Here is a 109,753-nt window from a genome sequence, read left to right on the forward strand (position 1 = left end):
AACTACTTGAACTCCTCAAGATACGTCACAAACATTGTAAAGTGCGACCTAAACACAACCTACAGACATGATAGCGTCGGAGTTTAATTTGAATGTATCAGAAAACATAATTCTGTTACGCAGAAATTCACACACAAACCCCCTTTCCAAGCAACGCGGCCCGCTCGGTTCCTTGCAACACCCCTATCGCACTCGGCTCCGCGTACCCGCAAGAAATAAGCTGCGGTTGCTGGGAAGCGTGACAAGCAGTCGGGGATCTTTGAAACCTATCGCGTTCCACCCTTAACTCTTTCCGCACCGTGCCCATTGGGCATAGTTAGCGCGCTAACGATGGGTTGAAACGCCGTTTTGAGACCTTCCGCGCCGCTCACGGAGACACTGCACTATCGTATGTGAATGAGGAGAGCTATATTTTTTTTGTTTTCTAAGCAGTTCGCTTTTTCCCCACAAAGCGGCGATTTTCGAACACGCTTTGACATTTCGTGATCGTCGAAGTGCAAAGAAAAAATGGCCGCCCACGCTATCGATGGTTTGAAACGTAGCTTTCGAGACCTTGCGCGGAGCTCACGGTCACACTGCGCCATTGCACGTGAAGGAGAACTACATTTTTGTTTTCTAAGCAGTTTGATTTTTTTCACGCCAGGCGGTAATTTTTGAACGCACTCCGAAGTTTCGCGATCGTCAAATTAGGAAGTAAAAATGGCCGCCTCCGGGAGCGGCGCGCGCGCTTCTAAAGATCGCAGATGTCGCGATTCCGCTGCGTCTGCGGCCGATTTTATCGATGGATCGAACAGCAGCGAGTCACGGGATGCAGCCTTTTCGTCGGACTTCGACTCGGAGTGACAACGACGCAAGCCAGCCCGGAGTAACGGCGGCGGCAGTGCGGCACGCTGAACTGTATTGCTTGCAGTTTAAGTTTTTTAGTGGAAAATGCGTTCAATGAAAAAAAAAGTTTTCAGAGATAATTCCGATTAGACGGTAATACATTTTGACTGTCACAATTTTTTTAAACATATTTTTGTTAGTAGATACAAGCGTGCCTTTACAAATTGTTCAATTTTATCCCGCAATCTTAATTGCGCCAATTTATGCCTTTTTTATTAACTATATCTCGTAAATAAAACATTTATGCAAGAAAAGAGCATTCATCGTGCTTTTTGTTTATGCATTGCATAACATATTGAGTGCAGTACTTCAGAAAAAGGAACTAGCGTAACATATAAAAACACCTATTTTCCCCATGGTAGGGAAAGCGTTAAAGACGAAGCTTCAGCATCCTCCATGCTTTTTTCTTTTTTTAAAAGTGAATGTGAATCTACACGGCGAGAACCTGATCAATGACTAGCTGACCCAGGCGAAACCATGGAATGGCAGGCAAAGAAAGCATCACTTTAAAACGCTGTGGGCAGAGAAAAATTAAATGGGCAGGCGATGAAAAGAGTTTGTCAACAACAGCTCAGTCGCTGGCAGAAACCACGCAGGAAGTTTGCTACGGCTGTAGTTACCTGTGAAAGTACCATATAGCAGTTTGAGTATGCTGTGGGCAGGGCTGTTACTGCTGCTTAAGTGTAAAGTAAAACACGGGCGTAGACATGGCTCTCACGGCAGTCTACGATAAAGCCCGCCTGTCACGAGTTGTCATCCCGTATGGGCTGATGCGTCAAAGAAGTAAAATGCTACAAAAGTAGCAAACTGTAGTTTGAGTATGCTGTGCGCAGTCCTGCTGATGCTGCCAGTGTCCTCACAAAGCCTCCACTGCACTACCTTCTGAAAGCTGGGCTTCTCCACAAAGCTTTTCCCTACTGTGCTTCACCACGACGCCACCTTGCGCGAAGCTGCCTCAACGATATGGGAGCCTCATGCGACCATCGCATAAGGAGCGCATGACACTAATGGGCCAGCCTCAGTTACAGTCAGTAGACACGACGAAGATTCCTCGACGTTGATAGGCGCACTGGGCCCACAGAGCTTTACCCAGCTTTTTGCTTGCAAAACTAGAGCATGTAAATAGCTGCATATATAGCACAAAGCCCCTTTCCTTACTCTATAGGATGCAGGAAGCTTCAATCCACAGCACATATGGTACTGTAACAGTAGTGGACATCTCTGAAGAGTTGGCAAATACTGTTTGAGTGCAGCTTGTAGTGAGGCAAACTGAAATCTGTGACAATTTATATAGGAAAGACATGTTGGGAACATTCGTTGATTTGTTCTGCGCAACACGCCAGTCACACCTTAAGCATTGCACTACTGGAAGCCCACTTTGAATGCTTTAATAGTTTTGTTGTCCCTATAGCACCCATATCAACGCACACTTGGACGACGTGGAAGTGTATCCAGACACCATGCTCGGATTTCGAGCTCATCTCTCCACGCAGGATGCAATGTTGCAAATCAAGCACCAGGTACTCGACAACAAGACAAGAGGTACCAGGGCCATTCTAGGATTAGACCTCAAGAAAGCCTTCGATAATGCAGCTCACGCAGCCATACTACGCAGCATTGCCACACTAAATCTAGGAAACCGCGCGTACAGCTATGTTAAGGATTTCCTCACAAACAGGAAAGTCTCCTTAACGCCAATGCCAAGAATCACCAACAGACATCAGGGTATGAGGGAGGCCAACGTCGTCAGACTCATACACTCCTTCGTTATTAGCCTCATTACCTATGTGGCCGCCTACCACAACTGGTACGCGGCCGAATATGCCAAATTGAACACCCTCATTAGAAGAGCATACAAGATGGCACTGGGCCTTCCAGACAGCACCAGCACGGAACTGCTGCTACAGCTGGGCGTCCACAACACGCTTGAAGAGTTAATTGAAGCACACCAAAGCTCGCAACTCGAAAGACTAGCGAAGACACGAACGGGCAGGAGTATCCTGGACAAACTCGGGATAAGTTATCACAAGCAGCACGGCGACAAGACATCTCTTCCAAGCGCGATCAGGGAAAAGCTGCAGGTAGCTAATATACCCAAGAACATGAGCCCCGAATTCAATCAGGGTCAAAGAGAGAGTAGAGCCAAGGCTTTACTCAAAGCCTTCGGTAGGGACAAGGAAGCGCTGTTCGTAGACGCGGCAGAATACGAGGATCGACGTGCTTTTGCAGTGGCCGCCCTCAATACCGAGAAACAATTGGTCAGTTGTTGTAGCATACGTGTAAAAAACCCTGAAGTAGCGGAAGAGGTGGTGATAGCCCTAGCCATCGTTAACCCCAGTTGTAGATACGTAATCAGTGACTCGCAGACGGCGATCAGAAACTATGCACAAGGCAGAATTTCGCCGAAGGCTGAGGCTATACTCAAAGCTAACGCGAACTATGTCACCTCCAAGGAGACGGAGGAACGACACATTATATGGTTCCCGGCTCACACGTCCCTCGACACCCCCGTACCCAACCTCAACGAGGAGGTCCACCGCGTAGCGCGAGGTCTCACGTTCCGCGCCCGCGAAGAAGGATCCTCTCTTGGGGTTGGAAATCCAACGGAGGCATGGACAGAATGACCAGATACTGTGACATTACAAAATTTTATCAAAACTCAAGGCGGGTTTATCCGCCCCCTAACCCCAAACTCGACAGGGCCCAAGCGGTAGACTGGCGGCAGCTGCAAACAAAGACCTTCCCCAACCCCGTCCATCTCAGGAGGATATATCCGGACGTCTACTCAGATGATAACTGCAAGCTATGCAGCAGGGCTCACGCAACTCTTAGACACATTCTCTGGGAATGCGACGTTATATGCGAAGAAAATGCAGTTTCCCCAGATGAAGCTGCGGCGCGATGGACGGCCGCGTTGCGCAGCTCAAACCTCGAAAATCAACTATGGGCCATCCAGCAAGCCCGTGAGGCGGCGAGGAGACAGGATCTCCGGACCTCCTCGGGGGCGGCCTAGGCCCAGGCCACGAATTTGCCGGATCGTTAATAAAGTTGTTACCACCACCACCCTATAGCACAGAAAAATGGAATAAGTTAGGTAGCTTGCTTAGAAACTTACTCAAGACATTCTTTGTTCAAGAGATCGGCAACATTACTGGCTGTTAGTGCATGTTGGCGATTACCTATGTTCCTTTTAACCGAAGTACTTTACGTAAGCGATTTAATATTGTTTTTTTCCTGTACACTCTCACTCCTGCTATGTCCAATTCCTGAGATAGGAGTATATGAAAATAAATAAATAAATAAAAAGTTGTGGGTAAACTACAGACACTTCTGGAGTTGGCGGACTTTAAAGTCAATATTTTTGTACTGCATGGTTCATGAGCAGTCCCTCTGTGAGAAATATGCGGGCTCGTCCTGCGTTCGTCAACCTGTTGTTTCAGCTAGTCAAGCGATCACATGGGTTAAATCACTGCCAGTTCCATAAATTTCTGAATGCAACAGAATAAGAGTTTGTAGACGTGACATATCACATGGCAGTTCGATGGCCAAGGTGTAGAAAAGTTTAGCCTCGCTTGTTTATCCTTAGGAAAGAAAGATGTCCTTGCACACAAGGATGGCCCTGAGCAACTACTGTCCAGTTGCAAGTGGCTCTGGAAAGAGGTCTTATTCGTCGACGTCATGGACTATGATGCTATGAGAGGAGGCATACCTCCTTCACGATTTGTACAGGGACATGTATGACTTCAGGGCAGAACTGCAGTTTTTCTTTTTCGGTGCAAGTGCAAAAACGAAAGTGGGAGCGCCTTCACTACTGTTCAAGGATTAGTACAGAGACCAATATAGCATTTCTACCTTATTTCCGACAAGGATCCTTCCCGATCTGCCCACACAATTTTGCATGCAATTCTCCAACCTTGATTTTATGAAGGAGGAACTACAAATGTTCCAAAATGAATCTAGCTGCGATATGCATGCACTACCAGTTTCCTTTCAATTAGAAGGTGAGCTGCAGTCGAACTGCATTATGAAGGACAAGCGCAAGAAAAACTAACCCCATTCTATAAATTACTAGGCTCCGAAGAGTTCTCAAATTGGCCTACAATTAATTGTTAATTTTCAGCACTACTGACATTGTAAAAGAAGAAAAAAGAATTATGGAGTTTTACGTGCCAAAACCATGACTTGATTATGAGGCACACCGCAGCAAGGGACTCCAGAAATTTGGACCACCTGGGGTTCTTGAACATGCACTTAAATCCAAGTACATGGGTGTTTTCACATTTAGCCCCCATCGAAATGCGGCTGCTGCGGCTGGGACTTGATCCTGCGACCTCTTGCTCAGCAGTCCAACACTATAGCTGCTCCACGAAGTAGGTATGTACATGACTTTTGTGAGCAAACTTGCTCCAGAATGAAGAATGAGAAGTTGAAAGATAATTTCTCTCACAAACAAGTGTTGCTGCATATCAATGGTTCAGCAGGCTTGACACCACAGTTCAATGAAGTAGCAGTCGCAGTATAAGGTCCACTAATCACATTAGCCCCAATCGTGCATCATGGCACAACGCCAATTCCAGTGGATTCAAATAGTATTGTAGTATATTGTGCACCCAGGGTGTAATGTCATATGCTTCCCCATTTGTACATATGCAAATATGTGTATATACCGACGTAAACATTTCTTTTCCTCTGAATTTGTTTAGGAAAAATTATACTCTCCATTTATTTATTAGCATGTTCACCAGCTCTGGTATTTACTAGTTAGGTTCTTCTGCTTTAATAAGTTGCAATTTGTATCTGTTCTATGTAATTGGTACTATTCTGATACCCTCTTAAAAAAGTTTGCACTCTTTGGAGCATATCCATCAACAATATTCATCGTCTGCTTCGATTCAGTTTCCTTCCTTGAAAACTCGGCACTCGCTGCTTTCCTGTCGAAAATGCTCTGTCACGCTGATGCAAGCCGTTTGATTTGGAAGAACTGGGCTCGCAGTGTTAAAGGAAATGCTGGCAAGGCAGATGGCGATTATTGTTGTGGGACAAGATAAGCCCTATAGGGTGTAAATTTTTAAAGAGAATAGAAGAGTGCCATATATTGTACATTGTAGTAAGTGGCCACCGTAATTCTTAGGCCAAGGTTTAAAGCCTTCGTAACTACTTGAACTTTTCTTTCAGATCTCATGCATATTGTGCTTCGTGGCTTGTTTCAGTGCTGTCGCACGTTGTCCATTCGCGTAATGCAAAATGTTAATTCATTTCCTGTTCTCCGTGAATACTGCAGTTTCTATGGACTTTAGAAAGCCTTTGTTATGCTCAATGTGTCCCTATACAGCGCTATATGTAAATAGGAATTTCCCACACCAATCACGTGTAGCCACCTGTGCCAGATTGCTGTTTAACATCACTTTAAAACCTGCGATGGAAGGCTTACTTTAGAAGCATTGATGATTTGGCTGAATAACTAATGTATTAGAGGCTTCGCCATAGTGAATTTTTCAACCAGGGCAATTTTTCAACGGTTCAATCGCACAAGCAAATTAGCTTAGCAGGCCATCCAAAAGCGCTTGTGTGCAGCTAAGGATATCGCATATCTTGAAATAACTCCTTTTCTTAAGGAATAAGGCAACCAGTATGGCAATAATTATTCATAAATAGCACACCACAAAATAGAGCAATTAAGGCTCCATAGACAGGATTACACTGAACAGAAAGAAAATAAAAATGAGGCAACTTTTCATATGCTTGCATAATAGTATTCTGAAGTCTCATTTTATAAGATATCCTTATATTCCAACTTACAAGAGTAGCCTTTTCCGCCTACTGTTGAAAGGCATCAACAATAAAACAACATAATACAGGTCAAATAGCAAAACAAAACAACACGAGCAGTCTATTTTAAGCTTAACAATGCTAAACCAACTGGCCTTTGCTCCTGCACTATTGAAATGAAACATTATACATGAAAGTCAACACAGATCCGTAGAAGAAGTTTGGCGGCATATTACACTCCTGTAACACGTGAAGGCGAAAGCCTGTTGCACACTTGGTAATGCATTAAATTATATGATCGAAGGGCTCGGACTTCTTGCCAGATATAACGAGCCACAGTGCATGCATGGTGCTGTAGGCCTTCCTCCTCAACGACAGATGCGAGGTTCTTTCGTTCTCTTTCGTTAGTTTTTTTCTTCCGTTCCTTCTTTCCTTCATTTAGTCATTAATATACAGCCATTGCACGTTTACTTGCTTATGTGGGCATAAGCCATTTCCAATTATATTTTTTGCAAACGACTTCTTGCATCACTGGGCCGGACGCCACTTTTTCCGGTACGAGCCGTTTCAATGTGCCACTCAAGGTTGTCACCTTAATACTGAAGTTGCAGTAAAAGCACACTAGTTGAAATAACAGCCCATAGTATAGAATGATGATGCTTCCCAAGCCACCTCAATGTGTTGCAGTTATCTGCTTGGTGCAGATAGAATTAATGAACAAGCAAACTGTGTGCTTTAGAGAAATGTGAACAAGTTTGTTTGCCACTGTGAATGTTCAGTATTGTTTCAAATCAATGTACCCTCAGTATCACCCACACTGACTTGGCAACGAAGTTTCACTAATGTGGAGAATTAAAGAAGAAACTTCAACCAACATTTATGAGGAAAATGATTTTTTTGGAGCTCGACCGCCTCCTTATGCAGAGGTGAGATAGTGCAAAGTTGGAGTTTATTCTTCAGTTGTTCCTAAACAGGCAAATCTTTGCTGAATAGTATTTACCTTCAACATGCTGAAGCATCAAGAGTTGTGTATTGTATTGATACAATTATTCTACTGGTGCCTTGCATCTGTATCAAATAGTACTTATCACCCTCAGTATCTTGGATCTGTATCATGATACAGTTTTAAAGTACCTTTGCCAAGCCCTGCCAAAAGGCAATTCGGAAGTTTCTCTAGCATACCCTAAAAGGTTTACATATCGTATTTACGTGATTCTAACATGCACCTGATTTTTAAAGGTTTAAAAGGAGAAAGTAAACGAGCACTTGAATGTAATGCGCTGAATTACCACAGCAAGCTGGGCGAGTTGGTGACTGAACACACTGCTAGGGGCGGGCAGCACAACCCAGACGAAGGACAAAAGGAAAAGGACGATACGAGCGCAGACAATGCCGCGCTCGTATCGTCCACTTCCTTTTGTCCTTCGTCCAGGGTTGCACTTCCCACCCCTAGCAAAATGTAATGCACGGCCATTTTATGAAAGAAAATGTAGTACGCCCCCTATGTTCGCAATAACAAAAAAAGAAGAAAAGACGAGACAAGCAGAATTCATCTTCATAGAAGACAATTCTTGACAGCAAGCTTTTATAATGAAAACGGCAAATTAGAGAGTTTTAGCTTGTCCAGTACTCCGATTAGCACGGGTAGACTGAGCACTTTACCGGAGAGTCGTAGGCCTAAACGAGAGTGGCCGGAGCAGTGCAACCACCTCGGGGCACAGAGCTCGACCAGACGAACACAGCGCTAATATTGCAGTAACCAAGTGCATTTTTTTTTCGTTGCTGGTCTAATTTTTCGCAGAGGCGTAATTGTGTCACGGTTCGCCTATGCGGTAAAACACTCAGTCCACCTGCGCTTACCGGAATGCCGGAGAAACTATAACACTATTATTGTTGCCATTTGCACTTCATTGGCTGCAGATACAAAGTACACGAGGGCGGTATTCTCGAACGATCACATTTAGAGACATTACTATCCCTTTCGCGGGACTCTGCATCGGATTTGCCAAAGTATGCAACCGACAACACTCCTAGCACAATGTGCAGATGGCGAGCTTGGCACAGGGCCAAAAACGATGGCGGTCATAGACGCCGATGGATCCAATGCCGACTCTTGCGAAATCCCACGAAAGTGATAGTATCTCCGAAAGTGACTGACCGAGAATACTTTGCCAGGTTGTAGTCGAGAAAAATATTAACCCCAGCAACCTTCACGAAAACGTGCTATGTCACCCTCTTGTGATGGCTATGACGCTGCATCCGACAACTCTGACAGTAGGGTGCTTGTTGTTAACGCTGCGAATGCAGTTTTGGTTTCGTAACAGCTTGTAATGCGCACGCAATTTTTCGACCCATCCTTGGAAAAAAGGTGCACGTCAGATTCTGGTAAATGCAGTGCATCTTTGCTCATTCCAAGCTCGACTTGTTTAAATTGAACTTTCTTTTTTTCTTTTCGTGCTCATCATTCACTCTCATGACAACTGACAGGGTTTTACATCCTCAAGCAATGCCCACTCTGTGAAACAAGCAGCAGCGGAGGAAATCAAACCGCCAACCTCATCGTCATCAGCATGATGCCATAGCCGCCAACAGACTGCAGCAGGTTCCTTTATTACATGAATGTGTTTTGCAGTTGCAAACTCGTGTCACGATGACGCTCGCGATTAAACAAGGACAGGAAACACAGGACAGGACGCCCGTAATTAAACAAAGACAGGAGTGACAGGCATATTCGATGAGTGAACCATATGTGTTGCCTGCAGGACGGGCAAACTTGCAGTACACAGTAAGCACAATCGACCATAGCAGGTTCTATGTATTTAATTAGAAACAGTGAAATATGTACAAATTTTATTTGCAAATTTGCATTAAAACATTAAAACTAAGCAGATAAGATGTCTTGATTATTAAAAACTATAACGTGCGCTTACAGAAATTGGTGAACGCAATTAATAAAACAGAACGCCTCCTGGCGCACTGCAGAGCATAACCACAGCATTCTAAGCTGCAAGAAGTCGATCGATAAAAAAACGAATATGCAAACTAGAAAGGAAGGTATACTGCAAGTAATACACGGGACCTTGCACATTAAATGCAATGAACAACAAAAAAAAAAAGACTAGAACTCTTTCTAGTAAAATAAAATAAGGAAACAATATCTATGCTACTTCAAATAAATAAAAAAAAGAAAGCACTTCTGTACATCAACTTTAAGGTACAAATCAGCTTGAAGTACTAAATATACTCAATTCGATCAACGTATCACAGTTACTGCTGACATTCATCATCATCATCATTTCCGGCTGCAATGGCAGCTGGGCGCTTGCGGCTCGGCTCTGGCATTATCATGATGTTTACATTGCGGAGCGCAGCAATGGCTGGCAGCTCGAGCGGCGTCAGGAACACAAACTGGTTCTGGGATTTGCGCCTGGTCATCTCGAGAATCATTTCGAGGCTCACCCGCCTTTTCCCCATGTCCTGAAGAAAAAAAGAAAATGTTATGTAGATCCACAGCCCCTGCTCAAGTCCACGAAACATGAAGCTTTTGTGAAGCGCTTTGTTAAAGCGCCATGATGCCCGACAGCTTGAGTTAACACACTTATTGATTGCACGCTGAACAAAATAAAAAGCGTTAACTAAACCTTTTTCACATCAACCAGGATAAGCAGGGATAACCATCCAAGCTTATCCAAAAGCAATATTCAAGAATTTTTAGCACTCCGTGAAACAATTTTCAACATCTTGAAAATGGAAGTTTCATATTCAAGTGTTTTGAATGGTTTCGAAGACAGCTATGACCCCCTCCCCCCCCCCCCCAAGAAAAAACTGTGAACACAGGCCTCAGTTTAAATTCCAAACAACAAGAAAAGCTGGGACACCAACGAATAAATATGCGACAACGGACTGAAGAACTTTATGACATAATGACAAATGAAAACCCAAGCCTACATGCAATGAGTGGACGCTCACCATGAAGATGTCGAATTCGTCCATGATTCGGAATGGACACTCCATGGTGTCCCACAGGGCAAGCACAAAGCAGACTGTGGAGAAGGAGCGCTCGCCGCCCGAAAGCGCCTTCAGGTCCTGGCGCGATTTTGAGCCACTGGTCCCCTGCTTGGGCTCCACCTGTATGGTTAATGCAAACACATCTGACACAAACTATAGCTATGGGGCCAGTGGAAAAGCTCTCAATAGGGAGTTAGCTTCTCCGAAAACATATTAGCGTTTGCGGAATAGTACCATGATACCAGAAAACTGTACGAAAGCAACAACGCCAGTAGTGACATCTAGTGATGCAGAGACTAACCACAGAACGCGCAAGGCTCAAGCTGCGGAGACTTACATATTCTACTTAACTGCTGGTGTAAAGCACTGGCAGCAATGTAATTGATAACACATACGTAGTAAGTTTATTGTTTTTATTGGGTAAAAAATGATGTGGCACAAATTGTCACAAGGGGTTGCTACGAGCCTTACTACTGCACTCCATGACGGATAATCCGTAATCGGCAAGAAATTTATGGGCAACCTAAGCCTCTCTAATGATTCACAATTTATATGAGGTCATACCAAGCACAGATCGTAGAAGGATGACTGATATTCCTGTCAGATGGACAGATCTAGAGCACCTCTGAGCAAGTGCACTTCACTTGAGGAAATGTACTCTCCGCAGATGTATTCTCTTCTCTTCTCATGAAAGGAGTAGCGACATTTGATGTAAAAGTCGGTGCATTTGTTGAACTAACATTGGTCTGTCAAGGTTGTTTGAAGCAATGCTTCAAAAACAAGGTGAATGATCAATACTGGTTTAGCTTATTCTGAAACCACATTTATGGAGACTGCAAGTGTCAAGGGCATCCCAGTGTCATCTGCAATGTAAAACACTTTTGTTCTACTTGAATTAGATCTTGGTTTATGACAAACAATCATGTTTTGCAGCTGTAATTACACTAAAAATCATGCTAAGTACAGTTTTTAACTATAACACAATTTAAGTTTGCAAACACTGCTTGAAATAGTATATAATGTGGCAAATAGTTTGACCATCAACATTTCTTAAATCATGTGGTTTTACGTGCCAGAACCACGATGTGATTATGAGGCACGCCACAGTGGGGCGCAAGGGCCAGATGTGGCCAAAGAGCGCCATGTCGATGATCCGTGCTTCTCAATGATATATGGGTGTTAATTGCGGGGATTAATGAAACACGGCTGTATAGTGGCCTAAAATATTCACTAAAATGTGCAAAATGTGCATGTGGTGCAATGTGGCTGTAAAAGGACCTAAAATTTATTCGCTCTAAAGTGTGTAAAATACAAGTATCTACATATTAAAAATGACAGTGATTGATCGTTTCTCCGATGACAATAGATGTTGTATGAGATAGGGATGATCAGTAAGATATGTAGTATCTGTAGCACTAGTGCCTCAGCAAGGCCTTGAAAGCAAGGGCTGGGAGGCACGTGCTCTAGAAAATGGTTTCATTGCAGCTACGACCTCCAGGTGGAGGCCGTGCTACAAGTAGCCTGGCCAAATCACATTTAAGCTGTCAGTTTCAATTAAAGAGTTTATTACTGTTTGAAAAGCAAAAAGGGGTTCATTGCTCAGAAAGAATTCTGGGTGTAATGGTATGTGTTGGAGATAAGCGGAGGGGAAGTACTTTTTCCTTTCTGCCTCTATTTCAGTGCATTGGATAAGAACATGAATGACTGTAAGCCTGTTGCCACATTGGGTACATGTCGGAGGTTCGCTTCATGTCAGAAGGTAGGAGTGAGTGGCGTAAGTATGTCCTATTCTTAGTCTACAAAGAAGCACTTTCTTATGTCTTGCTGTTCTTTCAGATATCCAGTTCCCTAATTTTGGTTTGATAAAGTGTAGCTTATTCTCTACTGCATTATCCCATTGGTCCTGCCAGTGCTTCCTCAGTTTGTGGCGTAAGAAGGGCTTAAGTTCTGTTGCTGCTATGGGTTTATTTACATCCGTTTTATTAAAGACGACTGACGTTGCACTTTCGTCAGCAGCTACATTACCTTTTATGCCCCTATGGCCAGGTACCCAACATAGGACGATGTTTTGGTTGCATATTAAGGCTAAGCATAGTTCTGTGTATAGTTCATTAAAAACAAGGTTCTTATGTTTTCGAAAACTCATTAAGGCCCTCACTACGCTTACTGAATCTGTGAAAATGATGGCCTTATTGAGATTACTTGGTCTGACGTTTTACAGCTGAGAGTATCGTGTACGCCTCAGCCGTGAAAATACTTGTGTTAGGATTTAGAGAATCCGAGGTGGAAAAAAATGGCCGAAGAGCTGCATACACGACACCAGCAGATGATCTGGAAGCATCTGTATAATATTCGGCACAGCAGTACTTCACTTGGAGTTCGAGGAAGTGTGATTGTATGTGTGCCTCAGGTGCATGTTTAGTTATTTCGACAAAGGAGATACAGTCGCCGACCGTTTATTCGGACCTCACGGGGACTGCGGAAATGTCCGAATAAACAGGTGTCCGAAAAAGCAGATTGAGAAAAAAAAAAATGAAATCCTTTATTTCCACGCACTTATTCGGGCTCGGCAGTAGGCTTGAAGAAATCGTGAATGCGCCGTTGCACGCTATTCCGTTTACGCGCAATCAGATAAGCCTGAATCTCGGAGAGGGTCCTACGGCGGCTGAAAGCACAGTCACTGCTTGTACTGTACACGCTCCGCATGCGACGGCAGCGTAGCACATGGTGCGTCATCTTCCGACTCGAGAGTCATCGTCCGGCGGTGCAGCAGAAACCTGACGAATGATCTCGCCGTCGTCGAGTTCTGCGCACGTCAGTACAGCAGTGTCAGCACCTGTGAAACTGTCAAATGAGACGGTGTCCGGAGTCGCAATGCAACCACTGCGCAGGTCTCGGCAGAATATTTTCCGCGTCAGTAGGGAGCACGTCGGAAGGCGATAAATCTTAGGCCTCCTGGCACCCGCTTGTCGGCATTCCCCAGCGCAGTCTGCGCGGGCACTGTTGGCGCCATTAGAGACTTGACGCGATGTTTCCGTATGCCGCGTTGGATCACCGAAACCTCGACAGAGCACACAGAGCAAACACCACCATGCCGACGCCAGTCACACAAACGAAAAAACGCGGCCTGCTCGCAGCGTCGTGCGCGAAGACACAAATCAGCTGCTGGATTGTCTTGACATGGCTTACTAAGCTGGAACCGGAACTACTGCAGAGCCACTCTCTAACCAGACAGAAACGATGATGATGAGCGGGGATTTCTAGTAGCGCCACTTCGTGGGGCAGCAAGGAAGCTCCGTTCACAACAAAAATCGCGTTCAGCAAGTCGAACCATACACCGGTCAGAGTCGGTGCATGGTGCTCTCGACCTAGTTGGCTCAAGAAGCGTCCGAAAAATCAGACGAGAGGCTGCAAGGTGTCCGAACTTTCGGCAGTTGTTATACATTGTGGTCTATGGGGAGGATGGCGGTGCCGCAAAGCTGACCGAATAATCGGGCATGTCCGAATTTTTGGAGTCCGGAAAATTGGTCGGCGACTGTATCGCACTCCATGGTCTGCCATTCCCATGGAGGTGGAAGGCAAGTGGGAGGCATTAGGATATTTTCTGGGAGATGGATGTCTGTTTCTTCTGCCACTGCTTCCAAGCGTAGGCTCAAAGGAGTTCTAATACGTTGGCGGTTACTGTAAAGTCTGGCAGCGCGCAGGTCGCTAACGATGGAATGGCATGGATGTTTGGTGTCTGATTTTACCTTAATATAGTATGATAAACTTAAGAATGTTCTTCGTAGATGTAAGGACTATTTGTTGGACTCAACGAAGAGACTTTCAACAGGGCTCGTTCTAAAGGCGCCTGTTGTCAGTCGTATACCGAGGTTGTGGACTGGGTCGAGAATCTTTAACGCATTCTCTGTTGCAGAATGGTACACCACGGCTCCATAGTCAAGGCGTGATTGTACGAGACTCTTATACAGGCTAAGCAGACACTTCCTGTCACTGCCGCAGGTTGTTCGAGAAAGCAGCTTAAGGAGGTTCATGGTCTTCAGGCACTTTTCTTCAAGATATTTTAGGTGGGGAATGAAGTTAAGTTTTGTGTCCAGGATAACACTTAAGAATTTGTGTTCAGGGCTGACAGTTAGTCTTTCTCCATTAAGGTTAATATCTGGTTGCGGTAGTACACCTCTCCTGTTTGAAAATAGGACACATGTGCTCTTTTGAGGGTTCAATTTGAAACCATTCTCGTCCGCCCACCTTGAGAATCTATTTAAGCCAAGCTGTAACTGCCTCTCGCAAATGCTAAGATTGCATGACCTGAACCCTATCTGTACATCGTCCACATAGACGGAGTAGAAGAGTGTGCGAGGTAATACGGTGTGGAGGGAATTCATTTTAACAATAAATAACGTACAGCTCAGTACTCCACCCTGCGGTACACCTGTCTCCTGTATGAATGGTCGCGATTGCATGTTGCCAACTCTAACACGAAATGTCCTGTCAGAGAGATAACTTTCAATTATTCTCAGCAGGTTGCCGCGAATGCCCATTGCAGAAAGATCCCGAAGGATCCCGAAGCGCCACGTAGTATCATACACCTTCTCCATGTCAAGAAACACTGACAACACAAGCTGTTTGTGGACAAACGCATCCCTGATGTACATTTCCATGCGTACAAGCTGATCTGTCGATCTGCCTTCTCTAAAGCCACATTGATATGGATCTAATTTCTTGTTCATTTCTAGATAATGTACCAGGCGGCTGTTTACCATCTTCTGAAAAACTTTGCATAAGCAGCTCGTCAATGCTATAGGCCTAAAACTATTTGCCAAAGAAGGGTCCTTACCCGGTTTCAAAATAGGAATTATGATGGCCTCTTTCCAAGCAGAGGGAATGTGGCCGAACGACCATATAGAATCGTAAAGACAAAGAAGAGTTTTTTGTGTTTGAGACAGCAGGTGTTTTAGCATTTCATATAAGATGCGGTCAGAACCAGGGGCAGATTTGTTGCAGCTGTTTAGGGCTGCCTGAAGCTCTGCCATGCAAAAAGGTCTACTGTATGCCTCGCATTTTGCGCTTTTCCAGTCTAGTGGTTTTCCTTCTATTTGACTTTTGTACCTTTGGAATGTTTCAGAGTAGTGCGACGAGCTGGATATCTGTTCGAAATGTGCACCAAGAAAGTTCGCCTGATCTTCCATGCTGTCGCCTTGAGTATTCACCAAAGGCAGCAAGTAAGGCTGTCGACCGTTTATTCTCTTCACTCTATTCAAACCTTTGTTTCATCAGTGTAAGAATTAATGCCCGATATATACTTTCTCCAACTCTCTCTTCTAGCTTGTCGCCGCGTTCTCCGACCCTGGGATTTGACCTGTTTGAAATTGACTAGATTTTCTGCCGTCGGAGAATCCCGAAGTAAACCCCAGGCCTTGTTCTGCTTCTTACGCGCTATTCGACACTCATCGTTCCACCATGGAAGACGCCGTTTTGTGGACAATCCACTTGTTACAGGGATACATTTGGAGGAGGTGTCAAGGAGAAAAACCGTAAAATATTTAACTGCGGCATCTATGCTTAAAGCACACATGTCGTCCCAGGATAAAGAAGCAAGAATTTTGAACTTTTCCCAGTCAGCTGAGTCAGTTCTCCAGCGAGGTAACTCTGGAAGGCATTCATTAGACATTGGTGTGCTTAGAAATACAGGGAAATGGTCGCTCCCATAAGGGTTTTTAATAACTTCCCATTTAAAGTAAGGTAGAAGAGTAGGAGATGCTATGCTAAGATCTATTGAGGGGTATGTTTTGTTTGCCATGTTATAATACGTGGGCTCCTTCCCATTCAAAAGACATGTACCTGAAGAAAAAAGGAACTGTTCAATCAATCGACCTCTCGGGTCGCAGCGCGAGTCGCCCCATAGGTTGCTGTGCGCATTTAAATCTCCAAGCACAAGATATGGTTCAGGTAACTGATCTATCAGTGTTTGGAATTCTTGTTTGTGGAGCTGAAAATGCGGCGGTATATATAGGGAGCAGATGGTTATCAGTTTATTTAAAAGTACAGCTCGAATGGCCACTGCCTCAAGGGATGTTTGTAGCTGTAAGTGTTGACAGGCTATAGATTTGTCAGCTATGATGGCTACGCCGCCTGATGATGCGAGGGCATCATCGCGATCCTTCCGAAAAATAACATAGTGATGAAGGAAGTGTTTATGTTTAGATTTCAAATGAGTCTCTTGAACACACAGCACTTTTGGAGTTAGTTCATTAAAGATTTCTTGGACATCATCGAGGTTGCAAAGCAGGCCTCTGATATTCCACTGAATAATTAGTGTATCCATATTAAAGTAAATGTTGTGCTATGTGTCAAAGAGAATGCACTTCGTTTAGCCTTTTGGGAACCTGTAATTAGAATTTTGTCTTTCCTGGAGCGGTCGAGAAAATCGCGCCGCTCCTTAGGTGTCAGCTGCGCCTTCTGAATGGGTGTTGTGTCCATGGCCTCTTGAGAGGCACTGGACACGTGCTCTTGCGAGCGGTATGTTTTCCGAGGAGGCCTTGTCTCAGAAGACAAGGCCTTGGAGCCCACCGTGCTGGTGGTTGATGGGCTTGTGTTGACCTCTGCGCTGTGCTGACTGGTGCCAGCACTAGCAGAGGCCTCCGCTGGTGTCAAATTCTGGAGAGGTGGGGCCGCCTTCGCTGCTCCCACTGTGGGGGCGGGTGGCGTTGCCACACGCTCGCTATGCGTGGCACCATGCTCGCTATGCGTCCGCCAAGTGCCGTTGTGGCTTCTGCGTACTCAGTCACCTTTTTCTTGAAGGCAACGGTGAATTGCCGCCAGCTTCCACTCATTTTGAAACAAAATGTGAAAAAGCAGCCTCCAACAAATATAACCTTGTGACAACGGCAACGCAAAATGGCAGTGCCACAAAGTCACCAACGATGCGCTGCTGCTGATGGCAATGGCGGCTGTTTACTTCATCCGCCAATCGTTGCAAGACTTCCGTAGTTTTTCCGCCAATGTCCGGTATATAAGACGAGGGTGGACTTTTCGCAATGGTTTTCTAAAAAAAAGTTCGACCTGTATTCCGGTTTTTATGGTAATCCAAACACCCTTGTTGACAGATGTCAGCTAGTGACAAATAGCAGCCGCATATAGGAATCTACTATACAACGACATATGGCAACCTTGAAAGAGCAAGGAGAAAGCTTCTGTTGAAGAGATTGTTTGAGGAAAGGGTGACTTTGCGCTCTGCTTGCGAGCTCCACGCGCACTACTGCACAATTTGGCTGAGATGTTCACAGCAGCACATGCTATTTGCAGAATGTTTTTTCGCCAAACCCGACGGGTGGTTCGGGACCCTTTAGAGCATCTGGATTTCATCTGTGATGTCAACTTCACACCGATTTTGTTCATTTCTTTCTCTTTGCTTATGTTCCAGACACGACTTCTCTGCAGCTTAATGCTCCTTGCTCAATACAGGCATTGGTCCCATTTACTTCTGATCACTTCGTTCCCCCCCCCCCCCCCCCCCCTGGTTACTTCTGTTGTAGGCTTCACTTCATGCTTCTTGTTCTGCTTGTCTATTCGAGTACACACCCAGCGGCCATGCCCGGTGACACATGCTCAGCCGCACAAGTTGTCTAGTATGGAAACACTGCAGCAGCCGGCACCCACAAAGAAAGCCTCACTGTAAAAGTTTGTACACACACAGAATTCGTACCAGCCAGATTTATGAATTGCAAAAAAAAAAAAAACTTGTCAACCTAAGCTCCCAGCTTTTTAGTGCTCTCGGTCTGGCTGTCGAAAAGCAGACTCCCAACTGATTCAGGTAGCGTGCATGCTCGGTGACATCATCTATCCTAGACACCTGTATATTTGCGGGCCACACTTGTACTTCCGTTTCTGAAGCTCTAGCCCTGCACGGTGGACAGCTCACCCTGATATGAAGATGCTGCTTGTCATGGTCGATCTCCAGGTCCCCACTGAAGTTCTGCTGCAGCAGTGTCAATCCAAAAATGGTGCGGAGCCGCAGTGCCGTCTGATGGCACAAGTAGGCATACTTTGCATGTCGCCTTACCATGGCTTTCTCAAGTAGCTGCAGAAAAAAAGGACAATACAGTTACCACATACTTAAAACACATATTTCACAAGTCGACAGTGCTTGTGTCGTGTTTCCTTTGTCACTGTGTCGTAATGGCTGCTTTGTTAACATTCACTTGTTCAATGCAATAAAATTATACAGATGAAAAGTAAGCTGTTGGCATTGTACCTGGACACATAACACAGGTCAATCACGGAGACCGTGCCATCAAAGATATAGGTTAGCCCCAATGTCCAAAGTCTGTCCTGCCACGAGGGACTTTATGTGATAGCATTATACAGAACAAAACTTTTCATTCATGCTGACAGGTATGTCCACAACAGAACTGGCAGAGTGATAGCAACTGAGTGGATGAAGTAGCAGCAGTGTAGTTCACGCTGCATTTCACAATGTTCTGTGCCAAACTCCACTGCATGGGGGGTCGTACAGTCGCCGACCTATAGATCGGACACCGATAATCCGGGCATGCTTAGTAATACGGACAGCTCCGTGGCACCGCCAATTAGCTTATCATCCATGGCTGTAGCGCACGTCGACTCTGCTGCCATTATTTCCTCTGGCAACCTCAACAAGACAAAGTTGGCCCAAGAGATTTGAGCCATCAACTGTTGCCTCAGAGATTACATGCTAGATGGTAATCCCCGAGGCCTTGCCTTGGTCGCAACGCTGCACCTCAGAAGTTTAACTGCAAATGCGAATCTTGGAGGCTTTGCCTGAATTGCAAGGTCCCATCAACATTGCAGATCATCACCGGCACCATTGGACATGGTCCTCTCTTGTTTGTTGAATTTGCCTTCCGGCCAGCGTTTCAGCATTTTGTGCTTGTTTGTTTATGTGCATATCAAAGAGCGCTCTGCTGGCTCCAAGAAGTCTTTCTCGCAAAGTTATCGACAGTCCAAATGAGCCGCAGTCCGAATGAACCCGACTCTGCAACTGAAGATCCTGAACTGCCGTCTACCACAACGAACTCAAATGCCGACATCACCGATGACCTGCTAGGCTGTGGTGTGCCGATTCCTACGACCATTAAATATGAAGACTTTGCAGACGTCAACAGTGCTGTGTCATCGTGTCCCGAACTAAGCAATGATGAAATAATTGACCACGTTCTTCCAACGTAAAACGACGACTAACTCGGATGATAATGATGTGCCGTGTGCTCCAGAGCCTTCACATGTGGGTCTGACTTGAGCCTTTGCACTCCTTGCATGGGTGAACAGTGACAACACAAAACTGGCAGAAATATGTGTGGACTTAGCTGCACATAATCAGAAGTGCTTGAAGCAATGAACTGACCACTTCTTTGCAGAGGGGCCTCAAAACGTAAATAAAATAATCTGTTCTTTTGATACATTTGTTTTTTCAGAGATTCGGTACTCGGACTTACTGTATTTACTCGACTCTAACACGCTCTCGATTGTAACGCGCACCTCGCCCGTTTTCCGTGACAAAAAAAAAAAAAAAATCCTTTACAGTGCTATGCACCTACTTCTTTCATACAGAAATACAACTTTCTTTCATTTCGAAAAACAATGATTTACTCCCAATACACTAAAGCTGCAATAAATAAAAAAGTCACAGTTTTGTCTGAAAAGCGAAGCATCGATTGCGATAGCAAATTAGTAGACAGCTATACGAAAAGTAAGGATAGTTGCTTTGAGGCCGTGTAAACTTTTAAACATCCACTTACTAAATTAACATGCATGGTGTCTGTACCGCGCACACAGACAAACATGTACACGTCTTGCACAATGACTGCGGAAACCCTTTATCAGCAGTAGCAGGAGCGAGTGAATCATGATGCGAATTGACCTTTTGTGCAGCCTCTCGCTTCAACACCAACTAAGTGATGAGAGCACAGTGCGGTGCACCTGGATGCATAGACACTCCATTGCAGATCGCTTTCAAGATAGGCGCCGCGCGGCCGTGCCATACATAGCAACCACTGTAGTAGAACGGACCTCCTGTATGCACAAGTCCCACACGCAAGTCTCGGGAACTCCGAACGCCCATGATGCAGCCCGATTTCCATCCGTCTAAGCAAACGTGATCACTTTCCTTTTAATTACGGCATGGTGATGAAGTCTGCATGTCTTTGCAGTCGACACTTCCATGTTGATAGCACAAACGCAGAAAATGGGAAGACGGAAAGCACAACACATAATACAGCATGTGGAGGAAGCTGTGGCAGCTAGGCTTGAAGCACGTACGAGGGGCCGTTTTGAAATGCCAATGGCGATATGGTAAAGCAGATTTAGGGTCAAACTCGATTCTAAATGCACACACAATTTTCGGGCCCATGTTATCGGAAAAAAAGTGTGCGTTAGATTCGAGTAAATACGGCACTTACATTCCCTGTGGAGTCTGAATTATCGGCCTTTGACTGTAATACAGCAACAGCTGCGGCTCGTACAGCTATACTGGCTACATAGGCTACACAGTATGTTACATAATAATAGCTGTGGTATACTGCCAACTTGTGAACATTACAATGAGTAAAATCTTGCAAAGGGTGGGAGGGGATAGCCCGCATCTGTTTTTAAAGCTTGCCCTGAACACACACCGTTTCAGGAATACACAGACAATTTAATAACAAGGGTTTAACCTTAAATGCAGCATATCGAGCAGCAGCTAACTTCGAACAGCAAATACCGGCAAGCAACAAACTGTGTTTATATTACAGTGACTTAGATGTTGCCAAGTTCACCTGCTTCAGGAATCTGTATGCAGAAACATTTTGCAAAATGACGCTTCACAAATGTCAGCACGTTGCTTGGGTGTTCGATGCAATGTCGTCTGATCTTCGCTAGTGATCATTGTGTTAACGCTATTAATGGCCAAAATAACACGTATACACAGTCAAACCTCGTTAATACGTACCTGCTTAATGTGTAATCGCGGTTTAAATGTCTCGAAGATTCTCCTACCCAGCCCCCATTGAACCCCGTGTATTAGCTGCCCGCTTAAGCCGTAGTCGCTGAGTGCCCGCCAAACAGTTAGTGCTTAATATTTACTCGTTTTTTCTACACGCACATGCATAAGATCGGCAAAGTATCATATGTGCAGACGTTGCGACACCCGGACGACGGCTGCCAACGACAGTGATGTTTAAACATGGCCACCATGATGTAGTTCCTGCTCATACAGCTGTTGCCAACAGCAGCGCACAAAAGCATGGCCTTCGAGATACGCTTCCAGTAACACAAAGCTGCCAGTAGAGGTGCGAATTCGCTGTCGCTGTCAAACCCAGTCCAATCCAAGTAGTAAACGTGCAGAAGCACATTTTTAAAAAATGCATAGGCAGTTCTATGCTTACCCAATAAGAAAAATGTCCGTCTGTTCGTTCCTAAAGACGACCGCTTTCACGATAAAGCCCACAGCAGCGAGCGATTGTACCTTCACACTGCCTGTTGCTTCAACGTGAATGAGGCGAAGAGAACACAGCACTCACGAAGCTCGTCATAAGCCGTACCCCTGCCCCTTTCGCGGATCGCTTTCAATACATGGGCCTGCACGTCTCTCTTCAGCGCGCATTAAGAGGTACGTATTAACGAGGTTTGACTGTGTATACATGTTATTTTGGCCATTAATAGCGTTAACACAATGATCACTAGCGAAGATCAGACGACATCATAACATTATTTACTCGAATCTAACACACACTTTTTATCCGATAACATGGGTCCAAAAATTGTGTGTGCATTTATAATCGAGTTTGACCCTAAATCTGCTTTACTATATCGCCGCTTCACAGATCGTTTTCAAGATACGGTCCGCACGGCCATGCCATATACGCAGGCGCTACTGGTCTACTTTTGATCACGGTTCATAATGGCTCGAGGCAGATGGATAAGGCGCTAACAAGCAATAATGGCTTATAATGATTGGAACGTCATCAGCGCACCAGATGCCGCCACCTGCAGTAGTATTTTGCTTGCGTTATCAATGCACCTTGAATCGCTGTGCACACCAGTTCGTGTCACCGCAGCGCTGTCGTTTGTACTGGCCAGATGAAGTTTCATAACATTCATAATGACACCGGGCTGCGTGGAGATGAGCAAGTAGCACAATGCTTATGCATACTTAGAGAAGTTCTTGCATGATTTTTTTTTTCTTCACTTTGCCAGTGTGTTTACAGTCATGGTGTTGTCGTGGTATTCAACGGTCTTTGCTGCGGCGTGTCGTGTTTACGTTATCGAGAAGTCCACGTTGTTACATGCGCAGAGTTCCCGGATAGCGACATTGTTGCTGCCGTTGCACCTCCCCCATCCTCCAGCAAAAGTGGCGACAGCAACAACGATGTGGAAGTGGATGACAGCCCCTCATCATCTGACGCGGCACGTGCTTTGAGCGTCATGCAAGCTTTCGCAGAGAAGCGGAGCTTAGCGGACAAACTCACTCGCGGCCTTACCGAGTTTGAAGATGTTGCGGCAAGGCCATGATGGCGGCAAGTGAAGATTGCCGATTTTTTGCTGCCTACCCACAAATAAAGCCTGTCTGAGTGTATGTGTTCGAGAGCATCGCGATTTAATTCTTTTCCGGCCGGTAAGCAGCTTCTAAACTGGCATTGGCAGTTAATTCATATATAGTTTAGTGCGCACCTAAATGTCGTTCCTGGTCGACTACGTATTAACGAGGTTTGACTGTAACGCACTGGCCGATTTACTCATCGACACTGCCATCAATTGCAAGTGACAGTTTCACTTCTCACCCAGCCGTGCGCACTAAAGTGACACTTGTCCAAGGTGTCACTAAATTTGCCGGTATGAGTCTAGTATAGGGTAAAGAAATGAACATCCTCTAAATTGCACCTCGGCCCATAATGTGGGCAACTGGTGCTGATGTGCAGACATGACAGATTACAAAGTCAATACACGTTTATTCCCTATTGTGAATTCACTATATTATCAGAATTCACTTTAAAAATTCAGACAAAATTTTGGACAGAAAGTGTAGCACATACAAGAACATACAATAAGGAACATTTCGTTCCAGTTGACATTCCTGATATTGCCAACAGTTGAAAACTGACATTTTGAGCATAAATTTGCTAAGATCTAGTTCTTGTCATAAGGCGATAATGGGTTGCAGGCTAAAAAAAAAAGGCTTACGAAAAGAACTGGAAAGGTTTCTTGTATACAGTCAAACCCCGTTACAACGAACACCACATTAACGAACATTTCAGATTAACGAACTTTTAAGAAATCCCGTGCCGACTGCTTATAGTTTCAATGTAAAAATATTTCATTACTACGAACTTCAGAATAACGAACATTTCAGAATAACGATCGTTATTTAATTTCCGTGTCATCTTAACAACACCTCAGTACTACGAACTCATATCCCGAAATGCGAGGATTCTTAGATTTCAGTGTATCCGTCACGGCAGTCGGAGCTCTAAGCTAGCAGACGACGCAGCGCGAAGAGCGGGCGCCTTGCAACTTGCTTCCCGCAAAAACCTGAGATGGCGCGGAAGGAGAAAGATGCGGGCGGAGACTCTTTCTTTTCCTTCTCCGTTGTGGAGGCAACGACGCACCAGGTTTTGTGAGTGGAGAGGCGGGGAGCATGGGCTCGTAAAACCTGAGACGGTGCGGCAGAAGGAAAGAAAAAAGCAGTAGTTAACGCTGAAGTGGGCCTTTCCTTTTTTTCCTGTTGCGGAGGTGACGACGCATCACGTTTTTCTTGCTTGTTTTCTCAGTTCGCGTGCTGTCACCGGTATCAGGCCTGTCCATCTTGTTTTTCTTCTGGTTATATTATTGTGTTAGAAGTGCGTGCCGGCGTTCGCGTTGCCATGAGCTCAACAACTCTAACCACGGCGAAGAAGCGAAAGCAGTTTTCTTTGAGCGAGAGAGTAGAGATTCTTCGTGAGATAGGAGACGGGAAGAAACAATACGTCGTGGCTAAAGAATGTGGTGTGGCGCGGTCGATGATCGCCACGATTCTCAAAGATAAGGAGAAAATCTTCAAGCGCCAGCAAGGAGCTGCACGTTATGGCAGCACCCGAAGACCGCGACGAGTCCGTGTCGGCCACAGGTGCGTTGGACTGCTTGCGAAAACTCCGCATATTTATAGCCAAAAGCGGCACAGCGACCGAAGGCGTGCATATGAATGTGGACGGTCTGGAATCGTTCGTGCTGCAGAGTCTGTGCTGCACCCGCCAGAAGACGATCACGGACTATTTCAAATAAATGTGCCTTGTCTGACGATCACGTGTGCATTGTGTGAGAAACGTGTTCAAGGATGTACCGTTTCAAAGGTAGGACGTTTGCGTTACTGAAATGCTATTGTTATGGCTAATTTTTGGGCTTTCACTATAACGACCTTTCAGATTAACGAACATTTTCCCGCGGTCCCCTGAAGTTCGTTGTACCGAGATTTCACTGTACACAACAAATTAAGCAGGTTTCCTTACTTAGCATATTGCAATACCTCTGAAGAAAAGGTGTGCTGCATGTAACAACCACAGCGCAGAGGTACAAATCTAGGTCGGATAAACATCGAGACAGTGTTGAAAAATCAATACACCCTCACAGAAAGGTCAAGACAACAAACATCAGTTGCTGTACTCACCGATACAAAACTTCGGAGCTCCTGTGCCTTGTCCTTGATCTTTGTGTACTTTGCCAGGGACGATTTATACAGTTCTGCCGCTTCTTCTTTGTTGCCCTTCCTGTTTGCAAAAGCCAACGTCGAAAGCCATTAGAAAGCTTTCCTGACGAATCTGACTACAGCATTCTGTGCAACAAGTGTTTGCAAAAGTCAACTTAGACGATCGAAAGTAAATGTGGAGTCTTTCTCATCTCTTACCGTAACAACAGAAAAGGAAAGAGAAATCAGCTTTCAGCTATTGTTCTGGCAATGACCTCATTTACGAAGAAGCTGCAAACATGCAATGTACACAACATAGCTCTCGTCCACAACAGCATCGCCTGCTCTGACCTCTGAAATACATGCACCGACAGCACTGCCCTCAGAGGTGCAGTTTGGTGCAGAAAACTGTGCTAAGTGCCATGTTCAAATCTTGCACACTAGCTCAGCCAGCGCATCTGACTCCCGACAACACACTGGTGCCGAGGCAAAAGTAGGATCTCCAGTGGTGGCGGTAGTGTTTTCTTTGCCATATGATGAGAGTGAAGCAAGCTGAGAAGGTAGCTTGACTAAGACATGATTTGTTGTCTTGCGAGTGCATGCCTTCTTGGGCACCTGACACTATACTTCGTTTCGTTTGGAGCAAGCAATGGTGTAGAAGCTAGCAAGACTTCTTGCAGTAGCCATGTTTACACCAAGAAATAGGTCATTGTGTAAACTGCGCAAAACTGATTTTTCATATAAACTCAGTTGTTAATAAACAAAACTTCATCTTTAAAAAATGTTATACGGCTGTTACCACATACATTGGTTTAAATCACCTTGCATTCCGTTCTCGGATTTCTTAATTCCAGCATTGCGGAAGTCTCGTACAAAGATGTGACACCACGAAAGATGCAGTGATACAGTTCAACCTTCATATAATCAAAATGGATATAACAAATTATTGCCTATATTGCAAAGTCGACGACTGATAACTCGGACTTCACAGGAAACATAAATCAGTCCATACTATCGAATGCTCGAAAAAACAGAAACTAATGTACCTAAAAAAGATCATTTTATTTACGTTTTAAAGGGAAGCTGAAAGGTTTTCCAGAAAAAATGAGTGAACATGTGTACATTGTGGTTTTCAACCCTCCGAATTCGAATATCGTATCAAAATTGAGCGAAAGAAAGAGCAAATATATTTTATTTCGACGAAAAGTGCAGCAGCAGACACGCCCAGCTCGCGCGTCTCGTTTCCGCCTGTGATTGGTCGGGCGACCTGTGACGTCAACTTTAGCGACCGACCGCTGCCGCTCCACATGAAGCGCGGTGCCAGGTAGTTTGGTGCCGTAATGGAAAATTAAGAGGTAATAGAAAATTTAGAGAGACTGCGTTTTTCTGAAGAGTTCGGCGTTGCTCCCTACATGTACGAGCCGATTGCAAAGAGCCGGCCTCTCGAAGAAGCAAACGATGCTGGTGCGAGCAGTGCTTTCGACGAGAACGAAAGCGAAGTCTTGGGATCTCCTCGTGTTGGAAATGCTCTTTGGTGAGTATGTTTTTTGCAAAGCGATCTAGTGATCTCGCCGATCTTTCGTCGATCTAGTGAGCTCGTTTCCGGTCAAACAACTGCAGTGTTGTGTTCCTGCATGCCTCCTCGTGGAACGTAAGCGGGGATGCGATCGTCGGCATTTGTGCGCTGTCCAAAGCTGTCGGCAACCTACAAAGGCGGTTCAAACGCGTGAAAACCTTCCCGGTTCATGCAGTACGTATAGTGACCTTCATCTGTGCGCCATCCGCACACTACTCGTAACCGAAGTGGTAAAGGCGGCGAATTCCGTCGGCTACGTGAGACGGTTGGTTTCTCGCTGTGCGCGAGAGACGGGGGGAGCGTAGCGTCCTGGCGTGCGCCGGCTTTCCAGCACATGCAAACTCTACATTTGCACTGCGTTATGCTATAGCTGCATGCAGGCTGTTTTACAACACACGTGCAAATAGAAAATTAGCGGCGCTTTGGGACGAAACCTGCATCGAGGGCGCGAAATAAACATGCACCTTTCGGTCAGCATGCTAACATGAAGGAGCTCGCAGTAAATCAAAATCCAGGTTTGGGCGAGTTCGTGTATTCATAAGGCCTTCCAACACGAGTTATCATCAGTCAGTCCGCACTCGTGCCGTCTTTGTTTTCGTTGCTCCGATCTTTTCGCGCTGCGTTTAGAAAGCCTGCTAGTGGAAATTCTGGTGATAATCGTCGTCACGGAAGTGGTTGGAGCACAGCAGTGTTGTTCTTGAGGGCTTGAAATTCTTTCGCTTTACAGCAGCCTCCCACTTCCTTAAAAGCTTCTTGTCTTGTGGGAAGCAATGGAAGACAACATCGTCGCGGCCGCTGGTGTTCGTGCAACCGTAGGCTGCACAGAAAGACGGCATGATCGGCCCACCACATCAGTTGATGCTGCGCACGTTGACCACCACTCTACATACACACAGACGCACCAACAAAGAAAGGCAGGGTCGATCGAAGCAGATTACGACGGCACGCACGCAGAAACAAGCACGGTCAGGCACGGACGCGCAGGCTGCGAAGGAGCAAAACACTAAAGTTGACGTCAGAACACCGCGGTTTCCGGTCTCCGCTCGCATCGTCGGCGTCAGCAGCAGCGCGCGGCATTCGACGGGGGGCGGAGCTACAGCGCAATTTCAACCGACGATTACGTCGCTCCTATTTGAAAAAAAAAAAACCCCCAAATTTGACCTACATGGTTTATAAGGTTCCCGCATCCGTATATGAGCGTCTTATTGAATTCGACAGACTCTTCAGCTTCCCTTTAAAGGCCAACTGCAACGAAATTTCATTTGGGCTAAATTGACAATAAATGCCTAGCGTATACTCTCAAAGTAGTCCTGGCAAACCCACAGGGACAGTAATTGCCTAATTTCGTTATCATCAGCTATTAAATAGCACCTATGCAACACAACACGTGCACCTGGCGGCAAAGCGGTAGCAATGCAGATATGGCAAATATTGAAGAACCGTATGCAACTATTGACCTCTCAGTTGCACCATGTTGCGCCTAGGCAGTCAGGCACATTGCTCGCTTATCATTTGCAAGTTTATAGGTGTCTCTCTCAGTGTGTGTTCTCCCTGTTGCGCTCGTGATTTGGTCTGCTGCAATAATGCAGATCCGCTGCGTCACCGTCGTATGCTCAAACAGGTAAGCGAACACGAGCAATGGCTGTGCAGTACACAACGCCGACTAGGGGAAGGCAGAACACATCTTTCATGTCCCAGCTTTCGGGGCAAAAGTGCGCACCACGGTGCAGCAGCAGGCAAGTGCGACACAGACCAGTCAACGCGCGCAAAGCAGGTAAGCTGCAGTTGAAGCTGCAAAAGCTACATTTCAACAGCAGTCACTAACACATCAAGATCTGCTTGGCAAACGCTTTCTCGGGGTGACTATTAGTACTATATGCGGCAATGGCGCACAAATACCAAAGGCAACGTTCAAGGGTAAGTTGTATTCAAGGGCAATATTCTTGGACTTAGTATTTCTGGTAGTGCAAGATCTTCAAGATATTTCGCGTGTCTCTACATCAGATGCGTCGAAGTAGACGAACGAAATCCTTTCTGACACAGGGCCAGAAATGAGCAGGAACCACATGCTGCATCTGTCACGAAGGAGAACGTGGCGCGGCAACTATGGTGTAAATGTGGCAGCAGGCCATGCAGGAATGCAATGCTGCATTCCATTCCTTCATTTCGGTTGGGAGCTAACGTTTTTGCTATTTCGCATCGCGCATTTGTAGCGCTCTAAGCTTGCCTAGCTCTGAGAGATGTCCAGATTAACAGGTGTGTGGCCAAATATGTCCAAATTAATGAGAGTTTGATTGTATTACATATAGTGTACGCCTGCCGGGATCAAAAGACGAGTCCGTATTATCCAATTTTCTGAATCAACAAGATTTTACTGTACATACACGCATTGTGCTGAGCCATGAGCACACAATTGTGCAGTCTATGCTATCGCACGCAATCTGCACATTGGGCTGTCAAGTGTAGTCCAACCAAGCTAAGCTGCTGGCACAGACGTGCCTGCCGAATCCTGCATGCGTCGTTTCAAGTTTACTGCTGAATAGTCACCAAGACGTTTCAGAAACGGAGAGGATGTGGAAGCCCATTACCCATCAAGAAAGACTATGTGTGCATTCAGACTGGACAATTATGGTAACTGCTGCTGCAGTAATATAAAATCTGCAGATGGAAATGTTCACTCTAGATGAAGAACCAAAATTTTCAGAATCTTTACAGATGCAATCACAGTCACCCCTAATCACCAGGAATTTAGCACGATCACTTGCCTTTTTTCTTCAACTTGTAAGTGGCTCTCAAGAGCTTCAATTTCAGCAGCAATGGCAGCTGGTTTCCGCCTAGATGAGATTCGCTCGGATGCAGCTTCGACGGCCTTCTCTGTCAGTTCCTGCGTGACAAAAATTTACTGACATCACAATCGTGCCTGCCAAAGACAGAGCTCTGGAAGAACAAAGGAGTAGAATGTCAATCCAAGATATAGCCCGCTTACTACATACAAGTAGCAGGCAGCACTACGAAGACTAGGGAGAGACTTCTCTCACCAGTAGAATTCGTAACCCATAGTGTGTCACACATGAAAGAAAGATATAGGTGTGTGTAACTTAATTTAATGTAACAGTAAGTCTCCTACTTTTATGTAGCAATATAAGAGGTATTTATTACATAGAAGGCGTTGCAGATCTGAACACACCCCAAAGAAGTGGAGAGACATGTTTCATCGACCAGCAGCCACCGCGCAGCGCTTGCTCGCACGAACACTACATGGTTCGTCACATACTGGAAGCACAAAGGTGTACGAATACAGTAGAATCTCAATGATGCGAATTCCTCAGGAGCACGTGAAATATTCGTATCATCCTAAATTTGCATGAGGCAAAACCAGCCAAGCCTGAACATGAAGATGAACACAAACTTTTTTCGGCACAACTACTTCCGGCCAAAAAAGTCCGTAATGTTCTCTGCACCTTCCTGCCCTCAATGTTGCTGACAAGACACACCTGAAAGGCACAATATCGTGCAACGGTTTCATCGCTCACGCTGTCGGTACTTATGGTGTGGCAGCGGAACATGGAGAGCATGAAGGGTTTCTGATGTTGACGGTAGTTATTCACACACGTTGGCATCTTCACCATCACAGTCAGTCTCGATTTCATTTACTTTGCCGACCAAGTCTTCAATGGACCTTAACTCACAAGTTGTAATTTTGTCCTTCACGGTTATGAAGTCTTGAGTGGAAGCTTGGGTTTCCAGACTATCACAGCCTTCAATCACCAAGTCCTCATCAGGCTCTTGATTATCTTCTATCGGAGGTGGATCCAGTCCCGTGGTAAATCCACATTTGCAAGAACAGTTCACAATTGTGTCCGATGTCACACTGTGCAATGACATGGAAAAGAAATGCAACGCATCAAGTAGACTGATGCGCAAATTATCACTCTTGCAATCAATTTTTGCCAGGAGGCACCTTACTAAATCGTCCCTTGAAGTGATGCTTCCCGTTCGAATTATTCCCGCATATAGTGGCTGCAGATGGCTTGCAGTGTTCGCAAGCAGGAACCTTACGACGACTTTCAAGGTCGTTTCCTTTGGATGGGCCTAACACTGGTCGACAAAAAGTAAAATCTTTCAGTTCTTTGCTGCCATTTTCCAATCCAGGGTCATGAGGAACTCCCAGAAATGCAAGGTCATCCACGCTTTCTTGTTTCCTTTGTACAAACAAGCTGAGTCCTGCCGACGTCCTGCCAATCAGAAACACCTCGGCTGTTTAGACTTGCCTACGATGGTAAGCTGCACTTTCTCTGAGCCACTGGCATTCATGAAAAAAAAAGCATGGCGACTCTTTCCTTTTTTTTTTTTAGCTGCCCTGGCAAGCCTGGCCCTTCACACGCAAGCTCCTCTCCCGGTGCAAGCTGAAAAAGAGACATGCCTTGTCAGCACTAAATACGTCACACAGTGCACGGTCTGAAATCAGTGCCGGCAGCATGTTCAGCCAGTCACTGACAGCAGACTCACCCACTTTCTTCCCTTCACTGTAAATAACTCTGTGGACAAGTCCGTGTCTTTCTTCAAAACGATGCAACCATCACCCGGAAGCTTGGAAATTTTCAATTCCAAGGGAAAGCACAATGTTGTCTGCTTTTTACTTAACACCTTGCCATTCGCATTGACGCCGGCCGTAGTAACTTCACAAAACCATGTCAGCAGGACCTCATCCAGCTTTACGTGTGTAGCTGTCTTTGCCTGTTTGACATTCACGTGGAAATGCTGGGCAATCTTCAACGCAACGTCTCGCTGCCCAACAGTGGTACAGAGCGGTAACAGTGCTATGCCTAACTCCTTTGCCAAATCAACGCATTTCTTCTTAGCGTTTTCATAGACCTTGAGGATTTCAAGTTTCTCCTTAAAAGAAAGGGCCCTCCGTTGCTGTGATATGTCGAACAGTGAACACTTCAGAACGTTTAGGTAGTCCACATTGCAACGCTCTAGCAGTGATGCTAAGCGTACAGAGCAGCTGCAGCAGTGAACAGTGAACAGACAAATGCAGCAGCAAGCAGCAGCCTATGATGGCAATGGCGGCTCGGCTTTCTTCTTAAGATTGAGTCGCCCTGCACGAAAGCACAGTGCGGCAGTGGGGGAAAAAAAAATCAAGCTGGCATAGCAATAACAAAGGGGAAAAAAAAGAAGCTAGCGTAGGCCAATGAGCTGCCAGGAAATGGGTGATGCAGCCTTGTCAGGCACGTGACTTGCCCTGGCTTGTCAGGTTTCATGCCAAGCGCACTATGTATGCTACACTACTGGTGGCAGAGATGTGGGGGCGAAGGGAGGCGGGTGTGGAGAGGAGGGCTAGTGACTGCTGCCGCTCGGCCAGCCAAGACTGGAGGTGAAGGAAAGCTGGTGTAAAAAGGGCCACCAGCCGCACATTAGCTACGGTGGCTACACTCCCGCTCCGAGACCAGCCACATCGCCCCGGTCACGTGCGCCGGTCATTGGCACGTTCGTATCATCCGCAAAGGCTTGAGAGACCGTTCGTGTCATGCAGAATCATAGCATATTCTATACAATGTAGTCTGCCCAAAACATTTCTGAAATTCATATTGCCAAATTCGGGCCAACTGTAATCACATCATAGAGATTCTACTGTACGTGATTTGACATTACCTTGCGTCCACACAAGTTGTAGTTGTAATACAGTGCAGTCCACTTATAATGATACCACATGTAACAATATATCGCTTATAACGATGAGTCGACTTCAGAGTATCAACCTATGCATTAGGGCTATGAGTAAAAGAAAACATATATAACAATGCGCTATACATTGCATATCGGATATAACAATCGAAATTCTGCCTTTTGGGTGGCATTTTCCGTGCAGAATAATCATGAAATTTGCACTGCTAAGCTACCCTTAACCGAGACATGGGCAAAAAGGTTGCCTATGCAAGTTCGTATCTGTCTCGACTACTACATAGTGCCCCCTGCCAGCGCACAGATTGCGAAAGCCAGGGAGAGCATCGCAAGTTGGCATCAGATGCTTGGCATCCACATTACCAGTGAGCGTCCAAAGAAGAAAAAAGCAAGAAGCGAATCGCGCTTGTGCCCCTCTTTCTACAATTCCCCTCTCTCCCTCAGCAAGCGCGGAAATGCGCCGCGGAAGCAGTGACAGGTGCGCCGACAACGCGCAAAGCTGTGGCGTCACTTGAGACAAAGCTGCAAATTTTGCTAGGCTCAAAGTACGAGCTCGCGTCACTATCATGAAGGCTGGAACCAGTGACTATGCCGATCAACAAAAATGGCAAGCTTGCGCACCTGGGCGAAGCTTCCCGTGTGTGAAACCAATACAGTAGCAGCCGATGACATTACTGAACTCTGGGAGCATATTACTACAGGCGGTAAAATAGCGGTGCTTCGATGCAGCAGTTTCCGAGTGCAGACGGCACCGCTTCGTTCTGTGCAGAATCTCCGACGGGGCTATCATTGTCGCGACACACGGCGGTGTGATGCAACGGAGGCGACGACAGCAGCAGCAGTGACAGCGAGATTGACAGTGGCACATCTACGACACCAACCCCAATTGAAAAAAAAAAAGGTGAACTGTCATCGATAGAGTCGCTCACTGATTCCATGCACGCTAAATTGTAGCCACCAGTGTTCACGAAGCTGCTCGATGCGATTCACACTGCAGTTGCGAACTTCTGCGAAAGAAGTGTAGATTCCCGACTATTACAGCGTGCCTAACGCTTGACATCCTGTTTAGAGATCCATAAGTTTTTCACAGCCTACTTTTTGCAAGATGAAATTTTATATTGTAAGTGGCAAATTTGGTTTTGGAGCTATGAAGGTATGTATGGCACCTTTTCTTTCTTAATTTTTTTGCAGTACTAGAGATATAGCAATGATCGGTTCTAATGATAGGATTTTCCATCCTTCTAGATAATGTTATAGGTGGACTGCACTGTATATGAACTAGTTATTCCGTAGAATGTGGCAGAGATAAAGAACTACTGCACTGTGACATATGTGGAGTGCGACTTATATAAATGCACTAGCGTAATTCAGCAGCATGCTTGCTATGTACGAAACGAAGCATCAAGAAAGTCAAGTGTTTTGTTGCGGATGAAACTGCAAATGAAAGAGTAAACAAGAACCTTGGCCAATGCTTACTTTCAGCTGGAGGCTGACAGCCTTGAGCTGCCGCTCCGAGGCCGACTGCCTCTGCTCGATGGCTTTCTTTTCTTCCTTCAGGCTTTCCATTTGACTTTTATCCTTCTGCAACTGTGCGTCTGCTTCGAGCAACTTTGTCTGCAATAAAACACAGAATACAACAAAAATTTTCATTCTCGAAGCAAAACAGGTCACTACAACAGCTCTAACTGTCGAGCCTTTCTTTACATCTACATCGATACAAAGGTCCTTCAGCGGTGAAGTGAGCTTCGCTAATACTGTTCTCTCAGAGGGGCATTTTGAAGGCCTATACCTTCAGTTCAATAGTCTATCAACCTAATGACGGAATAAGCGCTGCTACGTAGGCAGCCTTAGTGACCACCAGGCGCCAACAGTCAATTGAGCTGAGTTTCACCACACTCTTATCGAAAACAAACAGCTGCTTGATGCGACAGATCTTTTGCTCAGCATCTACCAAAACAGTGCTGTTTAGTCAGCAATTATTATCTTCAATGACGTGAGAAATAACCACACGCCCATTATGAAAAACACTTTTGCAACGTTGTGGTGCAGCGTTTAATACTAGTTGCAGGCGGATTTTTTGGATTCCAAGAATTCAACTGAATATTCTGGACTACATAGATGCACCGTCAGTGTTGTCATGGAGCTAATGCATTTTTGCAACCTATTTTTCAGATGAATTTAGGCCCAAAAGTTCAATTTTCAGGACTAGATTGCTCATTCTGAGCCATGTTACCCAAAGAGCCATATTGGATTTTTCGCTGGGTAGGCTTGGCTTCCAGTGGCCCACATTACAGCCACCAAGATTGGGAGGCACACACTATCAATAGAGTGCGCACTGCATCTTCCAGTCTCGGAAGCCATGCCCGCTCTTCCTTGGCTGACAAAGCACTCTAGGGGATGGCACTTTTTTTCTCTGTGAGCACTACCGACATAATCACTCAATGCAAGATCTGGGTTTTTTTTTTCTGTTGCTAATTTGCATGTGGCTTGTCCATTGAGCAAATGAAAGAGTAACATTTCACATTTGTGTGATCAGCGCCCTCTCCTGTGCTTTCACAAGAGACAAGTGGTACGAAGAAACGTGCCTCCTTTCTCCGAATATCCATGGCAAACTCTGGCAAGAGATCACCAATGCGGTGATACTCCAGTCGATTGTGTATGAGGACATCCCTCTTGCACAAATCTAAGCAGCGCATTATTAGAGCTTTTCTTAGGCCTCTCAAAGCCTAATAAATTGTATTTTTTGGCGGAAGAAGTTCTTTTTAGCTGTTCGATTTTTCAGACTATTTTTCGGTCCCCATGAGGTCCATAAAATCAGTCGGTGACTGTATAACAAATGTGCCGGTGAATGAACGATGCACGCATACAGTGAAATCTCGTTACTATGAACACCACATTAACAAACTTTTCAGATTAATGAACCTTTCAGAAATCCCCTGCTGAATGCTTATAGTTTCAATGTATGATGCTCCAGTACTACGAGCTTTAGAATACCAAACATTTCAGAATAACAATAATTCAATAACAATAATAATAACAACATTTCAATAACAATAACAATAACACCTCAGTACAAAGAATTATTGTTCCGGAATCTGCAAATTCTTAGATTTTCATCACGGCAACCACAACAGTGGGCTAGCAGACAATAAGGTGGAGAAAGTGAACGCCGTGTCATATGAGCTCGGAAACCCTGAGATGGTGGCAGAGAAAGAAAACGTGGGAGGGGATTTTATTCCTGTCTATTGCAGAGGCAACGACGCATCAGGTTTTGCTAGCGCACACTCTGCCCAGACAAATGTCGCCTAGCAACGGCAGTGCGTCTCTTCCTCTTCTCGTTGGTCTCTGTCATCATCATCATCATCATCATCAGCCTGGTTACGCCCACTGCAGGGCAAAGGCCTCTCCCATACTTCAACTACCCCGGTCATGTACTAATTGTGGCCATGTTGTCCCTGCAAACTTCTTAATCTCATCCACCCACCTAACTTTCTGCCGCCCCTTCCCTTGGAATCCATTCCGTAACTCTTAATGACCATCGGTTATCTTCCCTCTTCATTTTGTGTCCTGCCCATGCCCATTTCTTTTTCTTGATTTCAACTAAGATATCATTACCTCGCGTTTGTTCCCTCACCCAATCTGCTCTTTTCTTATCCCTTAACGTTACACCTATCATTCTTCTTTCCATAGCTCATTGCGTCGTCCTCAATTTAAGTAGAACCCTTTTCGTAAGCCTCCAGGTTTCTGCCCCGTACGTGAGTACTGATAAGACACAGCTGTTATAAACTTTTCTCTTGAAGGATAATGGCAACCTGCTGTTCATGATCTGAGAATGCCCGCCAAATGCACCCCAGCCCATTCTTATTCTTCTGATTACTTCAGTCTCATGATCCGGATCCGCAGTCACTACCTGTCTTTCTGGGCACAGACCTTTCTTTTGTGCTTCTTTCTGCAGCTGCACCAGTTATGTGTGCGGTGAAATGTAACCCCTGTGCTCGTGGGGATGCCACACGGTCGTGCTTTCCAGACGGTTTTGTTTACGCGTGCTTGTACTCTGAAACAGTTCCCCTGTGCTTAAACGGGACAGCTACGGTGTCCACGGCAAAGAATGGGAAAAACAAAGAAACGAAAAGAAACATTTCCCTTTGTAGACAAGAGCATTTCAGTGGTTTTCTCGGCGTCAGTGTTTCTTTTTGAGTGTGTGTCACTCTTACTACTATAACGATGCTTCAGTGGCGCGTGGCAGTGGAATATGTGGAAAAAGAAGCAACAGCGTGGGCCGAGAGTTAGCAGCAACGTTTTCATTGATTGATCATACTGGGACAACTGATGAACTGATGGGCTGATCTGTGAAATGGTTAATTTTGGGGCTTTCATTATAACGACATATCATAATAACAAACAATTTGCCACGTTCCCCTGAAGTTCGTTATATCGAAATTTCACTGTGGTACACTGTTTACATATGCATAAGATCTCCAAGCGGATGTTACGACTGTGAAATACAGGCAACAATTCAATACATTATCAGAGTTTGATGTATCCAGGATCAACTGTATAAACTGTTTCACTAGATGAAACCGTTTCCCATCTTTTCAACTAAAGAACACTCACCCCCCTGCTTCCCTTGCTTTAATCTATTTAGAGCTTTGTCAACTTCTGGCTGTTCAGTTAATATTTTATGCAAATCACACAACTAGTCAAACTATTTGACACTATAATACTATTTGCTTAAATCTGACTTCAATGCAAAAAATTGACATTCCCACAAATCTACAAGTAAGCCATTAGAGTTGCTCAATTGACCTCCTCACAAGAAAGCTGTCACATTCAAAAACACCTTCACTAATCTAACATTTGTTATAAGCATATATTCGAAAAAATCTGGTATTGGCAAAAATATTTCAGATTTTTTTTTTATGTTCATTAACCCATCAAATCCTTCATTATATAGTCAAGCCTCGTTATAACAATCGAATCCAACACGAGAGCCCTCGTTAGATCCAACATGCATTGTAAGCATATACTCACAGTAAGCTGATATTCGTGATGAACACTTACGGTAGGGGTGTGCAAATATATGGATATTCTATTTTGAATCAAATGGAGAACGCTCGAATAAATCGATTCAAATCAAATACCTAAAATTCCATTTCTCGAAAATGCGACTTTTTGAATGTCGTTACTTTCGATAAATGACCCAGACGTGGTCAGTGCCTCTTAAAATGTGCAGTGCTCCCACGGAGCACAATTTCCATTTGTGCAAGGTTCACCCAGGTCGGCAGTACAGATCAAAACAATCAGCATGACACAGACAGCGAGAACTACGACAGCAGCGCATGTGGAAAGCACAAGAGCACGTGTGAAGATTGGGCCGATCAGCCTTTGAAGGCACGCTGATCGCATCGAACATGCGAGTTCCATGTGTAAGCATGCAGGTGGGAGCTCTGTACCCACATGCATGGATCAAAATAATTACGGATTACTACAATTACGGATCAAAACAATTAGCACGACGCAGACAGGGAGAACTACGACAGCAGCGCGTATGGAAAGCACGAGAGCATGTGTGACGATTGGGCCGACCAGCCATCGGAAGGCACGCTGATCGCATCGAATATGCGAGTTCCATGTGTATGCATGCAGGTGGGAGCTCTGTACCCACATGCAAGCACACAAACAAACTTGACACGTGCTCGCAGTAGTTGCCTGTTGGTCGACCACAGACCATCAATCTGACCCCTACACGTGATTCTGCGACTGATCCCAGGTGAGCCACCTGTGGGAACGTATTAGCGACAAGATTTTTGGGATGGTTTGCACCATTGGCCACACTGTCTAGCTCATTAGGCCTAATGCAGAAGCAGACAGATCTCGACGACGTGCGGGATTCTGAGTCTGCGTCGAAAAGCACACGCACACACTCCACTCAAGACTAATTGACGCCAAAGACCGAGCTCGCCGGAATAACTTGTTCTACGATGTGCCCGACTCCACTGATGAAACGTATTCCAAGTCGGGAGAAAAAATACTGAAAATTTTCACCGGTACTCTAAAAGTAAATATTTCAAGTAACAACATAGCCAGAGCGCATAGAATCGGGCGATTTGCCACAGGGAAAGCATGGCCACTAATAGTAAAATTTGAGACATACAAAAGTAAGGACTTAGTCCTTTTCAAGCGCCAAGTTCTAAAGCACGAAAAAAAAAAAAATATCCGTAAGCAAAGATTACTGCCCGGTAACAAGACACTGCTGCAAAAAGTTGATCGAATTTGGAAAAAACACAAAAAAGTTATTCAAGTTGCATTACAATAAATTGACTATCGGTGGAAAAACATGTTTACTATGCAGCTCATAATACCGTAACTGGAATAGGAGCTTTCGATAGCAAACAGAACAGCCTCAGCCCTCATAATCTTCGCTCTGGACGTGAATTCCCATTGAAAGAAATATAGGGGAACGAACGGGGAGGCGGTTCTCAGCTGTGTTCTTGCTCAGTGCTTTTCTCGAACATGCGTAGTCTTCTGCCAAAGAGGGACGAACTGTGTACCATTATTGCTGACTGTGACGCTGACGCTATTGCGTTAATTGAAACCTGGCTGTCATCTACGGTGGCCAACTCAGTTATATTTTTTTGCAGAAATAAATATGCTGTTTTTTGGAGCGATCGCACCGGAAAGTAGGCGGTGGTGTGCTTCTTGCAATCAGTGACCGATTTGAGGGCTTTTGTGTGCCGGTTGTTTCAGATTTAGAAATAATCTGGTGCTGCCTCACAATAAAATTTAAGAAACTACTAATAGGAGCTTGTTACCGATCACCCTCAAGTCCTTTGTCTTTTTGCAATGACCTGTATGACAACTTGAACCAGATAACAATACGCTACCCTAGAGTGCCAATATATCTAATGAGCGACTTTATTTTACAAACATTGTATGGTCCCACATCACTCCGTTTTCTGACCCCTCATCTACTGAATGTAATGAGTTCATTACACTTTGTTCTGACTTTGGTTTCTCACAAATGGTCATGTCACCAGCTCGAATAACTCAGCACTCAACCTCACTACTTGATCTGGTGCTCACATCTTCACCCGACAACGCCTCATCGATAACTCACTTACCTGGTCTCAGTGATCACGACATTTTGTACTTCACGCTTACATTCCCCCAGCAGTATCAATGCAAACAACTAAAGACAATCAGAAACTTCAAAAGAGCCAATTTTTCTGACATAAACTCAAGCCTATGTTCATTCCTTGACGACTTCTTACCGCAGTTTTTTGAACGGTCAGTTGAAAGAAATTAGTGTATGTTCAAGAATAAAATGTTAGAATTAATCCATCAGCATGTTCCATTCCAGCGCATTCATTCTCATAATCAAGCACCCTGGTATAACAGGTTCCTTAATATGCTCTCAAATAGGAAGAGACACCTTTACAAAAAAGCCTGCACATTGGCTTGATATAAAAACGCTGCCTCTAACTACTCAATTACTGCTAAAAATACTAAGCACATGTTTTTTAACAAAACCCTGCCATTACTATTAAAAACCAATCCGAAGCGCTTTTGGAGCGTAGTAAAATGCAAACGTGAAAATAAGATTGCATTAACACAGTCTGGTAGTCAGGTTTTCAGCTAGCTTTGCGCAGACGTCTTGAACAGCACGTTTGTGCAATCATTTTCGTCTCCCGCACCTAACAACAAACGTCCTGTCCTACAGGGCTGTAACTTTCCTCCTATGGACCCTATTATATTTGATGCAACAGGAATTTAAAAAATAATCAAAAATTTCAAAATTACTTCTTCCTGCGGTGTCGATGAAATCACCACCAAATTCTTAATTAGCACAGTTGAATATTCGTCTATCATATTGCAATATCTATTCTCACAATCATATAACTTTTGCATGCTTCCGCTAGATTGGAAATCATGAAAAATCTTTCCCATACACAAATCAGGTGACACTCGTAATCCTTTTAATTATAGACCAATTTCTCTTACCTCAGTACCTTGTAAAATTATGGAGCATGTAATTTACACGCATCTCATTAACTTCCTTGGCAACAACAATTTCTTTACTGCTCACCAGCGTGGGTTTAGAAAAAACTTGTGAAACTGTATATTTTTGGATTTCACTAAGGCATTTGACAAGTTGTGTCATGCTCTGCTCTTACACATACTAAGCATTTTAAACATGGACCCTACTCTACTTGATTGGATCTGTAGCTTTCTTACATTGCGCATTGTTTGATTCTCCTAATGAATCTAATTCCTCTTTAGCCCCTATCGGCTCAAGCATCCCTCAAGGATCTGTCCTGGGGCCACTTTTGTTTCTCATATACATTAATGACTTACCTACTAATATTTCACCAAAGATATGTTTATTTGCAAATGATTGTGTGAAATACTGCAAAATTTCCAATGACTGTGATGTAACAGCTCTGCAAACTGACTTAAATAAGATAACTTGTGCAGAACGTGGAAAATGCAACTTAACATTAAGTGCAAAACTATGAGGGTTTCTCGTAAGTACTAACTCTAGTTCTCCTCCCCCCCCCCCTATGTAATACCCTCCTTCGAGGGCCTTTAGGGGTATTGTAAATAAAATAAAATAGTGTCCAAAGCTAACTGCACTTTAGGGTACCTGCGCCGAAATTTTTCTCACGCAGCATCGTCATTAAAACAATTACTGTATACCACTTACGTTCACTCGCAACTTGAGTATGCTTCATCAATATCGGATCCCTGGCATTCAACACTAATACACACACTGGGAGCTATACAAAACCGCTCAGCCCGTTTCATTTTAAATAACTTCAATCAAACAGCAAGCGCAACACACATGAAATGTTAATTAAGCCTGCCTCTCTTATCCGACCACCGAAAACACTCACGCATTTCTCTTTTTCACAAAATCTATCATCATAACACCTTTTTACACACTCTTTGGATCAGGCCAGCACCTTTTGATTTCTTCGCGCCGTGATCATAATCAGGAAGCATATCGCATTTCTATACTATCATGGGCACGAATCATTCTTACTAATGACTAGCAAAGACTGGAACAGCTTATCCCCTTCATTAACAGGTATCATTAATCCACTTATGTTTAGAAACGCAATTGAAAACTAACTTTTGTAATATACTTACCATTTGTCTTGCCTATGTGTATGTACCTTTCTCCATTGCAGCGTTTTCATCAGCATCATGATAAAAAAGTTAATGCATTTTGTAAATCTACCGTACATGATATGTTTTTTGAACCTCTTTACCATTGTGTACATCGCATTAGTATATGTATCTTTCGTACCTCTGTTTGTTATCATCGGATGTCAACTCAAAATTTGGAATGATTACTGCTGTTATTTATTTTGTTTCAGTTACTTTTACCGATGTTTACTTTGTATTCTCTTAGCCCCTCCCCTCTATAATGTACTATGTACCTTGAGGGCTAAATAAATGAAATGAAAATGAAATGAAATCTCAAATTGTTCTAGAATATGCAGGTATAAATTTTTCTCCGATACTCAATGGTAAAATCGTTGGGCAAATTGTAAGATATTAAATATCTAAAAAAACTACTTCAAAGGAGAAATAAATAGATTTCATATCTGCATCTAGCAGGCTAAAGTATACTTTGCCTGAAAATTTTTCTTGTACATGATACAAATTTGTTTTTAAATTTAAGAGACCAGTGTCTCCCGTTAAGTGATTATGACGATAGTGCCGACTGACAAAAGAAAGAAACAAGAAAACTTTGTCAGCAAACGAAGAGCGGGCATGGCCTCCGAGAAAAAAGGATGTCGTGCGCTCTGTACTGAAAGCATGCGCCTCCCAATCTTGAAGGCTACAGAGTAAGCCACTGGAAGCCAAGCCTAGCTAAGCCAGCAGGAAATCCAACACGGTGGCCCCCATGATCGGGTAGCGCGGCTCAAAACAAGCTATTTAGTCCGGAAAATCGAACTATGGGGTCTTACATCGTCTGAAAAATCGGACACAAAAATGCATTCGCTCTTTGAAAACCCTGATGGTGAATTTATGAAGTCTGGCATATTCACCAAGTCCGAATTTTTGGAGTGCGAAAAATCCGGCAGCAACTATATCACATCTACATTTATAATATCGAGGTTGGACCATATTGCCATTAGGGCTGTTCCTTTGAGCTTCCACGGAAACCACCACGAAAAACTTTGCAGTATACCAGTGTCGACATTCAAAACAGCAAAGCAATAAAAGTGCTCCATTACCTTGATGTCGTTGCTTTCTTGGAGCAGCTTGGTGCGGCCTGCCTCGATCTCCCTGATCTTCGCCGCCTTGGCTTTGAGCTTCGCACGAAGTTCGATTTGCTGCTCCTTCAGCTCAGTCAGCTCCTCATTCACACTGGTGATCTCGCTCACCAACTTTTGCAGCAGTTCTTCCTGTAAGAGACAATACAGTTTCTTTTCATTTCAGAGGCTAAATGGTCAAGGTGTTCTGCTGCTCTTAGCAAAGTTCAGGGATTATTGGGAGTTCTATAAATGGCGCACCCATGCGGCTTTGCATACTCAAAGCTTCACACTCTGCTTAAATTGTTTTGTATGCCCAGCTGTTTGTGTCCCTTACCAGTGGATGTGCAAACATGCCATGTGAGCAAGGTCGAGGGAGTACAGATATGAAATTTTCTACTTACACAGTAGACTCTGCTTACACGGAACTTGAAGGGACAGAAAAATAAGTGTTCCATTCATCCAAACTTTCAATTAGGTGAAGGACATAAATGTCACCAAAAATTATATTACAGCAAAAACTACGAACACCACATCAACAAACCTTTCAGATTAACAATCTTAAGAATTTCCCAGTTCGCTTCTTATGGTTTCAATGTAAAAATATTTCAGCACTACAAACTTTGGAATACAGAACATTTCAGAATAACAATCGTTATTAAGTTTTCATGTCATATTAAGAATGCCTCAGAACTACGAATTAATATTCCGAAATCTGAAGATTCTTAGATTTCCGTGAGCCCCCCAGGGCAGCAGAAACGGTAGGCTAGTGGACGACAAGGGGTAGAAAGCGGATGCCGCAATGCATGGGTTCGGAAAACCTGGGACTGCGCTCAATAAAAAAGAAAACACAGGAGATAATTTTCTTTCAGTCTATTTCGGAGCCGACGAAGCATCGGGTTTTGTGAACGTGTGCTCTGCCCAGGCAGGCGTCGCCTAGCAACGGAGGCGCGTCTTTTGCTCCTTTTGCCCTTCTTTCTGCACACACCTTTCTTTCGCGCTTCTTTCAGCAGCTATAATAACTAGGTGCGTGGAGAAATGTAACCTCCGTACTCGCGGGGATGCCACATGGTCGCACTTTGCACTTTCGGGACAGTGTCGTTTACATGCGCTTGCGCTTTGGAGTAGTTCAGGTGCGCACCTCGAGCGAGACAGTTGCGGTGCCCACAGCAAGGAATGTGAAAACAAAAACAAGGTACTGCTGCGCTTTGCATATTGTAGTTTCGTGGATATTGGAGCTACATCAGAGCTTCATTTGTGCAAGGACGCTTTCGTTAGCAAGAAAATTTCCGATAATTCTGCCCAGCCCTGGCGTTCAAAATAGCGCTGCAGACTCCACATCTCTTGTTGTCAGGTCCAAAACAGGAACACGCACTGGAACAGCAATATCTACGCCTTCGTCATTAGAATCAGATTTTTGCCCTGAACTTCGACGATATTTCTACTGCCTCTTCAAAGCAGGTAACAAGGGCTTCAACAGAGATCTCTTACTCCTGGTGGTATCAATGAGGCAGCAGTAGTAGCCTGTCTGCAAGATCCTACATACAGTATTCACCGGATTCTAACACGCGCTTAATTTTTGAGGGCTTAAAAGTAAGAAAATGAAAGTGCACCTGAATGTAACCTGCCGCCACTTCATAAAAGAAATATATTGGTGGCGAGGAGTTACGGAGTCGCCATCTATTGGAAGCGCCTCGCTGGCGTAGTATGAGGGATCACGTGGCGCGCTCCTCATAGGTTTTGCTGTCAGCGCTCACTGAAAACACCACGCGCGAGCTCTCCCGGACATTTCTGTAAGTACTTGTGAAACAAGAGAAGTTTCTTACTGTCTAAATAATAATCTTGGGCAAACTGAAAGCACACAATCGTTTACAGACGCTATCTCTTTACCGAATACGTAGTACATTGAACGCCACTGCGCACGGTCGCAGCGATGGAGTCTCCCGAACCGGCTTATTGCGTGAAAGGTAGATAAACGCTGAGAGCAAACTATGTGAAATATGTTCTCATAGCGTCTGTATAACTAAATGGAGCGTAATAGAACGAAGACTCAATGCAGCGATCGCGCAGATTCGCAGCGACCGACTGCGCGTCTGCATGCTTGTCCGCGCACTGTTTCGCTTTCTCCGCGCGCGCGTTTTCGCACTGTGCCATGAGCTTTAGGTCGCAGAATATGAGCATTTGACAATATACAAGCAACCACTGTTGCGTGGGCGCTATCAGAGCTGTTCAAAAATTGTGATATCATTGTAGAGACTTCGACGCCTGTGATGTACCGTTGCGACGATTCAATCTTTTTGTTCTAAATTCTTTGACCTTTCAGTACTATTTCTCGAGTTGCGTCGCACTGTATGTTTATCGGTGTCCTCAGCGTGCAATTTCCCGCTGCTCCTTTTTTTGTAATCCAGTGCATTAATTCATAACACAAACATGACCATATGCCATGCTTTTTTTAAATGTGCTTCTTACCGCTGCCTTTCCACTCCACTGAACTTGTCAGTATCTACAGCATCGACAAGTTCATAGACCTAACCGTCACGACATTAGTCGTGCAGCGGACTGGGGCGAGCGTCTCAGTGCGCGTTTTCAGAACATCGCAGACCGGGCGCCGTAGCAGAAATCTTCCTCGCGTCTGTGCTTGCTGCATACCCGAGTTGTAGCCGATGACTGTTTGCCGGTTTTACGTTTCGCGAGCCAAGCTTCACGCAGCTTCTTGTCCTGCGGCTACGTGTGAATAAGGCTGACACCGGCCTCCGTTATGTGCGTCCGGCCCTGCAGCACCGAGCAGTAGCCTACCACGTTGCACGCCTTCAAAGGCAGCCACTACCTATTGTAGTGCTTTCAAGCGTTGTAAAGGAGACATTCGAAGCGGGAAAATTTCGCCACTAAATGAGGACCACAGCGTACGAGGGAATTTAAACTCGTTTTCAGCTCGCTTCGGCGCGCCCGAAGCAGCCAACGCGGCCGCTATGTCCATGTGATCCCTCCTAGCACGTCACGCCGACGGTGGCGCCAGCTTTTCCAGTGGTGGAGCTCGAGGACAATAGCGTGGTCAATACCAGGAAATGGAAATAGGGTGCAGGCGTTGACAGTACTTTTGTGGACCTTTAGTGACAGCGTGACAATGGTCGAAATATGGACTGCCCAGATTGCAGGCAATCACATGTGCACACAGTAATGCACGAACAAGCTTTTACTCGTGAAACAAAGCCCCTTAATTTCCAGCAAAATTAATATTTCAGGCTGCCAATTATTCAAACTTTTTGGCTGTTCCAATCAAGTACAAATTATCGGTCAGAAACTGTAGGCACTATCCTTCCCAATTTAGTACAATTGAAATGAACATTCCCCAAATTTTAAAGAACTGACAAATTTCCATGAAATTACAGGTTTTGCCTGAAGGAAAACAGCCCGAGTCACTGGACAACATGCAAATATAAAAGAAAGAAATAAAGGAAGAAAAAAAGAAGAAAGAAAGAGCAGAGTCAGTTTTCAACTGCTCCCTGACTCGCATATGTGGAGTGGATACTAACCAGCATGGAAACATTTGTTGGCTCAGGCTCCTCAACGCTCGCCAGCTCACGGATCTTAGAGGACACCTGGACTTCCTCGCGCCTCAGCGATTCCAGCTGGGTTGTCAGGCGACGTACCTCCTTCTGGCTTTGCAGCAGCTCAGCTCGATTGTCGGCGCATACAGAGTCTAATTCTTTCAGTCTTCTCTCTGCATCTGCAAGCTCTGCTTTCTTCTCCCTAGAAGAAAGGGTAAAAGGACAAACAATGTTGACCCTTTAACCCTCAAGCCCGAGCTGTATTCGTGGTACCAATTTCCACCAATATCACCCAAGATTAGTCCTAATCGTCCACGCAGCACTGTCTATTGCTTTGACCACGAGGAATACATCCCGCCCCTCGGCTCATCTTACAGTGTTCTGCCGAGATTGGGCACTTGTAGTTTACATTTGTTTTGCTTTCCTGTATTAAGAGGATATTGTAGAAGACTTATACGAATTGTGAGGAAAGCTGTCTTTCTCGAAAAAGGGGTTTGCTATATCATGTTTACATTGAGTGCAAGGAATAGAAGACGAGTAAACTTTTTTGTTCTTTTGTTTCTGTTTTCGCATGTAAGAGGGTAACCTTTAGCAAGTATGAAGCTTGTGCAACAAGATATTTTAATTTGATGTTAACGTTGGTCTCTAACGCAGGACCTGGTATCATCAACATTAACGTGGTGCTATTACACAGAGCAAAGTTTTTGCCAATGGGCAGCAATAAAGCTAGGGGTGACGACATTGCCAATAAAAAAGAGTCGAAATTTCACTCTAAAGGCAAAGCATTGATTGCAATAGCAAATTACTAGACAGCTATGGGAAGTAATGCTAATAATTTTATCGGCCATATAAACTGCTTCAAACATTCGCTTACTAAATTAGCAGGCACGATGTCACGCACACACAGAGGCTAATATGAAAACACCTCACTCAATGGCCATGGACACTCGCCGTCACAATGGTGATATGATAGAGTAACAGCAGTGGCGAGCACAATTTCCTTTCACACTGCCAGTCATTTCAACATAAATCAGCTATCTCGGCTATCTAGCTGGCTAGACAGCTATCTAGCTGTCTCGCCTTCGCACCTGTAGTGGACAGTACTCAGAGCCCCACGGTGAAAGAAGAGACTGGACTAGTGTATAGGCTCGACGATGGTAGCCGCAACATCAATGCAGTCATCTCTTTGTGGGCCTTCTGTTTCTACACGCCCATCACGGATTAACACCAAAACAGGGCACATGCAGCTGCACTAGGCCGTGCCAAGCGCAGCCGTGGCCACAGTAGGAGAGGAAAAGCACGCTGACCTGCCTATCTTTTAGCGCACGAACACCTCCCCGCTCCCCCGCTTATGCATGCGAGAAGGTGATACACATCCTCCCTCCCTACTCCCTCGCATGCGGGAAATCAAGCCAACATCCTTCTTGGCTCACCCTAGCACACTTTCCCTCACACCTACAGCATATGGCTGTGACTGTACCACACCTGGACCTCAGACAGAACCTCACGGTGATGGCGATGGCATAAATTTTCCTGCAGTATCCATATAATTGCTGGTGCAATAACAAACAAGAACGCTGTGCGTCGCTTCCACATAGCAACTGCCGAAATGGAGAGAACCAGCCAATCATGACATCATGATGTATCCACTACCTGGAGAATGAAACTAAAACTGGTTTGCAGAATCAAGTACGATAACTATTCGAATATAAGGATAGATTTTTCCCCCAGAATCCTTAGCCTCGAAGTCAGCCGTCATCACATACATGAGTTTCGCCTTATAGTAAACTAGACGGCAGCGCATGCGAAGATGCCGTGAAGCCACACTATAAAGCCATACTATAAAGCCACACTACAAGGTCTTGAAGCTCCCTTCCTATAAACTTCATGGTCATCATTTTGCATTCTTGCTGTTTTAGCAATTCCGCATTTCGGGATAACCTAGCCGAGTAATAATATGCCGCCTTCTTTACGACGCCTTATAACAGCATGCATTTTGTATTGTATAGCATTTTGTATAGTGTTCTTGTATTAGGCCTCCAACTGCACCCTTGCCACGCCTTATAATTGAATAAGTACAATATCATAGTAATCAGTTCAGAGCACTCTAACACCACTTGCCACTATTTCTTTCTGGGGTTTAGGAGCTTGAACCTTCATTTACCATAAAAGCTCAGCAGGATCATCAGCCTATTTATTTCCACAGCAGAGATTTCCCAGCGATTTCCAATAAGCACTGCCTTGCCCCAGCTGACACCATCTAATACCTGTAAATATTGAGATTTCATCACACCACCTCATTCTCGGCCATCATTGACTGCACTTCCCTTCTCTTGGCACACATTCTGTAACTCCAGTAGATAAGCAATCATCAGCCCTATGCATTACATGCATGCCAAGCTACCCCCTTTGCTCTCTAATCCAAACTGCTGTCTTCCTGTCTCTTGGAATTATGCTCAACATTTTTCATAACATCGCTCGTTATGCAGCCCACGAAAATATGACCACAAAAATACAAGTTAGACATCATGTCAGTACTCCTGTGAAGATCAGTATCGTCATTTGGCACTTCAAATTTTGAAGTGTTACCATGGCGTGTACAATGGTACAAGCAGTGCCTGAATGAAACCAACACCAAGCAGAGCACCGAAGAAAAGGAACACACCGAATCTGGTCATCCACGTTCTCCTTTAGCAATTCGGCCCGCTGCTTGTTGGAAGAGTAGTAGCGGAAGTCGGGTGCCGGGAACAACTGATCGCCCTGTGCCGTGAAGGCCTCCGAGCAATTTGGCGGAATGGTTGCAGCATTCATCATGACGTTTCTCGCCTCATTGTTGGTGTCGATGAGCGCTATCTTCTCCAACGACCTCTGCAAGATCACAAGGTCACATATTAACCCCTTAATCGTTGCGGACAAGCTCAGCTAGTCAATGCGATCCTGGCTAATTTTGCTTCGGACAAGCTTAGCTCGTCAATGTCAATAATACCGCTTTCATAGCTATAGCTTACATGCTAGTTCAGCATGTTCACTTAGTTTTTTTTTTTTGTTCTACTGCATAGCCGGCAGCAGTGTTAGCATTTAAAATCAGCAGTTATCTCTCTTTTTTTGTTTTACTACACAGATGTTGGCACTTCTTCGGCACCTCGAAGGTCACATTGATTCAGTCTTGGTGTTCTACAACATAGATGACAGCCATTTTGTCAGTGCTGGAGGAGTGTGCTTGTTGCGGTCTTTCTTTTCTACTACAGCATACACCGCTTATAACGTAAGTCACCAGAGTTACGAATTTCTGCACTATAAGCGGAACCACAGTATAACCAAAACAACAGTTTTGATGTAAGCTTTCTTGTACAAACGAAACTGATGCAGCAAAAAACAGGCAGAATATTGCGACCATTACATCCCCCTCCCCATCGGAAAGAAAGCAGTCATACAAGAGAAAAACCATGGGTCACTGTGACAATCACCTGATCAATAAGGCAGTTGGTCACATCAGGATCTTCAATTTCAAGGTTCTCTAGAAGGTTAGGATATCTCGACGAGCGCATCGCCTTGGAACTGTAGTTGTAAACCTGGTGAAAAAAAAAAAAAGAAGAGAGAATGCAAGGAAACTGTGAGGTCAGAAAAGCCAAACTGCTGCAATGAGCATGGATGCAACCTGCAGCTCGATGACAGCGAAAGGTCACAGCATAGAACATGACACTGCCGTGTGGTACGTCATTACCATTTTCTTTAGAGACTTCTATATACAAATGGTATTACAATGTGTAGACTGCTCATTCACTGTCAATCCACTCAAAAGTGTTGTTGTATTTTATAACAGGAAAAATCTGGCTACACACAAAGAAACCTGTTTTTCACTGTACAGTGTTGTCCACTTATACAGTAGAACCCGGATATATCGAACTCGACAAGGATCGGAAAATAGTTCGATACAGTGAAAATTCGATATACAGATATAGGCCAAAAAAGCACTCGTGATCATAAAAAATTGTGGCTTACCGAGTGGAACAGCCGCGAATCACATAGCATGTGCACACAATATGAAAGCGCTTTATTTCATGGAGAAAAAAAAATCACTAATTTTGGGCTGCTTTTTCCTCTGGGAAATGAAGTTTAAAACACTAGTCTTAATCTTCTCGAGACGGTACAGGTGCGAGAGCCCAGTACCTTCCCTTTCACCGCAACAGCGCCAAATCAGGCTGAACGCTGACGCCAATTCAGTGGCTGCGCACGGACGCGCTTCTTCGAAAACACAGTTGCTCTCGTCGTCGCTGGAATCGCTGTCTTGAGCGCCAGCTATTCCAGCCACAATGTCCTCATCAGCGAGGTTGGCTACCGCTTGAACTTCGCTGTCAGCGTTAATGTAGTCATCAACAGTAACTTCAAACGGGACGGCGCCGGGAAAATTGGATAAGTCGCGGAATGCGTCCTCTAAGCACTCATCGTCATCTAAAGCTTCCGGACATTCATCTCCAGTCACTTCAAGGCCTGCCTTGCCGAAACAGTTGGCTACTGTGGCCTGCTTCACGTTGCCCCAAGTGCCGGTAATCATCTGGATCGCCCCGAGCAGGTCAATCTTGAGATCGGTTCCCATGCGAAGGTTTATGAGGAGTCGCTGAATAAGTCACTTCCGATAGCTTACCTTGAATGCTTTTATGATACCCTGGTCGAGGGGCTGCAGTCTCGCTGTGGTGTTCGGCGGGAAAAACTTCAATTCGATGTGCTGCAGCTTGCAAGTCGTTTGATGGGCCGAACCAGAAGGCAAACTCGGCAGCCCGACTTGCCCAACTCAGCGTCCCAAGCCTGCAGCCATTCATCAAAAAGTTGACGTGTCATCCAGGCCTTCCTATTACAGCCGTAGCATACGAGAAGCTGTTTACAGTTCTTCAAGCAGCACGGTGACTTGCTCTTCCCGATCACAAATGGCCGTAGCTTGCACGAGCCATCCATGTTGGCTGCAAGCAGCACCAACACACGCACTTTGCTCATTTTACCGCCATGGCATGAGGTTCCACGAAGAGCGAGTGTCTTATTCGGCAACATTTGCCAAAAGAGACCAGTTTCGTCTGCATTGAAGATTTCTGCAGGCGAAAACTTCTCAGTGATCTTCGGCCACTCCTCAGAAAGCCACTGCTGCATCTCCTGGCTGCTGACAGCACCACTTTCGCCTGAAATGGCATTTCCTACAATGCCGTGGCGGTTTTTAAACCGTTGCAGCCATCCAGTGCCACCGCAAAAGTACTCTTCACCAAGAGCCGTAGCAAACCATTTGGCCTTTTCGATTACCATCGGGCCACCCACGGGAATATTTTTCGCTCGGATTTCAAGAAACCACGTATAGAGTGCCTTCTCCACTTTGTCAAAAGCAACAGGGCGCACACGACACGCTCCCGAGCGACTTTCCTCACCTGCTTTAAGCTTGATGTCCTGCTTGTTTTTTAACAACGTACTTAAAGTACTCCGCGGAATGCCAAATGCGTCTGCCACGGAGGACTTCTCTTCTCCATTCTTGACATGCCGGATTACTTCAAGCTTTCTTGCAAAGTCCAGATTCTTCCTCTTTTTTATGTCTGCGGATGCCACAGCTCACCAGATGACCAGAATCTTACACGCTACACACGGCACGTTGAAACAGAGGTACGCACAACAAAACGCGCGATGCCCAGATGGAGCAGTCCGAGCGAAGCCTGTTCGAGCAGCAGTCAACGAGGCTGTGAAGGAATGACAAAGGGAAAAAAAAGAAGAGAGTGGGGAGAAAGATCGGCGGAATATGCCGTCGAAAGCGCTGTGTTCGTTTTTTGAGCCCTCTCTGGCTCTCTTGTCTCCCCTGGCCCACGAGCGACCGTGCCGACCCCTCAATCTCTCTCTCTCCCTTTTCCCAGGAAGCATGGCTTGGAAACGTCGCCGCGTCTCCATGCCGCACACTCTCTTCGCTGAGCTCCAATACCCTTGCCCAATGCACACGCCGGCGGTAGAGGAGGAGCGAGAGAGCTCGCGCCAGTTGGGCGCAAGAACGGGGGAAAGGCTCTGCGTCTTCGTCGCTAGGCGACGGCTGCGCATGCGCAGAGGAAGAGCCTGCTGACTGACTCTACGTAATGTTTTCCCCTGAGGACCAGAAACGAATGTCTTTGGGAAAAGCGCACCTTCCAGGGGCGCGGCACGGCGTTCGATATATCGAATGCTTGACGAAAATGGAATTCGATATACTACGCAATTGTCCTATACTTTTACATAGTATATTCAAGGGGGTAATCTGTGTGCCTGATATAGCCAATAACTTGAAATATGCGGGTTCGATATATCCGGGTTCGACTGTAATTACAACAATATACAGAAGAACAAAAAATACGATCGTTATAACCGATCATTGCTATATATGAACTGCCAGAAAGAAAAAAGCGGCCGAATACATCTTTGTAGTTCCGAAATCAAATTTGCCACTTACTTAAAAAAAAAATATAGATTGCAGAAAGTAGGCTGTGAAAAAAATTATTTGTACCTCTAAGCAGCAGATCAAGCATTAGGCGCATTCAAATAGTCCCAACTCTGCACTTCCTTTCATGGGAGTTTCAGATTCACAACTGCATCGCGTTCAGCTGCTGCGCTAACGCTGGCGGCAATAATTTAGCTTGTGTGAAAACAATGAGTGACTCGATCGGCGACAGCGTACTTTGCGCGAACATTGAAGTCTGTGTCAAACGGGCCACTGTCAATCGCGTCGTTACTGCCGCTGCTGTCATCACCTCCGTCACACAACGCCGCTGTCTGTGAGAGATCTCCTTGCAGAACAACGCCCCACTGTGTGAACTCAGAAACGCCTCCACTGAAGCACCACCTCTTTCATAGTCAGTAGCGACACGCTCCCAGAGCTCCATAATGTCAGCAGCTTCCACCGTGTTGACTTCACCCATTGGGGGGTTTCGCCCTGGCGCACAAAGCCTGCCTTTTCGAAACATTGATCAACACAGCCACTGGTTCCAGCTTTCATGATCGCGGTGCTCCCGGTTTTCAGAATCGTCGGTATCATAAAAGGTGTGAGCTAGTTGTTCGAGTCTTGCAAAATTTTCAGCTTCGTTTAAGTGGCACAGCCTTGGGCTTTGTTCGCGCCATCTTCTAACTGGGCTCACTGCTTCTGCGGTGCATTTCAGCACTCGCCCAGAGAGAGATTGTAGAAAGAGCAAACGCTGCTTCGCTGTTTTTTTTTCCCTCCCTATCGCCATCTTCTCGTTGGACAGGCACAGCACAACCGTGGGCGACGCAGACGCAAAGCAGCTGGCGCCATCTTGTGCCACGCTGAGTCACGATACTCTTTGTGGATGTCACAATCGCCACGTGGGCGGGTGGTGGGACGCGCTGTACAGTAATGGTGGCAGATACGAACTCGCATAGGCGAACTTTTTACCCTGTGTCGGCATCGTTACTTTAAGACGAAAAATTTTGATCACTATATCTGATACGCAGTGAATAACATGTCATTACACATGGTTCTTTTTCCTCATAGCCCTAATACTCTCAAGTTGACTCATCGTTATAACCGATACATCGTTATATGTAGCATCGCTGTACAAGTAGAGAGCGCTGTAGCACAGACCTGCCACAGTAAGTCTTGTGGCAATGCACGGCTGAGCGAACATGAGGTCATGGGTTCAATTACGGCCACGCAGTCGCATTCCAAGAGCGCCGAAATGTAAAAAAAAAACACTTCTGTACCATGCATTGGATGCAGGCTTATAGAACTTCTGGTGGTCAAAGTTCATATGGTGTCCCTCACTATGACATGCCTCACAATGGTTCTGGCATGTAATTTCAATGTAGCACATAGAATTCTGATGGCTGCAAAACATACCCTGGTCCTCCGTAACGAATGTGCCAATTACCGTGCTTGTCTAACTGCCTCAATACATGCACAATCCACCACAGAAGTATGCAAACCACAGATCTCAGAAAAATTTTAATTTCCAAGCAGCCTGTTACAGTAGCCAGTAAAACCGAACATCACAATGTAGTTCACATACACTGGTAGAGGCTGTAAATGCAAATATTAGGTTGCATTGTGAGGCTGTGCAGATATTCAGCTTTTCCTGAAATCTCTTCTTCCGTAAAATTTTGTTGTTGACCTTACACACAATCACCTAAACAACATGCTTCTAATACAGTATAATGTGCAATATATAATGTGCCAAGTCTAGCTATTCCTCATATATTCCTCTATATTCAGCTTTTCTTCATATCTTTTCTTCCGTAAAATTTTGTTGTTGACCTTACACACAATCACCTACACAACATGCTCCTAATACAGTATAATATGCAATACAATAATGTGCCAAGTCTAGCTTACCATGCTTACCATCTGTCGAATGCTGTGGAATGCTACGTGAACGACTCTTCAAGACATACCAAGCGGTCTGCACGCACCAAATATTCTTAAGCATTTGGCCCATTTCATTCCTTTCATCCCTTTCCACACTTCCATAAAGAAAAAGCTACATGCAAACTTGCCTTGGCTTTATTATTTGTAGGTTTATAATGGTTGTAGTCAACAGCAACAAAAGAGGCGCTTTTCAATTCTTCTTGTCTGCACTCGCGGGCACGCACCAAATCGCGAGCGGTAACAATAGTAGCCACATTTACACTGATACGTTACAAGTGTACCCTATTCATACACCTACGCTTGTAACATAGCTAAGATATTCACCCACCCTAAGCGGAAGCGTGCCGTATTAGGATAGTAGTGAAGACAAATGCCGCAGTTTCCGCAGTGTACCCGCCATGGGTTTCTGTCACTGGTAGCTAAGTGTGCCCATCGCTGTTTCTGTCCCCTCGAAGTGGACATGGCTATGTTATTGCCGCAAACTTGCGGACAGTAATGATATTATTCATTACTGATACAAAATAAACTGTTTCAATGCGCGTAATGTACTCACGAGAAGAAAAAGAACTGCATTCGGCGCGTTCGGCTTGGTCCGCCGACCGCCATTTTTGTTTTGGTGTCCTGCACTGTTAAAGCAGCAGCCGCCTATTCGTTGACCCGTTTTCATCCCGCAGCAAACGTGGGATGAAAAAACAAAGTTTTCTTTTTGCTGGAAATTTACACCTGCGTAATGATCGCACCCCTAAATTTGCGTCAATTTTTTTTACAATAAGGTGCTATCATTATGCGAGTAAACACGGTAGATATATGTGGACAGCGCTTTGCAACATGCCAGATGAAAATGAACATTGACTCACAGTTCCCATGAAGGAACTAGTGATGATGGATGGCTTACGATCAGCACCCATGACCTTAGACATGATCTGCCGCAGAGTCTTGGCATCCTGGTCATTGTCCACCAAAAACGCGAACGGGAGGCCTCCAAGGCAGCACTCGGTGGCCAGGTCCCAGCGCTGATCCTTCAGCTTTATCAGTGATCCTACAATGATACAACAAGCTACAATCAGGGTGCCACCAAGTTGACATTTCCAAATTCCCCAAGTTTTCCCGGTTTTTCCCTGAGCACCTTTGCAAAATTCCCTGAATGAGCCAGAACTTTGTTTTATGTCAAGACAGGCTGACACCACGTTGCCCGATGCTGTCACTCTCTAGTAAGCATGTTGAAACAAAAAATGAAATGAATCCACTTTGAATAGTAAGGAGCAGCATCTATTTTATTTAAAAAGAAAACAGAAGGAAGGTGTTAGTAAAATGCACAGCGAAAAAAGTGGTAAAACCCATTCCAAATTGAGTCGGAATATTTTCAAATACGAATGAAAAGGAGATGCAATGAAAAGGAATTGATAGCAAGCTCATCGGTATGAAGCCTGAACTTTGTCGCAACTAAGATTCTTTCTCAGCAGCTGGGAAGCCAATCTCATCTGTCCTGACATACTCTCAGCCCGTACACCACATCTCAGTGTTGGGTTTAACTGCTTTAAAGAGTTTATTTTGGTTTGGATGAGGGACAGCTGCATCTTGGCGTCAGCCAACACTTTGTTTTTAAAGCTCAAGCTCCTTCAAAGAGGCGGCGGCATGCTTCCTTTCCCGTTAATTCCTCAGTGCATCGGTCCTTTCTGTTCTCATTCTCCTTCTGCCATGCTTTCACCCCATGGATCATTTGAAGCATCCTCTTCGTCAGTTGTACAGTCTACGTCCAATTTTTCAGACTCCCTAGGGGCTGCAAAAATATCCGAAAAATCGGGTAGTCCGAAAAAAATGAATGCGTATCTTTAACTGCTCTTAAGGGCTAAAATTGCCGCAGGCATGTCCAAAAAAGCTCTTAAGGCTGACCAGAACACTTATTAGGCATATCAGTGCTCGTACTGTGACAGGAGACGGGAGGTGCACGCATGTATAATTAAGGAATACATACTGTGTCCCATGACAATTGCCCCTTCCCATGCTTGTTCTGCTTCACTGCCTAACAATGCTGTATTGAGGCGAAGCTAACTTTCGGAGACTGGCATTACGCAACGCGTAGCGCTCTGCAAGCTTCCAAGCCAATCCTGAGGATTACAAAGGCGCAGTCGGTGCCATTGCTGACAGCAACGAATTCTTTCAATGAAAAACACGGCACCGCACGGCAAGAAGCTTAATAGAGAACATAGAAGGAGCTAGGCCTAACATTGCCGCAGTGGTGGCTACGGCTGCCAGCGGATCTGCGTGCGAGAGCACCGGTTAGAGGCAGCGAGATAACCGAAATGGCGGCAGTGGTGGCTTTGATTAATGCCATTTCAGATCTGCAGTCAGGGCAATATACATTGACTATATGGAGTATGTGGTGGTGCCGCAAAGCTGTGCGAATTTTCGGGCATGTCCGAAAAATCGGGTGTCGGGAAAAATCAGCCGTTAACTACTCTGGCAATACATTGTGCTGATGACACGGTGTCAACGAGATTCGTTGCAATTCCTTAGTTACTGGAGCCAGCATTACCAGGACTTTCGTTCCCTTTCAATAATGTTACAGCTAATTTTCCCTGATAGAAGCACAAGTTCCCTGAGTATTTCCAGACTATTCAAATTCCCTGACAATTCCCGGTTTTCCCGGTTGGTAGACACCCTGTACAATGCATAAGTGCCAACCTGTGAACTTCGAAAATTTATAAAAATATCATGGACACAAAAAGGGAGGGGAATAACACATTTATATTTGCTCTTAGCATACACTTGTCCGATACAAACTTTATTAACAATGATTTACCTTTAGATGCAGCACACAAGCAGTAGCAAGCTTGAATCGTCACAGAGCAGCAACATTATTTTGAGATTAGCAACTATTAGAGACTTTGCTGCTGCCAATTTCACCTGCTTTGGTAATGTGCCGAGTAAACTTTGTCGGAGCAAGTCCCCTTCTGGTATATGGCGTCTTGCACTGCTACAAGAGAGGCACAGGTACCAGCGCAATTTCTGTTCTTGCATGCGCTAGTTTTCAATCTTGCGATGTCCCGTCTTTCAACAGTGTTAAGATGTTTTAGGGAACCGTTAATTTGATGCAAGGTTTGTAAAATCGTATAACAAGCCCAAATTCATCCAATTAACGTAGAATTCGGGAGAGTTGGCAGGTGTGACGATGCCAACTAGCAGCATAAAGTGGGCCGAGCCTTGGTGTTAGCTTCAATGCTACATGGTGAACTGCGACAGGGTAGTGTGTCATCTACTGCACAAAGCAACCAGAAAACTATTTTCTGAAAACTGCTGCAATTGTGAAACTTTGCATCACTTGCTCATTTTGCTCCATGGTGCTCCTGCAAGTTATCAGCGACAAGCGGTGGTAGTGCTGTTAAACTAGCGTGCAGTGGAAATAACAAATGTTACTCTGTGTCACCGTCTGCAAGACCAGCGTGCCCAAAGCCGCCCGAACCAAGAACCAAGCAAAGGAGCCAATCGCAACTAAGAAATCCAATCCTGATCTGGCTTAATTGCAATCAAAAATTCGCCCTGTGACATCAGTATTAGATCACCACGCAGTTGTGCCATTTCAGCTCTACTTCTTCAGCTTTTATGAAGTAGTCGCGCTTGCCGAGAGAGAGAGAGAGAATAAACATTTTTATTCGGTGAATGAAGCTTGGGAGAGGCGTCCTCATTCCAGAATGCCTTGAGCTCGGGCCGTGTCCTGGGCCCTCGCAATCAGCCGTTGCTGATCCTCGAGGTCGGAGCTGGCCAAGGTTCTCTCCCAAAGCTCGTTAGTGGGGTAAGGGTTCGGATGATTTAATTGTGCCGCTCTGCAACCCCCTACTATGTGCCTGAGGGACCCGGGCTCTGCGCAGAAGCGGCATTGCGGAGAGAATTTTGTAGGGTCTATGAGGTGATTTCTGGTTGGGTGGGGGAATGTATTAACCTGTAGAGCTCGGAGGAATCGCTCCTGCTCTCTAGGTAGTGACTTGTGTGGGGGTGCATATGTTCTGCGGGTTAGCTTGTAGTGTTGTGTGATGTCTTGGTAAGAGACTAGAGGGTGCGTGCGCTCGGGTTCAGATTCCTCGGCGTCGGCTCGGTGGGTCAGATCTCGAGCCACGTGGTTGGCGACTTCGTTGCCAGGAATGCCATGATGAGCTGGTGCCCAGATGATTATGACTGATCTCGTTGGCGGCTGTTGATTGATGATCCGGAGTGTAGTGGCATGAATTCTGCCGCTAGCAAAGTTGCGGCACGCCTGTTGGGTTGCCGAATTACTGCTTATATCAAATATTTTTCGCCATCCCATTCACATTAATGTAACGAGGGTTTACTGCACATAGGACTTTGCCGGCACCAACAGAGCAGTACAAATTGTCTGTCAATTCGAATTAAGAGATTTCGAATTATTGGGCTTTCACTGAATATATTCGTACAACCCCACACATCAGGCACATTTTTCAAATGGCAAGATAGGTGCTTTCCTAGTATGCTAGATATAAAATAGTTAACGATGTGAACGGGTGTTCCTGTAGAGAGTTTCTGCATGGACTCCGGATTCTGCAAGCTTGACAAAACTCATTTAAAGAATTTTAAATTCTCAATGCACTCCGTAGCTGTACTTTTCCTGATCCTGAAGCTGCAACAATTGTGGCAAAATGCAATTTTCATTAGACATTTTTGGCACCCGAAAGGACATTTATTTCGCGACATGTTTAGCAAGAATACGGGAAAACTTCGATAATCCGATCTAGCTTTATCTGAAAGCTCGGTTAATTCATAGAATTTGTGCAGTACCGTAATTTGTAATCCCAATTAAACAAGATAACATTAAAAGCCTGTACACATCCATCCAGATAATTTGTTTCTGGTTGTTGGCCTCAGAGACTGGCATTCTGCAACACACTTCTGGCTTTAAATATCTCAGAGGCAGTGTCAGGTATATAGCCCCCATGGCAGTTTTGGGCTCCTGCAATGCCTCAAATTAGTGACACCGATTGCTTCCGGAGCTTGCAATGTATAAATGCATGGCCTCCGAGATCATAAAGAATGCAATTGCTGGGTCTGCAATTCAGACACCACTGATTGAGCAAGCAATTCTGTAGTGTGGGTGCTGATAATCCTTACAGATGAGCGAAGTGCCTCTGTTATGTGGTGGTGCACATTAATGTTATATATTTCCATTTGCTGCAAAGAAGAGTCAGAACATCATGATTTTATTTTACGTCGATGGTTTTTCCTGGGTAAATACAGTAGAACCTCATTGATACGATCCCATTACGTACAATTTCCTGGCGCCAATGTTGGTTTGCGATTGAGAAGACAAAAAATTACCCAATACACTTACACTACTTTTTTACCAGTTCATACGCTTCTGGAAAACGCAATCTTTCGGCACCAATGTTCAGTAGATAACCGAACTGCAATCGTATATGTATTCCGGCCACTAGATTCCATGCTAACAAGAAAAGGCGTGAGGCGCGCCCTTTCTTGTTCTACATTTACAGCTATGGCCACCAACCCTATTACGACAAGCATCCCCACTTATCGGTGTCCCAGCATACAGGCAGTAAGAAGCGTACTGCCCACATTTAATAGGGCGATAACCCAAACACATTGCTGTTCCCTGCTGCAGGCAGCGCAAAGGGTACATCATGTGTCCCTCTGGCAGCGTCCTATGCATCATATTGTGCTGCTGCCACCACCACCAGCTCAATTTCGTTTACATTTCCCATCGCAGACTTGAAGCACTACACAATGGGAAAACAACAATGTTGTGTCTCTGGTCACTTGGGTTTTACCAGCTCAATGCATGTCTGCGACTCGTGCTGCAATGGTTTGTGCAGAGTGGGCACGTTAAAACGTCCCGCCAAAATGCCCTGCTCGAAGAAACGGCTGGCACCGGCCAAATTCGAGGAGCGCAAACGTAAGCTAGCAGAAGCCGTAAAAACGACAACATGCATCTCGGGCCACTTGAGCCGCACCAGGCCCCGCCAGTGTCTTGTGCTGCAACAACTAACGCAACGCTTCGCATTACATAGATTTCAGCTATAGTCGGGTCAATTTTTTTGGTGACTTGACCGTACATTATCTAGGTTAGTGCTTTTTTTTCTCACTTTCTTTAAAACATATGAATGAGGTTCTACTGTATGCCAGCTGTGTTGCATGTGCCGTAACCGTTTTCTCCACTGCTTGTGTGTTGCATGCAGACAATTCCCGACCGCATAAAAATGTTGGCCACGTGTGCATTTCCGTTGGTGACGAAGACAGCGACAGGAGTGATGGGCTAGGCCAACTAGGCTTTACCAACAACTTAAAACGTGCCCTGAAACACTTTGCCAACTACAGTCAACGACAGATTTTTTGGACTCCCTAGGGGCCGTGAAAATGTCAGAAATATCAGACAGTCCGGAAAAAATAAATGCGTGCCTTCTTTTACTGCCCACAAGGGCTCAAATCGCCACAGGCACATCCGAAATAGCTCTCAAGGCCTGCCAGTACTCTTATTAGGTGTATCAGTGCTCGTACTGTTACAGGATACGGCGGGCGCGCGCGTGTAAAATTAAGGAATACACACTGTGTACTGTGACAACTGCTCCTTCCAACTTTTAGTATGCTTCACCGCAATACTTCACGTATACTTCACCGCGCACCACTGCTGTATTGAGGCGAAGCGTACTTTCGTAAACCAGCATTTTGCAACTCATCATGTTTTCCAACCTTCGAAGTCATTCGCGAGGATTACAAAGGCGGAGTCAACGCCATTGCTAGCAGCGGCAAATTGTCTTAATAAAAAACAAGCCCTTGAAGAGCAAGAAGCTTGGTAGCATACTTCGATGTAGCTAGGCTTAGCGTTGCCGCAGTGGTGGCTACAGCTGCCAGTGGATCCGTGCGCAAGAGTGCCTGTTCGAGGCGGCGAGATAATCAAAATGGTGGCGGTGGTGCCTTCGATCACTGCTGCGTCGGACCTGTGGTCATGGCAAAAAGTCTGAAAAATCGGACGGCGAAGGATTTTTGCGTCCAAAATTTCAGACGTTCTTATACATTGACTCTATGGAGTACATGGCAGTGCCTCGAAGGCGTCCGAATTATGAAGTATGTCAGAAAATCGGGCGTTGCTTTTAATCACAGAATGGCCCCGCGATTAAAGTATGTTGTCCCACGTATCTCATCCCGCAAAACTTTCTCCAATCCTTCAATTATAAGTGGAGTTATCGCAACGATACCCGGCTTTCTCTTCTTTCGTCTCTGCTAGTGCACTGGAAGCTACAGAGAGGAGAAGTCAAGAGGGCAAAGCCCTGGCCAAAAGTTTGGTGTCACGGTGGTAAAAGGGGTCATCGCAGTAGTCCTTGATGGTCACGGTAGACTATGCCAAGCATCATGCCACTGCCACCTCGGAGGCCGCATGCAGCAGATGCAGTTAAGCGCAGTGTGAAGATTAAATAATTCTTCTGTCTTTTTTGAGATTGCACACATATGTATCTGGAAGTTTAACTCAGAATTAGCAGTTATTTATTAGTGAGAATGTTTTTGTGATCACGAAACCTGCCAATAGTGTTGGTGGACTAAGTGCTTTCAATCACAACATTGCACTACTTTTGAAACAGGATTGCAAGTTCCCTGTTGCATGTACTAATGCAATAATATTTGCCTCACATGTTCACAGGAGCTTCGTTGAAAGATTGGCAACATTGTTTTACTATGTTCAAAAAGCGTTTCAGGGCTTCATTAAACATGGAAGTGGACGTGCAGTCATCTCGGCCAGTCACCCACAGGGCGCCAGTAGGAGATGACCTGGACGATAATGAGCTCACTCGTGCACCTGGTTTAGCTACAGTTATTGAGTATAGTATATGAACGTCGACAGTAGCTTTGTTGAGTGTAGTGGTGGTGACCGAGACACTGTGCATGATTAGCAGGCAAGAGATCATGGGCGGTATTCTCAGGTGATCAATTTGGGAATGTTTCACATTCGCGTGACTTAGTGGTGGATGTGTTTGAATATAGCCGGCAGCATTGCATGCCAAGAGCACCGTCGGCCACATACTTTGATACGTCTAGCAGCGACTTTCCCGAATTTTGTAATACAGTAAAACCTCGTTAAACCGTACCCGCTTAAACAGTAGTTTCGTTCTAAAAGTAGTAAAGTCAAATCTCCGACTCAGCGGCCATTGAACATAATGTGTTTTGTGCCCGCATAAACCGTACCAGCTTATTGCGTACGCATCGGTTAAAACGTAGTGTTTTAACTTTTCGTCGCGCGAACACGGCGGTGCGCCGTCTCCATCGGGCGGCCTGGCAGAACAAGCCTCAGAGATTGGAACAATGGCCTCCAAGCGCCCTGTGCGTTTGCGCGTGAAGCCATATCAACATCATTTCGACGCCGTGCCAGAGAGCGTTATGGCGTCGTGCAAGCGAGGACTCGCGTCGTTCCGAAGCTCGGATAAAAAAGACGCCGGGTGCTCAGCATAGAAGAAAAATTAGACATCGTCTGTGTTATCGAACGTGACACGAAGAAGCCGGCGCTGGCACGCAACAGGGATCTGCTGTTGACTACAGTGTGTGGCATTTGGAATGCGAAGTTGCTCGGCAGCGCTGCTGTGACCGCGAAGACATGTCGGCTACGAGGTTCGACTTTTCGCCATCGTTGCCTGTGTTGTTGCCGAAGTGTCGACTAGCGACAGTGATGAGGACGACACGGAAAGCGACAGCACGGGCGATTCAGGCCCAACAGTGGCATAAGCTGCGCGTTACGTCAGCCTCATGAATGCAATCGTCGAGACGAGAACAGGGGCGCGATAATGTAACTCTATTCCAAATGAAAAGTATTCTAAACTTCGGCACCCGGCAATGAAAAAGGCACCCCTGGGACTTCTGCAGCACTACTGCGCACGTGCACGGAGAATACGTAACGCCAACGAGGAATCTGCCATGCGAGTGTTTGCCGAGAAGAGGGGGCTGCTGAAAAGCTGGCACGCAGCTTCAGTAAGTTTGAGGCCGCTGTCGTCGTCGTCGTGCTAGGCCGCCGCGGCATCAAACGAAAATAACACTTTTGTCCCTTGAAGTGAATAAATACTGCATGTTTTTTTCCCATTTCATCACACTCTCTCTGAGTTCCGTTTTCGACAGGTAAGTGGGCGATCTCATGCTATTCGGTTAAACAGTACTATTGTTTAGTACGTACTTTTTCCGAGCTCCGGCCAACTACGGTTTAACGAGGTTTCACTGTACATACAATCGGCCAAGAATACGGCCTTGTTACCCTTGGTGCAGCGTACTACCATACAAGCGAATTGCTTGGTACGCGACATGCTTGTATCATGCAGTGTTGCCCTTCTTTTTCTGGATTTGTACTCCTTTTCGAGTAATTCGAAAATGTGCTCAATTCGAAGATTTTGCGCAGCCTGGCAGGCGTTGAATTAACAAGGTCTGCACATACAATTGAAGCTCAGAGAGGTTTGCACACGAACAGTGGCATGCACATACCCAGGGGCCCCTTGGGGCGTTTCTTGAACCTTCCCTTGGACATGGCGCTATCTATTTCACGTAGCAACTGGGGTACGTGACGGCCAAATCGCTGCAAGCTGTTCTTTTTGCTGGCCTGCAAGTTCTGGATGGAGGTCGACAGGGCCGTCGTGCTGTCCTTTAGCTCACGCTGTTCACCCCTGCAAAAAGAAGGAAAAAAGCGGAGATGCGATACTGCCCACAGAAACAAAGAACACAATTGTTATAAATTACAGGAAAATGACCCATATCGTAAGAATTCATGGTTTGAAATGTTACATGCAGAAAACACGGACACAAAGGGAATGAAAAGGATAACATGAACACTATCTATCAACGGCCGCCTTTTCATAGCTATGGCATGCTCTGAACCATTTCCTACAAAATATGACTAGTGGGTGCTAGTGTTTACGGAAGCTGAAACCATGGCAGTTATCCCAGCACGCAAATGACAGGTAGTATGGTTTTGCCTAAACTTTGTCCTTCTCGCTTCAAACGGCTTTGCGATGTTGTAATCATTTTCAACAAAATGTGTTATAAATGCAATAATTTGCAATTATTTCACATGTTGGCAAACAGTTATTGTTTTACTATGTCTAGAAAACTAAGTGCAGGATAATTTTGGAAGATCAAGCACAACAAATGACACCACAAGAACGTTTGAAGCCACAAGCACAAAGGTTAGACAAACCTATGTATTGACCATCATTCCCATGGTAGCAAAACAATCGCAGTGCAATCGTTGCTTTGCTCGAGAATATAGAACTACAATGCCGACGGCACAAAGTGAGCCACATGCATTGATCAGCAGTGGCAGCACTGTGGAGCAGTATTCTCGGTCACTTGCTTTCGGAGACACGATCACTTTTGAGAGATTTTGCGTAACTTGGCACTGGATGCACATAAACAGTGCTCCATGCATGCAGCAGCATTTCTTGAGCACACACCCATAGGCGCCAATGCATCCGGTGCTGAGTGCGAAAGTGATCGTATCTCGTATATACCCAAAGGCAATCGATGGAGATTACGACCCCTTTACACAAATATAAGGCGGGCGCCAAATCCGCATGTGATGCTTATCGGGTGGCATTGAAACCGGCATACTTGAAGCAAGGGAAGGGTATTCCCGGACGGTCGCTCAATAACAGCCCGATGAGTGGCACTCAATGCTGCGACCACCATCTCAAGCACCATAAACAATTCCACATTCGTAGAACGTGGGTTTCCTTGTTATTGCTGCATTTTTGTCACCGATGCACACATTACGTACAGAACTAGGTGTGCAGAAACAGTCGTCAAATGTCGTTAGAAACATGCATGGCGCTTCAAATGGGCGATCAACAAACAAGATGGCAGCCATGAAGCATTTCCAGCACACACAATCGCTTTTGGCACTTGGTTGTTTTTGTAAACAACAATGGTGGCGCCCACGCAAGTGTAATGCGGTGGTATTTTATGCACCTTTAATGCAAAGTAATTTCATTCGAGCATATTTTGGAGCCTGCTAGCCTTGCATGAGATAGTAATATGCTGGGTTGCGCTTCAGCAAACTTCCTTAAAGGGACACTAAAGCGAAATAATAAATCAGTTTAGACAAATGAAGCATTGTTTGAGAACCCTGCAGGCAGTCATTTAAAAAAAATAGTTTGATTATTAGATGAGAAAATGAAGGTCCAAGTATCAGCATTTGAATTTCGCGCCGAAACCCTAGCGCCGGTACGTCAGCGTGACGTCAGGGATTCCAAAGTATGTTTTCGCATTTAGGCTGAGTTGGCTGAATAAAGGTTCCCGACACTTGCCAAGTTTAATAGTATCTGGTTCCTTTAGAGCACAATGTATTCAATCCATACCACTATATATAATTAGTAGGCCCTAGAAGATGCCATCAAAATCCAAGACGTCACAGCCCCCAGGTGTGGGAACTTAAGTAGGCGTCGCCACCCGTATTTCGTTCTTGCGCTTTTTCTGGCTTACCAAACATCTTATCGTTGAAAGAGTGGTGTTTTTGGTGTTGTAGAATGGTAATTTACTGAAGCAGAAGAAATCATTTTTCACTTTAGTGTCCCTTTAATGCAGAATTAATTGTCGAGAGGTACGAAATGCATTGAATCCTATGGGACTGGCGATACGAATACGAAAATAATTCGTTTTCGCGAGAACTTTGTTGTCGCGGGATTTCTTTGTCGCGGTTGTTGACTTTGTAACGAAGCAAATTACCGATTTCGCAGCCTTCATTATATAGAGGTAAATGTATTTGCCTCTATTCTAACATGGCTCCAAATCAAATGCGCATCCACTTCTCATGGGTTCGAAGTGCAAAGCTAATGTAAAAATGAAATTAGAGCTCCCAAGCAAAGTAGAAGTTGAACACACCAAATTTTTTTTAGTATAAAACTAATGTTGCATGCCTCAGATTCTGGCAAAAAAATAAAAAAAACAAGAAAGGCCGGTACAAGTGATCTTGATCTTCACAGAATGGAACTTCATTTACCTAATGTTTACCATCATCCCCCTTAGACAGCTATTTATTGCCCTCTATGAAGGGCAAGCATGTCATCCTCGATACGGTCCACAGCATGTATGATATAGCGCGTAAGGAACTCAGAATATCATTGTTATTCTAGATTTCTCAAACTCAGCAACAACTGCAGATGGGATGGTGGCCCACACCTAGACTAACCACTTGGCTAGTTCGTCCTGCAACATATCCAATTCTCCGAAACAAGAACATGATGGGACTTGTTGCCACTAGCTTAAAGTGCGAGATAACTTATTTTTTAATGTGCTTTCGCAATCAGACTGAAAACAGTGAGTCGTTGTCATGACGCTATGCGCCAACTCATACTGTCACCATCTATGCTTGCCATGTTATGATGGTAATGGCGGTGACATTGGCTAGGCTGTCTCTGATGCTAGGCTGTTGCAAACGCAGTTTGGTTTCATACCAGATTTAGACAAATTTTCTTATAAGCGACATGTTAGAATTGCATAAATACCATAATAATTCACCGGTGAGCTGTCAGTTTTGCTTTAAAGCTTTCCCAAGGCAGAATGAAAATAGGTATTTTTGATGAGAGATGGCATGTTAGACGCGCATTCCCAGTACCCTCTGCCAGCTAAATGGACGATGCTGGTATTCTTTGAATAAAAAGTGTGTTCAAATTTGTCTGCATATTACAGTCGCCGACCGTTTATTCGGACCTCACGGGGACTGCGGAAATGTCCGAATAAACAGGTGTCCGAAAAAGCAGATTATGAAAAAAAAAATGAAATCCTTTATTTCCACGCACTTATTCGGGCTCGGCAGTAGGCTTGAAGAAATCGCGAATGCGCCGTTGCACGCTGTTCCGTTTACGCGCAATCAGATAAGCCTGAATCTCGGAGAGGGTCGTACGGTCACTATAGGCGGCTGAAAGCACAGTCACTGCTTGTACACGCTCCGCATGCGACGGCAGCGTAGCACATGGTGCGTCAACTTCCGACTCGGTCATCGTCCGGCGGTGCAGCAGAAACTTGACAAATGATCTCGCCGTCGTAGAGTTCTGCGCATGCCAGTACAGCAGTGTCAGCACCTGTGAAACTGTCAATGAGACGGTGTCCGGAATCGCAATGCAACCACTGCGCAAGTCTCGGCAGAACATTTTCCGCGTCGGTAGGGAGCACATCGGAAGGCGACAAATCTTAGGCCTCCCGGCACCCGCTTGCCGGCATTCCGCAGCACAGTCTGCGCGGGCACTGTCGGCGCCATTAGACACTTGACGAGATGTTTCCGTATGCCGCGTTGGATCACCGAAACCTCGACACAGCACACAAAGCAAACACCACCGTGCCGACACCAGTCACACAAGCGAAAAAACGCGGCATGCTTGCAGCGTCGTGCGCGAAGAAACAAATCAGCTGCTGGATTGTCTTGACATGGCTTACTAAGCTGAAACCGGAACTGCTGCAGAGCCACTCTATCGAACCAAGCAGAAACGATGATGATGAGCGGGAATTTCCAGTAGCGCCACTTCGTGGGGCAGCAAGGAAGCTCCGTTCAAATCAAAATTGGCGTGCAGCAAGTCGAACCATGCACCGGTCAGAGTCGGTGCATGGTGCTCTCGACCGAGTTGGCTCAAGGAGTATCCGAAAAATCAGACGAGAGGTTGCAAGGTGTCCGAACTTTCGGCAGTTGTTATACATTATGGTCTATGGGGAGAATGGCGGTGCCGCGAAGCTGACCGAATAATCGGGCATGTCCGAATTTTCGGAGTCCGGAAAATCGGTCGGCGACTGTACAACCTTAATTCTACTGAAAATCAAAAATAAAACAAATTCTTAATAAAAGAATCTCACTGCAAGATAGCTAGCCACAATACCATCGAACAGACACTTCTTTATACCTTCGTTCGCATTTGTTTCGAGACATTGCAAGGCGAGTCCATGGTAAGTGGAATGCCCTCTCACAGACACGGTTGCGCGAGCTTTCAAGAAGTTTGGCACGTCTAATGCATTAGATGGGACTGAAGATGACATTCTGTGGTTGGCAGACAGCGAAAAGGATGTGCCGTCGGACTCCGATAGTGACTAGCCGCGAAGATAAGCTGTGTGCGTGCCTGTGTACCTTTGTATGTTCCATAAAATCATTTCAACTTGGTACGCACCAAATCAGGTTTCGTTACTAGATGTTCGAAATAGAATCAGCACCAAACTAATTTTTTAAATTACTGGGCAGTAATATAACTGTCTTACAATTGGGGGCACGGTAGAATCATGCAAATACAGTAACCAAAAAAAATTAATTAATCGAAGTTGAATTAATGGAAGTACAGTAGAACCTCACTGATACGTTCCTGCTACGTACGTTGTCCGGGCGTCAGTGTTTGCAATCCCGAACTCAAAAAATTACCCAGTAAAGTTACGCTCATTCTTGAGCGGTTCATATGTTTCTGGAAAACAGAATGTTTCATCACCAACGTTGAGTGCATTGGCAAACTGCGATTGTATGATACGTTTCCCAGCTGCTAGATCTCGTGTTAACAAGAAAATACGCGAGGCGCACGTGATCGAGTACAATATAAAGCTGCCCGCCGCCACGGCCTTACCGCAATACTCGCCCGCCTGTCTCGCGTGAAAATGCCAGCACACACTCAGTTTCTCACTTCGGTGCCAGCAAATCTTCTCTGGGGTTGTCGCACGCGGCATTCACAGCTATCACCGCCAATCTTATTGCGATAAACATCTTCGCCTATCTGTTTCACAACACATGGTGCCATAGGAAGCGTAGCCCAGTTTTAGTAGGCGATAAGAGAAACGCACTGCCGTTCCCTGGTGCAGATTGCGATTGTATGTTTTATATGTATATGTAATCGGTCTATCACTTGTCTTACACAAATGGATAATTCGAAGTAGCCGCTGTGGTCTGTCCAACAATGAATTGAAAACAACATGTAACGCAACCTTCTAATTCACGCTGAAATCCGTACCGCCACCGACAATTCGAACCCTGCACCACCGTGGATGGGGAGAGTGCTAGTGTGCGGGAGCACGTTGGCGATGCTGGTATTGCCGCACTTTCTATCTGTGTCCCTTTGTTTAAGGCCACTTCACAGTCCGATGCAGTGTGAGCGTCAGCAGAGGTTGGCGACGCCATGTTCATCACGTAAAACTGGCGCGAAAACCAACCCCTGTATAGTGCACCGAATGCACCGCCTAGACGCATGCGCATTTTGTACGAATCTAGGAGTTTTGAGATGATAAGAAACTGTGAGCTCGCTGCAATGTGCAGGCGAAAGCACTGCCACCAGTGCATTCTGGGTGACCCGGCCGGTGTAAAATGCAGCATCTCGCGCCGGTTGCAGCCGGGGAACGTCGATGGACGCCGGATATGGCCCTGCCTCATGTCAGACTACAGAGGGCGCTTTCGCTGGTGTGGCGTCGCCATGATGCGCGTGCACATGTGTCAATACTCGTCAGACTATAAAGTGACCTTTATTTAAAGGGCGTTTATAGTCCGACGTTCTTGGCACACAGGCGAGTGTCGTTTGTGGTCAGTCACGCGCTGCCGCCAGCTGAAATGCCATCCCCTGTATACTTTGACGCGCACGCCATTGGCTTCTCTCTTTGGAGCATGCGCAGAACAATCCTCAACCCACGCGCTGCTTTCAACGGCTATCTGCGACCGTTGGCAAAGCAGAGTGGGCACCTTTCCTCTTCACGCAATGCATTGTGGGTCGGCGCAATTGGCGCGAAAAACGTGCAAATGGAGCAAGAGCCATCTCGACGTCGGGTACATCAGACCGCGTTGGCCGCGTCTGGTTACATTGGCTGCGCCAGTGCGTCGAACTATAGACATTATTGTTCTCGCCAACGTGATGTAGCGTGAGCAAGCGTGTGCGCGTGCGCTCACGCTACACCGGACTATATATGGGCCTTAACTGAGCGGTCTTCTCCGACTTTAATTAGTTCAAATGTTGTATAATTCGAATTTTCTTAGGGTCCCTCAAGAATTCAAATTAACGAGCTTTTACTGTAACACTTTGCAGTACCCCAAATGAATCTGTAGAGCCGGCTGCCTGCAGAACGCCTTGCATAACATTGATTTCCACAGTGCAGGGGGTCTGCATAATTTTTTTTACCGTCATTTAGCCCAAAAGACCCTATTCAATGAAAACCTACTTCATGCCCTGCAGTTTCGCCGAGCACTCGTCCACCGACGCCTTGACCTGCTCGCAGTGGTGCTCGGACGTGCGGAGACGCGACCGCAGCTCGCCCTTTCTCGCCTCCAGGTCTCTGATCTGCGCCTCACGCTGTGCCTTTTCCTCAGCCTGCTTGCCATGGTCAAACGCACGCAGCTCTTCAATCCGGCCTCTAACGAGCTCGGCTTCCTTGCGCTTTGCCACCAGATCACGATCAACACGTGCCGTCGCTTGTTCTTTCTCGCGGAGCTGGTCCTTTTTGATCGTGTACTCCTTGCGTACCGACAGAATGGTCGGCTGCACCTCTTGGACGCGCTCGAGTGCCTCGTTCAGCTCGTCCTGAAGACTCTTGCGCACCTCTTCGTGTGTGTGGACCTTTTCCTGAAAACATATGCACCAAGAAATGCACATGTCAAACAACAACCAAGGGGTTTCATAATGCTTTTAGGCTAAAATTATGACTCGCTCTTTTTCAAAGGACACTAAGAGAAATTATTAGGTTTACTTAGATTGACAGAGTGCTTGTCTAAAAGTCTATCATTGTTTTCTGCATATTCATAATATAGGATAGTACGTAGAGAGCTTCCATCGAAGGTCCTGCTGCTACTACTCAATTTGAATCTCCTTTAGGGCCTGAATGTCCCTTTAGGGCCTCAATATTTCCTGACTTGTACAGGAAGAAGTACTTCCAGTAAATAAGTCAAACCTCATTACAGTCGAGTCTCATTAATTCGAACTTCCAGTTTATTCAAACTGATGCTGTGGTCCCGTCAAAGTTATGTGTATTCCAATAGTCAAAAACGGCCAGTAATTCGAATGCACAAGCATTTGCGATAGTTAATTCGAGCATACTGCGCTCTAACAATGCTCTCAGCAGCGTGCCAGATCACGCATTGGTGCCTCCGACCGGCATTGCTGTGACACCGCCCAAGAGGAAATGCTTAGGAGAGACTTCTTAAAAGGGGGGACACGGGTTGTGGCGACCAAAAATCGCGAAAAAAAACTCGATTTTTTTTATTGCATTTTTGGAATGTACAGCTATTATTGCATCTATATTGTTAATTTCATACCGATAACATCAGTATTTTAGCCGCAGTGACGCCTTATACGACATGTACTAGCTGAATTTCAGGTGGAACTTGCGCTGAAACGGCATATTTTCCGAAACGCGCGCCTGCTCTTCCACGTGCGCTAGCGCGGACATCTTGGTCTCATTTGAAAGAGGCGACTTTTCCCATCAAATTCCCGCCAGAACGGGCCCCATTCAGCCATTGGCCACTTAGAAAATGCGCGGCAAAAGAAGGTACTAGAACGCCCTCCTATTCGTCACTCGGTGCACGTGACTTGAGCTTGCCTCCCGATTGGCGGAACTGCATGGCCATCGTCTGCTCCGCGCTTGGAGCCGCGCACTGAGGTGCGCCATCTTGCCCCAGTGTCAACGCGATGTCTGAAACGGAAGCGCAAATTTCGAACGCGGTACAAGTATGGTGCACAAAAAGTGCGACGAACGCTCATCGAAAACTTAAAAAAACGCTGCTCAACACTGCAAAACGCTCAGGACGCCACAACCCCAGCGACCGATGCCGAAATCGTCGATGCAGCAACGGCAGGCCTAACGACCGCATCGGCTGCTGCGGATACTGTGACAAGTCCGCCTGCCGCGGACCCTTCGACCAGCGCTCGCGTACGGCAAGATACGATCTACCGGCAACCCTCCAAGCGGGAGGAGGAGGAAGCGAAAGCCAAAGCAAAGCTATCGGAGTTGTCTTCCGCTCCAGCGACGGAGAGGAAACGCGAGATTTTGGGTGACGGTACCGACGACGCACTTCGCCCGCCTGATGGGACTATGTTTACGATTGTGGATTTGAGTGCCGTGAACACTTTATTAACATTTGCGAACTGCAACAGCTGCAGTGGTGCCTTAGAAATCGTCCGAGATGAGCGGGAATACGGACTCGCGCTCGCTTTGAAGCTGCGTTTTATGTGCGCAAACTGTGGAGAGATTGCGTCGGTGTGGAGCTCGCCGCGCGTTCACAGTGCTGAAGGAATGAAACCCTTTGCTGTGAACGTTTTGGCTACGCGTGCCATGCAGGCAAAGGGGGCCCGGCAGACCGCGTTCAATGACGTTTGTCTCGTTGATGGGCATCGGCCGTCGGGCTCTTCACACGAAAACGTGCCAGAGCTATGTGAAGACGAAGTTGACGCCAGCGGCCGATCGCGCGGCGCGTAATCTGACGTGCGCGCGGTCGGTTCGCGAACTTTACGCCGAAATGAACGTGGGTCATACTGGGAACATCGTTGTGTGCAAGGGAAAGGGCCTCAGAGGCCATAATGAAAGAACTATGTCTAAATGCGAGCGAGCAAAGTCGCACCTTCATGGCCGAGAAAGATAGGCGTCAAATGGCAGCATCAGCCAAGAAGTGCAAAGCATGAGAAAATTTGTGCCAGTCCCTCAAAAAGCGGCACACAGGGGCTGGGAGTCAGCAGGACTACATGCCTGGTGCCTACTGAGCTGTTCCAGCTGTAAATTTGTAAATAAAGTAGGGTTTTGCACGTTTTCTCACTTATCTCAAAACATGTTTATGGCTCACTTCACTAGACTGTCGGAGTGATAGCTCATGATCTACAACAGCTAGAGCGCTAATTCTTTCTTTAGCAGAAAGCCTAATCTACATATTAAAAAGTGCTGAGAGCAGAATTTCAAATTTGTGCATATGTATATTTCCATTTTATGAATTTTCTTTTGGTGTGGTAGCCTTAGGTCAAGGAAAGAATTTTGATCACCTCCTGAATGGCTAATTAAAATTTGATTTGAAAACTTTTTGCAGCATTGCAGTTATTGCACATTATAGTATCTAGCCATGCAATAATATTCACTTTCTGCAGAGCCGTTTTTTTTTTCATTGTCTCCGGAAACAATAGAGTGGCAGCACGGTCAATCTCCTGAACTAATGAACCTACAAGAAAAATTATTGCATATTTGAAATCAGCACGAAAAACTATGTAAGCTTGTGCATTTTCATCAGATTTGGCCATAAGATGCAGGAAATAATCGCCACAACCCATGTCCCCCCTTAACGCTGAGAGCAAAGAAAAAAAAAATGTGGCGGAAATTTCACCCTCTCTCAAATGGCAAGGCCACTGTCTCTGCGTTGCACCCGAATGGCCCAGCCACACTAGCGGCAACATGCGCGCCGTGGGAAGGATCGGCCCTGGGCCGATTTTTCATGGCTCGCGGCGGCGGCAAGCAAGCTGCAAGTGGAGGAAATTAATGAAAGCGGCCCCTACAGTGACATATGCTCGGGATACTGGTGTCATGCGGATCCGCCCAACCACTCTACTTGTACTGCCGTCTGGTTCCGCTGGACCACTTGTTTCGCCCTGTCATGTGCTTGCGTCAGCTCTCGCTCGTGCTTGTTTTGGTTGGTTTGGTTTGGTCTCACTCACGCTTGTCTTACAATGACAAATGGTGACTGCCTTACCTTACACAGGCAGTACGTTAGTTACTGCTCGTATCATCGTTTTGTGTTCTCTTCCTCTGTCTCCATCTTTATTAGTGGTCAATCTGATATGCAATAACCATGCAAGCTGTCTTACCGTGCGTTTACTGTTGGAAGTTTGTGCTTGCCTTAATTGTGAACACCATTTGATGACAGCTGCGGGAACTAAGCTTTAGTCAGCCGCGACGCCTAAGATATATGGCGCTGCGCGATGAAACACTCGCGAATCTCACACACCGTGAGCTAAACCAATGCATAGCTCTAGGCACGATCTGCACTGCACGCAATGGCACTCATAACCACGCTATTATGGCCCGACCGTCTTGGAATTTGTTTACAAGTGCTTACTGACAAGATACTATCCACCAGGCATGTCCTAAAAATTTGCTAAATTACTTTTACGGCTGAAACTTTCAAACATCGAATCAACAAAATACGCAGCTTAACGAAGTTTTCCACTGCAAGTATGCCTTCATTACAAAGAGGTTTGACGGTACTTGTGAAGTGTCAGGAATGCCGGAAGCACTGGAAGCACTGTATTGGTGTGCAAGGGGACTATTGCAAAGGTGACAATGTTTGAATGTACATAAATTACTTTCTTCGAAGCAGAGCCAGTCTTTATAAACTTTTTGATATCGCCTCGTATCTCAATGGGATGCCATCAAAATCAATCAAAAGTCATAAAGTAAATCTACGCCCTAATATTTCCCTGCAACTCTGCACTCACATCCATTTCTGTGATTTTGTCCTCCAGCCTTGAGAGCACCCTGCCTTCCTTCTGGCACACAGCTTCGGTCTGCTGCAACACCTGCAAGTGAAAGGTGTGAGCAGCACGCAAACCTGAAGGGGCACCACAAACATTCATACTATCAAGCAACAACTGGCCGATTCAACCGGCACAACGTGACCGTCACACTGGCCATCCAAGCAACGCGATCCTGCCATGTGCCCGCACCAATACGTTCCTGCAGTCCTTTTCTACGAACTACCGAAGACTGCGAATGACCTTAAGAGACAACTGCACTGATCAGTAACACAGCGCGCTTTGGATCGCACATTCAGTGTGTTGATTCATTATTGCAACAATCTCATCAATTCCACTCTTCATATAACTGACCTTCATGTAATATCCCACTGGGACCTTCAAGGTATAAATAAGCAAAACAGTGAAGAAACTTGACGCCGAAGGATTTGCCAGTCTCGTGAGTTAGCTCTCAAATATTTGCAAATGCTTTCCTGTGAGGAGTCAGATGCCCTAGTGCTTCAATTAGAGAATAACTACACAAACAATTTGTTTCGGAGGATCACACTAAAAATCTGCTACCTTAACGTACACAAAAAAGCAGGCTTTCCCAGAACGCTTTACAAACAATCTCGGGTTCAAGAAGCAACAAGAAAATGATAGCCAGTTTGTGCTAGAACCTATCCAGAACAGGCATGGAATAAGGCCACAGAAGCTTGAATTCTTAATTTTCCAAGTTGATAGTTATCCAATGCCAATAACCCAAATGTCATGTGAATTCAAGCATCAAATATTGTGCAAACATTTCATTCCTTAGTTGCCACTTTCATAAGGTAGCTTTGCTTTAAAGATGACCCAAAGATGCACGAAACATTTAGGTGGCTACACATTACGAGTGGTGCACAGTTGAAAGTATTTATTGGAGGTCAACTGTAACAAAATTTTACTTTGACTAAATTTCTTATAAATTAGTAGTATGTACAGTCGAAATCATAACAATGCCACTTTTAACAATATATTGGACATTGAGCAGCCTACGCACCATCAACTTCTATATGTGTTCTATGGTAAAATAAACCACTTACTACAATGCAAGTTAGAACAATTAAATCCGGCTCAATAAGGAAAAGAAAGGCTCAGAAAGGTATGTGCTCAGAAAGGAAAAGAAACAGTATCTCCTCCCCCAACAAAGACACATGCAAGCCCCTTTGTCACAGCCACCTTTAAGTCGGCAATATTTTGTTCATTATAATTGTTATAGTCAATAATGTGGCATGAGAGCATCCTAGTACGAGGTTTATTTTACCATGGAACAAACCAAAAGTGCAGGTTGGGGCAGCTACTCATTGTTACATTCGAGTACAGTTAATTCCCACATCGCTAAAAGTGGGTTCGGCTATGCTTACTTCTGCCTAAATAAATGTTTGAATGTTTGTCCCCATTGCTTTTTTCTTGCAACCCAGTTATAAGAACTATCAGTTATAACAATGGGATTTTCTTGGCACTAGAATATTGTTATAAGTGGTTTTGGACTGTACTACTGAACCAATCTTGGCAAAGCTACAGGGCTGGCAATTGTTTATATTTTACTACCTTAACCAACATTATAAAACGGCACCTAAGCAGACGTAACATATACCGAGGGGTTAGTAGGTGCAACAAATCCTTTTTAATAAGCGTGGCAAAACAGGATCCGGCTTACATCTTCCTTCTCGTTGACTTTGGCCCAAAGCAACTCTGCCCTTAGCCGTTTCAGCTTAGCCCGTTGGTCTTCCAGGTTCTCAAATGCCCGCCACAACTTTTCGAGCTGCTTCACCTCCCGTTCTAGGTCTGGCAGCAGCTGCGCCATAAAAACAACCAGAAACAATAACGAGTTAAGCAAATATAAGCAAAGTTAGGAAAGCACAAAGGCTTGAAGACAACCAAAGAACATATGACGAGCAGTTTCTATCAAATGTGAAAGATTTAGATGCTCACCCTCTGTATGCGAGTCATCTTTGTCCTTTAAAGGGCTCTCCATCAGGACTCGTGTAAAAATTGTGGTTATACATGCCACAAGTTGTCAGGCGCACATAGGGAGCATTTTACAGCAAGAAAATTTTTTAACTGCTTCATTATTACAGGATAGGAGAAATTAAAATGTTGCTTTGCCATGCTGCCAGGTGGTCAGCTTCACGGCCAACACAGACACTTGCCTCCCTTGCCATGACTAGCGTCTGCAGGCATAATTTCTTTCCTGCCTTCTGCAATACAGGAGCAAGCGGACTGCATCAGGTGCAGGGTGGTGTTGAATGGAAATCTTATTCGGGTAGGTTAGGGTTCACTTTTTGGTTCAGCTTAGGTTTAGCTCCAGAGCGAAAATACCAGTTTGAACCAGTTCGGAGCATCCTGACTTTGTTAATTTGGGTACAAATAAGTTCAAAGAAAAAGAAAAACCATTCACATTGGTCTGAAATTCAAAGTGGTCTTAAAAGGCAAGCAGACAAAACAGGATCACAACAGAACAAAGAAAACGAAAACACGAACGCATATTGCGCCATGTTGCACTGGTGAAACACACAGAAGTGTGAAACCTGTGAAACCTGCGAAAGTGTGAAGTACAGGCAAATAAAATGAACCTGTTCAGCGCCTTTTGAATGTCAACCTATCCAGTGCTAGGTCCTACACAGATTGACATTCTATAAGCTCAAGTGAACAGGTACAACACCCCAATTCCTTCTAGCAAGCTAATGAAACACTCTGGGAAACATGCAGACACCAAAATTTGACTCAGGAGAATGAGTTAGCAAAAAACCATTTCAAACCCTACCTTTTCTTTCAGGGCCAATTCGCGATCTGTTGCCACCCTTTCCTCGTCAATCTTCTTGTACGTGACCTTGAGCCTTTCAAGCTGCGTGGCCTTCATGAAGAACTGGAATGCAGGAGCACCAGTGAGTGAGTAAACGCAAAAACATGAAACACTAGCGTCTGAAAAGTTACCAACACAACTGCCAGAATGAACACAGCGCACTGGCATGCGACACCCACTTGTAACGACCACAGTTTTGACAATATATCAGATATAACAATAAGCAGCCAATGCAAAGTCAATTTTTGTTTGTGTTCTATGGTAAAATAAACTGCTTACAACAATGCTCCCACGTGGCATTATCGATTATAACAATTAAATCTGGCTACTGGATGTGTCCACTCAAAGGCAAAAGAATGCAAAATTCTTGCAGGGGGTAGGCGAGCCACTTCGTTACACTCGCCTTTGTGCAGCGCACCCTGCATGGCACACCTTCATCGCAGTTGTGAAAAAAAAAAAGACAATCACTTTGCCACGCCCACAATGCAAGAATATGGAACTTAGGAAAGCACGCCCAAGCATAATAAGTAATAGAATGCATTCCGAAGCTTATTTTCCTGCATATTTTCTTTTTCTTTTAGAGTGCTGGGCACGGTATGGACTGTTCATGCTAAGCAAAGCATTGAAGCGAATGTAGGCGCGTATACATGGGCATAAAAACAAATACAGCTTAGACCACTTATAGCATTACCATTTATAGCGCAGAACCACAGCTGTGACGTGGCCTTTTCCGACACCCATTTACCCTCCCTTAGAACTCTACCCATACGCATAATGCTTATAGTGCAGTCATGTGAGATGAAGTAGCAGTTGTAATGCAGTTTTTGCGGGAAAGTCCCGCAGATAAGCGTGACCCAAACACAGTTGTTTTAAGGCTGCCGGATCACACGCCGACTTGGTCGGCAGAGTACATTCATAGTGAAGTTTTGCCCTTTGTTTTGTTTGTTTTATGTGCGACGTGGCTTTGATTTGCACGAGATATTTCCCCCCTATCAAGGAATGGCTTCACATATCACCTTGGCTTTGTTGTTTTTTCTTTAGTGTGCTTATGCATAGATTTGCATATTTACAAGGGCTATGTGTGGCAATAAACCAGTCGCAATAAGCTGTTTTTGGTGTCTACTTTGCAGATCCCTATCAATTTACTGTTTGCTGTGATCAAATAGACATGCATAACCAACTATCCTGCCAGCTTGTCCTGAACAAATTTTGGTAGTATTAAACAAAAAGAATTAGCTGCAGAACGGGTTGAATAGTGATATTAGCGGCCATTCAACAATAGAATGTGGAACGAGAGACATAGACGGTTCCTCACATTGTACTTGTCCCTGGGACTCTTGCTCTGGAGAAAATTCCGGCTCGTTTCCTGGTTCAGAATCATCACAGGATTGTCGATCTGTGGAAAGAATGGAAATGAATTCAGTTCTGGGGTATTACGTGACAAAACCACAATTTGGTTAGGACACACACCGTAGTGGGGTACTCCAGATTCATTTTGACCACCAAGAGATCTTAACGTGCACCCTATGCACGGGACACGAGCATCCTTGCATTTGACCCCCATCGAAATGCAGCCGCCACGGCTTGGGTTTGATTCTGCGACCTCGTCCTTAGCAGCGCAACACCATAGACACTAAGCCACCGTGGCAGGTGCCAGAAGAACGGACAGGTTAACTGTTACATGCTCAAGTCAAACGGACAAGGGGACAAGGTTAAGGACTAATGTTCGTTCAACCCACTCATACTTCTGTAGCTAGTGCCACAAACACATACTAAATGCAATTAAATGCTGCGATAATTATACACACACCCAATAAAGCAAGTTAGTTTGGTATCACAATTTTCATAGAAAAAAGCCATACATGCTAAAGATTTAAACGTTAACAGTAAGTAGACCCCATTTATTGCTATAGCAATTATATACACACTCCAGGTGCATTGCTGCCATCACTGTGAGGTGCCGTATAAAGTACGAGTGCGATAATTGCCACCACGGACCGTGCTCCGCATGTGAGAGTGAAAGCTTGCAAGAGTGAGCCAGCGATCACGCTCAATCTCGCACACACAAGCTAGGACAGCAGGGACGAAGTGCACCATCTTCTGTCGCACACAAGAAGCTGGGGGAAGGGAGGGAGGGTGGGTGTGTTGTACTCCGGGTGGCCCCACATGCATGCCCAGGCCACTGCATCCTGAAAGCTATCTGCAACAAGGACAGAGTCCGTTGCACGCTGTGTTTTGCAGCTTAGTTTGCATTGATGCGAGATCCAGCACGAAGGTCAATCCACTCACTGCTACTGCCACGCTTACTCACTTTAGTGTTTTGACAGTGAGTTTCTGCAGTCATTGAGTGACATGTGTTCATGTTTGCTCATGCACGTGTGACAACATGCTTGTTAATTTAATTAGCATGCCTGTTTACAAGTTTATGCGGCCAATAACACTATCTTTACTTTGCATAGACATCTGTCCACTAACCTACTATCGCAATCGATGCTTCGCCTTTCAGGCAAAACTATGACTTTGTTAACAAACACACAGGGACCTTGACAATTACTTTTACCTTATCGAAAGCGATATGCTTTGATAGGCTAGTCGGTGTGCAGGAAAGCACGTAACACCAGGAAAGAAGACAGGTATTTAATTAATGTTACCTGGATGTTGAAATGGTCCAGAATGTGAGTCAGTTCCTGCCTCTTGGTTGACACCAGGGTGCCGTTGCAGGATTTGATCTTGTATTGAGACGAGCCATCAGCTGTTAGCCTCCTGGTGATCACGATGGAGTCCCCATACTGCTCGTGCTTGTAAGCATCAAAACCCTTGTTTTGAAGCCTGATTGACACCTCTGCAGAGCTGTTAATGACAAGAAAATTCAAAGGGCACTTAGTTATGCCTACGTGGATTAATACGAAAGCAAGCACTGCGGCCATGTGACTCAAGCAGTCACGTCAGCAGAAGCACGGTGACGACTTGGGTTTGATTTCCACCAAAGGTTGTAGGTTTGTCTAAATCTATCTAATCGGTAACATTTTTCTGTAACGTGTATAAGTCTGCCAAGGACTGAACCTAGCAAGCTTCAGGAACTTGTACTGAGCTGCTACAGCCCACATACAAAAAAATACTTCGAAATTTGCAACGTCACATTGACGTAAGTACAGTCAAGGTCCAAATTTTCAGATTCCCTAGGGGATGCAAAAACGTCCAAAAAATCTGGCAGTCCAGAAAAAAAAAAATCTAATGCATGCCTTTTACTGCTCCCAAGAGCTCAAATCACCACAGGCGCGTCTAAAATAGCTCTAAAGGGTTGCCCGTACACTCAATAGGCCTATCGGTGTTCGTATGGTAACAGGAGACTGCGTGTGCACGCGTGTGTAATTATGGAATATACATTGTGTACTGTGACAATTGCCCCTTTTCACTCTTGGTATGATTCACCGCAATACTTAGCTTATGCTTCATCGCCTAACACAGCTATATTGCGGCGAAGCTGACTTTCGGAAACTGGCATTATGCAACTTGTCGTGCTTTCTGAGCTTCAAAGCCATTGGCGAGGATTACAAAGGCGGAGTCGGCGCCTGCTAACAGAGGCGAATTGATTTAATGGAAAACACGGCACCGAACAGCAAGAAGCTTGGTAGCGAACTTCGAAGTAGCTAGACCTAGAGTTGCCACGGTGGTGGCTATGGCTGCCAGCAGATCTGCATGCGAGAGCCCTTGTTCAAGGCAGCAAAATAATAAACATAGCGGCGGTGGTGGCTTCAATCAATGCTGTTTCAACTTGCAGTCATGGCAAAAAGTCCAGAAAATCGGACAACGAAGGGTTTTTGCATCCGAAATTTCACATGTTCATATACATTGACTGTATGAGGTAGATAGCGGTGCCACGACGGCATCCAAATTTTTGGGCGTCCAGAAAGTTGGTCGTTGACTGCAGTTGCATAACCCTACTGAAAACATTGCATTGCCATGAAAACGCGGAAATAGCACACTTTTGCACAGTTGGCACAAATGACACTCGAGTGGGTGCCGCCAGGGGCAGGCAAGTCAAATTGTAACAAAATGGCGTAAATGGTGCAGTTCGACCACTACAAGTAGCACATATTGAGCCACAGAAAGCTGTATCTGGAGTTTTTCATGTTGCTCTACGATTCTCATTGACACTTTTCATGTAGTAATAATATTTGAGAAGCTGCTTAATTAATCAAGACTAATTATGTCACCAGGAGGAAAGCAAAAGATAATCTGAGTATCTCCAAGCGACGGCAAACAGCCTTACCTTGGTTCTGTCCAGCTACGTGGCATTTGCATATATTAAAATCTTGGTGCATGATAGTTGGGTCACCCTATATACCATATATACTAGTAAGCCTACCTATTTTGTTAAACTTGAAAATACGAAGTGGGGGGCGCTTGATTTACAATCGAAATGAGAGCATGGCTCCACGAATAAAGGCAAGATAAATGAGATACCAGGAACACTAAGGCACGATAACAATTTTGCTTCCTCTACGGCTCTACCCGTAGCATTAAGCTACTTCAGCTATTTCGTGCACTTGCTCAGGATTTAAAATTTCTTCTATGCACACACCATTCGCAGGAGTGTCGATAGTTGATGGAAGGGCCACTGTTCCAATCACGGCAGCACCAACACCTATAAAGGTGTTGGTTCAGGCAAGTACCAATAGTCCATGGAACACTTTATAAGTGTATCCCAACCTTCATAGGTGTCAAATGTAATTCGTTTACATGTGAGATGCGTTTGGTAGTTTTTACGACATAAAACGTGTTGGTACTCCTTTGAGGATGTTACCGCAACTACAGCAATGCCGAGAATGTTAGAGGAAAGTAACTAACACACCCCTTACTGCAGAATGTCTTATTGCGTAAGCATTCTTTGGCAAGCTTCCCAGCCCTGTCAAGGGAAATGTTTAGTGCCTTGTATCTGCATAAAAATGTATAATTTGCTAAGATTTAGTCGTTATAGTAGTCCAAATGTAGATGATTGGTAGCTTTTAAGCAATAAGGAACAACTTAAAGCAAAAAAAGATAAGAACACCTATAGAGATACATAGGGCTACAGTCGCCGACCGATTTTCCAGACTCAAAAAATTTGGACAGGCCCGATTATTCGGTCAGCTTCGCGGCACCGCCATATTCCCCATAGACCATAATGTATAACAACTGCCAAATGTTCCGACACCTTGCAACCTCTCGTCTGATTTTCCGGACACTCCTTGAGCCAACTCAGTCGAGAGCACCATGCACCGACTCTGACCGGTGCATGCCGCCGTGGGTGCATGGTTCGACTTGCTGAATGCCATTTTTGTTTTGAACGGAGCTTCCTTGCTGCCCCACGAAGTGGCGCTACTGAAAATCTCCGCTCATCATCATCGTTTCTGCCTGGTTCGATAGAGTGGCTCTGCACAGTTCCGGTTTCAGCTTAGTAAGCCATGTCAAGACAATCCACCAGCTGATTTGTTTCTTCGCGCACGACGCTGCGAGCAGGCCAGTTTTTTTTAGTTTGTGTGACTGGTGTTGGCACGGTGGTGTTTGCTTTGTGTGCTGTGTCAAGGTTTCGGTGATCCAAAGCGGCATATGGAAACATCTTGTCAAGTCTCTAATGGCGCTGGCCGTGCCCGCGCAGACTGCGCTGGGGAATGCCGGCAAGCGGATGCCGGGAGGCCTGAGATTTGTCGCCTTCCGATGTGCTCCCTTCCCTACTGACGCGGAAAATGTTCTGCCAAGATCTGTGCAGCGGTTGCATTGCGACTCCGGACACCATCTCATTTGACAGTTCTACAGGTGCTGACACTGCTGTACTGACGTGCGCAGAGCTCGACAACGGTGAGATCATTCGTCAGGTTTCTGCTGCACTCTTGAGTTGGAAGATGACGCACCATGTGCTACGCTGCCGTCGCATGCGGAGCATGTACAAGCAGTGACTGCTTTCAGCCGCCTTTAGTGACAGTACGACCCTCTCCAAGATTCAGGCTTATCTGACTGCGCGTAAATGGAACAGCGTACAACGGCGCATTCACGATTTCTTCAAGCCTACTGCCAAGCCCGAATAAGTTCGTGGAAATAAAGGATTTCATTTTTTTTTTTCTTAATCTGCTTTTTCGGACACCTGTTTATTCGGACATTTCCGCAGTCCCCGTGAGGTCCGAATAAACGGTAGGCGACTGTACTTACGAAATGTATGGAGAAGATTATGATAGGGGTGAGCCAACTGAAATTCAGTTGTCGGGGCCAACTTAAAGCTTGTTGGCGGACCAACTTGAAATTTTAAAGGGACACTAAAGACGAATACTAAGTCAACATGGACTGTTTAAATACCATTCCAGAAACCTCACAACGCTTCTTTTGTGCCAAGACTTAGTTTACGAGAATATTGCATCTTAAAAATCCGAATACCTTCATTGCAATTTAAACGGTCTGCCACCTAACCACGGAGTGGTGATGTTGCATTCGCTATCACTGCCCTTTGCTGCCGTCGTTGAGTAAAACGGTGCCCGACAGACAGACGATGGTAAGGTGTTTTAAACAAAATGCAAATGTGTGGCCATGGAGAATCCAAGCCAAGGCAGAGCAGTATTCTTTACAGCTGCTTTTGGTCAACTGGCGTGGACCATTCGGGCATACAGCAATATCACGTGTAAGTGGAATCTCTGCAACTTGCAGTTTGTGTGAGTTTCACAAGTCTGCAAGACAAGCACAACCCTACGCAATAATGAAACTACTGAAATGCGAAAGCGGGACGGCGCAGAGTCGAGCAATAACGAAACCTTTCAACCACCCACATCGTTGTCAAGGGTAATGTCAATGGGTTCTTTTTTCGAAAAATGAAAGAACTGGACAAGTAGAATTTTTTTTCGTGTTGTGACACAATACAATGATGTTTTTATAACGAGTGGTTGAGTACTAGTGACAGAACTTAAGTGAGGAGTACCTTCGTCTTCGGACAATTACCTGAATGTCCCAGGGGATTCTCTAATCATGTCCTGCATTTACCTCAATTTCTCAATTACCAAGGCTCTGCTCATGACAACATTGAGGCCTTAGAGATTCTCGAGCGCTAATGTATCACTTTAGCTTGACTTAATATTTGCCTTTAGTGTCCCTTTAACGTGGCTCAACTTGAAATCTGGGGGTGGGCCAAGTTGAAATTTGGGAGTGGGCCAACCAAAATTTGGGGGTGGGAAGACTTGAGATTTTGGAGTGGCCTAATATCCAATTGAACGCTGCTGAGCGTCCTTCGAGTTATGAACACCTTGAGGGCATTGTAGTGCATTATACGCTTGGCGCATTTTCATTGGACCTTACCAAGGGGCCGTCAAAATGCAGGCGACAGCTTGCGTGGACAAGGAATGCGCGCATAACACAGGCTTGCGTGAGGGACAGCGAGAGTAACATGGCATCATGGCAATGCACTTTGCCTTCATGCAATGCCTCATGCGCTACTGCGGCAGCTGGTATTCCTTTCGACAGCTCTGCTGCGTCGAATAGCGCTCGTGCCCTTAGTTGCTCAATCGGTACGATTGCATTGAAGGGGCCGAATGCGGTGAGAAAATCTGACAGTTGTCTATTAAATCCAAAGCATTCTTTGCCACTGGAAAGGTCATGGGTAGACGTGCATAAGCTAGGAAAAGCAAGTAAGCAAAAACGAAGTCACAACTGAGCCAAAAAACGCTTATCCGTTAGTAGAAAATTCTCAGAATTTCTGCATTTTCCTTGCTAAACTTTTTCAGTCAAAGTTGTCCATGCACCTATTCTCACAAATATGAGGCACAAGTTTCCATTTTGTTTTTTCCTGCCTGATCTAAAATTTCTTGAAAGTACTGTAAAAATATGTCAATCCAGCTAGCACATGAGGGCAACAGAGATAATGAAGTCAAAAAAATCATAGGGCATATTACCCACAAATTTTTTAATTGATATGTAGAAATAATGAAAAAGGAAAACAAAAGTGGTAGAAAAGACAACTTGCTGCCAGTGGAAGTCACTCTACCAATTGAGCAACTGCAGGGGCCGTCCGCCCATCCACATTCCTGGATACTTCTTTATGTAAATATATAATCACTATAAACAATATAATTAAACAAACTATATAATCTGCAACAGCACAACCAAATAGCCAAATACCCAAGAAAGTGTACGGGAGGTCGGTCACTAGATGGCAGGTCAATTGGTAGTGTATGAGCACTAGACCTAGCCCTGGGAATGTGATTATGGTAGCTAATTCAATGACCGTATTTAAACAAGCTCTTCCACCAAAGTCAATGTGAAACAGCCGGGTCACAGAAATTGGCAGGCTGTTTTTTTGTTACAAGGGCTCCCACACTCTCACGCTATCGCCACATAGGATAAGGACGAACCGTTTTCCAGTTTCCACAAGGCTTTTGACACTGGTCCCACGGGACGCAGTATTTGCTTTGCCGCCAAGGCCGATGATTAGGGATGTGAGGATTGCACTTTTCCCACCTGAAAAAAAAAAAAAAAAGAGCATTGTGTAAGGACTAGCAAGTAAAACATTGCCATACTGTCACGATCAAGTCATGGCACTAGGCAGGCTATCTAAGAAAATTAACATTGAAAAACTAATGTAATCTTAATTTTTTGAAGTCTGCAGTTTTTAATGCTGAAAGACATCCGAATAGTTGCATCTACCAGTGGTGCTGTAGCCCACTTTACATTCAAATAACGATGCTGATAGTCAATAATCCCCAACCCATTTTGTTGGTGTAGCAGCAAATTACCTAGTCACGTGGTCTGTGTGAGCTACCCTATCAATGTAGAATTTTACTAACCTAAAACCTTGCTAATAATAACGAAATGAAACTGCTGCTCACCGCATACACTGCAGACGAAACCGTGGTCACTAATGACACGATCACGGGTAGCAACTACTGTAAAATTCTGTGCAAGCACTCCCCCCTCCCTCTTCCCCTTTCGAGCAATCTGAAATTGGCACCAGCTACTGAGCAAGGGCCCCCTCCCTTTCTTCACCCTGTTCACCACTTCATGCATGTTCACCGGACCGCTTGGCTACAGTTTCTTTGTCAGCTTTTTATGAAATTGCCTATTAAACTACATGAAAGGAAACAATTTGGTGAGAAAGAAATTTTGTGTTTAGCTGCACTTCTGCCAAGGCCCGACAGTTCACCGTAGCCAAATATCTGCATAGCCATAACTCCTTCTAGACCCCTTTACCATAGCCATGCCACAGCAATCGTCAGTCGCCATTTTGGTCAAACATGCGAAGTCAGACTCAGACTTCGCATATGCGTCAGCGTCTGACTTGCCGTGTCATGGTGCAAATGAGCGAGCATGCATAGCTCCGCCCAGAACCGGCGCCCCTGCATGGATGCTCGGAATGATGTCGCAAATAAAGCGATAACAAACGTGTTTGCAGAGATCTCTCATTTTGAACAAAAAGTGCCAATATAAACACTCTATTCGAGCAGTGTAGACGTGTTTCCACAAGGTCGCATTTGCAGTGTCAGCTCTGTTGACTGCCACGAATGAATAGGAGCCAGCAGGCTTAGCTCGCTGGGCTGTCGAATCGGAGACTGGGGGCGCTTGCGACCCGACCGCATGCAACAACGGGCCTATGTTGGTCAGCACAACGTCTACACAATTATGTTATACTTAAACTGCAACACATTTGATTTTATCGATGCCGACACAAGCAAACAAGCAAGCCAAGTGAGCCTGCGATCAATGGGAGACGGTACTGGCCTCGATCACTGGCCGCCGGATCTGGGGCTGACAGCCCTTTAATTTTGGTCCGCGACTGAGCAAGGGCCCTCCCGCAAACTTTCTTGGATTCTCTTTCACCTCAGGAGGATCACTTGCTCAGAATTTTATGGTATGCAGTTCTAGAGGCACGGGGCCAATGCAGTGTCATACGCAGCAGTAAGCTCAAGAAGAAACGCTTTAATGGCACAAATAGGCATGAAGGATTACGGCATTCCTGTTTTTCCCACTCAGTTTCCACTGATGACTATGGCAACGAGGATATACATGAAGATTGGCATAGCTCTACTGAACTGGTTGAATGATTTTAATTCCTTTTATGTTAAATTGTCAATGGTTAATCGTAAACTGTTAATTACTTTTATGTTAGATTACTGAATTTTCAGGTGCATAAGACGCAATTCTTTCCTAGTTTTGTCCCAGTTTCCCAGTTTTGTCAACATGTCTGTTACAACAGTGAGCCTTGTACATTGCATAAAACCAAGTGTGCCCGTACAACCAATATGCGTATCTTTCATGAGTACTAGAAACCATGCATGGCAGCATTCGTGCATGACAGCCGGAAGAAATTGAAGTTTGTTTTAACAGTGGAGCGACGGTGGTGGCATATGCAAGCTCCGAGGGCTCGCTGAGTAGGCAGAGTGGCTACCATAGCGCAGTGAAGCTGTAAGGCCAGCCATTACAGCCTCCGTGATTTCAGGCGACACATACTAGTTTGCTATTATAACGTAGTTCCTTTTTAAAGAAGACGTTAAAGCCATGAGGCTAACTCAATAAATAAGAAAAAGGCACCACAATTTTTTGTCATTACGTTCTGGTGCTGGACGTATGCCCACTAAAGAAAAATGTACCTCTTGGCTATCATCATCATCAGTTGCTCGCGCGAGAAGTCGTAGCTAGGTGTGGATCCCCTGCCCACCGGCATTCAGAAGGAAAATAATGTTTTCATTCATTCAGCTAGGGCGTCTGTGACAGCAGTCCATCAATAGTCCAGCTTCCAGTTGCCATTTTGCTTTCTGTATGCATTTCTGGTGTGCCGAGTGATGTGATCATTGTGTTCAGTCAGGGCACACCACACCGCAGAGGCAATGCCAGTGACATGCTGAAACATTTTTACAACGCCGCATACAAATTATTCAGAGGCTGTCACAGTAACCTAAGGATACTGCCGGCCAAAGGGACTGAACTTTTTCAGTGTATAGAAGGATGAGGCCTTCGATGATATTAAGCACAGTGAAATAAATGTCAGTTTTCCTGCGCCTAAGAGGGCAGATAAAGTTTTACTCTGCTAGAATTTGTAGCTCATAAAATTGTGTACGGAAATTCAGTGCCTTGCGTAATCACATTTGATCATGCCGACTAAGCTAAAACAGGTATGTTTTATATACACAGATGCATCTTATATACCAATTTTTTCTGCGAAAGTCTCGAAAAGTAGGAGGTATGTCTTATACAAAGCTGTGACTTAGACACCAGAAAATATGGTATGTTAAATTTTTAAATCTATGCCAACCCCTATTTTTAATGTTTGAACTCATTATTACATCCAAAGAACATTGGCGATGAACTATGAAGTGTTTGACAAGTCCTGCTGTTACTGGTTCCCTGTTCATGCTACACAAGTGACTTTGCCATAGGAGTTAAGCAGCGTCTTCACACATTGAAAAATTGCCTACAGGAAAGAGGCTACGATTTGCCTGAAGCAACTGCAACAACGCACATACTTTATCACTGGCATATCACACTTTCTGAAATGGGCTTATGACGTCTGTTCTAAAAGCACTGGCACTGTTTTCTGGCCAAGACAAAGAGGCAGAAGCAGCTGAAATCAGCCTGCCACTCACTTCCATTCCTGCCGACGATGAAGTTTGTCTGCTCCGAGAAGGTGAAGTCTAACTTGCTGTGGCACATGAAGTTCTTCAGGTGTACTGACTCGATGATGCCAACGGCATGTTCGGGCTGGAGAGAAAAAGGTGCAAAGTTTATAGTCTAGTTTACTTACCCATGGCTCCTTTTCCCACCCCAGCAATATTACTGCCCATTCAGGTGCCATTCCCAACCTAGACAATAGCCCAATAGCCCAATTTCCCAACATTCAGAGTGCATGCGCAACAGCACTGTTGACACCATGATGACAGGGGCAGTATTCTCAGATGATAACATTGCACATACAATCACTTTTGCATAACTTCTTGTGACATGGCATCGAACAGATGGGTTTCGTGCACAACAGTGACCGTAACACTGTGCGACGAACAATGCTGCCTGTAGACTGACACATTTGCTGCCAAGTTGCAAAATCGCACAATAGTGATATCCCCAAAGTAGTACTGCAAAAGTGATGCACAATATCCCCAAAAGTGAATGTTCTAGAACACTGCTGCAGCGGTTGTGAACGCTTTCCTGCTCTTATCGGGTTCAAGGCAACATTAAGACAAAGGCCAAGGACAACGCCATTGTGTATATCTTTAGTGAACTTCAGGATGACGTTGCAGGGGTGTGTCGGCTCAAGCCCACTCCTATTGCAGTATCTTGTTATTCTCACCTCCTCCACTTTCGATCTGGAAGGCTAAGCAGGTTTATCGTATTACACACACAACATATACACCTCCCTGTAGTTGGCCTTCGGCCAGCTAGGAACCACTACTAATGGTATGCTTTAAGGCAGTGGTGCCACAGTAAAAGTAGTCATGAAATCGGTCAATTTCAGCCCAGTCACATGGCTGTACCCCTTCAATTACAACACACTACATAATTAAAACATCTAAGAACTGAACCTTATTTGACTAAACTATCAGCAAGCTGAATTTTTCAAATTTCAGAATATGTGGTCCATAGCAAAATATTGGATTATTACAAATCAAAATGCACCCACTTAGTCAAATTTTAAGAGATAATTGAACAAAGTAAGTGTAGAAAGAGAGATACATAAGACCAGAGTACATATGACACCACATTGTAATTGGTACATACAAAACAACCAAGTTATCAAGTGCAGCACATTACAAATATACTACATGCCATGTTGGCTGCATTCCATGTCACAGTAAATTAGAAAGTTTAAAATCAGCTGAAATGATTGATTTGAATTAAGTAGTGATTTCTGAAATCTATTTGAATTAGTGTAACTGCCATTTTATCACACTATATTTGTCAAGATTGCACTGCAATTAAACTTTTGCCCCAAAGGGCGATGCATTGACTATGACTGAAGTTCAGTGCTGCGCTGGAACTTCTCAGATGGTGTTCCAACTATACGCGGGTGCGACATGCTGGCGCATTACAGCATGCGAGGCAACTGCTGCCAAGCGCAAGGAACAGCGCCATGGCAGTTACCAGGTGTCTCACAATGCTGGCATGATGAGTGCCACCAGTGATGCCATCGGCCCCACACGTCAATGGTGCACGAGATGAGAATCACTGAAAACCATCACCGCTAGTCAGCACCTAGCAAAATATAGCATTATGTTAGCCCGAGATTTACTGCTCAGACGAGAGCATACACACAACAGCTCAGCAGGGATGCAAGTGTGCTTACAGCGCTAACCTGGCTCTGCCCGAGGCAATTGCACACATTGTTGATGGTGAGCCCACTTTGCTTCGCTGTGTTTGTAGTCAAATGTACTCTGCATCTCCGTAGACCCTCTAAACCTCAGCGCCCACGCCTTACACGCGTCATCATTGGGAGAGCATAACAAGGGCAGCGGCATGAATGCACCTCAAGCGCACATATGTAACTGCTGCCACAAGAAAATCACTTATCAACAGTACGACGGTTGCTGTTGTGGACATAGAATCACAAAGTCTAAATGTTACTTAGTGCTAAGATGTACACAGTCCGAAATTAGGGCAGTTTCTGGTCATCGCCATGTACTCTGTTTCATACTTGGAAGGCAATACTGCAGAAGCTGCGCAGGCAGAGCAGTCAAGGAGTCTCCACCCACATCTCAATGTGAACCTCTTCACATACTATACAACTTGCAGAGGTAAAGTTACGTCAAATCAACTATTTGTGCACAATTGGTACATCAAGTAGGAGAAATACCATGTTTTGGTTGCAACCGCAATCAGTGCACCACGGCTACTGGTCACAGGAATGTGCCCCTTAACGCTTTAAGGCACCATGTACACAATTGTGTATGACAAGAATAGTGCATCAACAGCAAAACCATTGATGGTAGCAGTAATTTCTAAAATGTGCCGCATACGTATTTACATACTTCTGATTGAAATTGTGCTGCAAGTCTGAATAACGCCTGCAAAATGTTCTAGTAAAATGAGTGGGAAAGAAGACAGTTGTGTGTTCTTGCTTGATGTATGTTGTAAGTAGCAGGTTCACTCCTTTCATTGTTTTTCACAATGAGTTGTACTACGTATAATTTTAAAGTGGCTGGATAGGTGCATTTCAAGCCCACTACACATGAAATAGTTTATATTCTCATACTTGGTGTACGTGCAGCAAGTTTTCGCATGGAGTCCACATTCTGTAATCTTGACAAAGCTTACTTAATTGAAAATTATGATGTATTCTGCAGCTGTACACTTTTTATGATTCTGAAGATGCAAGAAATGCGATGGAAGTAAAATTTTAAGCAATAGAAATAGTTGGTGCCTCATAGGGTTAAATAGCTCGGCAGTAAACAGATTCAAATCTGTGAACGCCTTCCATGCGATAACTGGGCCATTTTCTGTGGCACGAAAGTACGACTTACAGTTACATCAAATTGCATGATGCTATGACTTTCATACATGGCGCGCGATATTATGGCCACACGTGCCCGCAGTAGCATTGCCTTCATAGCATTGCCCGAAGTGCATGAAATGGAGGAAAGCACCAGTCATATTTTAGATGCACACTGACCAGAATGCCATCAAGAGGAAGCTTTAGCTCGAGCCCAACTCCAACGCGGCCTATTCAAATACATGTAAAACGCAGAAACGTTTTTCCGAGATAACCCCTGTACCGATATTAATGAAATTTGTTGCATTTGAGAGAGAAAGTTAATCCTAGTGACTGTTAGAAGCGTAATTTCGATTTAGGGTCTGAATATTGTTAAAAAGATTTTCAGAAATATGAAAATTTGAAAACACAAAAGAACAGAAGCACGAAGTTTACAAATTAATAGCTCTGCACCAAGAACATGTCGCGGTTCTATAAAGAGCATCCAGTAGATCATTCAAAGCAGACAAAATAGATACGTCAATTTGTATATCTTACGTGAATTTGTTTTGTTGTGTACAAGGGTTCTGCAAAAGCTGTATTTCCGTGTTACTACATTTTTTTAAATTTACATGTGAATCTCAAAAAATGTCAATTTTGTCCACTTTGGATGTACTATTAAATGCAATTAACATAATTGTGATATTTTTCATTGCTGAGTTAGAGTCGTAAACTTACTCATTTCGTTTTCTGAAAATCTTCATTTTTGTCAGTTTTTATAAGAAATTGACGACCGAAATCAAAAATTCGAGAACAACAGTCACTAGATTTCAAGATTTTCTTTTAAATGCAACAAACGTCGCCAAATTTGGTGCAGTGGTTGCCGAGAAAAACGAATTCTCCTTTCACATGTATTTAGATAGGAGCACCCGAGCTAAAGCTTCCTCTTAATGTCAGCCAATTGTAGATGCATTTGCTGCTGGGCAAAGTTTCTGCCACGCCACAAAAATTGAGGACCAAGGATACACTGGACCTACATTCACTCCCCGTGTTATCACACATCTATTACAGGTTATGCACAGCCTAGCTCAACATATGCTACTTCACCGGCAAAAGGGGTTGCGAGCTTTGCAGAATCTTGCTTCTGGGTCTCTTGCTTGAGGATGGCCTAACGTCTTCATCCAAGTCATGTTGAAAGCCATTCTGATGCCTCTTTGACATTTCTGTGCTGTACAGACCCTGCATGTGGAAAATTAAGTAAAAAACTTGGAATTCATTTCGTAAATCAAAGCAGGTTGAAAGCCATGTATTCAGGGCCCCAGACCCCTCAATGTACAAACATACCATGCGAGTGAGGCATTCTCAGTAGGTCTCAAGGCAAACTGACTGCACAAAGAGGATGCCAAATCGAATTTTGTCCAGGAAAAAATTTCAACTTTATCATACTGACCAGAAGCAGACTTATCTCGGGGCAAAAAGAAGACAAGTGCTAGACAAAGGAGCAGTTTCTAATACTATAATGACCTTTTTGAAATCAAACAATGGGAGAAGGTCCTAGAAGGTAAAATAAAAATCTAGGTGTGTTGAATATTTGCCTTTAGGGCACTTTTAAGCTTCATAATTTAGCAGCCATCCTTCGTGTCCCAAACTTATCCAGTTTTTCAAACATGTGTAAGTGTTGTGGAATTGGGCACATGACAGCAGATAGGCAGGAAATGGCGAGAGACCTATGGTGAGAAACGACGACTGCAAACGTGGCACAACGCGGGAAATAAGAGGACATGCTCGAGGGTTGGCGGAAGGCAAAAAAAGAAACAGAAGACAAGTGAACAGGAAGCTGCGGGCACGAAGGCGGATTGAACCAGCTGAGGAGGTTCGTGCAATAAGTCCATAGAGGGCTACCCAGGTGTACTGTTGGGCAGCCTCGTGACAGACTAATGAGCCAAGGTCCTGTTGTGTCCTGTGCCTGGCCGGTTCCAGCACTCTCAGGGTTCCTGTGCTCGCGGAGTTCTGGCACTACCAGGGATCCTGAGGCACCATCCCCAGTGGCTTGTCGCCATGTCACCGCCACTGAACACCCAACCCAAGCCATCTCCACCACGTACGGCATGCGAACTCAATTGGGCTGTATGCTGTCAGAGTCGGACTTCACGGGTTAGTGGGCTAGAACTGTGCAGTGTGCCGTGACAAAGGATTTTGCACATTAAAAGACAGTCTTAATTTGTGCGAAGTTTATGGCTGTGTAAGAGTGCGGTTATACGTCCACCTGTGCCACATGACTATTGCCTTAGAGTTCTTCCTCACCGCACCTCAAGTCAACAAACGTGATAGTCCACATTATTACCTTACACCTTGCCACGAACTGCTTCTGCATTAAAACCACGAGGTGTAGATTGCACTTGTCAGAGCAGATTAATTTTGCTGCCTTGAGCCCATGGTGAGTACACAGTACTGAAGAAACGTCACCAAGTATGTCAAACAGCATGGAGAAACCAAAGCACTTGACAACGGGACCCAATAATGCCAGATGTATCAGAAGAAAGTGTTAGGGAAGGCACGTGTCATTTCAGCTTTTGTTCACATTGTTTGTGGCACAAATAGCAACAGGTGCTATAGGAGCTGGTCAACCTCAGCAGTTGACAAGGCCATGGTCAGTGAAGTGCAAAGCCCAGAGGAAATGCACTCAATGTCCAACATGAAAATGAGCAGCTTCCACATAAATTACATGCGCTGCTGTAATGAGGAGGCTTCATGAAGAGTGATGTCAAGGCCTCTTCTTGGGCTTTTTCTGTCGTATGTCATGCAATCGATTCTAGCTGACACCATGAGGACTTCCTCTGGGTCTATATGTGTAGCAGTACGTCTCACAACAGAATGCAATGCAGAGTGAGACTAAAAGTGGCACAGCGATGACCCTTGGGTGGTCTGTACTGAAACAGGGCTGTGCTCAGCAGTGGGTGACTTATGCACACAAAAGGCACTACTTACACATGTGTGGTGAAGAGGAAGACGAAGAAGGTGCTCGTGTGTCGGCTGTGCGCGTGATCAGCGCTCGACTACTGCCAGTGCTACTAGACTGTGCCTAGTGCCTCATATTAAATCATCTTCTTACATTTGGTGGAAGGTGCTGCACTCCCCGACCTCACCCTGGAACTTCGCAGCCGAACTTTAACATCTGCTCCACCCGCTACTATGAACGACGCTCCCAGCAATCCGCTTGGCGCATCTGCCGCTCCTGTCATGTGCGGCGCCGTGCAACGGCAGCGGGACCCCCCTGTTTTTAGCGGATCAGGTGAGACTGACGTAGAAGATTGGCTCTCTACCTACGAGCGCGTCAGTGAACACAACAAGTGGGATGACCCGACGAAGCTCCGTAGCGTCATCTTCTATCTTGCTGACGTTGCGAACCTCTGGTTCCACAATCACGAACAGGAACTGCAAACCTGGTCCGCTTTCAAAACAGCATTCGCGGAAGTCTTCGGTCGACCCGCCTTGCGAAAACTCCGTGCTGAACAACGCCTCCGCCAGCGCGCTCAACAGCCCGGCGAGACTTATACTAGTTACATCGAGGATGTCGTTGATATTTGCGACCGCGTCGATTCCACCATGACTGAAGAGGACAAGGTGAAGCACATCCTCAAGGGCATCGAGGACGACGCATTTCAAATGCTCCTGGCGCGGAACCCTACTTCTGTCGCAGCTGTCGTCACTCTTTGCCAGAGCTTCGATGAGCTGCGTCGACAAAGGGTCCTTGCGCGCAGCGCTCTCGCACCTGGCGACTCTCTCTCTGGCCTCACGCTTCGCTCAAACACCACGCCAGCAGCATTGCTCTCTGTTGAGATTAAGGATTTCATTCGTGAGGAGGTGGCGTGCCAATTGTCTATGCTGCCTCTCAACGATGGACGTCCCCAGCCTGACACATCTCTGGCTGCTCCCATTAGGCGGGCCATTCGCGAGGAACTTGCTGGGTCTTTACCCTTCTCCCAACCCTGCCCTCCCGTGGCTGCACCTCTGACCTATGCCGAAGTCGCCGCGCGACCTGCGCCGCCGACGTTCTCGTTGCCGACGCCCATGCGACTTCAAGCTGCACCTCCTCCCGCGTCGCCTCCCGTTCCATCTCGACGCCCAGTTCAGACCCCTTGGCGCACACGCGACAACCGACCCATATGCTTCGCTTGCGGTATCGTCGGCCACGTTGCACGCTTCTGCCATCGTCGCATGCCACCTGCTAACGCTACTGTCGCACCGCCTGGATATGCCTATTCCCACGATACCACCGGGCATGCGATGCTTCCCGACCACGAGTTTTCGCCGCCTCCTCGACGCCCTGTCAGCACCCACCGTTCGCCATCACCACGTCGTCGCTCACTTTCCCCCTTACGTCGCCGCCAGTCACCTAGCGAGGGAAACTAGTTGCTGCAGTTCCGCAGGCACGAACTGCAAGCTTCGCGACTTCTACAAGGCCTGCACAGCCGACACACGAGCGCCTTCTTCGTCTTCCTCTTCACCACACATGTAATAGCACAAGAAATAACTGCAACCAGAGAATATGTGAACGACGGCAACCGTGAGACTACGAAGAATGTGCATCAAGCAAATTTTCATAACTATGTGCAAGCAATGGATATCACAAGGCAAGGCAGAAAATGTGAAAGTCAAGTCACGCACCACAGCGATGCCATAAGACGGTCCAACCTATGCATAGCCTACTTTGCAAAAGGAACAGTAGACAAGCTTGCTCACACTCTTTACAGTGGTTAGCATTAACTAATCTTTACTTCTGCGCAAATGCTGTATTCCCAACATCGTGCGAGTCTACCATACGCCCACCACTGCCCCACCATGCTCCTCACACGAACCATGCAAGATTTTCGGCTTAACCATTCTAACATTGGTGAAAAAAAGAGGCCCATGTGGCAAGAACAATACTCTCATAATTATATAGAACTTATACAGGAAAATATGCTTTTTTTTTTTTTACACAGGAGACCATTTGGGATTATGAACTGATGTCATACAGAGCATGTACTTCTTTAACAGAGAAAGATGAGTGGACTTGAGCTACCTACACAGAGGACATCCTTGCCAAATGGAGGACGAACATTCGATGTAGAGGGCCACTGGACCAAAATGGCACCGATGATGAGATCGAGATCTCAGCACCGTATACATTCTAGATGCGCAAAACAAACGCCAGCCTGACTATTCACCCCCTATTATGGTATTGCGCCAGCCTTTAACAACTCTTCAGCCAGAGCCTGACTCCAGATATCAAATGCTTGAGGAATTGAATTTTGCCTAGAAATGCTGCTCGTGCCAAAGACACTCTGTTATCGCTATAGACCTTCGTGCGCACCAGTGGCGTCGATCATCATATGCAATTTCTTTTTTTTTTCTCCTCCCCTTAGTTCAAGCAATCAGACCATCCAAACATCCTTATTACAGGTCAAGCATCTTGGATAACAGCTTGCCTTTACGCTAGTTTTTGCGATGGTGAAAAGATTTTTACGCTGAAAGCAGCCCCAGAAGACGCAGCACAGCCCGATGGGGGGAGGGGGGGGGGGGTTGTGCGGTTAGGTTACGCTGAAATATTTGGCTGTGGAAAGCTCTACACTGAAAACAGCGCAAAATTGCACAAGTGCACACAGGGGTCCAGATAAAAATGGTAGCGAGTTTCCGTCCATAAGCAAGGCCTGCGAAACACGACGGACTCGCACGACGTCGTAAGTGACCTAAGGGGGTGTTCAATTTTGGCGCCAAATTAACTTAGCTGTTGGCGAATGGCTCCCTCTAAAGCTTGGGCAGCTGCCTCATATGGCTAAACACATATATATTCCTGCGCATACCTCTCACCTGCGTGGCTAAAGCATGAACAGTGGCGGTGTCAAAGATTATCCCCTGCCGCAGCATAACCTATATTCCTAACCATAGCCCATAGGCTACGTACTGTCATTCATTTGCCGTGGTTTTACTTCCGCCAGCGCAGCACAGTTCTACGACGCACGCTGTGTTTATTACACAAACCATTGAGAAATCCGGTACTGCGATACGAGCACACAAGCAGTAATGGCAGGTAACGAATATAAGACGAGAAATAACGCACGCTTTTCAAATGACAGCTACAGCGCGCGCACTCATATGCATGTTTCCATTGTCCTTTCATAAACGACACTCTTGAAGTAGCAAGACGCGGCTTGGTAGTTAGCTGCCTCCAAAACGACACACTTGTGGCGAAACAAAGACAGTGTCAATTCTTTTACCCACAACATTATACCCTAGATAGAGGCCATTGCTTTCACGCAAGTGTCGAGATTAGGTTTTCAATTGACCTAACCTAGCGCCGTATCAAAACGCAGGCGGTGAACATTGAACGACGCGAAAGAAGACTTGTGACAAAGAGTGAATACTCACCAAAGCACGAAAACAACGAGTGGCCGAAACCCGCCGAAACCCCACGTTTCAGCGCTGTTTCCAGACCGATTTTCTCGCGCGCTCTGCAAGCGGGAGGCTTCAGCTGCTTCGGCTTGGATTGAACTGGATATCAGCAGAACTGTTAGATAGATGGATAGATATTATGATCGTCCCCCTTGGAACGGAGCGGTGGGTTGCGCCGCCAAGCTCTTGCTAATATACTGTGTAATGTCCTACCTAGGTTAAAAAAAAAAAACAGCATGAACTGTCACAACCAAATTTTCTTAGCCCCTATTGCGAACTTTGCTTTTGTACGTCTCCGTTTTTAATCGTTTCCCTACTTTTCTTCCACCAATCTTCCGATCACTACGATCACCTATAACTGTTGTCCATATTATCATCGATTCTCAACATGTCCATGACATGTTAAGAATCTATGATAGTGCCCCTGGATTTAAGATGCTGATCTTAAAGGTTATACTTTTGCCCGCTAAACGCACCGAACGCGATGAACTGTCAAAAGGGGGGGGGGCGCAAATATGCCATTCCCCTCCCTGCCCCCCCCCCCCCCTTTTGTAAACGGGCACTGGCACTTTCGTCTGCACGCTGGAAAGTCCATTAAAAATACATTTGAAGCTGAATTTTCTTTGTTAATAGAGTGGCCACACAAGTAATGCTCATCTTTACTACGCATATCTCTGCTTGCACAACCACGATTGTCTTTTGTGCCTTCTCGGGATGCCCTGTAGCGGACGACGCGCGGGATTCGCCATAAACGCACACGTTGCGGATAACGCCTGGCGCTGGACAGTTCCAGCCTTAACAAACTGCCAGTTTGCGCAACTTGCATGGGGGACCACTATATCCGTAGTCTAAAACGAAATCAGGGGCCTTATAACGTAAAACCATTTCAATATGTTTTTTAGTCCAATATCCTGACGTCAAATTTGCGTAACCGCCTAAGCAAGCATCGGGCGGTCACCCTCAGGGTTATCTGCATCGACCAATCAAACGCTCTCCTTGTTCATAGGACAATGAGCAAAACGTGAACAAGGTGAATGCAGGAGCCAACGTTTCGACAAGTGGACTTGTCTTCTTCAAGGCGACATATGCTTTCCTCGCCACAGTTGGGGTTCTTCTAAAGGGGAGAGGGTGTGAGGCGGGAGGACGCGGAAACGAGGGAAAATGTGTTAGCGTGTCGAATTGAGAGTAAAGGAACACTGTGTACAAGGTCAAAGCCAGGGCCCCCCTCTCCCTTCCCCCACCCCGGTCTGTCAACACAGGCGCGTTAGCCGGCGTGTCAAGAGCGTCTGACACGCCGGCTGACAAAAAAAAGGGGGACAAAAAGAGGAAAGGGAAGAAAATTAAAAACAAAAGGGAGGGGGGATACGCCAAGAAATCAAACGAAGTGTTGTTGCCTATAGCTTGAAGTTTAGCATAGCGAATAGATTCTACAGCTCCCTTTGAAACGTTTATGCCTATTGGTTGCAATGTCTTGAACTTATAGATAAGGTATGATTCTCTGTATTTTCTTTCTCGTACAGAACGGAAATTTGACTGTAAGATGTAGAGTTTAAGTTCATCATAGTTATGACCTGGTTGGTTGAAATGCTCGGCGACGGCTTTGGGAAGCTTTTTAGCTGTGTCCGCGCGATGTCCGTTTAATCTGACGTTCATTGATTGTCCTGTTTCACCGATATATTGTTTCTTACAGAAGGAACATTCAAGCATATAAATCACATCCGAACTTGTGCAAGTGAAGCTAGATTTGACTTCACGAGTAAAACTATTTGCGCTGCTTTAAATTTTAATGTCACTTAAAGGTGCCTGCAGGTTTTGCACCTAGGGCGACAACATGCTTTCATTTCGGGGGAATGCTGCTGGCTGACTTTTGCGTGCACTAACATGTCTTTAACGTTCTTGTTTCGGCGATAGGTAACCCTGGGTACATCCGGGAACGCTTTTCGCAGATGCCCGTTACTTGATAATATTGGGTTGTATTTTCTTAGGATGTTGTTTATGTTTGGGAGTGCATTAGAATATCTTGTTATAAAGGCCGGCGGTCTGTCAGGTTCTAATGTGGGCTGTCTCTTCGCCAATTCCGACTGTCTCTCCAATCTTGACGCGGCATCATAAGCTCTATCGAGAGCAACTTGGGAATAGTTCCTTTCTGCTAGCGTTAGGTCATTTAGGGGGTGGATATAATCGTGGTCTTCGCTGCAGATTCTTCTTATACGTTTCGCTTGTCCGACAAAAACTCCTTGCTTGCAATGTCGCGGGTGATGAATGTTGTAGTCTAAATATTGCTGGCTATTTATAGGCTTCCGGTAAAGTGTCGTTCTCAGTTTTTCGTTTTCTATGTAGACCGTCGTGTCCAGGAAGTTGATCTGACTAGGAGAGTGGTGAGCAGTAAATTTAATACTCAGGTGAAAGCGATTGAAATGGCTAATTAAGTCGGTTAAGGCGCTTGTGCCGTGTTCCCATATTATAAATATGTCCTCAATGTAACGAAGATAGGTGTGGGGTTGGGTGGGAAGATAGGTGTCAGCAGGTCTGCTTCAAGCTGTCCCATGAAAATGCTCGCATACGTGGGAGCGAATGGCGTACCCATGCTAGTGCCGAAAATTTGCAGGTAGTGTATAGAATCGAATTCAAAATAGTTGAGCGTGAGAACTAACCTAAGGAGCGATAAGTAAACTTCAGGAGCGTGCGCTTGGGGATTGATTGCGAGGGATCTAGAAACGGCTTCAATTCCTTCACTCATGGGAATGTGGGTGTGAAGGGCAGAAACATCCAAAGTGACTAGAATAGCGCGGTCGGAAAGGATTTGGTTGGCGTTGATGCCGTCGATGATTCGAAGGAAGTGCTGCGTGTCTTGAACGAAAGATGGGAGGGTGGTGGGTATGTTTGACAAGTGGTGGTTTAAGAATTTAGATAGTGACTCAGTAGGTGTGTTGTTATTAGACACAACAGCTAAAAAGCTTCCCAAAGCCGCCGCCGAGAATTTCAACCAACCAGGTCATAACTTTGATGAACTTAAACTGTACATCTTACAGCCAAATTTCCGTTCTGAACGAGAAAGACAATACGGAGAATCATACCTTATACATAAGTTCAAGACATTGCAACCAATAGGCATAAATGTTTCAAAGGGAGCTTTATAATCTATTCGCTATGTTAAACTTCAAGCTATAGGCAACAACACTTAGTTTGATTTCTTGGCGTATCCCCCCCCTTTTATATTTATTTTTTTCCCTTTCCTCTCTTTCTTTTTTTTTTTTTTTTGGTCAGCCGGCGTGTCAGACGCCCTTGCACGCCGGCTAACGCATGTGTGTTGACAGACCGGGGTGGGGGGCCCTGGCTTTGACCTTGTACACAGTGTTCCTTTACTCTCAATGCGACACGCTAACACATTTTCGCTCGTTTCCGCGTCCTCCCGCCTCACACCCTCTCCCGTTTAGAAGAACCCCACCTATATATACTGCGGCGAGGAAAGCATATGTCGCCTTCAAGAAGACAAGTCCACTTGTCGAAACGTTGGCTCCTGCATTCACCTTGTTCACGTTTTGCTCATCGTCTTGAATTTCCATCTTCTGCATTCCCCGTCTTTTCTCTTGTTCATAGGAGGTCACTTTTGCTTGCTTGAAAAATGAATAAAAGTGCCTAGACTGAGCGGCTTGTGTGATCTAATTGGCTGACAAGAGGCGAGGAGCACGCTCAAGTGCAGAGGGATTCGGCGGGGCCGAGCCACTGCACTGAATATCGATAACCGGATGAAGATGGTGGTGCCGGCGTCTGTGATTGGTCCGCTTTCCCTTACATAGCTGGCGGTGGCTGGTCGAAAATCGCGGCGGCATGCAACGGAAGCTTAAGAACGACACTAAAACGGATCCTCAGCAAAGAATAGTTGGCAGAACGCGGTCGTAAACGTTCCGAAAGTGCCCGAAAACGTTACACAGCCACGCAAAAAAGTTTTATTACACGCAAATAAACCCGCGCTCTCCGGCAGGGGCGAGTAGCCAGTGCCTCAGCGATTGGCGGCAGCCATATCTTTTATTCCTTTCGGAACGGGGCAGCCTGCGGCTGTACAGAAGAAAATTCAGTTTTGTTCGGCATATTAATGTGCCTTTAACACGTACAAGGGCTCCATAACGTAAAACTATTCCAATATGTTTCTATTCCAATCTCCTGACGTTAAACTTGCGTAACCACCGACGCAAGCACCGGGCGGTCAACCGCAGGGTTGTCTGAACAGACCAATCAAACGCTCTACTCGTTCATAGGAGGTCACTTTTGTTTGCTTGAAAAACGAATAACATTGCCTACACTGGGCGGCTTGTCGTATCTAATTGGCTGACAAGAGGCGAGGAGAACGATCAAGTGGAGAGGGATTCACTGGGGCAGAGCCAGTGCACTGAAAATCGATAACCGGATGAAGAGGGTGGTGCCGGCGTCTGCGATTGGTCGGCTTTCCCCTACTTAGCTTGTGGTGGCTCGTCGAAAATCACGGCGGCATGCAACGGAAGCTTAAGAATGACGCTAAAACTGACCCTCAGCAAAGTAGAGTTGGCAGAATGAGGTGGTAAACGTGCCGAAAGGGCTCGAAAACGTTACACGGCCACGCAAGAAGTTTTGTTATACGCAAATACACCCATGCTCTCCGGCAGGTGCGAGTAGCCAGCGTCTCAGCGATCGGCGGCAGCCATCTTTTATTCCTTTCGGAACGGGGCAGCCTGCAGCTTTTCCGAAGGAAATTAAGTTTGTTTGGCATATTAGTGCTTCTTTATTGCGTAAACGTCATTTTGACGCGGTGAGTTTGTGCGGTTTTGTGACGTCGCGTGACAGGCAGGGGAAGTGGGTGCAGCCCGAAAACTTTTTACCAATAGCCGAGGGCTAATGGCGAAAAGGGGTCGAATCAGAAATAACTGTTTTTCTTTTTTCTGTCAAATCATGCATAATCAGTGTGTACACGTCATATCAGATGGGGAGCTATCGCGGTTTTCGTGACGTCACGTGACAGGCAGGCGAAGTGGGGATGGCCCAAAAAAAGTTTTTACCAATCGCGGAAGGCTGATTGCATAATTGGAGTAGATAAGTTTGGAATAGTTTTATGTTATAGCGCCCCAGCTTGTCACATTTAACCTGCAGGTGAGGAGGAAGGGGGGGGGGGGGGTCAGGATAAAGTATTATAATCAGCCGTGCCCAACACTTGGTGTGCAGGAAATGGTTGGATTATCAAATGTTGGAACTATTTAATCTCTGTCCGTTTCGGCGTTGCATTCTCAGTATCTTATCGGAAACCTAATCCAACCTCTTACAAATGTAACTGTAGAATTTTACTGCGTAATCGCGATTTTGCCGTAGATATGCTCGTGAAAATGACCTTGCTCGAACTCGCAAAGCCATTTCAATACCAATAGAACACTTACTTGAACTTTCTCTAAAGACATGTGTCACTTCTGACTGACGATTTCAATTTTCTGGCTGTTTCTAACTAAGAGCTACACTATTACTTGCTTCCAGGCGGGATCAAACACAGCAGATATTTCGTATTTAAAAAAAAAAGATGAGGGCCACTTTTTGGTGATGTGTACCGAAAAGTTGCACTGGTGTAGGTTTCTTATTGACTGAAAACAGTGACCGACTGGTCGCATTGTGCCAATTTTTATGCGTTATACCCGGCATTTGGTTGTTTTCCCCCTGTATCCACGGCAAAATATGCAGGGCACGGTGTTTATATTTATTCAAAGTACGAAAGAATGTTCCGAGAAACGAGAGATACGTGTTCATTCTGTGTAGGTTCATTACAGCCTTCGTAGAAAGTTACTCGTTGGAGCGTTTCAGGGTGTCATACTGCCGCTAATCCAAATGCTTCTTAGGCTCCTAAAGCAACGCAGGAGATACAAACGTTAAATTTCCTCTCTAAACACTATATACATGCACAATATATTTAAATATACACACAAGACAAATTTTATTATATTTTTGAAAGAGAAGGAGGTAGGGAATCAACAACCATTTCTAAAGGTATAGATAGCCTATGATAGAGAAAGAATACGTTACTCTATGTTCACCTTGCTTCAAATTGCTTCGCGTGCTTTTTTGACCCTGATAAAAACTAATAGACTTAGTGACTCCTTCGGCAGAGTATGTTATCAACGGTGTGTGAAATGCACATGAATGATACGTGTCCAAGTATTGCTTCTCTTTCCAGTAAGCAATGCTAACTACTCATACAAAATTTATAATAATTCACAATATTTATTCGGAATGGAAACATTGTCACGTGCATGCAGAGGTCATAAATATACACAGGGTGTCCCAATTAACTATCATGCGCCTAGATTTAATAGAAAAGCAAAGCGTTACTCGAAGAAAGCCTACTGCATATTGCTTCCAGTACAGTGGAGTAGCTGCCAGTAATGTTTCTAATTACTGAGATTTAATTATTCAATTTAATTAATTATCTAACTCAAGACGTACTATCATAATTATCAAAGAATCCATGAGACTTTTGTAGGCACAGCCAAGGGACATGTAACTGCGGTATTTTCAACGACGTACTAATTGTTTCTGACTGATAAATAAACGCCGCAAAATATGGAGAATACTATGTGACTGCGCTCGCACCAGGATCATAAAGCAGCGCCCTCGTACAGGCTCCCTCTGAGTTATCCAGAACGATAAAGGGGAAAAAAATATGCAGATCCCACAATCGATGTAAGCGAAGCTTTCCGTGCTGGATGGTTTGATTGACGATAATTAGCAGTGATGTTGACAGCTAAAGCTTAATTCCTTCAACGTTTAGGCTAACACGAGAGGGGTGAGTTGATGTTAAACGTTACCTTGCTTACACCACTGCTCTTTGTCTAAACGCAGAACACACAGGGAGAGGTGTTTGCTCGAGGCGATGTTGTGCGCCATATTTTAAAACCTCTGAGAAGGTTGAGCGTTGTCATTGCCTCACATGACACATCGCATTGTGGCAGATGCATTAAACTTGAATTGGATTATGGGGCTGTACGCGCCAAAATCACAATCGGATTATGAGGCATGCCGTAATGGTGGACTCCGGATTAATTTTGACACCGTGATGTTTTTTAACGGGTCCCAAATCTAAGTGCACGTGGGTTTTTATTTGGCCCCCGTCAAAATGCCGCAACCGCGATTGGGATCAAATCCACGACTTCTAGCAATGCCGTGGCCGCAAAGCTAACGTGGCGGACACGGAAGTGTTGATTTGACGGTCGACCGCTTCCATAGTGTCTCCCTGCGGTGCGCTTTAACTAATGCGGCTCTCCTTCTGCACGCCCTACGTAAGTTGCTCGCTTGACGTGTTTGCATGGCGTTTATTTTTCAGAAATAGCAGCTACGTACCGTACCGTACCTTGAACTTAAGCTTATCCTGTTTCCCCGTAACCGCTGTCGTATGGTAGCGGGGTTTCGTTGTCTTCTCACGTCGCCTCCCCCTCCCCCTCTCTCTTGTATGGTAACTGCCTCTTCTTCTTCTCCCCTTATCCTCTCTACAGTTCTGTCTGCATCCCTTCTGGCCTCGCACGTTAGTAAAAAGGGAAGCGTTGCAGTTTCTGCAATGCTTCTGAGGGGAGTCACGGATAATTACAGCTGTCAAGCGGCTGATGTGGCGACGGCCAGGCAGCTCCAAAGGGCATTGCGCACATTCGACGCGGTGGGGTGAAAACGAGTTTCTCCTGTCGCCTTTCTTCTCTGACTCGCGCCTGTCATCTATATACACGCTCTGACATCCCCCCCCCCCCCCGACGTGGTGTGCCGGACAGCAGCAGCAGTGGGAAAGTCGAAGGAAGAGGCAAAGAAAGCTTCGCTTTAAAAAGAAAAACATTATGATCGAGCTAGTGCCTCATATGCCGCGCCCCGGCCGAAGTAACACGTCGCGTTTGGTGGTAGTTGGAAACAAGCTGTGATAGCTGTTGTAACGCAAATAAAGTGCGCGGATGTTTTTATTTTGCCATAATATCTATCACCACAAAAGCGAATTGACAACGTCACATCAAATGTGCAAAGCTGCGTTTTGTTTCGTCTGAGTCACCATGTCTTTCTTTAATGAGCATAAGGTAAACATGATCCTTGCCCTGCGAGTTGCAAATGGCAGTAAGAGGAAGGCCGCAAATACATATCAGTCATGGAAGTGTGGCGGTAGACCAAAACGCATCGACTATCATCAGAAATTATGAAAACCAGAGACGAACCGGCAGCTTGAAGAAACTGCGGCGGAGGAATCCATCATTGAGTCCTAGCCTAGGCATTTATAGCATTTATGGCCTCAAACCCTCATGATAGCGTGCAGGACGTGGCCGCCCAGGTACCAATCTACATACAAGTCATCAGTTTGGAGGATTCTAAATGACGGCCTTTCACCCGTACCACCTTAACCAGCAATAATGCTTGCAAGATAGCGACCTGTAGAATCGTCTAGATTTCTCGAATTGGGTCCTCACAAATGCCGATGGGTCACTGGACTTTTTGAGCAACATCATGTGCACAGATGAAGCCAATTTTCGCAGAAATGGCTAGGTAAACTTGCATAATGCACGCTATGGGGGTAACTACAATGTACACTGGGTAAAGCGCAATCGGCATCAGTACCAGTAGTCGTTCATTGTGGGATGCAGAATTTATGCCGGTGCTGTAATCAGTACCGCCTTCTTCGATCACATACTGACTGGACAGCGTTACGTGGACGAAATCCTTGAAGGAGTGGTGGATGAGTTTCTCAGTGAAGTCCCGCTGTCACGTGTTCCAGTTCTGTGGTATCAGCAAGATGGAGTACCAGCACATACCAGCAGCCGAGCACGAAACTAGTTGGATGCGATTTTTCGTGCACCATGGTTTGGAAGGCATGGGCCTGTAAATTGGCCCGCTCCGTCATCTGACCTCTCTCCATTCGATTTCTTTCTTTGGGGTTATGTGAAAGATCGTGCTTACATGACCGAGACAAACGTCAGATTAGTTCAAGGCAAGAATAACGGATGTCTTCGGTAGAATTCCGGTGTCAGTCATCAAGAACGCCGCCGAAGATGTGATGAAATGGACACAGTACTGCGCAGCTGCAAAAGGAGACCTATTCGAAAACGTCCTCTAGGCAGCAGCTGGTTTTCAACGGAGCTTACGAGTTTGTGCATTATAAGGTCACACTGAAATCTGATGTTTTTTTTTTTTTGCAGACATCCTGATTGCCAATTCGGCACATTTAGAAATGGTACGTTTACTTTCTTGAACACATCGGTTTTGCCTTTTCTCTACACGTTGGTCGCTTCCCGGTCTCTTTATTTCGCTTTTATTTTTTGACACGAACTTGTTTTTGCAGCACGTATACACTTTCGTAAAAAATAAAATGGTCACATTATTTGGCTTTGGTCCGAAGCAAATTTCCGACGCGAAATATATAGCTTCGCGCGTACTCGATGGAGTGCGAGCAAAGCCGGGATTTTGAAACATTCTATGCATATATTACATTGCTTTTCGCCTTTCGTGCGTGGTCAGAGCGGCGCTTCGGCCGCGTTATCAAGGGGCTTTTGTTATCCATGTGATCAGTCAGCCTTGAGAGACGGATAATAAGTGTGACGTAGAAATGAGAGGAAGGTATATCTGCGAAGCCGCGAAACCTGCTGTAGGTGCTTCTTCCGTACCATTATCAAGGTGATGCGCTGTTAAGAACGGGCCGCTGAGGTGCAAGTTTTGCAAGCCAGTTGCGACAGCGGCGTCAATTTTTCTTGGAAAGCCACCGTTACGCTCTAGCCTCGGCGCCGTTGTGACTAAGTGCGATTGGCGGACCAACTATTGTTACTGAACCCGCCACCACCAATCTGATCTGCTATGAGCGGGGGAGCTGCCGAGGGAACGTCTCCGGAGGCCTCTTCCCACGCGCCGTTCAAGACGCAAGACAATGGACAACCGGCGGCCTCGCTGCGGGGGTCAACTCGGGGAATCGGATGTGTCGTTCCTGACGTCAGCTCCGAGTTCTGCGAAGGCCGTCTGACGTCGGTTGGGGACCGTGAACCTCGCGCAGAGAGGCGACTCGTTTACGATGACTGGTCGAACGTTTCCCTCACCTTGGGATCGAGGGAGGACCGAGTGTTTATAAACCACTGTTGTGCGGCTGCTCAGTGTACTTTCTCTCGCAGTCAGGCTAGACTGATGAACTGCAACGTCCTTATGTAGATATTGTAAATAAACCCACATTCCTCGTTCTCGATGAGAAGCAGTCATTCCCTTGAACAACGTCCTCAGCGTGGATAAGTTGGACGACAGCGTGGGCCAGCTACCATCTAATTCATGCCCGACTCCAATCTTGACAACTGATTACGAGTGATGGGATTGACCCCCCAATCCTCACAGCGCTGTCTCAGGATTGCGACAGGCAATTAAGTTTCTTTCATTCAGCTTATTTGAGGGTGCTGCTTCACGATGTGGGTGCGAGCTCACACACGTGGTATATTTCATATTTCATGAGTTTTTTTTTTGCCCCTCAGAAAAAAAATGTACACATTTAGTACGTCGCCGAAAACACCGCAGTTAGATGTCATTTGGGGGTGCCTACAAATGCCTCATAGGCACTTTGAAAATTAGGATAGTACTTCTCGAGTTAAATAAATAATTGCGAATGCCGAAATAAATCTCATTAACGAAATAATTTCCGGCGGCTGCTTTACTGTACTGGAAACAATATGCACTAGGTTTCTTTCGAGTAAGGCAACTCCTCTTTTTTTAAGTCTTGGTGCATGGTAGTTGGGGAACACTGTATAATTCACTCAGCAACCGAAATGAGGCCAAGCTGGATTCACTCGAAATCAGAATCAACAGCTGTCATACGCAGCAGCGCTTATACTGGGACTCACAGAAAA

At 45.4% G+C, this 109,753-nt stretch overlaps 1 protein-coding gene across 2 annotated transcripts; it reads right to left on the reverse strand.

Annotated features, from left to right (window-relative positions):
• Window positions 1–9,458: 9,458 nt before the first annotated feature.
• On the reverse strand, window positions 9,459–99,005 carry SMC6 (Structural maintenance of chromosomes 6). Of its 2 annotated transcripts, none has more exons than XM_070540830.1 (22): window positions 98,874–99,005; window positions 93,570–93,701; window positions 89,647–89,761; window positions 86,422–86,527; window positions 80,701–80,899; window positions 79,365–79,445; window positions 78,011–78,112; window positions 76,904–77,041; window positions 75,187–75,267; window positions 70,940–71,340; window positions 64,265–64,443; window positions 55,642–55,823; window positions 49,878–49,982; window positions 49,076–49,278; window positions 46,396–46,612; window positions 42,845–43,015; window positions 34,074–34,211; window positions 29,678–29,796; window positions 25,319–25,418; window positions 18,584–18,742; window positions 10,624–10,782; window positions 9,459–10,131 (listed from the first exon to the last, which is right to left on the reverse strand). In XM_070540830.1, the coding sequence occupies exons 2-22, from the start codon at window positions 93,681–93,683 to the stop codon at window positions 9,922–9,924; spliced, it is 3,279 nt and encodes a 1,092-aa protein (XP_070396931.1). In that variant the 5' UTR covers window positions 93,684–93,701; window positions 98,874–99,005; the 3' UTR covers window positions 9,459–9,921. The 2 variants fall into 2 exon arrangements, with proteins under 2 accessions (XP_070396931.1, XP_070396930.1); XM_070540829.1 differs by having other exon boundaries at window positions 25,319–25,414; window positions 29,674–29,796.
• Window positions 99,006–109,753: the final 10,748 nt, after the last annotated feature.

This window comes from Dermacentor albipictus, chromosome 6 (genome assembly GCF_038994185.2).
Source record: "Dermacentor albipictus isolate Rhodes 1998 colony chromosome 6, USDA_Dalb.pri_finalv2, whole genome shotgun sequence".
Taxonomy (NCBI): domain Eukaryota; kingdom Metazoa; phylum Arthropoda; class Arachnida; order Ixodida; family Ixodidae; genus Dermacentor; species Dermacentor albipictus.

Bases quoted from the DNA above. Each gene is read 5' to 3' on its own strand.
- SMC6 (XM_070540830.1), bottom strand. From the start codon at position 93,683: ATGTCAAAGAGGCATCAGAATGGCTTTCAACATGACTTGGATGAAGAC. The intron at 89,762-93,569 runs GTGAAGTAGCAT...TTTTCTCTCCAG, and splicing joins GCTCGCAACCCCTTTTGCCG to CCCGAACATGCCGTTGGCAT. The intron at 10,132-10,623 runs GTGAGCGTCCAC...TTTTTTCTTCAG, and splicing joins ACGAATTCGACATCTTCATG to GACATGGGGAAAAGGCGGGT.